Source organism: Agelaius tricolor, unplaced genomic scaffold (assembly GCF_023055355.1).
Source record: "Agelaius tricolor isolate 1412-34295 unplaced genomic scaffold, bAgeTri1.0.p SCAF_16, whole genome shotgun sequence".
NCBI lineage: Eukaryota > Metazoa > Chordata > Aves > Passeriformes > Icteridae > Agelaius > Agelaius tricolor.
In genome coordinates, this window is record NW_027269276.1 from 10,035,818 (window position 1) to 10,159,339 (window position 123,522).

The 123,522-nt window shown below is 39.5% G+C and overlaps 5 protein-coding genes across 10 annotated transcripts; 1 reads left to right on the forward strand and 4 right to left on the reverse strand.

Annotated features, from left to right (window-relative positions):
* Positions 1–784: 784 nt before the first annotated feature.
* HDC (histidine decarboxylase) lies at positions 785–10,726 on the reverse strand. Its single transcript, XM_071441432.1, has 12 exons — positions 10,366–10,726; positions 9,434–9,606; positions 8,285–8,398; positions 7,414–7,536; positions 6,477–6,611; positions 5,442–5,585; positions 5,128–5,194; positions 4,156–4,318; positions 3,965–4,055; positions 2,696–2,794; positions 1,923–2,024; positions 785–1,738 (listed from the first exon to the last, which is right to left on the reverse strand). Exons 1-12 carry the CDS (start codon positions 10,391–10,393, stop codon positions 977–979), a joined length of 2,001 nt encoding a protein of 666 aa, XP_071297533.1. The 5' UTR covers positions 10,394–10,726; the 3' UTR covers positions 785–976.
* A 2,443-nt stretch (positions 10,727–13,169) lies between these two features.
* Positions 13,170–33,490, reverse strand: GABPB1 (GA binding protein transcription factor subunit beta 1). Of its 4 annotated transcripts, none has more exons than XM_071441439.1 (9): positions 33,367–33,490; positions 26,549–26,656; positions 25,569–25,736; positions 24,907–25,101; positions 23,705–23,816; positions 23,211–23,324; positions 21,383–21,568; positions 19,963–20,078; positions 13,170–14,972 (listed from the first exon to the last, which is right to left on the reverse strand). In XM_071441439.1, exons 2-9 carry the CDS (start codon positions 26,654–26,656, stop codon positions 14,820–14,822), a joined length of 1,152 nt encoding a protein of 383 aa, XP_071297540.1. In that variant the 5' UTR covers positions 33,367–33,490; the 3' UTR covers positions 13,170–14,819. The 4 variants fall into 4 exon arrangements, with proteins under 4 accessions (XP_071297540.1, XP_071297539.1, XP_071297542.1 ...); XM_071441438.1 differs by lacking the exon at positions 33,367–33,490 and adding an exon at positions 33,129–33,284; XM_071441441.1 differs by lacking the exon at positions 33,367–33,490 and adding an exon at positions 33,065–33,247.
* A 3,408-nt stretch (positions 33,491–36,898) lies between these two features.
* USP8 (ubiquitin specific peptidase 8) lies at positions 36,899–58,192 on the forward strand. Of its 3 annotated transcripts, XM_071441435.1 has the most exons (20): positions 36,899–37,052; positions 41,562–41,732; positions 42,388–42,532; positions 43,045–43,130; positions 45,651–45,795; positions 46,407–46,464; positions 47,192–47,336; positions 47,597–47,759; positions 48,922–49,066; positions 49,253–49,446; positions 50,561–51,172; positions 52,397–52,486; positions 53,118–53,198; positions 53,568–53,830; positions 54,444–54,656; positions 55,114–55,324; positions 55,652–55,888; positions 56,388–56,530; positions 56,898–57,030; positions 57,249–58,192. In XM_071441435.1, exons 2-20 carry the CDS (start codon positions 41,629–41,631, stop codon positions 57,432–57,434), a joined length of 3,354 nt encoding a protein of 1,117 aa, XP_071297536.1. In that variant the 5' UTR covers positions 36,899–37,052; positions 41,562–41,628; the 3' UTR covers positions 57,435–58,192. The 3 variants fall into 3 exon arrangements, with proteins under 3 accessions (XP_071297536.1, XP_071297537.1, XP_071297538.1); XM_071441436.1 differs by lacking the exon at positions 52,397–52,486; XM_071441437.1 differs by lacking the exons at positions 41,562–41,732; positions 42,388–42,532; positions 43,045–43,130 and having other exon boundaries at positions 36,911–37,052.
* A 707-nt stretch (positions 58,193–58,899) lies between these two features.
* Positions 58,900–63,138, reverse strand: USP50 (ubiquitin specific peptidase 50). The gene is made up of 6 exons (XM_071441442.1): positions 62,951–63,138; positions 62,348–62,543; positions 61,532–61,729; positions 60,932–61,074; positions 59,735–59,867; positions 58,900–59,158 (listed from the first exon to the last, which is right to left on the reverse strand). Exons 1-6 carry the CDS (start codon positions 63,136–63,138, stop codon positions 58,994–58,996), a joined length of 1,023 nt encoding a protein of 340 aa, XP_071297543.1. The 3' UTR covers positions 58,900–58,993.
* Positions 63,139–66,381: 3,243 nt separating this feature from the next.
* On the reverse strand, positions 66,382–117,322 carry TRPM7 (transient receptor potential cation channel subfamily M member 7). Its single transcript, XM_071441434.1, has 40 exons — positions 117,189–117,322; positions 98,469–98,548; positions 97,002–97,040; positions 96,357–96,555; positions 95,279–95,492; positions 94,635–94,759; positions 93,868–94,039; positions 92,876–93,050; positions 92,004–92,127; positions 91,378–91,450; positions 91,000–91,100; positions 90,004–90,138; positions 89,173–89,226; positions 88,461–88,601; positions 87,853–87,987; positions 86,950–87,230; positions 86,257–86,485; positions 84,870–85,025; positions 84,590–84,733; positions 83,885–84,013; positions 82,943–83,227; positions 81,723–81,897; positions 81,039–81,171; positions 80,052–80,236; positions 79,252–79,384; positions 78,068–78,783; positions 75,984–76,060; positions 75,041–75,100; positions 73,934–74,015; positions 73,509–73,579; positions 72,990–73,027; positions 71,940–71,965; positions 71,560–71,610; positions 71,406–71,471; positions 70,444–70,727; positions 70,038–70,120; positions 69,509–69,714; positions 68,416–68,467; positions 68,217–68,323; positions 66,382–67,921 (listed from the first exon to the last, which is right to left on the reverse strand). Exons 1-40 carry the CDS (start codon positions 117,189–117,191, stop codon positions 67,791–67,793), a joined length of 5,670 nt encoding a protein of 1,889 aa, XP_071297535.1. The 5' UTR covers positions 117,192–117,322; the 3' UTR covers positions 66,382–67,790.
* Between the last annotated feature and the right edge of the window lie 6,200 nt (positions 117,323–123,522).

Here is a 123,522-nt window from a genome sequence, read left to right on the forward strand (position 1 = left end):
GCACTGCCCTCAAGACAGGGTGACTGTAGGTGTCTGGAAACAGCTACAAGAAAAGCATTGAGCATCTAGCAGCGTTTTCCCAGAATAAAGTCCATCAATCACCATGATTCCTGGCTCAACTGTACTATTCCTTAATTTAAATTTGTCCTTAATAGATCCCCCCCCCCCAAGTTTTTATATAAATAAATCACTGGTCTCTTGTAGCAAAACATTTGTTTGCTGTATAAAGACCCTTTATTCTATAATGCCCCTTTAATTCTCTGTTATGAGAGAGAAGGAAATATCATTCCTCCTCTCTTTCCTCATGAATTGGTGATTTACAGATCTTAGGTAATGCTGAGAAAGGCCACAGGTGCTTTGCAAGGGCAACTGTTTTGTAACATGGTTGCACAAAGCCTTCCTTAGCTGATTAGAACAGGTGGACTGGAAGGGCTGCTGTGTTTAACTCTGGGAAAATTGCCCTGCTGCAGCAAAATCTCTTAGTTATAGCCTTCTTTTTGCACTGTTCAAAACTGATGTTGGCATTGACTGCACACACAGATCCTCACATCACTCTAGAGAGTTAAAGTCACGATATCAACCCCCCCCTCCTCCAAAAAAAAAGAAAAGACCACCACAAAACCAAAAACCAGTGGTGCAAATAGAGACCTGGATTGTTTATCACCTCCTGGGGCCAGCATACTCTGTCAAAGTGGTTCCAGCCTACCAGCTGGAAACTGTCTATTACCAGCACTGGTAAGGTAGAAATTGGCATTTTCTTTACCATAGTCTAAAAAACAGAAGGTTTCATGTTATAGGCCTATAAGATTTATTTGATATTTTAATCTATAAATACATGAGGTTTTCACCAGTAAAAGCACAGGCATTTTCTCAGTGGTCATTGCCACAGCTTACATTTTGAGCAAAAGAACATGTAGTATTGCGTGTGAATAAGCAAACTTTGGTTCTCTTTCTAAGGACCAAGCTCTCTTACTTGTTAAACAATGGCCTGCAGAGGACAACAAGGCAGCTGAAGGCCACACTGAAAGCTGCACTCTGGAAAACTTGGGACACTGTAGAATTTAATTAGTTTTTTGAAGGCACCTTTTTTGAACATCATCATGTCTTCAGGCAGCCTGGAAAGAACTCTGGCATTTGCACGAGGCTCCTTCTTGTCAGTGGCTGCTGTTTTGGGGTTACACTGCTCCAGGTTACCAGTCACTGGCACACTGGTGCAGCTAAGGGAACGTGCTGTCTTTTTCCTGCCTTGAACAGATAAATAATTGAATAAAAAAGAGGTTAACTTATGTTTGGTAACATTTTGGACATCTTCTGGAAAACAGTCATCCAGAGGATCCTCTTGACCTTTCACCTGCTGACTAATCACACACTTACTGGGACTTACTGATAAGTTCTTAGGCTGCACTACTGTTTTTCTGGAAGGTGTTTTATATTTCCCTCCATCTAAGTAAAGCTGAGGAACATTGCTAATGACATCAGAAGTAGGCTGAACTATTGTAGTGGGGATTCCTGCCCCATCACCAGAATTGATGCAGTGCAACCCATAATTCTGGCTGATGATTTGGGCTGCAGTGTGTTGAATGATGCTCCAGTCCTGCAGAATATCTTCCCTGGTTGTGAACTGAGATGTCACAGTAAAGCGAATGATGAACTTGTCATGGATGGTTGCTGGAATGAGGAAGAGCCTGCCAGAACTGCTCAGTTCTTTCAGGAGTTTTTCTGTCAGCCAATTGGGACCCTGTTTTAAATATTAATAATAAAAAAAAATAGTATAGTTAGAATTTCCAGTGACATCCAAATATATCTCAGAATTGCAATCACAAATTCTTAAATGGAAATATATTCACAGTTATTATCGTCTGGGGAGAGGTCAGCTGTGGTCAGTTCATTCCAAAGGGATGTGCAAAGGGGCCAATCTTTACCTTTAGGCGAAATACAACCAGCCCAAGATGTCTCTTGGCAGGAATTTCAAAGAGTGGGTCACTTCTAACCAAGGATTCAAAGAATTTGGCTGTTTCAGTACCCTACAATTAAGGGGGAAAAAGTTATCTGTTTGTCACAAATCCACTTGTAAGATGCTAAACTGGGTAGTTAAAAGGAATTCCTTTCCTTACTAAAACACATCACTCCAATGCATGAATAAGAGCAAACAGAAAAAGGACATCAAAGCTAAGAATTTTAAAGTCTGTCTCTATTTGCCCAAAGCCTTGACAATGAACATGAGTAACTGGCCTATACATAGGGATTTTCTATAGGTTTGAAAAGAGAATGTGGCTTCTCACATGAAAGTTCTTTTGCAGCAACCATTGATCCACAATGTGACCCCTCCCATTTACACTCCATCAGAGACTTAAGCCTGTACATTTTCATAGTGGTGGTTTCAGTTATTCAGCACAGCCTGCCCCAAACAGCTGCCACTTGACCTCAAAGAAAGCTTCTCCAGATTATGGCTCAGTAAAGTGCAGAAGGCAGTGAGCAAGTCCCTTTCCATTGTCCAGTTCTGTCAAGAAGGGGACAGGAAATGTTTTGTCTACACAGTCAATCTTTACAGATAATTTTAGAGTAAAACCAGCAGGCATTTAGAATTCACACAAGCTTTGAGTGTGAGAGGATTTCTGTTACTCATCTCTGCATCTCTGAGTGTACAAATCTCACCCACCAAGAACTGAACATAACACTCTGGTAACTCACACACCTGTCTGACATGAGCTTGAAGCTTTTTCACCCCAAAGGAGCGAAGCACAAACCACAGCTTCAGAGAACGAAATCGACGACTCAGTGGAATTTGCCAGTGCTGTGAAAATAGAGCAGTGCAGAATCAGTGAGTGCAGAAACAACAGAAAGGAGATTTCTCCTTCCACTGCTGCATCTCCTGCTTCAGACTCAGGTCAGAGACCTCTCTTGAGATGAATAGTGTCATATTACTGAAAATCTGCTAAGCCTAGGAAACAGCCATCAAAGAAACACTGTGTCCCCATATTTTTCAATTATTTGCAAAAATAAGATTTTGGCTATTCCCCTTAATCTATGGCTTAGATATGCTTAGAATTTTAAATTAATTACCAGCTTATAACAACAACTTTTTGCATTTAAGAGCATAATCAATATAAGATATGGCCATTTACACTTTAGGACTGACTAGTGCTCACTTCAGCTCCTGTAATTTCCTGAAAATTTTCCCAAATCAATTATAAACAGCAAGATTTGATACTGGGGTAGGCAGTTCCAGATAAAGTAACACCTACTCAAAGGAAAAGAGTGAGAAAATGTGTAAAGGAATATTTCAGGGAAGCTGCACAATCACGTGCAGAATCCAATTTCACCACAAGAGGGACTCAATATCCTTTTTTCCATCCCTCCCTCTCTCCACTCTAGTGAAAAGCACTATTGATTTCAAGAAAACAATTATCTTTTCAGGACTAGGGTGAGATCATAGCAGAAATAATTGGCAGTGAATATTCCTTTGTATTACTGTACTGAAATCTGCTGTAAGATGTATCTGCAGTGAAATGCCTCTTAGCTCTCCTATGAATACCTTAATCTGAAGAAAAAATGTAATTCATTCTCTTGCTGTTTCAGAGCATGGCTTTTCCATTGCTTACTCCTTTCTCTCTTTTATTACATATCAGAGATACAAGAAATGCAGCCAAAATGGCATCAGTAGGAATTACTTCAGCAACACAATAAACAGAAATTACCCTTTGCATTAGAAAGGCAAGGCTGGATCTGCACCTGTGTAAAAATCCTAAGTACTTCAATCTGAAACCAATTTTATAATTAATCCTCATAACCAGGGCTTACTGCAAAGTCTTGCTATTTTCTCTGCATTAGGATCTCAGTATAATTTGGTTTACATAGTAAGACCAGCTATAAGATAAGCATACTCCAGAATATGAGAGGAATTTCACAGTCTGATTGAAAAATTTATAGGCACTACAAAATATCAGCTTAAATAATAACTTACCATGAAGTCAATTGCAGCTCCTGAATTGGCATGTCTGAGGTAGACAGGGTTAACACTGAAGGTTTGATGCAACTTGTATTTATCTTTAACCCTATGATTGTAGAAGGAAGTAGATTTAGCAAAGTGCAGAGAAAAACTTTGCAATTTGCATGTTATCCTTTTGGTGATGTTTGTGTTTTGACTATACTCACCAAAATCCAGTGCAGTCAAAATGGACCATCATCCACTTAGAAGGATTAAAAGTAAAGGAATCTGCATATTCAATTCCATCCAAAAACAACCTAAATTCAGGACATACAAATGCTGTTCCTGCATATGCAGCATCAATATGAAGCCAGAGTCCTTCAGCATCACCTGTTGGAATTGAGATTGTTGTTATGTAAGGGATATAGGGAATCAAAGTGCATGCTAATCTCTCCCCTCTGCAAACCAGGTGCAGTGTTTTGGAGGAGGCAGACAAAAAATTGACCATCTAGTTTTATTCTAAAGGTGTGAATCCATAATGCTAAAATATAGGATAATGCTGAAACCATGTGGACTCTGTAACAAAATTCACTATTCTATATTTCATGTGAGTCTTTTTAACATTTGATTTCTCTCACCTGCCCTTCCACTAAGTGAAATTCCCCAGTACCCCTCAGTTGTACAAAGCCAAAATAAAGATATAGTGGCAAGCAAAAAAGGACCCAGAAATAGAAGCCACATTCTGACCCATAAGAGAAAGCTCCTCTGGTCTTCAGCAGCTACTGGTCAGAATTTATGCTGGAATAGACTTTGCAACCATGTCAAATTTACCTGTGATACTGATTGATCCAGAGGATGTCCTACCAGAATCTACCTTCAAAACTCCTTTGCTAGATTAAATATTAATGTGTCTATCCTACAACAGTACCACACAGTCTGTATTTCCTGAATAATCACATTAAAGATTTATCAGTTGGCAAATTTCATCCATCTCGAGTAGAATGCATTTTAGCATCCTAATCTAAATCTTACAGAAATCGCTGTAGTCTTGTACTGACTTCAGCCATCCCTAAGACATGTCTGAAACACTCAGCTCTCCTTCATTGTGGCATAAAAAATCTAAGAGTATCTTCTAGATACTAGAGTATCCTCTAGATACTTTCATAGAATAAAATCAGGGAAAAAAAAAAGACACTTACAAACTGGACCCAGTTCTGAGAGATTGTCAAAAGCACAGACACCAGTTGTTCCCAAAGTTGCACAAACCTAGGAAAAAAAAATCTGTTATAATGGATTTGGTTTTAATACATGGATGCAGCACTTTAAGAGCGGGCAGTTTATTGCAGGCAGTCAAAACATAAAAACTTTTTATTTAATAAAGTAGAAATTCTTGTATACATTTGAATCTTCAGCTAATGTATTTCAACAATAAGAAATTTTTTATACGTAATTTCATGTTGACATTAAGAATATAACACTATGTCAATACCCCCAACCAGAAAGTTGAACATACAAAGACTGGCACTAGGCCTTTCTTTCTGTCTTCTGCAATGGCTTTCTTCAAAGTTTCACCTCGGAGGGAAAAGTTCTCATCCACAGGCAGAAATTTTATCTTCACAAGAGAAATCAAGCCAGCCTTTTCTACAGAGGAATGTGCCTTTAAAATAAGAAAAACAGTAAGAATTCAAGCTCTGAGGCTGAACAGCTGTGATAAATTATGGCTTTATTAAAGACAGTGGTGGCAAGAAATACAGAGATAACAACCTTATTGTAATCCCTATTAATACAAGTCTGAAAGCATCTTCTTTGTAACTGTAAGAAACTGTACCCTGCAATTCCAAAGAATGCTTCATTTACTTGGGTACTGGTTTCTAAAATATAATAACAGGCATCCTCATCTTGTGCTTGGAGGGACATTTATCAAAACTCAGTTCTTAAAGGAGCCTCTAGAAATGAATCAACCTCTGTTTATTCCCTCCTCCCTGCCATAAGAAGATAAATCCCCCGAAGTGTGTTTACTTCTGGATAGAGCAAAACACAAGATACAGTCCTTTTAGTTAGACTAAGAGAGAATGAGCATGAGTGTCTCTCCTGTGGTATTTTTCCCAGGGGAATGTAATGCTCAGTTCAGGAGGCCGAGGACAGAACAAGTTTGTTGGCAAAAGCCAACAGCAGAGCCCACAGCCAGGAGCAGCATTTAGGTAACAGTGCCTTGAGCATGCCTGTCTCTGAGGGGAAGGAGGCTGGGAAGAAACACAAGAAGAAGCAGCATGAGCTCAGCACATAGTTCCTGGATCAAGGCTTTGTGAAAAACAGGAAGGAAATGCAGAACTCAGTCATGTGAAACAATCTCTTGAGGACTGCCAAGACCCTAAAAACCTCGTGTCACACTGATTCCGTTTCCCCATCTGCAGAAAGCAGCAGCAGGGGAACGGCTCCATGCTTGTGAGGCATTCCTGTGCTGTTGTACAGAAATGTGACCTCACATGGCAAAGGCTGAGTGAGACAACAGAAACAATTTGTCTTCCTTGGAACCATAAGAACCTACTTGATCAGAGGCGTAAGCGACGAGGCGAGAATTGAGTGAGGACTCATCAGTGTCTGGCTCAGAAACCTTCAGCTCCAGAATTTTGTTCTTCCTTGCTGCCAGCAGTGCAACCAAGGTTGATTCACTCACAGTGCTCTGCAAAGACATTGCTCATTTACTGCAATTGCCATTTTGCCAGGGATCTGCTGAAATCAGTGAAGTGCCCAGTGCCCACCCCCTCTTTTATTGCTACTCCTGCTTTTCTCTGACGCAGTGGAGAGTCATTAGCTGATGAGCAGCTCTCTGGGCCAGCAACACAAAACAAAGCCCTTTAACTGCTGTATATTTTAATGTGCAGCACTGAGTTCTGGGGAGTAAATAAACCCCATTTTCCTTTTGTTCTACAAATAAACATAGTATTTCCCATAAAATTACAAACATGATCAAAGCCCTTATAATAACAAAGACGCAGCATTGATTCCAGGGAACTCTTGCTTACACTTTCTGGAAGGAGGTAACAGTTCAGGCCTTGACCTTGCACCTCTCAGAGACAAAAAGTAGACATGAGAAAAAGGAAAAGAAACTTCTTGTGTGGCTAAGGACTGTGGCAGAAGGACAGTGACAAGGATTCCTTCTCTAATTATGTAAGAATCATTTTAGTGCAAAATTTGGTGATGTGAAAGATCAGAAACAGATTAAAGAAATTAAATCTGACTCATTTATCCTTAAAAAGACCACAAGAATACCTGCTGTTTGTCCATAACACAGCACTAAAAGCTACAGCAGTTTCTATTCTATAATCTACCGCATTTAATACTAAAATTTGGGAAAATAAGGCCAAATTTGGATTCAGAGCCATACAGAAAATTTTATTGGTTTTGTCTCTAGGAAAACTATCACCCTGAGAGAAATTCACTTGAAAACAAACGTTGATAAGGCTGTCTCTAATCTCCCCTACCTGTAATACTCCTCCACCCACACTGTCGGGATGGTGGTGCAGGAATTTATCTGGAAGGCCCAGCATTTTAGCCAACCAATCCATCACATTCATTTCCAGTTCTGTACAGGCTGGGCTGGAGGCCTAGAAAAAATTGAAAAAGGAGAATCAGGCTGTAATTTACCCTGGGCACTGATCCCTTGTCCAGCTGAGAGCTAAGAGAGGCAACAAGCTAATCTGATACAGCTACATGGAGACCACACCAACCAATTTCTTACAGGTTTATGAGCTTCTACTTTCTTACACAGAGACACATATCTAAAAATCTGGGCAACTTTGGCACTGTGGAAAACACTGGCTTCAGAAACTACTGTGGTGTGCAGAGTCATAAGGCAAGTAGTGCTCTGTAGCTGCTGCAGGAGGATACAAAATACGCAGATATTCTGGCCCAGGATACCAAACAATTATTTTCACAAGAGGAAAAATAGGAAGTGTGTTCTCTCAAAGGAGCAGGAGAACTGGAATGGAGCCCAATCTAGCCTGCATTCATGGATGATGGCTGCTCTATTGCTTACACTGCTTGTGTAAGAGTTTTGGCACTGAGACCAGATGACAAGGAACAATGCTCAGTGGGATATGCAAAGAATTTGAAAATAGACATTTCTAGTATATTTTCTTCATTCACCACTTATAGCTAGGTAGTATGCTTACTCTTATGTGTTCTTTTGGGTTTGGTTTTTTTTTTAAGTGACAATTTTCATTTATGCAACAACATACAGTTGTTTAAAACAAATAATTATACTGACTCAGAGAACAAGAAAGAATGACTAAGACCTGCTCTTGCATATTACACACAGGAGAAGAATGTCTAAAATAGCCCCAAAAAATTTACCCATGTGAATCCCAAGCAGTTAATTGCATCAGCCAACATATCTCCAAGGAGTGAAGGCCAGGAAGTTAGAGCTGGAAAGTAGGCATGCATGTGTGGACTTTGCCAATGGACTACCTAGAACAGAATTATGTAGAAGTTCAGTCTGAAAATGTCACAAAACTTTGCATGAGGTGTAGTGGTTCCTATCTGTTTAAAATGAGAGAAAAGGATTACAGCAACACATTATGTGCAACAATATATCTGCAGCAGAGAGCTGCAGAGATAATACCAACAGAGGAGCAGCACTAGCAGATGATAACACTGCATTATTAACAGATAAATTGCAAATAAAAGCAAAAGCATTTATCTGAATTAAACAGGCAGACAAAGATTCTGAACAGGAAAGAATGCTGTGCCGTGTTTGAAAGACCAGAGTCAGAAAGATTTATCAAAATAGTTATCTTTAAAAAGAGAATCCTTGCAACAAAGTTGCTCATTTTGTCAAACAACAAGTTGCCTTTAGCTACGCACAGCAATTTACAACTATATAAACCCTTCTATGCACCTGAATGAGCTGGTGTGTGGGACACCAGCATAACTACATGTAATCTGATTGCCTCTCCTACATCAGATCAAGTTTCTGCTAGCATCTACAAAAAAATTTGAGAACGGGCTTTGAAAAAGTTTCTTACATAAAACATGCAATTTGGTAATATGAATTCTCTTAGCAGAATCTGCAGTATTTATGTACAAGAGGAAGTAGACTTTTACATTCAAAGCACAGGAAACAAGCCTTGCATGTGCATGAAGCTGGGCAAGAGTTGTTTCACCTTGCTCTGCCCAGTTTCCACATCTCTGAAATTAAGATTATATGGTTCAGCAGGTAGAGACATTGTGAAGCTAATGATTTTCTCATACTGCTGAATTTGTTTCCCTATAAGCAAATATGAGTTATATACAAAGTAGTTAAAAAATACACTCACAATCTAACCCCTAAACTTATAGTTAGGAACACAACTGTGGAGATAACATCTACAAGATTAATGCTACGTTTTTGGGTACTTTACTTATTTAGAACAATGTTCTGCAGAAGCTGTGCATTCCCAGGATTTGGTGTTCACCCCAAGTAGTAATGGCTTTTTCCTGCCATGATTATATTTTATTTCTTACCCCTGGCATAATAATCTTCTCTATATCTCCAAAGATGCTGTCCCAGCTGTCTGGGTCCATTGGGGCAGAGTCTGGCAGCTGGGCTCTCATGTAACCTGGCTGTACATCAGGAGTCACCCGTCTCTCTCTCACATTGCTCAGGTACTGGCAAATGTAATCCACCATCTCTTTCCCTGCAAGAGGCAAACCAGTGGTTTCAGTTTCAGTTATGGAAACACTAACTAGCAGTACAGGCACTCCACACAATCTGTCCTTAGCATTGGACAGAGACTCTAACAGCATTGGAATACTGCTCCCAGCTCCTCCCTCCTACATCCTACTTGTCCCATCTAATAATGTTCTAAAACAGCCTCACAGGGCTTTTTCAGTGCCATCATTGAATAGTTCAAATGTACCTTTAAAACACAATCATGGTACAAGTACAGTTTGTTTGGTTACTGAAAGGTTAGATTTTCTTGCCTACAAATTAACTGAAACTGCATTTCACAGGTATTAAATTTTCATGTCCTACACTTCCTTGTCATTATAGCAAACCTGCTTTTGCATCCTCTGAAATCAGCTGCATTGCTCCACACCCTTTCTCCACTTTTTAAGGCAATCTGTCCAAGTACCACTGCAGTCTCAGGGTGTGAAGCCAGTGAAAAGCTATTGTGCACAACCCCTTTGCACAAGTTTATTCAGAATTACAGTTTTGCAGCTTTCCCACAGCATCTTAGATGTAAGACCAAAAAGGCTAAGTTACCCACAGACACTAAATCCATTTAAACTCAACCCTGGGACACATTTTTGCCTCAGCAGATCCAAGTCTCAAGGCCAAGTGCACACTTAAAGAGGATATAGCCCACCCTAATTTTGGGTATCACTCCCAGCCCCACAACAGCTGATCTCCCTAAGCAGATGTTACCTATTTGCAAGAGGCACAGATCACTCACCTCTCTGTCTGTACTCCTCAGGCTCCATAGTGATTCCTTAGGAATGCACCTCTTCAAACCTGGGCCACAACCTTTTGGGAGCTGTGGTCAGTTTGGTCTGGTGCCCTGCCAGCTGCTTCCCCCTTTATAGCTCCCTTTATCTCTCAGACTCACACATTCTGGAAAAGGTTTAACAGGCAGGTCATTGGTGTTTATCTAACTCCTCCCAGCTGAGGGTTTTTACAATCTCTCATGTTCTCATCTGTGCTCTTTTGATGTGTAAGATAGTGTATCACTAAGAGGAGCTGCCTCTGCACTTTCCCATTTTCAATCAATTTTTCAGAAGTCTCACAGTAATCCATGCCATGAATATAAGGCATATTAACATGAGACTTATGGGAGAGAAAAAGTTCAAGAGCTTTCAAAACCAAATAAAAGCTAGCAGATACTAGACCAGCATAGCCGGCTACTGTGCTAGCAGTAGCCATGAAACAAGGTACCAGCACAGAACAGATTTGATATGGGAGACAGGAACTTTTCCTAAGAATTGTTTTGAGAACTCTTTCTTTTTTCCCAAAAAGAGAGTATACCTACAGACCCACAAGTGTTCAGTCCTTATCCTGTCAGTCCATGCTGCTAAAAGGAAAGGCTTCGCAGCTCCTGCCAGTTTCAGAACTACAATGTGAAGCAGCAGTGATCCTCTGTGGATGTCCTGCCCTTCAGATCAGAGCAGAGCAGGTTATGCTAAGCAGGGTGATGTTCCTCCAGGGATATCACCCTAGACCACTGAGCTGGGAAAAGACACCTCTTCCCTCACTGCTTTCTTTTCTCCTGTATGATATGCATAAGCACTGGGATTTAGTCTTGTCTCTCCAGAATTCCTCCAAGTCCTCCACTTGGATCATTCTCAGCTTGAAAGAACAGCCTTATAGATTGCCTCTTGTTCCAGTTTTAGGACCTGAAAACACATCCTGACCTCTCTGTGGCAGCACAGTCTTTGACACTGCTCAATGTTGAATCCTTATCCATCTTCACTTGCTCCACACTGCACCAGGCAGCCCTGGGAAAAGACAAGAGGTAGGACTTGTCCATGAAGCACCAGAAAGGGAAATTATTTCCCATACAATAAATTCTTGCCTATTTTTGCTATACCTTAGGCTCCTGCCTGGGGCTGGCACTGCTGGAGACAGGATGCCAGGCTGGTCAGACCCTGTGTCTGATACCTCCCAGCAGTTTTGCTGTTCTGTCACAGGAGAGAACTGCCTGCCAGAGCAGCTTTGATTCTCTGCCCCAGGTACTGTAATGCAGCACAACCACTTACATAGTTCTAGAAAGTTTTTACATTGTTCTCACACACGCTGTCTACAGAACAGTGTGGAACCTTTTCTAGCTTCTGCTGCAAATAGATACTTGAGAAGGAACTGTTTTATAGATATGAGAAAGATGCTCTGATACACACACATCAGATTAATGTACTGACTGAAATAAAAAACCCCAAATTGATAAAAAGGCATTGAGAAAAGTGCAAAAAACTACTATATGCATATTTGTTTTATCTCATATTGCTCTGGAAACATTAGAAAAAAAGTAACAAGCTGTCAACGAGCTTAATGGGAATTTATGAACATCTCTTGGCTGCACATATGTAAATGATCCCATAAAGGGGAACAAGCTAAGAAGAGACAGGCATCAAGCACAGGACCAAGTCAAAATGAGCCCAAAGTCCTCAAAACCCCTGATTTTAGCTCATTACAAGTGATTAATTTCTTTGAAATATGTTTCAAAGAAACAGATGGTAGCTAATTACATTTATATTTTTAATTTGGAACAGCAAATAAGGAACAATATTTTTAACAATGTTTTCAGAGCTAAACTATATAAGAAATATTTCATGTAACATATACCCTACACTTGAGCTCACAGGTGACGGCTTCATTGGGTTCATCTCTTGTTCTGTGCAGAAGAGAACAAACAGCAGGTCCTGTTCAGAACTAAAATAAAATAGCTGATAATGGATTACAGGCAAGGTAAATATTGCTGGTGATAAATAAGGTTTTGTTATAGCTACACTGCACTCAGAAGGGTTTTCTTATGGACAATGAGGAATAGAATATTTGCTCACAGGAAACAGAATTAATAGAAAAGGTTCATTTCATTGTTTGCTGCCAACATCTGCTGTCACAACCGTGGGAAACTCTCCACTTGGATGTTGCCACTATCACCACTCAAACAGTGCCACTCTTATCATTATTAAGAAATCACTGAGATTACACTGTTGTTAAATTTGTGGGATGTGAGGACACAAACATTATTTTCATCACAACATAATTCACTGCAGTGATGCCTAAGCAGCACATTTCCCTTGGTTAACTGGTTCCTCAATCTGCTAATGACATAATGGATAGTTCCTGAAATAATCCCTAAAATAGAGCAATTTCCAGTTAACCACTGCACAAGACTTGCTTCAAGTCCTAGTACTAACATGATGATGTCCTTGAAAACAATTCTTCTAAAACTCATCACCATAGATTTCCCATTTCTATCTTTTGATTATTTTTAGTTTGAATTTGCCAATCAAAATCAAATTTACCAAACACATAACAATAAAAATATATTTAGAATTTTTCCTAACTGCCAAATCTATAAACCCAAGTCAGATTTTGACCGGTTTTACAAAGTTTTGTACGGTACAATGCAATTCTTTTCCCATTCGTCCCCCCTACCATTTAAAGCCATTTTATACCCAAAACTATTTTTTCATGTTTTTCCAGATGTCTAACACAGGACAGCTTTGACCTTCTCATTCACACACAAACCAATTGAACTGATTCTACACTTTATATATGTGGAAAAGATATTTAATTGTAAAATAGAAAAAGTAGGCCAGAGTACAGTTTTAAGGGTAATTCTTCGTGTACAGTATAGATAAACCAGACTTTTTGCTTAAGTTTATATAAACAATTCCATAAAAGCAGTGAACATGGAACAACAAAGCAAAGCACAAAGAGTTTTATCTTACAAAAAACGGATCTGCACAGTAGTTCAAAATTTAATGTAACACAGCACTGAACAATCTTAAGGCAGCTCAGTCTAAGCACAGGACTAGAAGCCAGGAACTCCTGAGATCCATTCCCAGGTGACCACAGGTTCACGTGGTGGTAAGCCAGTCATTTCACTCCCTCATGTTGCACTTAAACCAGTTATAAAATTGAGACAATAACACTCACTTACCTGCCTCAGGCAGAGCAGTAAGGGTTCTTTAAAAGATTTTACAATGCTCTGAAGATGTAACGTGCCATATAAATTTTAAGCATAATAGATCACTGCACAGACACACACAAACACAGTATCACAGTGAGGAACAATGATGCTGGCTAGGAAGAGCATCACTACAACATAAAAAAACTTACTCGTCCAATTGCGTAATTAAAATGCAAAAGTCCGTTAAAAAAAATGTATCACTGAAGTCATTTCAAGGCTATTGGGGAAGAGAGACCAATAGGGATAGTCTAAAATAGCTACTATTTGTGTTCCAGTGGAGACATTCCTTTCTATTCATTACTGAACTTTAAAATGTTTGTACAGGAAAATCGTAAGACACACAAAGTGAAGTTTCGACGCCTCCACTACCAAATTTTGCCTCTTAATATGTAATTTAAGATACTTTTTTGTTCTCCTTAATTACAAATTACATTCTTCCAAGAAATATACCATCCACAATAAAACTGGCTGCTAGCTTACTTCAAATGACCTATAGGCTAAACATTTTTCTCATAATTTTTCTCATCTTTGCTGAAAAATACCTATGCAAGGTGTATGTGTAGAAATTATAAAAACATGCAGCATATGTACAAACTGAAAAGTTTAAAAAATATTAGCTTCATATACATGTAAATCTACTTGGATATATCTGAAATTAAATATAAAAATTTCACCACCTAAAATAAAAAAAAAAACCAAAAATGGTTTTCAGAGAATCTGAGACAACTACTTAAAGCTGTACAAAGATTTCCACCTGGAAATGTCTTATTCAGAGAAGTTGAGCTGTTATCATGTAGAAATAACTGTTAATTAATTTTGTCACATAATCAAATTTCAAATTGTCAGCTTAAATCAACATCACCCTTAAAACTGTTCTGTTTTTCAGAAGTTAGATTCATACTAAAATCAAAAATTTCACAAAAACATTGGCTTTTCATGTTTCTGGATCCCTTCAAAAAGATTTATCAACTCATTTTGAAACTGTAAAAAAACCAACTATTTACAGTATTTAATTTTAAATACTTTTCACAATTTCTAAATTCAGAGTTTTTATGTTACAAGAAATCAATCAGAGCTCACGGCTTAAGTCCAGTTATCAACTTGTAGCATCTTCTCTATCATGAAATCCCATGGCTGTACCTATATAGTGTACAGTTCAAGATTGTACTGCAGGTTTTTGAAAGTAACAGGCTTTGCAGTGTGTTCATTTTTTATTAAACAGCTTCTTTATTAGTCTGGAGGCGGTTCATTGCCTCTAACTTCTGCCGATAGGCCTCTGCTTCTTGCTCCTTCTTTAGAAGCTGCTGACGATATTTTTGTGCTTCTCTGTTTGCCTCATCCAGCTGTTTCTGAAGAGTTTCTCTTTCCTATTAGAAACAGAACCAGCAATATTTTGTCAAATAAGTATCAAATACAAGCTAAAAGGGCAAATACTTTTCCTTTACATGCAGTTCATGTGTTAGGGTATCATGGAGAAGCTGTTCAGTTCTCACTGGGGCAAACCTGTATGAATGCTGCTGTGCAAATTCGACCCCAATTATCAAGCAGCCAACTCCCCACACAGGGCTGCAAGTGTGGAGACACTAAACCCCAGTCTACTGAGCTGCAAAGGTACCATGCAAATCTTCACCAAAAAAGAGCTAAATGAAAAAAGCAGAAGCGTGGTGATTAAAAACTAACAGAATATATGAACATTTCCCCAATCATTCCATCTAACAGGCTTGTCCCTTGCTGTTGTATATCTAATCAAACAGTAAAAATGACAAGCTGTTACCTATCAGCCATCTGCACTGGAGAGTGTCATGTCAGCTGCCCACTGACCAAAGCATAAACTTAACTGTTTCCAAACAGGGATTGATACTCTGCAATCCAGAGGTCCAACCACATCCCCAAGGACACTGTATCTTTATCAATTAACAGACAATTAGCCAGGTAAGCATTTTTCCTTTTAAAAGCAGCTAGTAAAGAAATCCTTAAGCAGCTGCAAAAATCCTGCATACAAGTTTGCTGAGGGTGGATATAAAATGGTTTCCAAGCAAAATGACAGGAGAAATGCCACATCCTCTGAAGCTGCCTTAGGAACTGAGGAGAGCGCATTTCCATCTCCAGTGATGCAGGTACTGTCATTTTGTCTGATGTTGCTCTGAGCCCAATTGAAAAAGCAATTTGCTTAGGAAATAGTTTTGTTTTGATCAAATATTCAATCAAATACCATTTCATTGAAGTGCATCATACTTTTATGAGTAAGGTAGTGTTGGATTTTAAAAATCATTCTTTCCACTGTAGTTAAGTAGGAACAGTAAGGAACGTTGCCAGAGAAACAAGCCATCTCCCAGAGAAACAACTTATCAAAACACTGAGGTCCAGTGAAAGCAAGTCGTCTTTTCACCATATTCCCATGCCAGCAGTTCCATATCACATTCCCATTTAATACCTCTAACAGTTGTCAGAAGTTTCAGGCCCCACACTCTCCTAAGAGCATCCCTATTCTTCTTCACTCACATATTCTCATGGTATAAAAAATAGAAAAATACTCTGCCTCCCTTCTGCTTGCTCCTGTTCTCAGTACTTGTCACAGTCACATTGAGCAGTCACATGTCAGCTGAATGTGCTTAAATACAATGACAGAGGTGGTCAGATCACTGCTAACAGCAAAACCAGCAGGTGAAGGAGATAATATTTACAGGTTATAAAGAGATTAGCTAGAACACAGAACAAACTCCAGTAAGTGCAACTTGATTTTCAAACGGGTTTTAAGAGCTGAAGGCAGCAGGCTAGGGTTTGCTTCATTTGGAGCATATGCTGATAAAATGAGAGCTCATCTGATTTTGTCTACTTATTTGAAAAGGAAGTTCAGCTTCCACCTCTGAAAATTTGGATTCTGCTTTTAAGGCAACTTTAAGGATGGTCTGCTCATGTAGCAACTAACATGGCAGATGCCAAATGAACAGCAGAGCCTACACCTCAGAGGATCTGAAACACACCAATGATCCTCCAGCACCAGCCCAGCCAAAAGTTCTGTCTGTACTATGAGGGGACCAACAGCTTATGTAAAACAGCCTCATGAATTAGAGCCTTGGTGAACAGAGCTACAAGACAATTCCCAGTGAATTAGTCAAAACAGTAGAACCTTCCACATGTGGAAAGCAGCCTTTCCTTTGTGAAGGCTGGGAGGAGCTGAGCTGGGCATTATCTATCCCATGAACTGGTCTCATAAAAACCATCAAAAACCTAATACTGTCAAGAAGCAAAGCTGCTCTATCTGCTGGCCTGCACAGAAATAAGAACCATTGGTAGTTCACTGGCAAGAAGTCCTGTGTACATTACAAACAGCAAGGGGCTATCCCTGCTATGGAATGTGAGCAAACATTTGGGGACGGAATCACTGCTGGGGAGTGAGGGCACACTGCAAACATTTGGGGATGGAATCACTGCTGGGGAGTGAGGGCACACTGCAAACATTTGGGGATGGAATCACTGCTGGGGAGTGAGGGCACACTGCAAACATTTGGGGATGGAATCACTGCTGGGGAGTGAGGGCACACTGCAAACATTTGGGGATGGGGAGGTTCTTGAACAATATTTTCAGAGTATTTCCCACAGAAGAGGGAACTAGAGCTGCATACCCAAAAGCAGTACAGCACGTAAAGGAAAGGATAAGAAAAAATGGAAGAAAAAACCCAAGCCTCCAAGGCATGGCCAGAAGATAAAACCAGTATCTACCAGACACACTAGCAGTTCAAAGCACAGGGATTAGTCCAGAAGCTAACAGGTGGAGTTTTTAGACTGTCACAGTCCCAACAAACAGAATGAGTTAAGGAGATGAAGCCAACTGGTCTGTGTGGCTTGGCAGTGGCAAGAGCCCAATGCTTCTGGAGGAGCAACACATCTACTGTGGACTCAGTGGTCAAAACTGGCTCTCTAACTTTGACATCCAGAATAGGGAGGAGGACTGTATCTCATCTACCAATTCAATCAAACCCAGAAAGTGTTCTTGGGACATTCTTCAGAACACAACCAGAAGTGTTCTAGAGATCTGGAGTCCTTGTATATCACCTACCCAGACAAAAATTAAATAAGAGGATGCTCAGTGCTCTAAAGAAATCTTCCATTTTACCAGGGAATTTTCTTCATACATGTAACTTTTCATTGACAATAGGAATACCTGTAACTAAAATAACCAACCACTCTTTTAAACAACACAAAGACACAGGATATGAATCCATTAATATAATTAGTTCACAATTATGATTATTTTTTAGTCTAATCAAATGATTGTCCTGGTTCTAATGCATGTCACATTTCAAACATGGAACATGGGAGAAACAGTCAAATTAAAGAATGAAAATAAAGATCAATATATGTTAATGAATTATGCATGAAAATGAAAAACAGAGTATCTGTGTGACAGGGTTTTTTTGCTGCCATCCCATGTTTAAAATATCAAACTGCTTAGGAAAACTGCTGTCAATCTACAAAATGAGCTGAAATGTTTTAACTTAACAGACCCAGAATAGAAAATTTAAAAACACCACTACAGCTTTAGTTGTTTCACAATACTTTCACAGGAAAGTTTGTCACCCCACATGGATGAGAGGATTTTCAACTACAAAAGCTTTACAACTACAGTGAACTGTTCACACACAATGAACTTAAAACAGCTGAAAAAAGCATTTAGCCTTGAATCAACCTTCATAATAAAATAAAGGAATGAATTAGAGCGAGGCAAAAAAACAAACATTTTCTGCATTTCCACATTCTAAAATATTTTTTTAAAATACTTTAATGAGGGGAAGGGTCCCACTCCAAATTTAAATATCTACTACTGTCTGTGATGAAGAAATTTGAAGTGAACCAATTTTGTGTGCACTTCTTTAGTAGCAGTATCCACTGCTACTAAAGTAAGGTAGCACCATACCCCTGTGAAGCACCACAAGGCCTTCACACAGAGGCAGAGGTCTGTATGTGCATTTCCAGTTGAACAGGTAGAGACAAGAAAGTCATCAAAACTTCCACTTTAAAGCAAAAGACCAAGTAACTCATCTAAATCTACTTCTTTCAATATTTGAGATATATGTTTAACATATATAAATAAAAATGGTAATTCCCTTAAAAAGAATTCTTGGTATTTTTATACCAATTATCTGTAATTAAGAACACATCAATTTATCCCTTAACCAATCTGGATTTTTTAAAAATTAATTTAACAGAATTACTAAAATGCTTAAGGAAATGTAATTTCCTTTATGAATAATTCAGGCAGATTTTTAGAAGTGTGAACAAAAGAAATGCTTTTATTTTAACAGTCATACATTTTAAAAAATGCAGCAAGAAAATTTCAACTGTCAGGATAATCTGTAATGACCACAAAGCTGCAAAGGCCAAAAGTATTTGATGCAACAACTTAGGGACATGGAAAGTAAATGATGAGAGGTGGTAATTATTGTTATTAGACATGGATAACATATAGCACATACTGTACAACAAAAAGTATTCAATTAGGCACAATTTGATAATATGAACAGAAGTTGGAGAATACAACCTTGGATAAATGAAATATCATGGAGTTGACAAAATGAGAACTTACAGTCTAGTCAAAGCAGACAGCAATTTTCATAAACTTTTGACCAAAACTGGTCAGCACAGTTAGAAGTAACAGGAAAAGGAATGAGATGGTTGACCTTTTGTGGCTAATATAAAAAAAGCTACAATTTTAAACTGAACCATTTGTCATATAAAAAGGAAAGAGCTCTCAACATTCTTAGGTCTTTTGCAGTATAGTTTAAAAAAAAACAGATGGTGCAAAGTTGTGTAGTAACAAACTGCTTCAGAATTTAAAAAAAAGGTGGGGGACACCACACAGATAAAAATTAACAAACACAGAATCTTACTGTTTCACACTTCCATCAACAGTTATCTAGATACCATGAATGGAAAGGAAACATTGCTAAAAATGATCTCACAATCAGAAGCATGTGGCTGTAACAGAAAGATGAGGGTACAGGGCTCTCATTCACTCCTAGTGGAAAGAGTCAAGTCACTCGATAACGTATCAGCACCCAATTTGAAAACCCAGCTAGTGATCTTCAAGAAAAACAAAAAAATGTTCTCATATACCTAAACAAGTGTCACTTTTACGTGCATGACCAGAGATCAAGCAAACAGCCCTCCTATTTTCTTTTTACAACAACTTTGTAAAAGATGAATTTCAGTTCCAGGAGAGACTGAACAAGTTGAACATTTCACACACTTCATTCTGTGGTAACACAGAAATTAACCTCCTGAACAATACAAAAACCATAAGCAGATCTCAGTCCTGAACACTGTTCAACACAGATCACGTAACATACTCCTTACTTCTATTTCTGCAGACTCCACACGATTTTCAACAATCTCAATGCACTGTCTCTTCATTGGCGGTTCTTCACTTATTACAGTTTCTTCAGCAATGTCTGTTGCTGGAACTGTTAAAACTGAAAATGTATTTGTACATGTAAATACATTTATTTCCAACAATATTTGCACTACATAAAACTTGTATTATTTGAGCAATTTTATTAACAGCAAAAAATGCAAATACTTTTGCTTGTGACAACATACCTATATAATAAACTGCACGATAAGCTCAGTGAAAATCTACTAAAAACTTTAGTTGCTTGTATGCTACTTAAGAACTTTAAAATTCCTCATTATTGAAGCCTACAGTAATTAGCTGTGGAATATCACTGTCATTTTTCTGAGTAAACAGACATGGCAGATAACTGCAGCAGAGTCACCAGCCTGTCAACTCTAACTTCTGTAGCAGACCATTTATATAATATTTCTTGAATAAAAGCTAAATACAAATCTTGCTTTTGTTTTAATACACATTAAGTAACCTAAAAATCCAGTAATTAGCCATAAATAAGAAAATCAGGGTTCTCAGTAAAGTCATACTCTAATTCCTCACACAGCCATCTGACAAATAAATGTAACTGCCACCTCAGTTGCCATCTACAGCCATTCACTCATAATGATAACAAGATAACAAGGTGTACTAGCTCAGGCAACCTGGGAACCAAATAATTTGCCTCCTGTGTACAACTCTTCAAGCTTCACACTGGGAGTCCTCATGAAGAAAGCAGAGAAGGGATAATTTTTATCTAAATAATGCCAAGGGATCTTTAAAGAAACCACCCAAAGCATACACATCACAAAAAAAGGACTTATCACACTAGCAGCTTCTACAAAGTACATATAGCCCAAAAAAAAAAAATGGTGTCACTCTGGCTTCACTGGTTCTGCCAGTGCTGCTCTAAACTTCAGGCATGTAAGAGCTGACACTTGTCAGGTCAGTGTGTCAGTGTACTGACACTCCATGGAACTTGCAGAGATTGCTTCATGCATCAGATTTCTAAATCCAAGCCTCACCTCCCCACAGTACTTCCAGCAATGCAATAGTGTAAGAATTAGAAGAAGGTTTTTGTTTTACTCCATCATTTAGTTTCTGTAACAAGTTTGCAAAAATCAAACTTACTGAAGGCAAAGCAATCTTAAATGTCCCATGTTTCCTCCACAGTTTAGTAACTCTTCTACTCTGTCTCCTAAAGCAGAGGCTCAGCTGACATGTTAACCCACTGAACTGCAGAGGCTTATGTCTGAGCCTTCCCTAATATAAGAATTCACAGATGTACACAAAATGGTCCAAGCTATTTGCACCTAAAAAGTCATTACTATTACTGTTATTATTACAGCTAAAACAGTTCCTCAAGCTGGAATCATACAAGTGTGCACTCACCTTGCTGCCCATCTGGCATGGTCACAATGATGGGCTGCCCTATGCCACTGGTTGGAATGGAATGCAGGTTGCCCAGCTGAATGCCATCTGTAACTATGGTAATAACCTGCTGCCCTCCAGAACTGACCACTTGCTGAATGGCCCCATCCACAGATTCTGCAGTCACTACTTCTTCTGTGGCCACAACTAGCAACAGATTAGTAAAGGAATTAAGTCAATTTATAAATGAAATTTTATGACTTCAAATGCATTTTGGTACAGCTAAAGAAACATTCATTCCATGGCTTTCATAACTTGACCCCCCCAATGAATACTTTACTATGTATTATATTTCAAATAGAGTCTTTTATCAGGCCAACATAAAGCACTCACATTTTGACATTTACATGCAATACCATCCTTGCTCAATACAATTATATTGATATACCTCACTCAAAATTGATGCTTTGTGGTCAGTGTTAACAGGTCAGCAAGAACAGCAGCTGCTTTTAACAACACAATGAACTTCTGCATTGTACACAAGCTGGACTAAGTTACACTAATAGCAGAATGAAAAAAAATTAACTTGTAATACTACCTTGCCACTGTATGTCAGGACCCAGCTTAGATTTCTCTACTTAATATAATGGTCTTCAAGACTAAAGGACCCCTAGAGAATCTTAAGTTTTGTCTGTACTCCATGAGTACTTCAAACAACTTTATTTCTTATACAAAGTATGAAACAAGACTAAAGGAAAAGTTCAGCAGAGCTGACATTTTTACACCTTCAAAGAAGAAAGATAAAGCTTAAGAAGTAAAATAAACCTTGTATGTATATAATTTTATAGGTAAAAGTGAAAAATTCCAGCTCAACTATTTCAAATTCATGATTCAATAATGAGTATAAAGCAGTGAACTCCCACAGTTCTGTATCACTTCTACAAATCAAGGCAGGACAAGGAAAGCCTGCATTCAGAGCTACAGCACACAGCCCAGCTTGCACTCTATGCTGCAAATGGGGTGCTGTGCTACCATCCAACATGATGCTGAGACAAAGAGCAAGATCATTGGTACCACAATCAGGGAAACTCAAGAACACTAGCTCTGTATTTTATTTTCAATTTGTCATGGTAAAAGCAAAGCCTTTGATTTAAATAACAGACATTAGAATGTTCTCTATCTGCAGAGATGAAATTAAAACCCTATAGACTGTGTTGTGATGTTCAAGATGACAGAAGGTAGCTAAAACTCTGAGGCTTTCATCTTTTAAGTTAATTACAATGTAACATACACAGAAAAATCACTCTGTAATTGAAATAATGATTGCAGACATTGTCTTCTGAAGATCTTTATGTTTAGAGATTACTATAACACTGCCTAAATATTCACAGAGTGTTTATTCAGGAAACCAATAAAGCAACTCCCACATGAATAAGTGGTGTTGTATTGAACTTGATTTGGCTTCCAAGTACAGGCTCAGCAGTAAGAAAGGCCACTGTCATAAAGAAGTCTCAATTGGAAGTGCCAATACTAGGTGCTGTGGCAAACAGCTCTGATCTTTCAGTGTCAAACTCAGTGTTGGGTTTTAGTTCTGGAAGGAAACATGGCTAGAACTTCTTCAAATCTTGAAAGAAAATGGAAGATTTTGTCTAAAAATAAGCTATTCTATATAAAAAGAAAAAAAACCCAAAAAAAACCACAAAAAAATGGTCATTATTCCTTCCTTGCTCTCCATCCTTATCTAAATCCATAGAATCATTATTTACCGCACTACTTCACAACCTGACAGAAACTTGAAGTTATGTACTTTAAATTCATTAAATTAGTTTAAATGACTTAGCTTTCTAACCTGGTGTTTCTGAAGAATTAGACAGTGGAGCTGATGCTTCTGCCAAAGCTGCCAACGTAGCTAATACTGATGTTGATGAATTTCCAAACTGTACAGCAGACACTCCTGTTTCATCTAGAAGGATGATAAAAAAGTTAGCTGATAAATTTAAAACCAGCAAAGTCCCTTTTTCTATTTTTATTGCACTGAAACTTTTAGCACACACTCCATTTTCAGCAGCATTCTGCTGAACCAAAGTGCTATTCTGAAGTGAGGTTTGTTAAGCAAATAGAATTTCTGATAATTTATGACTGTGAAGATCGTTGTTTTAGGTATGTACATATTTACAACACACAAAAACCACTGACGAGGAATATGGTAACTCTTCTTACCACTGCTTTTCCTCACAACTTTCCACTAAATGGTGAAAATCAGTGAAAGTATAAAATCCCATAGCTATCCTTTAGGCATCTAAATACCTGTTCTATTGGATGTATTTGCAGAAGATACCAGACCTGTTAGGTTGACCACCCCTCCAGGCCCAATGATGAACTGCGGCGTGGCTGCGTGTATCGTCACAGTGTCCGGACTCTCGGGGTTCGTATTGATTTGGTTCTGCATTGCAATCTGGACACAAAGGGAACAACATCATTCCCACTGCAGCTACAAAGGAGCTGCTGACTTGTGTAAGAGCTACAATTCTTGCATGCTTCACACAAACAAGGAGGAGCTCCCTCATTGCACTCATGCAATACACATACATCGTGTCCTATCTCCAAGTACATAAGAAACTTTTTTTTTTTTTTGGTTGAAATCTAAAGACAGAAAATCTATTGGAGTGAAAGAGTTTAACAACAGCACTACTTCTCCCTACCAGTTATGTAAACAATGAGGACAAGGCTCTTTTGCAGATATGCAAGCTCACTTATCTAAAAGAGAAGTCTGAAGAACCAAGACTGCTGGGGCAGATACATATCATGAAAAGCTACTCTGACAGCTCTGCGATTGCCACGAAATGGACGTGGCAGTCTTTGTGTCTTTCTATGAATTATTACTAACTTCTGTTTACTCCACCCTTTCTGCAATCAGAAGGAGGCTACAGGAACACACCAGAAGTTCAGACATTTAAAGACATAGGGAGGCTACAAATTTATACCATGGCATAATGATATTTTTCATTTGCTTTGCATTCTTTTCTCACTAAGATTTATCACTTACTTTGCTTTTAACAACACTATTGAACAAGGAGCACACATTTCCATGGAATTATCCATTAAAATCAATTCTCCAACAATTCAATCTTAGCTTTTCTAATTCTGGAAAAATTGGCATCTCTTCTGTCCTGTCTGAAGTCCAACTAGGAAATTAATATCCATATATGAAGCTAACTGAATACTAGGGGATAGTCAGAATATACTGTCAGAGAAGGGAGTTTTTTTTTACACCTCAATTTTAAGGAGTCCACCTACCTCTGTGTATTACATCACTCATACTTAAGAAAATAAAGAATACTTATCCTTGACTTTTTAGGTAGTGAAAATGTTCTTTGACCAAGTAATGTTTACTAACATTAATCTCATTTCATGAAATGAACTAGACTGGAGTTTGGCATTATCAATATATGGTGTCACAGCTGCTACAGTAAAAGCTGAGTTTATGACATGGGTAATCAAGTACTTTGCTGCAAGTTCCCTTAACATCAGGAATTAAAAGTTACCTGTAATATTTCTGCAATGTCTTCATTTCCATTGTCTACTGCAATATCTAATGCCGTTTTGCAAAATTTACTCTGAGCATGAACATCTGCTCCATACTTTATCAAGAGTTCTACAACTTCTTGGTGGTGATGTTCAGTAGCCCAGTGAAGTGCAGTCATTTTGAGCATGTCCTTGGCATTGACATCAGCACCATGCTACAAACAAGATCATTGCATAAATTATGTCATTACAAATATCTCAATTAAATAACGCTGGTCACAGAATGAAGCCCTAAATTGTTTTTCTCCATGAGGAATGCCCTGTTACCTTACATTTACTTATTTTTTTAAAAGTAATCCAATCCATCTACCAAATACATTATTTACCTCAAAAGGATTACAGATTCCCTAAAGTACATATTACTTCTAAAATCTATTACTAAACACAGTATCAAATTAGGGAGTATTCTTATTTTGAAACAGCAGTAAATAATTCACCTGAAGTCATGATGATTTTAATGTAAAATAAATTACTGTTCAATTGGAAAACAAAGTTCCCAATGCACACAGTTTAACTATTCATGTAATTTCAATGCTGGTTTCATGACTAAAAGCAAATTGCAAATATCTGATCATAAACCATTGCAATAACCCCACTTCAGACTTGTTTCAGCAGTTTGTACCTTAAGTAAGACTTCTACTATGCTGGCATGGCCTTCTGATGCTGCCATATGTAATGGAGTCCTGTCCACTTTGGTTCTGGCATCCCGACTCACACCTGCTCGCAGCAACACTTCTGTGGTGGAGTAATGTCCATACTGTGCTGCTAGATGAAGTGGAGATGTTCCCAGCTGTAAAGAACACAAAACATGCAGATCTAACAGATGGCAGGGTAAAGCATTTCTTCTTACTCTGAAGATACCAAACCCAGGTGTCAAGATGCCATTTCAAAACCATTCTCCCTTGTATCTCAAGGAGAGAAGCTGTTGAGGCTTTTACACAATATGAATGAGGTAGGGAAGTTTGTCATTGCTTTCTTTTTACTCTGTTTTTTTTTGTCTTTTTGACATGTAACATTTCAAGGGGTCTAACCCCATTTTTAGTGTTGGTCAACAGGGACCTTTGGAAGTCAATTAAGTCCAATTTACCTCCTGCTCAAAACGGAGTTAATTTGGAAGTTAGGTCACTAAGCAGATGAAGGCCCTTAAGAGCTTGTAAATGCCCTAGGAATTTTGGGGACCTGACCTCTCTCTATAACCTATTCCAATATCAGCATATCCAAAAGACAACTCAGTACCCCTATATCAGGGAACTCTCAGCTGCACATATTAGGTAGTTAGGACTGTTTTCATAATTCAGACCTCTTACTATACCAAGTGCATGAACACAGTAACTAGGAGGATGATTGCTGCTTTTTCCCATTAACCATTCCAAAGTTCATCTTGAAAGTCACCAGAATGAGCTCATTCACAGTCTGTTACCAAAATCAGTAGGAGGTCATATGAAGAAACAGACATGTTTAATTTTGAATTAGACATTAGATAATGTGAATGCAGAATTCCAAGAAGAACTGTAATATAAATACTGAATTGTAAGAATAGTATTTCTTTCTTCAGGTGAGAAAAGTAAGATTGACTTTCTCCAGTGTAAAAGTGTTCATTACCCAGTCTGTGGTAAAAGGTGCTCCATTTGCCATCAAAATGCGAACTTCATCATCTTGACCTGCTCGTGCAGCTTCTAAAAGTTTCTTTCCCAAATCTACTAGTGACATCTAGTGAAGAACATAAAGGAATATAAAGACAAAATAACATTAACACTATTTTAAATACATACATGTTGCCTTTCCTTTTTTTTTTTAATTGTTATTTCTGAACTACTCTGAAAAGTTCAGAAACTGGAGTTGATATTTTAGCCACGAGAACAAGCTTTATTTTATTGATTGCAATAAGCAGTTTGGTTTTAGAATTACTTTTGCCAGCCAACCAGAACTCATACTGGTGCAAAGATTCCAGTATGACAATGCTGTAACCACTGCAGCCGTAAAGTTAAACAAAATTTAAACTGAACTGGATGAACATTTGTATAGCAGAAGGTGGTTTCAAAGCTCTCACCTGATACTGCAACCTTCTGCAGCTTGGTCCAGCTTTCAAACAGTTCTACATCATGGCTGCTGTGCCATGCACCCAAAGGCACTATATCCACTTATCCAAAATGCCTTAAATGTATTTAGGGGGTACCATTATGTAAATACACTGAGATAAGTATGAAACACAACACCATTCTGACACCTTGCCCATCACTATTTCTGTTCACCCTAAAATATCATTTCTGTATCCCTATGTGCAAAACGACACAATAAGCATATTATTGTCCTACATACAACAGATACATGAAATAAAACCTTTGCCTGAAAACAAATATTACTGCCTGCTTTAACTGTCTACAGTTACTAAAACCACGTGAAGTGCAAAGTTTTGAGACCTGACTGAGACACCAGCTGAAAAACCTTCACATCATGATTGGATAACGTCCCTTTTACACCAAGGTTCCATATAATACTTGCAATAATATATGTAGACAAATTACACCTGTTTCTATTGCATCAAAGATTTGCTAGAAACACAACTTTTTTAACTTGCCCCATTTCATACTTGCTATTAAATTTGTTTGGTAAAAAAAATTAGAACTAAACCATAACTTATGCTACTAAGCAGGAAATACTACTACTAACATTTTAGTATACCTATAGCTATGTTTTCCACTACCAGGATGCTAAAAATGGAATTGCTTTCATCAGTTTAGTTTCCAGTCACAAAGTTAAGCCTGTATATTACTAATAACAGCAGTTGTGAGGCCATGCAGCCAATGTCCTACACAAAGTGAAGACTGTATCAGTCTAGGAAAGAAATCCCATTGAACATACAAATCTATCACAAAACCAGTATCTTTAGAAATTTCCCTGTACCTGGCTGAACTGGCACATTGCTCAATGAACTGAAAGCTGTTGACTTTGGAAGAAACTAGAAAGGAAACCAAAATACTGCAAAAGCAGTACTGAACACAGATCAGTAGGGCTGTGAACTAGGGCAGATTACCACTGACTGCAGAACTGACTGCAGGCAGCAATATTCCTGTCACCAAAATACTCCATTTATGTCCATCCTTCTGGTACATGTGAACACACTGATTTGTCTCCAGTCAGAAAAGGGAAGAGAAGCAGGAAGGTGGCAGGACAGGACAAATACTAACAATGGGGAAAGGAAGGAAAAAAGGAATACAGTCAGATGCAGAGGAAGGGACAACAGCTGTCTCTTTTCCATAAAGGAAAAAAGCAAAAGAGAAAATCTAGGAAATATCCTAAGAAATGGAGTAAGAAAAAATTGGTCGTACCTGTTAAAAAGAGACACCAGAAGTAATAATACCAAACATAAGGCAAGAGATGGCACTTGGCAAGTGCAGCAGTGAAATGAAGGAATAGAGCACTCCCTTTAAATGGCTTTTTTTTTTCCCCAGTGGGGATTGCAAGTCAAGGAGGAAAAGTACGCTCACAGACAGACATCCTTTTTCTGGTGTCTAATACCACCACATCAAGGCCCTCAGAAGTAAAGGGAAGCTGGAAGTTAATTCAAAATAGGGAGGTTACAACTAGCTCAGAAAGACAACTATCCATTTTCCATTTATTTTTGGTTTAAACAGCAGTAGAGCAAAGGAACCAATAAAATCTCATTTTGGAATTTGTGAATAATTAAGGCTGAAGGAGACCTCTCAAGATCACGTAGTTCAATATCCCAGTCAGAGCTGGCCCAGGCCTCAGTCCTGTTGAGTTTTGAATGTCTCCCTATGGATGAACATCCTACCACTCCTTCAGCCTCATTCCAGTGTCCAACCACCCCCATGGAGGAGCTGCCTTCAGTACATATCCGTCTTCCTCCACTAACCAAAAAGACACTTATGATAACAAGTTACACTTACTGTCTGTTAAACTGAATTAAATTAGTCTGTACATTTAACAGCCTGTTCAGAGCCCACTGCCCACATCTATACACTCCTGAAATCAACTGCAAAGCTGTTATGAAAACCCTATGCAGCAAAACTTAAGCCACCCCCCCAAAAAAATATCAATTATGGTGGCCTGCAAAATACCAGTCTCTGTCCCAGGAGATGTTAGGGACAAACTTCAGATCAACATCTTTTCAGAGCCTCCCTGAACTCCCTGAATTACTGTGGAGCACAGTCAATCAAAGCACACCAGTTCTCTTCTCAATGCAAAACTAAACAGCTTTATACTACACTTGATAAAACATGTTCTAATCAAGGAAAAAATAACTTTCATTACTGCGTATTCCTAACATTAAGCAACACTCTCTTGGTTGATAGGTGGTGTTTGTATTTTAAACAAACACAAAACATCACACAAGTTGGTATATGCCTCACAATGTCGAGTTTTTACTTCAGTTACAAGAGAAATGAATCAAGTTTCAGTTCTCATGGGGTACTTGGAAGCATGCTTGGGCCATCTAGTGGAAAAAAGAAAAAAAACTCACAAAATTCCACTGTTCAGCTAAAATAATAAAAATCCCATTACACATCACTGATGCACTAACAGCAGCAAACAAAGAGGCATTTCCCACAAAACTCATGCACATTTAGTCACTTTTAACCAACAAATACTAAAAATTTCTGAAGAGTAGTGAACCCAAAGCTGATTTCCACTTGGCAGCCCATTCCAAGGACTGGTACTGCAAGAAGCCCCCCAGTGACAACACACCCAACCTCCCCTACACTCATCCAGAGTCCTGGCCAGAGCAGGGTCTGCAGAGTCCCAGCCTCCCATCCCACAAAACCTTCCCAGCTGCTCTCTCAAGATCACTCAGCAACACCACAGTAGTGCAGTGATACTATCACAAGCAAGATACAATAATACATTTAAAATTGAAATGAGATTGCTATTTCAAAGAGCAGTCTGCTGCTACTCCACAGTGCTAAAATCAACTCTGCTGAACAGTGTTTGAGGGTTCTCTTCACTGTGTCATTTCCATCAAGCTCTGCTAGCATGACAGCTGTGTAACACTTTGCATGAGGACATTTTGGAGAATAAAAGCATCACTGGCTCTGAAATAAAGACTTGAGACTGTTGGAGTTACTCTTATGGCAATGTGATAATGTTTTCAGACTTCTATGAGCTCCTACACAAATGTGTGAAGAGAGGGTTTTGTCTACAACTGAGTAAATAGGGAAGAGCTTCTGCTGGGTTTAGATTTCTCTGATTTAATCAACTCCTGAACTTCCACATTACTGCAATGTATTCTGCACAGTCTCATTAGCCAGATGCCACAATTAGCTGGTAATTAAAAATAACATCAAATTATTATTGCTATTTTACTTATGTTCAGAGGAAAATTATGCTACTTCTATGCATTCATCTTAGATTTAGGTTTTTATACCCTCTATAGAACTCTGAAGATCACACTGTTACCAGAAGGGTGTAGAATAGCACTCAACAGGAGTTTAGGTGGAACTATGTGTGAAATAGGCTCTGTGGGAAGCGAGTGGAGCTAAAAACCTGGCAACCTGGGATGCCTGGCTACCACACCAGTCTACAGACAACAGAGCAGCAGAGACTGCAGTCCAAATTAAAATCAAGTTTGGCTCAAAATGTTGCAGCGTGTCTCAGAGTGGTGTCCTGCCCCCAAGAGCCCAGACCTGCTCCTCTTCTACCACTGCAGTGTTGAGCATCAGCTGGTCAGGATCAACAGGCCCAAAGCAGCTGCTGCAGAACATCTGGCAGCATGGAGATCTCCCAGCCCAGTGTTTGTCCCAAGGCTGTCCCTGAAAAGGGACATCCTTCCTCTGGAGGAGCATGGACTGCAGCAGTGCAACTTATCAAAGGTACCTGAATCAATACATGCTGTATCTCTGATAAGGATATCTTTGAATATCTCTGATAAGGATATCTTTGAAATCACAAAGTTCCATTAAAGGCTCATTAAACACTTTTCCCTGCTTATGACAGATGGCAGAATTGCACTTAGAAGATGGCTGGAGACCCATCATCTCTTACATCCATTATATCTGGAAAAATAACACCCTTTGAGAATGTCTTTTTCTTTCCACTACTTAAAAAACCAATTTAACCTGCTTCCCCAGACCTGACCTTCAAAAATGCTACCATCCTACTGATTTCAACATCTCACAGTATTGCTAGAAATTCAGAATAGCCATTTCCAGCTAATTTTATGTGCCTGTCCATACCAAGGTCAGCAATATTTTGAAGTTCAGCATAAGTACTTAGCTCTCACGAACAGTTTGGAATAATTTTAACGTACATATCAATTACCAGTGATTATAGCAACTTACTATAAACTCAAAAACTTCCTGTCTGGTTTCCTACATGAATCAAACATCTTTTGACAATGATTTCACAAGCAATACTTCAAATATTAATATAAATATCATAGGCTTAGACTATCCACATTTCTATCATGATAGTGAAAATTACACTAATGTGCTAATTGCAGTCAGCTTTAATTCCAGTGCTTTCCTCTTTCCTCTGACGGTTGTATTTGTACTTAAATTCTCTCTGGTTTGCTTGAACAGCAACATGACCTTCATGTCAGACATGCATCAGATGAAAAATACCTGATGTGAGAAAAGCAAACATTGTTGAATAGCTTAGTGGCAAAGACAGCCAGGCCTGTTAGTAATGCAGGTCTGTCCTCCTCTTAGCCTCACACATTAACTTAAGCACCAATCAACAATGAACTCAAATAACTCAAATAAAAAGACTTTTCTACATCTTTTTTTACAAAGGAGAGCACAGATTTGGCCATGATCTGTAACATCTGAAGAGTGTTATGCAACAAGGGTGAACCATTGGCACCAAGATTTCGACTGGCACTGCCAACAATCTACAGTTTTCACAAGTAAATTTGGCACTAGATACCAAAAAGGTTAATTTGCAGCAGCTGTGATTGACATGAAGCATCCAAGGGCTTGTGATGTAGCCTTTGAACTGTACCACAGCCTTAGGAGACTATATCAGGTTGATTAAGCTTGAAAATACCATCAAATCAAAATCATCCACCTCCTACCAACAACATCCATTTTATCATGAGGAATCTTCCTCGACAGTTTCTGTCTGGCACACAGGCCTAAAAAAAAATCCAACTGGAAAACAAAGTGTTTTCAGCAAAGAAAGTAGGTCATGAACAAGAGTCTCTATTTAGAGTATGTTGATCTGCTACATATACTCTTAACCTTACTTACACGGCACAGTTATGTTCCCTTACAAATACTCGTATGCACAGAAAACTCAGCTAACTGCACAGTCTTACTAATAATTCAGAAGCAACGAATAACTTAAAATAGGCTGAAGAACTACAGAGTATGCATTCACAACTCTGAGCACATTTAACTCTACTATGAAGCATTCGCCGTTAAATCAAAGCCACCTTAGCAAGCAGGTTAAAGGAAAATACACAAATGCCTTAAGAACTACCACAGACGACTTCCTACAGGGGATTTCACCGACGTGCCACCAGTGTCCAACCAACGGAAACTACTTCGACTATTTGGGGAAATCAGAACAAAAAAACGACAATCCGCACTAACACATCGTATCCCACTTTTATGCTCCCATCGTACGCTTTATTAAGAGTCCAAAGCAAGAGTTACAGACTCCGGGTGAGGGGAAACCGCTCCCTTCCCGCCCGAGCCGCCTCTCCCCAGGGCACCTTTGGCGCCAAGCTCGCGCACGCAGCCCCGCCGCCTCACGAGCCCGGGCCGCGGCCCCGCCGGCCCCCCCGGCCCACGCGGGGCTCGGGACCATGCCCACGCGGCCCGCACCGCGCTGCCCGGCGGAGAAACCCGCGGGACGAGCCCAGCCCCGCTCTGCCCCTCAGCTCCCGGGTCCCTCGCCGGGCGCGTCGCGCTCGCCCGCGCCCCGCGGGCCGCCCAGGCCGCCGCCGGGGCCCAGCGCGCCGCCCGCGCCCCCCGCGCGGCGGGGTCCCCGGAAGGCCGGCCGGCCGCCCGCTCTCCCCGACAGGAAATCCTGGCTGGGCTGGGCGCTGCGGAGGGAGCCGCGGCGCCGGGTTCCGGGGGAAGTGGAATTATTTTTTACCAGCGAAGAGATCAACTTCCACATCCGGTAACAGGGCCCTATACAAAGGCGCAGACTGACCTGGAAAAGCTTGGCCGGCCCGGGGGGGGTGAGGGAGAGACGGGGCGCGGGGACGGGCCCTTACCGTGCTGCCGGCCCGGCCGCCGCCGCCGCCGCCGCACCGACCCGGGGCTCCGCAGGCCGAGAGCCCCACACGAGAGTCCGCGCCGCGCCCGGCGGAGGGACACGGCGGGCGGAGGGGAGTGGCGCGGCTCCGCGCGGCTCTGCCCCGCCGCGGGCGCGCGGGCGGGCGCGAGGCGGCGCGGGGCGCCCCGGGCGGGCCCGGAGGGGCGCCCGGCACTTACCATGGGCGCGGGAATTACCTTATTAACACAGACATCGAGGGAAAAGGGGCGCGCGGAGGGATACGGCCTCACCGCCGCACAGCGCGCATGCGCGCCGCCGCGGGGAAAGGCGGGGAAGCGCGGGCTGGAGGGGCCCCGCCATGTTCCGTTCCGCTGCCCGCCCGGCGGGGGCAGGGCCGGCCCCGCGCTCTCGGCGGGCCCGGGTGGCCTCCCTAGAGGCAGCTTATGGAATAAGGACAGGGGTCGCTGTCCCGAGTTACTCTGTGGCACAGGGTGGTGGAGCTTGCGTTTCCTGCCTCGTGGCTGCTGGAGCTCTGCTTGTGCTCCCAGGCGAGGGTACGATCTCTGAGCATGGACTTGGCTGCCTTGCCTGTCTGAGGCAGAGTTGTGGAGATAATCACGGAATCAAATCGATTGGAGAAGGCCTCAGAGATCATAAGTCCAATGTGTGACCCAACGCCGCCATGTCACCTTAGAGCAACGGCACTGAGTGCCAGGTCCAGTCTTTCCTTCAACACCCCCAGGGACGGTAACTCCACTCCCTCCCTGGGCAGCCTGTTCCGATGTCTAATAACCCTATCTGTGAAGAAATTCTTAATGTCCAACCTAAATCTTCCCTGGTGGAACTCCAAACTATGTCCTCCCGTTCTTGGAGGTTACCTGGGAGAGACCAACTCCCTCCCACATGGCCACAACCTCGGATCTGGGAGTTGTAGAGAGTGATAAGGTCACCCTGAGCCTCCTCCAGGCTGAACCCCCAGCTCCTTCAGTGCTCCTCACAGGACTTGTGTTCCAGGTCCCTTACCAGCTTCATTGCCTTTCTCTGGACCAGCTCCATCCCCAAAATGTCCTTAAATTAAGGGTCTAAGAACTGGATTTCAGTATTCAAGGTGTGGCCTCACCAGTTGCAAATACAGAGGAAGCTCCACTTTGGGATCCTAGAAATAGGATTTGATAGGATGACAGCTCCAAAATAGTCTTCAGTTGTTGCTGCTCTTTCAGAGGGCTCTGGCCTTCAGTCCCAGGCTGGTACTGAACCTGACAGCCCAGGCCCTGAAACATTTCTCTCCCAGTTTTGCTTCAACAATGCAAAATGGTTGTGCTCACATTCTCCCTAAAGCTGTTCCAAGTCATACATCTGCTACTGTGAAGCATGGATCTCATAATCGTCATCCTTCAGTAAAACATACCAACGACAAAATTCCAGTCTGTTATTTTGGAGATTATAATACCCACTAGATAATTAGAGGAATACCTGTTATAACGCTGATTACAGAGCCATTATTATTTGCCTTTGGCCTACCTAATGCAGCTTTGTACAAAATACAAATGACATTATTCCAAGCAGTAACCATTTCTTCCTGTCACCTGTGGACTGGTTTTTCTGGGCGTGCTCAGCCAGAAGGCGGCACTAGAGAACAAATCCAAGCACCTCGGGGCTGCCGCTGGTCACCCAGGGCATGGAAACCTTAAATCCAACCTTCAGCACACCTCTCTTTCGTTGATGACAAGTGTCTATCTCTTAACGAGGATTTAGGATGTCATGTTATGGCTTTTCATTTACGCAGTAATGGTAGACATAGAAAATGTTACAATGTCCTCACAGACGTGTGCCAATAAAACAGGAAGACTGTGGTGTTAGCAGCAGTGCTACAGAAATGCCAAGCTTTCCATATTAATGACAATCTTTCAGAGAGGTGAACAATGCAGTCTGCATTTAATCCATAGCACTGTATATCAGTTCATTATTATGATCACAAAATAATCATGTCTAGTTTTTTTATGGGATTCAGCAAAACTGTATTGTAAGAGAGAGACATTAGATGTCTGATGTAGGCAAGTCAGAACACCTTTCATATCTGTCAAGTATGGTTTCCACTTTACCCTGCTTTAGTAGATGTAAAATATTTTTTTTAGCTAAATAATCTAATACATTCTACTAAAAAGCACACCAATTTCTACTAAAATTCTTTTCTTTATTTATTTAATATTGCTACACAAGAACATACATGCTGATAGGGAAATGTGTTCTAACCTGAGGCAACCATACCATGTGATAACTTAATCGACATTATTAGCATGTTTTAACAAGCTCTGGAGTGGGGTAAAGCTAATTGCATAGGCAACTCCTCCCCAAACACTTTTCTATATATGGCTGGGGTGTGCCCATACAAGTAAAACCAAAGATTGTATCACACAATTTTTTTCATATAAGAGAAACAATAAAGGGGTTCTCTGAGTCCAGTTTGGACAGCAGTGAGTGTGAGAGTCAACATTAATTTGTAATCCCAAGCTCTGACATCAGTGGACTTACCCCTTCCATCTTGTCATAACTTTTTGGCATCACCCACCCTGGCTAAAACACATACAGCAGGTGTGAAAAAGGCACTTAAAAGACTGTGATGTTATTAATATTCAGTTCAGCTTAGAGTTGTTGGAATCTATTGACTTACTTTGGTATTCACCTTTCTGCACAATAAAGGAGACATATCACTGTTCTCATTTCTCCCAGAACCTTTCACATGCCTATCAGTCACACACCCTGCAAAGATAGAGAAATTGTCTGAGCCTTTCATGTGGCCAGTACCAACCAATGTTACTGTGCTAGGTGCTGTGATATAATTCAGCTTCCTGGGCAAGGAATCAGAAGTATTTTGGAACATGGAGACAGGCATCTCCATGTTTTCTAAACTTCCCTGTTTAGGCTCCAAGATCTCCTTGTTTTCTAGAGTCACTGATGGAAACTGCTCCAGCTCACAAGACATTTCCATTACCAAAACTGAGTACCAGGTTGAAATGTAGTTGTTGAATCCCCTCACCCTCCAACACAGTTGGGGGACCGGTCAGGATTGTGGCAGCACAGAGCATCTCCTCCATTTGTGTAAGATCTCCACGGCAGGACCAGCCTCTCTCCTTTTCCTAGCATGACTGTACCAGCACGTCCACACATCCCTGCCATCCCTCAGATACGATGCTTGTAGTAACACAAGGTGCACAGAAAACACTGTCATCAACAGGAAACTTGGAGTGTCCCCTAGCAATCCACTTTTCTCTAAAGTAAAAACGGTATTTTTATAAAGAGAGGTGTCTGGGGTTCCCACACCAGATTGCACAGTGCAGTGAGCCAGTATAACACCCCATAGAAACCCTGGCATGTCCTACAGACTGTGACAGCCCCCAGAGCCCGCTCTTAGTGCCCTGGCCACAGTAACAAATCTCCGCTCCCGAGGCGAGGAGCCAGCTCCGGCGGGCCAGCAGCCCGTGGAGGCCGGCAGGGCACGGCAGGTAACGGCAGGTAACCCGGAGCGCTCTCCGGGGCCGCCGGCTGCTGCTGGGCGAGGTCACCGCGTCTCTCTCCTCTCACACCGCCCCCGGAGCCACCCCAGCTCCGAGGCAGCCCCACGGCGTGTGGGTCTGCGTCCCCCGGCCGCCCCAGCGCTGCCTCGCCCCGCAGGGCCCGCAGGACAGCGGCACGGCCGCCCCGCACCTGCGCGGCCCGAGCCGGCCCCGCGGCACGGATAGGGCCGTGACAGTCCCCGCCCCCGCGGGGAGCGGAGGCCCGGCAGGAGGGAGGGAAGCGGGGAGGGAGGGACGCCGCCGAGTTCCGCCCCAGCAGCCATGGCCGCGTAGCGTCTCCTCGGCAGCCGCGCTCGGACATGGGCCTGCCCCGGGCCGGCGGGCGGAGGCAGCGAGTCCTCGCGGCGGTGAGTGCGCGGCCGGGGCGGCTCTGGGCCGGCGGGGAGCGAGGCCTGCGGGGAGGGGGCTCCGGCAGTGACGGGAGGGGCGGGCGCCCTTGGAGGAAGCCCCGGGCCCAGCCCCGCCGTGCGGGGGGAGCGGCCCTCGAGGGGCTGCGGAGGGCAGGGAGCCGGTCCGGGCCGCGCGAGGAGAATCGGGCCTGGCCCGGCGGGGAGCCGGCGCTGTGACCTTGGGCAGCCCGCAGTCTCCCAGCCTTAGCCCGGCCGAGCGAGGAGCGAGCGGGGCCGGCGGAGCCGCCGCCGAGCCCCAGAGCGGCCGGAGGAAGATGGCAGGGAAGCGGCGCTTCCCAGAGTGCCGCACTCCTGCGGCCGGTGAGCTGCGGTGTCATGGAGATTGCCACAGCCCGGCCGGGCCGCCGCAGCGCTATTGACCGCCCGCTTAGAAACTTGAAGGAGTTTTCTGCCTCCCTGTCACCTCCCCGGCTTCTTATCACCTCTGCTGTTTGCCTACGCCTTGCAAATGTTCATTTATCTAAATAACAAGTGGAACTATTTGTGGTTTTACTTAGAATAACTTTCAAACTTCCTGCAGAAAATCCAGTGTATTTAAGAAACTTTATAGTGTGGGATGGTTGTCTGTCAAAGGGTTTTCTCACTGCGTGGAGAGAGTCCTTGTGAGGCTTGGCAGTGCAGGCTGCTGCAGGTTTCAGCAGGTACGTGGCCAGAGAGAGACCCGTGATGTGTTACTGCTCTGGAACCAGAAGAACAGTGCAAGTTTGGGTACTCTCTTGGGTACTTGCCATAAGAAGCCCCAATAGTTATAATCATCCTATGCACGTTAGGTTACAGGACCAAGGCCTGTAGTATTAACAATACCAGAGCCTGGAAGAGAGCTAGAGGACTAAAGAACTAAATATGCTGATTGATTGTGTAGTTCAATCTTTGAAAAATTCTTGGTCTCTACACTCAAATTGATAATCTTAAAGAAAACCAACTCTTGTGTACTAAGTGCAGACAGTACAACTTAATTCTGAGAAAACTGAGTAACTTAATGCTCACGAGAAACCCATTTTTCATTTGCTCAAGTGCTAGAGAGAAAAATAAGTGAATAATACTTGATTATATACCTGAATTGGTGATGCCCATTACTTGTGTCAGTATTTCACAATGTGTTAGTGTGTGCGTTGCTTGCAGTGTAACTGCTTCAGTGCGTTGTTCTTTCTGTAGTCATTCCACTTAAAGCTTACTCATATCCTTAGTAAAACTGGCATGATAATTACATGTTGAAAAACCTGTCACCAACAGGTATGTTTCTCTGTCAGGGTAAAACTATCCATTCTAAGCATGTCAATTGCCTATAGTCATACAAGCATGACTTTACTTATATTTTGGGATATTGGCCTTGTTTTCAGCACTCATAGGTATGAAGAAGGACCCAGAGATAATACTTCAGCTGGGAGTAGAAAAGGTGTCAGGTTTTGAGTTTGATCTTAATTTTTAAGATAAAAGTTGACAAACCTGAAATAGGTTGTTGCTTCTTCCTCATAGGGTCGACTAATAGTAGATTTAGCTATTACAACTTCTTCAGTCTCTTCTATTCATGGTTTTATGATCCAGTTTTCTTTGATGCTGACTAGTTCCAAACTGCATTTGTGGAACTGGATTTTACTGGATTTCTCCACTGACACTAGGCCAGTTAGGAATCTGATATCTGCAAAAAAATTGTGTTAAAAATCAGATGGCAATATTTATCAATGAAGGACCTGATTTGGACTCTGAAATTATAGTCTTCCCAAAGCATGCTCAAAAATTAAGGAAATAAACCATGTTCATTTGAGTATGAGGAAAATTAAGGTAATGCGCATCTTAAAATTTAGTAGAAGCTTAAGAAAATTTAAAGGGTGCTTACAAGCTAAGACTAAGCAGTCAACAATGGTCAGTCTGTAGTAACTAAAATCAACTTGGGGCATTTGTGATGGATAAACCTGAAAATGTTAGTTACAGATCCAAAATTAAGATTCTGTATAGAAAAATGTCTTAAAAACTGCCACTGAAATCTCATAACAACTTAACACATATGCTGTATTTTGATTAAGTATGTGGTTGAGAATTTGATTTTTTAAAAAGTTCAGAAAATGTTACTCCTTATCCATTCTTTCTCATCTCCATGCAGCATATTTTATGAATTGTGATGCTGTGGGAGGTCAAAAGGTAATTAATATCTCATTCATCAGCTACTGTGGTTAGAAGCTCATGTTTTAAAAAAGGCATAGAAATTTCTTTTAATCAGAAAATAAAAAGTTCAGCAGTGAACTTGCATGGTAGTTTAAAGACCTGCAGTTATAACAGTGACCATAGGAAAATGTGGAAAGACAATTTTTGTTTCAGGCCAAAGCTCAGAGGTGGCTTTTACTTACTAGTTCTAGGTTTGTACAGATGATGTTCCAGAAGATATGTCCTTTTCAAGGTATGTCAGCAACACTTGAGAATTTACTGACATCATTAAATGGTTCATCTTCCACATAATCTTGAGCTTTTTTTGCTCATATGCACACAGCTCAGTAATGCTATGTGCATATCTTATTCAGACTGCGTATTCAGTTACAATATTCTGTCAGAACACAACCAAATGCTGCCACTTAAGATTAAGAAAATACTGGTTACATAACAGAGCAAACATTGAAGATATATTTGGAAAGGACTTAAAAGCTTCAAAGGAAAAGTCTATTTACAGTTCCATGGTGGAAAAAAAAAAAGCCAGGTAAAGATATGCTCTGAAGGTAGACTGAGACAAGCAATACTAAAATCTTAATAAGAGTGAAGGCTCTCTTTATGAGGTTGCAAAAAGTATGTCTTTGTTTTAGGCTAAAAGGCTTTTGTACTGGAAAGGTCTTCTTTGGGACAGGGAATGTCTGTGTTTTGTTTCTACTGCATGCAGTTCTAATGAATTATCTGCCTTGTTTTCAGCTCATAAGTATCCCCCTGAAAGTTACAATTGAATGAATGACACATCATATACAAAAGACAAGGTTTTAAGATGAGTTAGATATGGGATATGTTTTTAATTCTATGTATTAAAGATAGTATTTGAGGACTTCAGTACTTATTTTATAGAATTATCTGGAAATTAGTCCACTAAGAGAGGATTTTAAACAAATTTTTCAGTTTTAAAAAGCTGATACCTAGTTATCAAGGAAATTTGCAAATACAGCATCCGTGTTCAAGCAGTAAGTTATTTTGCTAGATATTGGTTAGTCTGACCTTGGCATACCTTAGACCAAATGTTTGTGTTAACTCAGTGTCTTTGTTTGATAACCAATTCCTAGCCCAACAAGAGTCCCCCTGGCAATGCTCTGTGCAGTAATACTTCAGGGAGTACAACAGCTCTGAGCCTTGGAAGGATCCCATTCCCACCTTAGCCTCTCATTCTTGACTGCACATGCCAACTGCTGCCCTTGCACAAGCTGTGTAGCCTTTCTGCTTCTTCAGCAGGATGAATTGGCTCAAGAGGTTGGATAAGTACCAGACCAGCATGAGAAAGAGGGAGGGAGATTGGGACTACCTCATTGAGTGGCTACTGATCAATTTGGTCAGGTGAAACTTCCCTCTGAGGTCACTGACAGGTTTTTTTTGGTCACACTTGATGCTGATCACATTGAGAGTGAAAGAGAAATGCTCTACCTTCATCTTCTCAAAAGCCATGTGGCTTTTCTCTACTAGGAAATAATTTCCTTGCTGATATCATTTGAGTGTCTGTCTTCTAATGAGTCCCCCTTCATTCCTTCAGTATTGCTCACATCTGAATGTCTCCCCTCTTGCTTGTGAGGGAGCTCAGTTCCTCCCCTGCCACCCCCAAGGCTAAAATAAAATAGCTCACTGTGTACTAGATGCAGAGAGTTTTAGTTAGACTGTCTGCAGGAGACTTCCTGGACTTCCCTTTCTCAGATAACATGATGTAACAGTCCCTTGTGACCAAATTCTGCTTAACTATTTCATGGCTGCCTGGAGAGCGCTCCCAAATGAAAGCACAAAGTCAATGGCACCCAGGAGTTGAAGACCTGCAGTGTCCAAGATGTTTCAGTAGACTTTAATGGTAGCAGCCTCTCTGTTCTCAGCTTATCTCTTAGCAAGACATTCAAAGTCATTTTTCAGAGGGGGTAATGTGTATTTGCAGAGTACAGAGGAGTCAGCTATTTTTTGATAGTATACTTGCTGGCATTTCAGTAGAATAAATTTGCTGGATATGATGATTTTGAACATTCATGAGTCAGCATTTTTTTTTAATTTTCCCGTTAGCACAGATATTGCTGGACATTCTTGATCAATACATGAAGTGATTTCAAATAATTCTGTCACTTTGAAAGATTAATTTATACTATTAATTGTTCAGACACTCTATTTGCTAGCTCACATAAGGTGAGCTAAATTAGGTAATAAACTTACACAGGTAACTATAACTACTGTACTAAAAGTAATTGGAATATAATTTGGCTCTTCCTACCGTTTTTCCTCCTCCAGAAAAATATTGGTAGAGACTTCTAAGAAGCTGTAACATCCTAGAAGGGACATAAGTAACAATATTAACATGCCTGCTGTGGCATCTGTACCTAAGGAGCTCTACCTCTCTACTTCATTGAAAGATCTCAACAAGAAGACAGAAGTAAAACCTGAAAAGACCAGTACAAAAAGGTATATATGTTATAATTGATTTTGAATTAATACTTAAAATATTAGTGGTTCCAGAACAAATCTGTTGTGGATCTAAATTTCCTTCATTATTTCTGCTAGATACAAAATCTTCAATAGTCTTATGTATGGCTCTCAAGTGTCACATTGGATATGCTTACTCCCTCCAGAAGTCACTTGGCATACTGACAAAGCATGACTTGGACAGAGCACAATGCCCATGAAAATCCACACACTTAGAGGAAAGGCTACATAAATGCAAATCTGTAAAAATAACAAAACCTTTAGCAAATGTCTGAATGCTTTGCCTCCCTCTAGCATTTTTAGACAATCAATGATTTAATTTTGTCTTACTATAACTTAATTTTTCCTAGAAAGAAAGTTATTCTTAGAAGGGAAGAGTACCTTTTTCCATATCTCACTATGATATTTAATTATGGAAGACTTTAAATAAGGCTGGTAAACAAACTAGCAAAGATAAACATTATTTGGAGGAACATGATTGCAATTCATATTTAATGAAAGCCTTTTATTAAAGTGGTAGAATCAAATAATATATGGGTGAAGTCTGTAAACACTTAAGATGGCATTTTGTAATGAAAAGGTGTTTGAGGACAAGTCAACAATTATGTACTTTACTCCTCTTCTTTGGTTTCAGTTATGTGCAGAGTGCCCTTAAGATTTTCAAAGCAGCAGAAGAAAGCAGACTGGATGGAGATGAAGAAAAAGCTTACATCCTATACATGAAATATGTGGCTGTTTATAACCTTATTAGAAAGAGACCTGATTTTAGGCAGCAGCAGGTATAAAAGCTTTCTGGCTAATCTCTTCTGCATTGGTCAAAGTATGAGAAGTACAGAGAATTACACTAATACACATTCAAAGGATCACACTGATATTAAGTAAACTGTCTAACTTATGGTGCTATTTTTTTCTTTTGTGATTTTGAGAAGTCTGGTGTTAATTTTTTTTAGTTTTCTTTTTATGTATGAACTATACAAATTGTCAGATCTGTGAATATTTTTTCATGGAAAGGTATTCCCATAATTTTTACCAGTCAGACTTCTTTGGTGAAGTTGCCTTGTCTAGTCCTTAGACTAGACAAGTAGGTCTTTAGTAAGTCTTAGACTTAGACTTTAGTCTTTCTTACAAACTCATATTTGAATAGAAAATGTTTTGACTCAAACTAGTTCTCTTTTTTTAGCATTAATATCATTATAATATCAGTTCTCCATACAATTAGTGACTCTTGACATGCATAGAAGTAAGCATTGTTAAACTGCATATTTATATTATGTGATGCTTGTCATTTTAGGATTATTTTCATTCAATTCTGGGACCTACAAATTTAAAAAAAGCTCTTGATGAAGCTGAAATACTGTCAGACAGCCTTAAACTCAGGTATGTAATATAGTTGATGGCTAAAACATTGTTCCTTTTACCTCGAGCCTGTATCTGTGCCAAGTGCAGATTTTCATGCTATTTAGTCGTAAGCAATTGCACTTGAGCAAACCATAGGTACCTGAAACTCTTGAGAGCTTAAATTTATTCCCAGAAGTCTTTTACTAGAGATAATTTTCACTACCACACACTCCAATAACTTGTCATTTTGTACACTTTCTGCTAATTCCTTGGTTTGTTGACAGTGTCTCCTAGTTTAGTTAATTGACTAATAAAAAGACACCACAAGGTCTGAAGTACATATACAGGAGAGATGATCAAGAGCAATTTCTTCCTCAGCCTTTTAATCATAAGGTCATCTGAGCCCAAATATATTAATGAATGTTCCTAATAATCAGATAGCCTACAAAGTCCCCCTAGTCTGATGTAGTTTCCACTGAGAAATGCCAGGTTTTGATTCTTTAGCCGCTTGCAGATGTGTGTATGGAATGCACAGTTCTGCCAGTATGTAGATGAGCAGATGCTAATGGGCTTTTGGGTACCAGATTATCACCTGACAAGTTAATCTTTGTGCCATAAGCCATGAAATTGTGTTAGTAAGTTGCAAGGTAGGGTCTATCTTTAGGTGATATTTAGCACAGTAGTTCTTATTTCCAGCCTTCTCTGCTTATTGCATCCTTAGCAACTGTCTCACTCTTTCAGCTCTCACTCTCTGCAGCTGGGCACATTTCCCTTCACAAGTGTCATGTCCCACCCCCCTCCTTCAAAGTATTCTTGTGAAAGTGTATTTTATACCTCCAAAGTGCTAAATCTATAAAGTTAGTTTTGGTGAACTGTGAGTGTAGTTACATGTAGGTGAAAAGTGACTTCACAAAGATCTCATGACACTGTGTATGAAACAATCTTTAGATTTTCTTTGTTTAGGTGAGTCTTACAATTAAACACAGCTACAAATTCACTCTTAAGAGTAAACATTGATAGAATCAGAGAAACCCAAAATGTAGAGACTTGTTGTTTAAGTAACTTATGTCTTTTTATGAAAGGAACGGAGTTTTGGAGTTGATGCAGTAACTTTTAACTACTCTGGCAAAATGTGTAAATATTTAAAGGTAACAGAAATGAAACATGACTCCTGTGTAACTACAGAAGTAGTTTCAAGGAAATTATTTGTATAATTTCTTCCCCAGGCAGTAGGCCAGCAAATAGTTTGAATGTTAATTGTTAACTAAAAGTAGAGCTGATGAAACTTGTATAGGGGCAGGAATGCTTACATGAATGACCTACTACGTGCTTCAGCAGTATAAATAGGAAATTGATGGGTAAATATTTCATACTGACCAAATTAAACTAAAATCTGAAATATGCTTTAGTGTCATTAACTCCAAGTGGGAACAAAATACTCAGTTCTAACTTACAATGCCTGTCCCAAATCAAGAAGCCTGTTTGAAAATAAAATTACAGACTTGCTGCCTCCTTCCTCTTAGTGGGCAATTAGTGCAGTAGACTTGGAGGTGGAATTTGAATGATCTAGGTTATTAACATACAGCTGTATTGTCACTGTTATTTTAACCCTCATTACGCAACATCTGGTTAAAATGAGCCCTTACTAACACAGTTCTGAGTTCATGTTTTACTTCTTGCTTCAGTCATCCAAATTGTTAGGTCAAACATTCTATTTTTGTTTTATGATACTAGTAACCCTTAAACTACTCATTTGTATTAAATGTAAGTGAATACTATTGAACAGTGATGTGCCTGTACAAACCTGCAGTGGTGATCTGAAAACTGTAGTTTGGAGATCAGTCATGGCTTACAATACCATGATTGTCCTTCCAGTGGTGAAAGGCTGGGAGGGTAATTTTCAAATCTGAGGCTTTATGAAAAGGACAGGTGTGTATGCAAGACCTCACCCCCCAAAACTCCTTGCAGTTCTTGCATTGGCTTCCCTGTAGGCCCAGTGTTTGAAACAAGCACCAGGCACACAGGTGAGCACATCATGGAGTCAACTTACATTCTGAAGGTGATTACTGTATAAGCAGTTCTGATCCAACTTCCCAGAAAAAGCAAATTTAGATATCTGAGCTAACTTACTCTTCACTGGCTCGATTGCAAAATGAAATAAAATACCTGGGATGACTGTTGTAATATATTGGAGTTTACTTGTAAGTCACCAGTACCTATAGTTGTCTATGGAAAGTGAAAAACATTCAGAGATACCATAGCTAAGCATGACCCCAGGTTTTAAGAAAAAAATAGCTTTACAATCAGTGGCTATGTAATAGGACTCAAACCAAGATTTAACAATAAGAAAACCAACCCAAAAGTGGGAGAAATAAGACCACATAGTTAGGAAGCAAAATGGAGTTTGTTGGAATACAAAAACTGGCAATACTTTAACTTTTTAAAATTCTAAATCCTTCTTTTAAAGTTTTTGACTGAAGACTTAGTGATTTTGATATTAATAATCCAAGGTTAGCCAAAACCACAGTATTGAAAAAAGGCACTTTTTTCCCCCAACAGATACGAGGAAGCTGAAGTTCGGAAAAAACTTGAAGAGAGGGACAGACAGGAGCTACAGAAAAAGCAAGAACCAAAAGATGATGGAAAGAGCTCAGCCAAAAACTCCTCAGAAAGTGCTGTGGATTCCAAAGGAAAAAGCCAAAGGGTAAGTGAAGATGTTTACAAACTCTAATTCAATCTGAATGGATAGTTTCAATTTAGTCTCTAGTAGTAGCTATTTCCAGTTCAGAATCAAGGCGGGGGTTTTTTGAAGTAACGTACACTCTCCATAACCCTTCTTTGACATTTCTTTGGAATATGTGAAGTCCTAGTAGCCTCCATGTCTTGTGTAAGATAGACTGAGCTTTATGATTCTGTTTTATGCCAGAATTAGTGCAAGAAACCCAAGGTAATGGTGACAAACTGATATTAAGGATAACATTGTCTCCATTTTAGGGGAAGGTTGACTTTTTAACAGTAATGTGGAAACAATTAACACTTAATTCTCCACAAATACTTAAAGAATTTCTTCTGTTAGATGATGGTATCCTAGGTTATATTACCTCTCTAACTGTTTTCTGTCTAGGCAGGGCAGCAACCTCAGTATCTTTTGAGTACATTTGTCAGCACATCTTCAGAAGCAGCTTCCTTGTGCTATGTTTGTTCCTGTGGCTTAACTGTCTGATAAGTTTCCTTCAGGCTCTGTGAGAGTCATTGTTTGTTGGCTACCTTAGTTCTCAGTATTACATGCTAAACTTTTTTTTTCCCCTTATACAGATTAATGGTGAGACAAAGCATTCACTGGAAAGAAAAGATCAGTCTGATAGCCTGAGTGGTAAGAGATGCAGTGCTCACACAAATGTGAAAAATGTTTCTGTATGACTGTGCACTAATCACCTCACAGCTGCAGTCTTTCTCAGCAGTTATTTCACAGTTAAAATATTTTGATGAAATTCTAGTATCCTGCATTTCAGTTATAACAAATCAGTAATTCATTAAACTCTGTATTAAAGCCTTCGTTACTTCTCATAAACTTAGAGATCTGTAGTTAGTTTTTCAACTGTTCAGTAATGGAAGATGAACTAGTCCTGAAATGGTCAGGTTAGAAAGAAAAACAGCTCTACTGCTGATAGGCAAGGATGAAATATGACATCTTATTCAGTTAAATACAAAATTTTTCCATTCTCCTTACAACCTTCTGCTTTTTGTTCTTGTAATGAGTATGTGAAAATGTTCTCTAGAGTTCTCAAGAGGAATATCTGCAGCATGTAGTTCACAAATGCTTGCCTATATAGCTTGATTTAAATGAGACCACAATACATTAAACTTGTTTATCACTGAAATATTCAGTATTTGTCTAATCTAACAGATCAGGGGCTGATCACTACAGCAGTGGGAGCAAAAGGCCCACGCTGTAACGTTTCACCTCCATGACTTTGTGGGATTTCCTAGTTCTGTCATCTGTTTGCAGTCTTGATTGCACCAGTCAGATCCCATAGCCATTCATAGCTATCTTCATTTATAATGTGGCTTCTTACATGTAATTGCTTCTCTCTTTCAAGGAGCAGTCACACCTGAGAGACTGTTTGCAATGATGTCAGACAAAAATACTGAATTGCTTATAATGGATGCTCGAAAATCAAAGGACTATCAGGAATCCTGTATTCCAAAATCCATCAATGTCCCAGAAGAAGCTATCCATCCTGGGTAAGACATGATGTTAAATGAGAGTGAAATATTTAATTTTCTAAAAAAGTACATGATTTTAAAGCTTGTACACCTAGTGTCAGAATCCCTGCTGTATACCAGTGGGTGAGATGTACCTGCACAGCTCTGTTCTTGCATGTACTGACTTCAACACAATGCATATTTATTTTATCCCAGCACATAAACATCTATAGATTATGTATTGTTGGACAGAATGTTACTTGTACATGAATCTTTAAATGCATGTTAATTCATTTCAGAGATACTGCTTACCTGATTGAAGCTAGACTCCCAGAGGAGTCTAGGGATTCATGGAAGAGGAGAGGGCAGTTCCATTATGTTATACTGCTAGACTGGTTTAGTTCTGCTGAAGACTTAAAGCTGGGAACAACTCTACAGAGCCTGAAAGATGCACTTTTTAAGGTTGGCAAATTTCATCTTTTCATTCATTAATTAATTAATCTTAGTAAATAAGGCCTTGAAGCTCTTATATTTATGTGTATATGGAGGCCTTAGTGATACTTGGTTGAGTTTTCAAAGCCTGCTTGTTTTGATAGCAGAAGTGTAGTTTGAAGTTTCATACTGTACCTCTAGTAGATGACAGTATAATTTATCAAACAGGTGAACAGCAGAATGATTCAACTCACTTCCTCAATAAGCAGCTCATCAACTTACAGTTCTCTGCTGACAGAGTTATGTGGGAAAGTACTTTTAGTCCTGTTTCCCAGGAACAGTCACCTTCTCTCCTATATTAGCAGCAGTAATTCCTAATCCCTGGAAAGTGGTTGGCCACCTACTTTGCAGTCCTATCAGCCAGGTACTTCCTACAGTGGAGGGGCTGCAATGAAGGAGGCTCCAGAAATATTTTCAGCACAGTTAACTTTTCTGCATTTTTGAATATAACTTTTAGGTAAACATTAAATTAAATTTGAGTTTCAATAGTGCAGGAAGCTTATAGACTCCACAGTGAGCAGATGCCCAGCATTTTTGAGTCAAATTCTGTGTAGCTGTGTTGTCTCTCCTCTGTACAGTGGTGGCTCTTGTGAAAGACTGCAAATCTTTGTTACCTTGACATTCAGGGCTGGGCTTCAGAGATAGTTCAGCAGTTCTCCATCTTAATTGCTTTAGAGACTCTGTTCTCTAGACTGTCTTGTTCATGTACTAGTACTGAGGACAGCAGGAGGAGGGCAGCCTGAACCCTGAACTCTCAAGGGGTTTCAGAAAGTCAATGTTATGCTTTCTAAGTCACTAATCCCTCAGCAAACATACCAGATAAGAAACTGAAGCAAATACTGTAATAAAAATACTTTTCTGCATGGAGGATTGTTACGTGAAGTAGCAGTAAGTGGTTCTTTCTCTGCTAGAAATATTCACACCCTGTTGTAGGCAGAGCCAGGAACCAACTGTGCTGGGCATTCTCCAAACACAGAGAGGATCCCTATTTTTGCAACCTCCAAGTCTTGTTTAAAAATCTCAAAAAACAATGTCTCAATTTAACAACTAGGCACAGGAATTTAAACAACACTATTAAAAGTTTACTTTCTATTTTAAATCAATTAACTTTAAACTATTTTTTTCCATACAGTGGGAAAGCAAAACCATCCTGCAGAATGAACCTTTAATTCTAGAAGGAGGTTATGAAAACTGGCTCCTTTGTTTTCCACAGTATACAACAAATGCTAGAGTAACTCCACCCCAGCATGGCAGGACTGAAGCAGTGACTGTTTCTTGTAAGTATAAAGGATAACACCCCACCAAGCATTTGTACTTACTGGATGAGTCTTTCATTCAGGTGTTTTTAGGAAAGTCTTTATTATGGCTAAAAGCTAAATTTTGGGTTGGAATGGGGGGTTTATCTTGCTTTTGTGGTTTTGTTTTGAGAATTCTCTTACCCTCCTGTACCCCCTCTCCTGCAGTGGATTTTACATATCCTTCTCTGGAAGAGCCAGCTCCTGTGCTACCTGTTGTTGCTGAAAATGAAGAAATGGGAGATAATTTGGAAGAGAGACTAAAATCACTTAACAGACCAAACATACAAGATGCTGCTGTTCCAAAATCTGACAGTTCCTTTGTAGTTAATCCCATGTCAGTTACAAGAAGTATCCCTGAGGTAAGCTTTTTGACCTGTTCCTTTCTTTCAGTTAGTATATGGTTAATGTGTTAGAGACCCACCACACCCAGAACTCGAAATCCACAAGTGAACATACTCAATACATTTGTTTAAGCCTTGTACATGAGTATATTGGTACAGAGACTCTTGGTGGTCTGTGAAGCTGTGGTAACTGATCTACAGAACTATATGAAACTAAATACACTCAACAGAATTGCAGAAGTTTCCATAAATGTTTTTATGTGAGCATGTGAGAAATTCAAGGTCAGCAATTGATCACTAATTCAGAAAGCTTATATAATCTTTCTACTTAAAGCAACATAGGATGAAATACAGAGAGGACAATTAAGCCATGGTTTACCTTAGCTGTTCCACAGGTCTGATTTCCAGCCACTGTATCTTCATTCAAATAATAAAACATTTAGGTGGTTTGTCACTCTGGGCCCAGTAGTGAAAGTATAGGAATTTGTTTCTTCCTTTCATGCGAATAAGACTTTATAAAAACACCTATGTAGAGTTCTTACACTAAAATAATACCTTAGTAGACATGGCTTAAAGCTCTTCACTTTCTAGATGCAGCCTTTAATATAGATCTCATTCAAGAGACCCTATACTGTAAAATTTAGAGACCTTATTTCTGTTTGTCCCTGAACCAGATGAGCTTTTATTTCTTCAGAACACTCACTCCAGCCTCAAAAACAACCTACCAGCAACAGTTGAGCATAAGCCATTCTTAAATACCCCTTGCCATCAAGCAGATCTGCCTTGAACGTGTGCTTTGTCACATGATTGAGAGGGCCAAGCCCAAATTAGGCTGCCTGATTGCCCTAAAATATCCACCTTTGAAAACACAAAAATAGAGGGTTGTGGTAATCAGTGCATAATGCTGTCCTTATGATTCTTTAGGGCTTGTTTATTAGTTCACACCTGGAATGAATACCTAATTTTACTAACAAGCAGTTTGAATGAGAAGATTTAATGAAATTGAAAGATCTCTTTCTCTGGCAGAAGTCAACTTGATATAATCTTTATTCTCTTACAAATCTCACTTAGGAAGAGCTTAGCAAAGAGAATAGTGATAGCTGTAGTGAATTGTTCTGCACCTGTGTTACAGGTGGATCGTTCTAAAAAGCCTTCACTAAAAATCCATGGTGATAACAGAGCAAAACCTGCAAGTACAATCAGTGACAGCCAGTCTGGTGAGAGTGGAAGAATAGTTCCAGACCGCTCCACAAAGCCTGTGCATGATGGAAGGAACACTCTGACAGAAGAAGAAAAAAGTCGGGTCCATGCAGAAACTGCTGCTCTGTTAGAGAAAAACAGACGGGAAAAGGAACTGCGGGAGAGGCAACAGCAGGAACAGAGAGAGAGGCTCAAGAGAGAAAAAGAAGAACAAGAGCAAAAAGAACAAGAACAAAAGGCAAAAGAGGAACAGAAGGAAAAGGAACACAAAGAAAAGCTACAGCAATCAAAAGAAGACAGAGAGCAGAAGGAGAGAGATGAACAAATAAAAAGAGAACAGGAGGAAAAGGAACAAGAAAGAGCACACAGAGAAGCAGTAGAAGCAAAAAAGCAAAATAAAAATGAACCAGAAAACATTGGTGCAAAAAGGATTGAGATTGACAAAATATCCATGGAAGAAAGAGAAAAAGGAACTCGAACACCAGAAACGCAGAAACGGGCACTGGGTGATGCATCTCAGACCTTTGTGACTGTTCCAGGCAAGGTCAGTGAAAAAGAAAATCATCATCAAGTGTGAGGTAGTAATGCACTTAAATCATTCTGAATAGTCCAGTTTTAATCTAGCAATTTGAAATACATAATAGGATATGTATTTAGACCACATTTTACATAAAAGTAGAGGAGAGAGTTAAAACCAAGACACAAATAGATTTTTTTTTTTCCCAAGGCAAACTTGTTTCTTTCTTGTAGGTGGGCAGCATGTAATCCCCACGGGATAACAAAATTTCCCACTCACATGGAGCTAGAAGGGATGATGGTTCATAGACTGCAACCCTCTGTTCCAAAAATACAAGCCTGGTGGTGTTTACTCTCTTGTGCCAGCTTGGTCCTGTATGAGGCCTTAAGGACACAATGGTATCATAAGGAACCCTTTAGTGCCCCCAGCTGTAGAAACACTGACAGAACTGGATTTTGTTACCTGGCACAGGAAGCAAAGCAACATCCTCATCTAGGATTTTTGCTGAAAACAGTCCAGTTCCAAACCTTGGGGGGAAGGGAGGAGTGTCACAGTTCTTTCTTTCCTCATTCTTGAAAAAAATTGTAAAATTTCTCAATGTACAAATCATGTGATCATAGAACAGGAGCCACTTGCAAGCCAACAATGGAACAGATGTCTTTACAACCACTTCTCAAGAAGTTAAATTAAAATATTTTTCTCTGCTTTTGTAATTGCAGTTGTGATTTGATCATATTCTGATGTTTGTTTAATCCAAACGAACAAGAAAGCAAAAATAAATCTTCCTGTGCAAATTTAGCACAGTCATTCATGAGCTTTTGACTGACAGAGAAACGTCACATAATCCCAAAATGATGGCCTATGATCAACCAAATTCATGTTGGCTTCACTGTTTGCCTTTTTCATGGAGAGGTTTGGCCAGTGAGGAGTGAAAGGGAGAAAAGCCTGAAGTTTAACAACAAATTGTAAACCCTACAACTTCTAGGGTGTAAAGTAGCGTAGGTGGAAGTTCTGCACTTTATTTCTGAGCTGTTGAAACTACAGAACAAACTGTAATACAACATTCAGTTTCAAAAACTATTCCAGTGAATTGCCTATAGTATGTAGAAGGAATAAAAATTACCTGCTTTAACCACTTTGTTGTGGTACATGCATTTAACAACCAAAAAAGAAATTATAACTCTACTTTATCAGCATTCTTTACTGACATGCCAGATGAAAATTGAAGCCTTCTTTCAAAATCTTTTGCAGCAAATGGGGGTTAAAGGACAACCAGACAGTGAAGCTCAAAAGCCAGGACCCCTTAGAGAGGATTCTGAACAAGATACTGAAAGACTTAAAGTAAATACAAATGTATTGTATGTAGTCAAAATAATCAAGCACAGATGCTTTATGATTATTATATTATGTTAAACTCCATTTCATTTCAATTTTGAAAGTCATCATCTTAAGAAAAGACTATGCCATATTCACAGTGTTTGTTTGCTTTTTTTCATTGGTCATATTCATATGAAAAATACTTGAAACTTCCATTATAAGTCTTGATGTATTTCTAGTGGCACTAACAAACATTCTCCATGCATTCATCATCTCATGCACACACCTTCAAGTGCTACTTTAAGAGGGAAAAAAGCTCAGCCTAATGTGTTTAACAGAAGCACATACTCCTACTATTTCCTGATTCTTCAGGGGAAAAATTGAGTTTTGTGACTTTCATGAGACTAAATGGTTGTTTTGTTTCTTGTTTTTTTGGAATGCGTCAGCAAACGTTTTGTTTAGATTCCAGTGTTTTTTGTTTAGATTGAGCAATAGAAAATACTAAATTACCATTACAATACATTTTATTTCTATCTATAATCAAGGATTTATTGTACTGTTTGCACTGAATCATGTAACTCCATAGAGAAGTCACAGGCAGCTTGTTGCTCTGCATAGGAACTGTACATACCTTATTTTTCTCTTTGTTTATTAGTCCCAGCGGGAGCCATTAATGAGAGCACGAAGTGAGGAGATGGGAAGGATAGTCCCAGGGCTGCCTGCAGGTTGGGTAAAGGTAACTCCTCTTCTGAAATGAAAATCAAACTGTTCTGTGTCGTTTTGTCCTGTATTTCAGTTGTGTCTTACTTCTAAAGTTAGACCTTGTATCATTTTTTTTACTCCCCTTTAACGTCCACACAGTTACTTTCTGAATTTTAATATTATTTGTAATGAAACTAGGACAGTTCATCTGCTGTTCCTGGTTTTTGCTGTTTAATAGGCATTTTGATGAAAATTTCCCTTCTACTAAATTTAATTCATTGAGTGTTGAGGCCAGTCACAACTTAATATCCCAATGTCTGAAAAACTCGTGCTGTTGTTAATAGGTAAGTTAATGATGGGTTTTCACTTGAGTTTGAAACTATTTGGTTTTTTTTCCCCCAAGTTCCTGGATGACATCACTGGAACCTATCGCTACTATCACTCACCAACCAACACTGTTCAGATGTACCCACCAGAAATGGCTCCTGCAGCCACTCCTCCATCAACCCCTCCCACCCGGAAAGCCAAGGCAAAGGTGGCGGCTGAGCGGGAGAGGGAACACTCCAAGCTCAAGCGCTCCTACTCGTCCCCAGATATCACCCAAGCCATCCAGGAGGAAGACAAGAAAAGAATTCCTGTCACTCCTGCAGTCAATCGTGACAATAAGTATGTTTGTTTGATAAGTTAGATCACAGCTCAGGCAGTATGACAGCACAAAGGACTTTCTTTGTGTTGAAGCAACTGAAATTCCTTACTGTTTTCTAAGTGGGTTTGAAAGGATGCATGAGTAATAGACTGAAATTTTGTTGCTAGAAGTTCAATGTATTGAGCAGTTCTCATTGAGAAATCAGTATCATAGTTATGTATTAGCAGGAATTTCAGAGGCCACAGTCTATTAATTGGATGACAGTTGCATTTGAAGTTCTGTTATTTGTGTTAACATACTAAAAGTCTATCTTCTGACAGTTTGTGAAATGCAAGTTTGCAGATTTTAAACTGTATTAAACAGCTAATTCTTCATCTGTGAATTAAAGAAGTAAAGGAAAAAAAAATATATAAATCTCATAACTGATAGTGCCTAAAACTGAGCCTCATTATAGGCCAGTGTATATGGATTTCTCACTGTTGCATTGGCTGGTTTTGAGTACCCTAAATGATGGTATTTGGTGCCAGGATGGTCCAGTCCCTGTGGGTGGTGGGGTGAGGTGTGGTGTATGTTGGTTTATGTGCACAACTTTGTCAAGTCTGAGACTCCTAAAAAATAATTTTTTGCTTCTAGACCTGCCTGTTACACTAAAGCAGAAATTTCCAGGCTCTCTGCATCGCAGATTCGCAATCTCAATCCTGTGTTTGGGGGATCGGGACCAGCTCTGACAGGACTTCGTAATCTAGGGAACACTTGCTACATGAATTCCATATTACAGTGTCTGTGCAATGCACCTCACCTGGCTGAGTATTTCAACAGAAACTTGTATCAAGCTGATATTAACAGGTAACAATCTCTCATCTGCCTTTATATTGGCCAATTCAAGAAGATCACTTGGTGGGGCTGTTTGTTTTTTAAGTAGGAGCCAAATGGTAACTTCTGGCCACCTTGACATTTTCAAAATTCATTTGTGTCACTAAATAGGTTTTACTGGACTGTGATAATTAAATTATGGTCACCACATTCATAAAATACATGTGTGCTAGAGTGTCTTAAAACTAAACTGAATATTTAAATAGTTCACAAAATTATGCTGAAAACAGCTGTACCTTCCATCTGGAATATGGTGCCAAATTACAGGGTTGACATAGATGAAAATTTAACTCAGTCTAATAGCCAGTTTTCCTTAGTCTAAAGAAATTATTTTAAAATTGGGACCATGTTTTGAATTTAAAACATTAATATTAAAACCCAGTTATTTGAATGGCTCAGATTTTTTTTTTGTTTGTTTCTTATTTTATAGGTCAAATTTCCTGGGACATAAAGGTGAAGTGGCTGAAGAGTTTGGTGTAATAATGAAAGCATTATGGGCAGGACAGTATAAATATATCAGTCCAAAAGACTTCAAAATTACAATTGGGAAAATTAATGACCAATTTGCAGGATATAGCCAACAGGACTCCCAAGAATTGCTTCTCTTTCTAATGGATGGCTTGCATGAGGACCTAAATAAAGTAAGCAATACACTTAAAAGAAATTATATATCTGCCAGAAGATCAAGAGAAATTTTTAAAATACTTTCTTATTCCATAAGATTATATTACTTTAACCTTATATATAAAGAAATGTGATTATTCAGAATTAAAGTAGGAATTCTGAAGTTGTAGGTATAAGGTGGTGGAGGGAGACACAGAAGAAGCCTCACTAGACAAGAACTGGATGGCTACACTGACATGTTTAAATATTCTTGTGAATAATCAATCATATGCTTGCCTATATGAGATTTCTTACTTACATATATGTTAATATATTGCTGTGGTATTTAAACTTCTGCTATCCAGGCTGACAACAGGAAAAGATACAAGGAAGAAAATAACGATCACCTGGATGACTCAAGTGCAGCAGAAATAGCCTGGCACAAACACAAACAGCTCAACGAGTCCATCATTGTGGCACTGTTCCAAGGGCAGTTCAAATCCACCGTGCAGTGTCTGACGTGTCACAAGAGGTCCCGAACCTTCGAGGCTTTCATGTATCTCTCATTACCACTTGCATCCTCCAGCAAATGCACTCTGCAGGTATGGGCAACTGGAGAGAAACTGCTCCTGCAGTGCCAGCTGGCACTGGGTTGTGATGCTGCTGCTGCTCACCCTCTGCTTCAAGGGGTTGGTCAGCATTCTGCTTAATTTGCATTGACCTGAAACATGAACAGATCTGAATCTGCATTTTTTTTCAATTCTTCTAAAGTTTAAAGAAATAGGTCATTCCTTAAAAGTTTTAAGTTAGCAGGAGGATGGAAATGCTGAAGCTGCAATAGCAGCATGTATAATTACTTGCTTTGGTAGGTCACAATGTAAGTATTCTGTGGTTTTAAACAAAACATTGTCTGTACATTTTGAAGGAAACTAATTAATATCTGCAGTAAAACTTGCTTCCACACATAGATTTAAGTCACTTTTCCTCAGTGAAATGGAGGATGCAGATAACCAATGCAGGTTAACAACCAAATGGGAAACAAGCATTTTTGTTATACTTGCAAAAACACCTACTATTCACAATCTCTGTATTTTGTTTTAGGAATGCCTTAGATTGTTCTCCAAAGAAGAAAAGCTCACTGATAACAATAGATTTTACTGTAGCCATTGCAAAACTCGAAGGGACTCTTTGAAAAAAATAGAAATTTGGAAATTGCCACCTGTTCTTCTTGTGCACTTGAAACGGTAAGGAAATGGTGATTGGTGGATATTAATTAGGATGAACTGACCAGGCTTTGGTGGAACTGGATTGTTCCATGGCAGTGGCTGAGCATTTTAACTTAGAGAAGGTCACAGATACATTACCAGTTGTAATGGTGCAAGAATTTGATTTTCATCTGATGCTTCTTTTATGAGGCTGTAACTCCCAAGGCACTTTCACAAGTGATCTCTTGTTATTTTTGCTAAGAAACACATGAGCAAATGTTAACAGAACCGGGGGCTTTAGTTGAGATCACATCCTGGTTAAAAACAGGGAAAACGAACATGCTTAGTACAGTGGAGTAGCTTGTGAGCAGCCTGTAACTTTTCATGGTGCTTTTTAATTCTCTAGATTTTCCTATGATGGAAGATGGAAACAAAAGCTTCAAACTTCAGTTGATTTTCCACTGGAAACTCTTGACCTCTCTCAGTATGTTATTGGTCCAAAGACTTCCTTGAAGAGATACAATCTGTTCTCAGTATCGGTGAGTAACCAGTCACATTTCAAACCCCAGCTGCACTTTATGCCAGGACTCAGGGTGGCCTGTGTGATTCAGCCAGGCTGCATTGTAGTTACAGATTAAGTTGCATCCTGTAAAAGAACAATTGGGATTCAGTAAAAATTTCATGTTCTAGATTATTTCCCTAACCAGGGAAGAAATGGCAGCTTTGAAGACCACTAACCCTTGCCTTACATTCACAGAATCATTACGGTGGGCTGGACGGGGGGCACTACACAGCCTACTGCAAAAACGCTTCAAAACAGCGCTGGTTTAAGTTTGATGACCACGAAGTGTCCGAGATCTCGGCGTCCTCGGTGAAGTCCTCAGCTGCTTACATTCTCTTTTATACTTCCTATGAACAGCGAGCAGTAGACATGGCCACGTAAAGGAATGTGGCTTAAGGAAAGTGGTTTTCTTTCTTCAAGAGCAAAGTAGGCCTGGGAATGCATATAAATATGCAGAAGTGCAGCAGACCCAGTCACTGGTGGGAGGAGCAGGGTGTCTGCCAGCAGGGCTCGCTGGGGCCGTAGCAGTGCTTCACAATCAGAGACCAATGGGCAATGCTTGTGGTCATACTGCCATCTGTGGAACCATTTACGAGCATACTTGCATTACTGTTTATTTAAAAAAAGAACTATATTTTTAGTCTGCTCCAAAATTAAATTCTAGCTTAGTCATCTGAAATCTATTAACAAGTAGTTTAAAATGTCTTAAAATCCCAAGGCATATCTTGGTTTATTTTTTTCTTTCACTGTTAATGGCCTTTTCACATTTCTAACCTTAAGCTTGACTCTACTGTGAATACTCTAGAACGATGTAAACAGTTAGGAATGTAAGTGTACATATTGATTGCATACTTGCACATCAGAATTATGTATATAATAAAATGTTGTCCTTTTTGTGAGAATCTCTAAAACTCAGAGGATTGCATTTATTTGCCAGCTCTAAGTAATAGCAACACTACTTAATAAAAAAGCAGAGCTGTATTATTTTTTCTGTTAGCTTTTGTCAATATTTGTGCACTTCAGAGTTATTCTAAACAAACAAGATTTTCCTTTTAAATTTTTTAATATAAATTTTCATGTACACATGCATTAAAAACCTTAATGAAGAAATTATTTAAAAATATATCCTGTTAAATGTACGTTTGGGTTTGGTTTTTCATTCTCAGCTGTTATGTAATGATCAAGATTGTACATAATAACAGTCTGACTCATACTTACACAGTTTAAAGGTTCTCCACATAAAAATACTGTTTTGCATAGAGGTGATTAGTTTAAAAACTTTTAGTTGCATCTTACATATTTCTCTGCTATGGATTAGGGTTAGTTTTCCTTTTCTGATAAGGCTGGCATTCAAAAGTCTTAAATTCTGAGCTTTTACCTGTCTGTCTGTGTCTGTCTTGCTGATGGAATTAAGACCAATATTGATTGTTTTCCAGAAGCTTGCAAGCTGCAAACAAGTTTGAAGTGCTGGAGAGAAAAAAATGACATCAGTAGAGCAATGCCTTTTTCTTTTTTCTGTATTAATGGTCACTCCATCCTCTTTTCTGTAGCACAGTCTGGTCTGGTTGTGTGCTTTCACTTTGGTATCCTTCTGTTAGTTCCTGAAAGGCAGCTTAGAACAACCTACTATACTTAACCAGCAGAAAAACAAGAATTTCCAGGTAAGTGCATCTGTGTGCTCAACATCTGTGTTGCTTTGAGGGGTGCAAGAAGGTTGTCATGGAAAACAACCCTGGCCCTTGTGCACATGGAGCAGATGCACATTCCTTCATGGCTTAGGGCTGTCACTGTCCTTTCTAGGAGTCACTTCCTGAAAGACCACGACAGCTGATCAGTGGTGCACATGCTCTGGTTTATTGATGAAACAGGAGTTGGCTAATGCTGCTGGTGAATTCTAGGTGCTGCCCTACCCAGTGTTCATTCTCAAGACTAACAGGGTGTCAGTAGCCTTGGGAGATGTAGAAGAGGAGGTAAGCTGTGTCAGCCTGCACTGCAGAGTCTGGGATCTTGGTGACCTGGGCATCATCAAAGCTGTACCAGTGTTGGGTGATTGAGTGCTTGCAGAAGGCCGTGTAGTGGCCATAATCCAGATCTCCAGCATGGTTCTGTAACAAACAACACAGTCTGTTAAAACCAAACTCCTGTTCTGTCTCCTTACAGGCAAAGCTAGGAATTGGCAATGGTTTTATGAATGCACTTGGAAAAGATGGCACAGAGGGTTTTAGCCCCTTTTGGCCTAGGGCAAGGAATGTTAATTCAAATAAATTCTTTCAAACAGAGTAAATGGATGATGATCATGCTTATTTATTTTGCAATTACATTTGCAACCCAACTATCAGCCCTGGTACAAGTGACTATAAGAGGACCCCATTGTTGTGAGCCATGTCCTTATTTAAAACCAGGATTCATGCTGGATCAGCCTGCGAGTTTACTCTGAAGAGGCATTATGTGCCAGGAGAGCATTCTTTTAAAACTGGGAGGTTGGGGAAGAAGGAGAAATAATGTCTCTGTCCTTCAGTTACGTACTGTTACTGGATTATGTCCATGGCTGGTAGAAAAAAGTGTACAACAAAACAGATATTAAATTATAAATCTTTATACATGAAGCCCAAACCAACACAGGCTTCATCTGCTCCATGAGGCAGGGCATTCCCAATAAAAGCCGGAAGGGCAAAGCTTACCACTACAGCACACAAGCTGTACTCTGTATTGTTGTGACACGATGTGGAGATGTAGGGAGAGAGATCCAGATCACTGAATGGATAGCAGACAGTGGTTGAGAGTTTCCTTCGGTGCTTGTCCTGCCAGGCAAACCTGAAATGAATTTTTGGACTATTTTAAATGACCCTCAGCTTCTGTTTGTGTTGTGGTGATTGCTTAACTGACTTTCCTAGGAGGAGGGAAAACCATCAACTGACTACCCAGCATTTGAAACAAAGATCTCTGGTAATGCTGTGTATTGCAGGTGTCCAGCAAGAAAAGCAAAGCTCTTGCTTCCTGATCCTTCAGCCAAAGCCTGAAGTCATATCTGTGTGTCACTCTCTGTGTCCTAAACATTTTGGACGGGACTGCAGTGCCAGTGTCAGCTCTCTCTTCTCTCATGCCAGACTTCATCCCTCTTCCCTCTGTAACTTTGAGTACATCACTGCACTTTTTAATCATTTACAGTGTGGCCAAGAGCTGCAGCTGGGGGCCATGTGTCCTTTGAGAATGTTGAGAAAAGCAGATGCTGAATGGAAAATTAAATAAGAACTTCAAATAACATAGTTCTGGGAAGTCAAATCATCCCAGAGTAGTTTTCTTTATAGGTGGAAAGTTGTTAAGAAAAAAAATTCTTTAGAATAAATTCAGCATCTGGCTATGTATGGCTAGTGAAATCTGTTAACCCAGGTGCTCCTTTGCTGATGCACCACTCTGATTTGGTAAAGGGATAAACAAAACCAGAGTGTCTCAACTGCAGTAGCAGCAAGCAAAGCACTGTGTCAGTCCTGCTTCTGCAACCCAAGCCACAGGCTCTCTGAGCTGCCACAGGAACTGATTCACAGGGACCATTCAGGGACTGGATGAGCCACTGCTCTGGGCTGTAGTCAGTCACTGCTTGCTGGAGTTCTCTTCCCTCTGGAGAGCAGATCCCAAGTATAGGGAGAAATTTGATGGCCTGCAGGACACAGGCAGAAGACTGTACATGAAATTCAGGAATGCAACTTGCATGTTTGACAGCTGTATTTGTGTAAATGCCCTTTTAGCTTTCAGGTTTCTAAACTACTAATCCCACTTATTTGCAGAGATCGGTTTCCTTTCAGGCAAACACAAATGACTGTCCTTCATGACTCACATTACCCAGGAGCTGACTATGTCCTACCTCACTTAGACTGTACCTCTTTAGATGAAAGATGATGATCTGTGGTGCCTTGGTTATGGAGGCCTTTACTGTTGCATCTTGGTTGCTTCCACACCAGTAGCAGTGGATTTGGTTGTTCTGAGTCAGTGTGTCTGGCTGAAAAAAGCATTCCAGGCAGTCCTGTCAAAGGAAAAAAACCAAACATCACTTGATTGAACACATCTCCCTCCACCCATGAAGGTGCTAAGAGATGAATTTGCTCCCCCTAACTGAAGTGTGATGCAGCAAGGCTGACATTACATATTTGCAAGACAAAGCAGCCAATATTGGTTTCCATTCTCCCCACCAAGGCAGAAATACTTGGATGACTGGAAGAAACTTTCATCGCTTCTATTGAATGATCTCAATATCCTTCATCCCCTGGCACCTCGTGAGCACTGCTCCTGTAACCTTACCAGCTTCCATGGTTCTGAGACCAGTAAAGACACCCCACATCTAGGGACAGATCCAAGACATTCCATTAGTACCCAGGAGACCAAAGTAACTAAAGCCCTGCCTTTTTTCAATAAAACCTATTAGTCTAAGCCTCTTCTCCCAGATGAAGCAGAAACCAGCAGGAAGGTGCTGGCTGTTGTACCTGCAGAGAGCACACTCTGGTGGAAGGGATGGGCAGGGAGAGGACAGTGAAGCTCTCGGGTCTGTCACTGAGGGCTTTGCATCTCAGACACCTGATGGCATAACTGAGCTGTCCCTCAAATAAGTGTGTTATAATAGATGTGCCACTGCTACTCCTTGTGCTTGCTCCTGCAGCAGAGCTCTGTCTTTCTTGGCTTGGCTATACAGAAGGAAAAAAAATTGACAAAATGTAGATAAGCAATTGTTTTGAGAAGTGCCCTCACTGGGTTTTAATAGGTGCTGCCCACTCCCTGGGTTGATCAGTTGTTAGTCTTGCCACAGAACATGGCTCTAAAATGCTGTTACTTTACTTGATGGTTCATACATGTAAAGTAGGATTGATTCATTTTCTGAGAGAAAAGTAACAAAAATACAACAATTCAGACATTAGATAGCATTAATTGCTTGAAAAGCTCTTTATCAGTGGCTCTGGAGGGGATAAAGTCATGGGGGCATGGCAGACGTGAAGTTTTCAGGCAGATGAGAAAAGTGGAAGAACATTAACTGTGGAAGGAGAAAGGAGATGAAGAGGTTAGGACAGTGAAGCTACACCAGCATTGTCATTTAGATGGGGCTGCAGTTTGATGGAGTATTAGATAAGAAGCAAATTAATAATTGTGTGTACATGGGTCTGAAATAAAGGTAGAAAAGGAAAGTTATTAGTGGCCCCATCATAGAGTTCAGAAGAGGATGATAGGCAATTATTACATGAAATGCTAAGTCATAAAATGCAGAGGAAGCAGCTGTAGTTCCCAAAACACCACAGCTGGGCTCTCACCTGCTTGAAAGCCTCGTGGAGGTCATCCAGGACACAGATGAGGAATTCCTGTGCATCATGCTGAGTCCTCCTGCTAAAAGCTGGGTACCGCTTCCCAAAGACAGAGTGAAAAGCCTCAGGGGAAACAAAGTCAAACTCTCCAAGCCACATGTCAGACACCAAACAGCCAAAGGCAGTCGCAGACTCTCCAATCTCCCTTGGAAAAAAGGGGAGAGTTTCAGGTGATGGATGAAAAAATAGTGTCTGCCTTCAAGTGGGAGCACAAGACAGAAACTCAGAAAACAGATGCTGGTAGAGTACAGCTTTGGCAGCTGTCACTTGGCTTGAGGGACTCTGCAGATCTCAGAAAGTGGTAGGAATCATCATCAAGACAACATTAAGAGGTATTACCATCAATATGGGAAGAAAAGTATCGTGGCTGAAGGACCAGCAAGGAATAGGGCTGGGCTCTCAAAGGAGAAGGAAACCAGCTGGTGGCCAATCTGACTGGAACTGCCTGGGGGAAGCTGGCAGGTGCCTTGGACATTCTCATGGCAATATATCCTTTGGCAGGAAAATAGTGCCAAGCAGGAAGCCCTCAGTACTGTGAACAAACCAACTCACTCGTGCAGGGCTGTGTTCCACTTCCCTGAGAGGAAATACTGCACGAGCGGGGTCAGGCTGCAGAGGCACTGCAGCACTGCGTTCATGTAGCACGTGTTCTCCAGGTTCTGCAGCCCTGTGAGCCCTGGGTGCAGGCTGCTCATATCCTCCAGCTGTTCCTTGGGGGAGTACTTCCATTTCCATGCCATCCTTCCACCTACTATGAGAAAAATCCACAACAGTGGAAATCTAAAATGCTACCGTTTCTTCTTCACATTTATTCTTCTTCAAATTTATTTTCACCAGGTTTATAGTAGTGAAGACTCTTCACATCTTCCCCACTAAGCTCTTTCCAATATGGTAAGATACATCATTATGAGGTGTTATTTAAATACCTGAGGTTTTAAGACTCATTCCTAAAATTCCATTCAGTCTTTTACTCCATTCAGTTACTCAAAAACTACCACCACTTGTGAATAGCCATCTCTAGGGCAAAATGCTTAATAGTGCATATTACATTATATTTCATTTCCTCAGGTACAGTACTCACCTATTTTCTAAAACCATTGGTTGCAGTCCAGATGCTACTAGAAGCAGGTTGTTCTTCAGAGTTTTGCTCTAAAATGTTACTTAATTCATGTTAGGAGAATTTTAGTATGTTTGTTTTCTGGCTGCAAAAGTCTGTCCTGGACCTAAGTGTCTCCATCCCCAATGGGACAGTTGAGATGCTGAACACAGACTCTACACCACCCCCATCTGCTCACCAATGTTGCTGTTCTTTTTTAGAGGCTGATGTTCTATTCTGAGGCAGGGCAGAGAACTCCAAACCCGCAGCAATCTCCGTAGAGCAAAGACGAGCAGTGCCCCGTGTGTTCAGTCCCGTGTTCCATCCTGTCACCCCAGCTTCTCCTGCCCCAGCCCCTTGTGATGTCACCTGGTAACACTGGCCAGGGAACACACCTGGCCACACCTGCCTCCATCTCCTTCTCTGTGCCAGCCAGAACAGAAAACTTTGGGAAGAGAGGGGCACCCACCCATTCCACTGAGCAGGGAGCTTTGGCCCAACACCTTTATCCGTGTTTGCTCACTTGGATTAGGATTTATTATTGCCATGCTCTGCTGGAAGGGCACTGATGACCGAGGGTGTTGACCATAAAGGGATGGAGCTACCTCAAAACATCATAATGAATTAGCTTCTGGGTGTTATGAGGATTTTCCTGAGGGAAGAAAAAAAGGTATGGCAAATGGCTTTTAATTAGCTATGTTAATGCAGATCATCTCTAAATTCCATATGCCACTGAAGAGCAGCAGTTTTTCCCTATTTAACAGACAACTTGGAATGTAACAAGTACCCACAGAAGAGGCCCATGAAGTGATGTAAAAAACCTCCTAATCATCTTGTTAAACTTCAAGCAAAGGATGCCTCCAGCACTCCTGGGACAGCTGTTACTGCTATTGACCCCTCAAAATCTGGTTCAGTTTTGTAAATGGAACTGGATATGTTTATTCCCACTCTTTGTGGAATCTGAATCAAGACTTTGACTTACTATTTTAATGTAACAAGATACACAAATCCACATGGGTGCCACCAACTGCAAGCTCTGGGGCTGAGAATTAACTTCCCATTACTCTCACCACAAAGTGCCTTATTGCAAGGAAAAGCGTTAATCGAGAAAAGAAATATTAAACCATCAGAACTTTTTCAGAAGCCTTGTTACATATTAAAAAGTCCTATTTTTTCCCAACTGGTCTTTTAGGAACATTTAATATGAACTGTTACTACTAAGTATCCAGCTGTAGTCTTTTTCCCTCTCAAAATTCCTGCAGTGTTAAGAGTTATGGCATTAAGTGAGATGCAATCACAAAGGTTTAACATGTAGGAAATCACTGTCAGGCATAAAAACCAAACCCCTCCTTTTCCAAACCACAAGGCTGCTGAGCAGCAGCTAAAAAACCAGTTCCCCAGGAGCTGGTTGTATATATTTTGCCACAATGCATTTGGGATTGGCTTTCTCTGAAATGTTTCACCACCTAAATACTGCAAGAAAACAGTCAACAATGACTTTTAATTAATCCACCAAAGTCTAAATTATGTAGCTTAATTACTTCCCTATAGGATAAATACCCTTTTATATACCCTCCTAGTTGGAAATTCACTAAAGCATTTCAGATTTTGACTAAAAAATAATTAGAGAGGGTTTGAATTATATCCCTCTATTTAAAAGCTGGGTTCTAAGAAGACATGCCAATACTTTAGTTCTTGAATAGTTATCAGAAGTTCCAGTTCCATCACTTTTCTCCTTTTTGGTAAAGGAAATTTAAAAGCTAAAAGATCACAACTCCCCCTATTTATAGAGCATTTCAAGACTGATGAGGTTTCAGCAAAGGAGCCACACTTGATGTTCTCAAATAAATTGAATTCCATGGAATAGTTTTCATGTTCCTACTGCCCAACAGGAGCAGGATGTGGGTGGCACTGTCCAGACAGAGTCAGGCTTCTTTTTCAAACCAACTTGTTTTTGTCCTTTGCCACCACACTTTTCCAATTCCTTCCTTAAAGGGTACTTGACATTTCTGATTTTTTTCCCTGCAAGTATGAGGCAGATCACTTCTGAAAGTTACACATTTCTCCCCCCTCAGTTCAGACATACACTTCTCATGTAATTCAAGCTGTAAGTCACACAGAGAAAGCTACTGCTCATGCCAGGCAGATGTACAGAAATATGAACAGTGGTTACCACTCCAAGTCTTACAGGCATTTCCCAACCATATTTGTCCCTTTTGGTCTTGAAAAAGCTTCAAGCCTGAGTCACTGCAAGACTGAGCAGAAGGAGTACTCCCCATGATCACTCACATCCATCACAAGGTGGTCACATCTGTTTATTTTGCTAAGAAATGAGTCACAAACAGAACTACCAAAGAGCAGTAACACAGCTAAAAAATAACTGTGTAGTTAAGTATTTGTCAAGAAACAAAGTTTGCCAGCTTTTACTTGCAATTTTCTCAAAATGTTTTTCTTCTTTCATACACTGAAATTTGGTCACATTTTCAAAACACCAGAGACTCCTCTGGAAATCTCTCAATTTGCAGAGCCACTCACACTTACAGACTCAGTGCTGCTGTTACTTGGCATTAGAAAGGTGCAAGTACATTTGGAGTATCTGCCCAATCCCTCCCAGCAACAGGAGGTGATGCAGTCAGAAGAAGCAGCTCATAATTAAACATTGTGAAGAGCTATTTTTGACTCATTTACTCATTAATCCCCTCACATGTGTTTGGCAGCTATGACAGTTTTCACTTTTTTACCTCCCTAGTTTCTGGTGTTGGCCCAAGTTGTGATACCTCAAAGGCTAACAGCTGCTTTGATCCAGCGTGGCAAATTCTACTTTTCTGCATAAAGAGTTACTTAAATTCACCAAAATAACCCTTCAGACTGAGACGGAGAGCAGAAGTCTGTAAACAAGAATAAATTTATTTTAGATTCTTTAAAGATTTAATGATATACAAAATGTATACAGTATTATATCCTTATAACATTTTACCTTTCCCCATCAAACATAAAACACCATTTAAACAACTATTGTGTTCGTGCCTTAGGTCTGTATCTATAAGATACACTACTGAATAAAAAATTTATAGAGCTATATACTGCCCTTTTAATTAAAAATTACAAATTAGTACCTATGTAACAAAACAAAAAAAATCGCAGCATGAAACTTCAGTTGGACAACAGGTTCTTTTCTTGCTGAATGCTCAACAATATTTGGGACAGTTAAATTACATTTTATTGGCATGAAGGTGCATTGCAATCTCCCGTACTTTACACAATGCTAATCCAACCCTAGTCTCTCTTAAGTAAGTACCACAAATAACATAACATTAAAGATGTTTTCTACACAATTTTAAATACATTTACAAGTTATGTGTACATTCGGTTTCGATACACTGGTTTTAGGAGATCTTTGGAAGGCAGAACTTCTGAAGCAGTCACTACGTAGGTACAAGGGAAAGCACTTCCAACTTGTGTTCTTACAAGGCAACTTATTTGGACCAGCACAAACTAATTCTTCTATTAAATATGATTATACCAGTCTATCATGGCTTTGTTACTATTTGACAGTGACTTGATAAAATTGAAATGTGTAAAACAAGAAATTTCATTACGCACAATTCAGGCTCTATTTCACAAAACAAAAGCAACCAAGCTCAGTTTTACAGTCATGAAGCTGAAAGAATCCTGATTCAAGAGACTCTCTCTCTCTTTTGGAACAGATCAAGTTCCTACCTTCAACTTCAGTCTATTGGCATCCTATATACACCTCATTTGGCTCTGTCCTCTTCCAAAGGCCAGATTAAAAGACACCTGGTGAGAAAATATTAGTGGAACACTTCTGAAAACACTCTAAGAATACTCTGGCATTACAGAGGTAGGTGCTTTCTCCTGGTTTTGCTCATTGACAGTAAGACAAATGCCAAAAAGACAAATGCTTTACCTTAAAACATCAACTACCAAAATCCTTTTGGTGGAAGGCATATTTCCCACCACAGGACTACAGGAAAAAAATCCTCCACTAAACCAAAATAAAATAAAAAATAAAACTTTCTGCTTTAAAAGCCCCTTTAAAAACACATCTTAAATACTTGTCATTATTCCACCTTTAGAAGGATCAGCTGCCACGCTGCTCTGTAGACGGTTATCACAAGGTAAAATCCTCAGATTATGGACCAGCCAAAATTCCACTTATAAGACAGTAATCCTTGTTTTGACAAGTCTTTCTTTTCATTATAGTGAGGGAAAGGTAAGTGACAACTTGGTGAGGTTCCACAAAGCTTGAGCAAAGCCACTGAGTTGATCACATCATCAGAGCATCAGACGGATGGAATTGGCCGGATCAGAATCTTTGGTGCAGCTTCCAGGCTGAATTGTCAATTCAGGGGCATCGTCCTGAGGAAATATCATCTTGTCAGGTGTGTAGTCATTCCTCTTCAGATCTGTACAAACAGAACAAAGTCATAATGATTACTGTTTCTTGAGCTAGTAGAATCAATGGGGCATAAACGTCTAGCAAAGAATTGGATATGCAAGTGCACTTATGAAGATGAATTCCAGGATATGCACTATCAAAAAAGGGATGTTTTTATCATAGGTGCAATCAGAAGCCTAAAGTCAAATGACATAACTGCTGTTTATTGTTCCACTTTCACAGCATGGCTTAACTATTTCATTATGTATCATACAACATCTCATGACATCAGTGTCTCAGAAGGAGGGTCCTGCAGCTCTTACCAGGAAGTTTCAGTTTCCTGCAGCAGGAATTACAGTGGTGCTTTGCTCTGAAGTTTTTTATTGCATCCTCTCCCAGATTGGCTGGCCCGAACACCATATCGTATGACCTTAGAGACAAAGTACACATAAACATCCCTTGCACGTGTTCTCTTTCCAGGGAAAATTTTATATAATGCTTTAAGGCTTTCTTAACCCTTACCTTTTTTCCCCAGCTTTTATCACAGAGGGATCTGTCAAATTTTCACCAACACCTTCAGACAGCACATAAAGAAAAAGTTAAATCTGATACACTTCTGATTACATAAATATATTAATATTAAAAAGCCTTGGAACCCTTAGCTGTGACTTCTCAGCTTTTCCAAGAATAAAACCAGAAAAAACCCACAACAAACACAACCTAAACTACACATGATTCTCTACCCTTAGAAAATTGCTCCTAAGCAAACACTTTGTACTTCTCAGATATCTTCCATCTATTTTTTGCATTTCCTAGCTTGAGTTTTCACCCATGAGAAAAATCTCATATGCAGTTCTCACTGCCAGAATATCTGGCACAGAGTTCAGGATAAAACCCACTTACCACACTGGCACTACACAAATGTGCCAAAAAATAGCATTTTTATGGCACATTTCATTAGGAAAATATATCTATTTATAGTTTCTGTGTTGCTGTAAGATTTAATGCTATATTAGAACTAAAAAGCTGGTGAAGGCTGTGGAGCACAGGTCCTGTGAGGAGCAGCTGACAGAACTGGGGGTGTTTATCCTAGGGAAGAGGCTCAGGGGAGACCTCATCACTGTCTAGAACTACCTGAAAGGACACTGTAGCCAGGTAGGGGTCAGTCCCCATCAGGAAGACAAGAAAATGGCCTGAAGTGCAATAGGGGAGGTTTAGGTTGGATATGAGGTAAAATATATTCACTGAAAAGGTTGCCCAGCACTGGAACAGCTGCCCAGGGAAGTGGTGCAGTCACCATCCCTGCAGGGATTTAAAAGCTGTTTAGGGGTGGCCCCTGGGCACATGGAGTGTGCTGGATTTGGCAGTGCTGGGTAAAGTTGGACACAATGCTCTTAGAGGTCCTTTGCAATATTTATAATATGATTAAATAAGAAAATCATAGATCCTAACTAACTAGAAGAAGCAGCACTAAATAATCCTTGTTGTTTATTACAAATATACAAATTCTTAACAAAATGCTAGCAAAAGAAAAACCCTAAAAATAGATAATATTAAAACATAGATAATAAAATAGACCTTGGTCCCAATGCAAGTTTCAAAGTCAGGGCATTACCTTGCAGATCTAATACCAACAGTTCTCCTCTTGTATACTCATATGTCCAGTGGCTGAAGGCCAGCATAACCTCCTCCAGCATGTTAGTTGGGATTATTTCATCCCCATTATTGTTATTGTATTTTCTAAACTCTCCAGTCATGCACTCTTCAACTGCAAACCACTGGCCAGCAGAGTGGCAATATAACAGGAAAACTTCCAAGAACCTAGTAAAAAGTACACCTAATTAATATAGCTCCAAAATAGGAATCTATCATTACTGTTAGACTTTTATTTTATTTACTAACAATTTAATTACTCTTAAACTATTACACAAAACCATTTAGATTAGCCCACTAGATTAGAATCAGTGCAGAAAATATGAGGGGAAAATACTGCCAAGGACAATTCTGCTTGCCTCATTCACAGCAATATTCCAAGAGATATCAGCATACGAGTATCTTAATATATGTGATGCATCTGTTAACATCCTGTAGGCATTGCCCTGAGCCAAAAGCATGCAAAATAATGGCAGTTTAAATACACTCACCTTGGAGAGTATGGGATGGATTTGGGCTTCATCTGGTTGAATGCAAAGGTGAGCTTCTGTGCTGCTCTCTGCTGCTGAATTTCCTGTGAGTCAAACCCACGCCTCATTAGCTGCTTAACAGAACAGGGACCAGCAGAGAGCCAAGCAGGCAGTGGGAACAGTGTCTATTCCCCCAAGGCAGGGTAACAGATTACTTGCTTTTTAAATTATATCTGTATTTTAAGAATTTGAGCTCTTTGATTAAATAAGCCATCCTGGAGCAGAGCTTTTAACCCTTTTGCTCATACAGAACCCTAGGCTAACTTTTTTCTTATTCTAATAAGTATATACTAGTTTACAGGTAGCAAAATAATTCCTGTTTAACATATAATGCCTGTCTGTGTTTAATAATTGTCAAAGAACTTACCCTCAAGCACAAGTGCAACACAGTGTCCTCCTTATAAATGCTTGACCAAGTATTCACAACTTCAGGAAGAAAAGACTTGATGATGTAAAGATGTCCTGATTTCAGGATATCATATTCTGACCACGTGCACACAACTTTGAGAGCTCGACGTAAACCTCCTCCCATCTCCTCTTTACTTAAAAATTCAATTTTAGCACAGAGCCCCAGCTGTGACCAGGAGGACATGCTGTTGTTCAGGATGCTGGGAGAACTCTCTTCAAGGCGATACACAGTGACTGGTTCACCTGCAGCACAGCACAAAAGCCAGCGCTGAGCTGAATCTTCCAAGTTTGAAACAAAAAGCACTGAAAACACACCACTTCTTACAATAAGCTGCAGTGTTAAGTCATTACAAACATCTTGAATTAACAAAAAATTTAAACTGCCCAGTGGGGTGACCCCTCTGCAGCTTTTTTCACAGAGCTGCAGAATTTGTCCTCCTATTTAGACCTATTAATGACACTGTTCAAAACTGTTCAAACAGCACTAAGAACACTGAATAAATGTTTAAAGTTCAAATGAGTGAAGACAACTTAAAGGAATCCTTCCAGAATATTTGTTATAAAACTGTTAATACAATACTCCCATCACTGTAACACCATTTCTGAGGACAACTATAATTAAATCTACATTTCATAATCAAGTGAGTTGCCCTAGAAAAGGTGCCATACTCACATATATTTCTGAGTGTTCTAAGACAGACTTCTTTTAGTTCATTAAGACTTCAGTTTCACACTTGCTGTGAGAAACTGTGAACTTTGCCTTGATCCTTCTATATCAGATCCTTCTATATTAGATATATCTAATATATATCCTTGATCCTTCTATATTAGAAGGATCAAACCAAATTAGAATCCATGTAAGGTTTGCTTTTCTTCCCCAAAAGACCACAGTGAACCAGCAAGAAGAAATGCAGTTCTTACCTCTTGGAGGCACAGGAGTGAATGGAATGCTCTGTGATAATCTCATCAGGTTATTTCTTTCTACAGCTAGAGGAAAATTACAGCATTTGTTGAAGTTTAAGGATCTTATAAATGTCAATAAAATTACAGGCATTAGTTTGTAAGAGGGACTGACCTGAGTAATAGTAATTGATATCCATGATAGGCTTGAAAGGAGAAGCAATGCCTGAAAAGAGATTAAGGAGAAAAAAGAAGAAAAAAAGAGATACTCTGGCTACTAATTTATGTACTAAAATACCACACTACAGTTTGAAAAGGATCTGCTGTGAAGATAACTAAACATTGCACTTAAGTCTATGGTACCTCAGGGGGAAAAAAATGTAGTGCTTAATGCTTGGCTCTTTATTTAAAATTTTTTTTAAAATATTTAAAAATCACAGTATTGTGTGTCCAATAAATTCCAAATTATGATCAATTAAATACATTCCCATACAAGACCCAAGCAGTTGGTTAAACATAAAAATCTCTCACCTTTAGAGCAGAAAGAAAACTTACCATTCAATGCATCTTCTTCTGATGGCCTGTCAAATGCCAAAAACAACAGTCACCTTCAAACTTACTCTGTACTCCCTGATTTTCACACCTCATCCTAGGTCACCTTGTTAACCTCAAAGTACCACTTTTATCCTGTTATCCTATTTTTCAAGGGCAGTACAGGTTTCTTAATTACAAAATAGTAATGGAAAGCTGTTAAGTAATCTCATGTTTTTACAGCTACACTTTAAATACCTCCAAGTCATGCACAACATTATGGTAAGTTTGCATCACAAGAGCTCATTCCCACAGAGGTGCTTTAATTAAAACTTGTTCACAACAGTTTACCCTTCTGTTATCAGATAAATAAGCTAATGCCTTTAACAGTTAACTCAGGGGGTAATTGTTAACAATGCATAATTTCAGAGGTGGTTACAGTGGGAAAGGCTGGGTAAAGACCTTTAGCAGGAAACGAGCTGCTCACTATGTGTCAACACATTTTCATGTTTGCCCTCCAATGTGTGACACCATTAATCTAAACAGAACCTGTCAAAGCATGGTGAGAGCTCAGCCTGACCCCCCCATGAGCACCTGCAGCCCAGGGAGACAACCCAGGCCTGGGCTGCATCCCAAGGAGAGTGGCCAGCAGGCTGAGGGGGTGATTCTGCAGAGACCCCAGGTGGAGCACTGTGGCCATCCCTGGGGCCCCAGGGTAAGAAGGACCTGTTGGAGAGAGCCCAGAGGGGGCCACAAAGATCCTGGGAGGGCTGGAGCCCCTCTGCTCCAAACACAGGCTGGGAGAGCCTTTCAACCCAAACCATTCGATGACTATCCTATGATTCCAGTAAATACTTTTAGTTATTTATTAAAAGAAAAAAAAAAAAAAAACAAACTATGTGGGTTTTTTTTTCCTCATTAAATGCAACTAAATACCACTACAGCCAAAGACAACCAAAAAAAAAAAAAAACCAAAAAAAAACCCACAAAACAAAACAAAAACCCCACACCAAAAAAAACCCAGATCAACATACAGAGTGATAAAATTGCTCCATTAATAGAAAGCTTACTTACATTTGACTGCTATTTGAAGGTCTGCCTTGTAGCCAATCCTTTAAAACAAAGGAGAGGAAAAACAAAGAGGGCTTCAGTATTGTAAGGAAAGCACAGTTTATTCAGCTGGAGGTGGGGTGGTAATGAGTGGAATGTGTTTTAAACTCTTGAAGTACAGCCTGTTTATTGGAAATAAACCAGGCTGTACTGAACTGCAGTTGAATGGACAGACCCAAATACAACCAAGAAATGGTAACTACAATTAAAAGAATAAATAAGGCTCTATATTCACTACTGTTTATGGATTATATAAGTAATTCTTTTCCTTAAAAGAAAAGAATTCTGATTTTATTTCTACAAACAGAAAACAGCACAGATTTTCATAGTGAGAACATACACAACTTCTTCCCTTAGTGAAAACAGGTCTCCTGTTGCCTCCTAGAACAAGTCCACAAATCAGTATTACTTTATCTGTTTCTTCTCCTTTATTTGTTCAGCTTCTAGTTCTGCTCTAGAATGTCACAAAAGGCTGGTACAAACCGTCAGTAAGGCTGCTTTGGAGTCAACTTGCTGCGTGTCTTCACTGGATGCTCTCCTGCTCTTGCTGTACACTGCAAATGAAGGAGATTTGTAACTGGACATAGAATGGCAGCTGTCACTGTCACCCATTTCCTGATAGTGAACAAACAGACAGACATGAAACAAGCCAGACCCACAGCTCTAGATGAAGTTTGCAGTCCTAACTAGATCACTTTGTGTTTTACAGCTCTGGCAAATCCAAGGTAAAAGAACTGAGCTGGCATGGCTAGAAGAACCACAAGAAGCAGAAGATTCAAGTACTACCAAACATGAGAATATTTCAACATTATTTAACCATTTGTGTTCCCTTTGCATCTTCTTAGGGTACCCATTAGCAAGGCAAGTTAGAGACAACATTAGGGGACCTGAGCAGAGCCCAGACTTACGCTGCTCTGAGTGGGCTGTCAGAGGGTCAGTGAACCCACCACAAGAACTGGATTGTTGTAGATCACTGTCAGTTTGAAGACCCTACAAAAAAAAAATTACATTTACCATCAGTCATCATTATCATTATTGCTTTCAACTAATACTTTTGGAACACAATCTGCACAGTTTTTCTTTTTAGGACTGGAGAGGATTCTTCAAAATTTCTGGATGTACTTCAAATACCTCACTGCAGAGAAATGCATAAGTTGAGTGCATTAATTCAGTTTGAACGCTCTTCTCACAGTAGCCACCAGCTGTAACATTTTCAGACACACATTAAGACTCCTGACCCACACCAAAAGAGTTCTTTGCAAGGGAATGTTACAATAGCATAGAACTACAGAAATGTCAATTACACTGGATCCCTACAAGTGCCATGTTCAGCTCATCTCTTTTGTGCCTTTGTTGGCTATCAATTCTTATATAAGAATATGGCTCTGGCAGAAACTAAATTTCAATTTGCACCCACTTAAAAGAGCAACAAAATGTAGTAAACTCCTGCCATGTAAAAACCTGTGGGTTATGAATGCAACTTCCTTATGGACATACTCCTTCATAGCAATTACACATTGCTAGAATATGTGCTGAGGTGGTCAACTTTTGACAACAAAATATTTCTTTTGCAAAAAAAGGAGAAAGGTGGTTTCATGACAAACTAGGACTGTGTGTAGAATGGCACAGGGCTTACTCATCTATTAACTCCACTGGTTACCTGAATAAACTGTAAAAATTCATTGTGCCCTGCTTATGATTCCTGAAATCATAACAGTTAGGAAGTTGTTACCACCCTTTTTCACCCTTCCCTCTTACAGAATACACCCCACACACATAAACATACACAGGTCTCTGTGTGTGTGTGTCCAAAATGTCTTTCTGATGTGTGGTTGTGTGCTTAAAAACTATTTCTTTACATCCCTAAACAGTAGAACATTTTAGACCTCTGTCAAGGAGACATCCAGTTTACAGATAATGAGATAAGAACAGAGACCCATGTCTTTACTGGAAAGAATGATTTTAGTGTCTGTTCAAAATAAGATTCCTAATAAACGGAAACTTTCTTTACTTACTTGAAGTCTGGTTGTCTCTATACCCTCCAATATAGCTTTTTTGAAGTCTTCCTGCTGCTCCTATCAAAGAAACAAAGCAAATCATTAACCACAAAAAAACTGTGCCAAAAATACACACAAAAAGCTTTTTGGTCACACATTATACTCATCAAAAGGTTCAGAAGCAGCAACTTAGCAGAAGACAAGCATTTCAAATGGTCATAATGCAATTCTCAGGTGTATTCTCTCCTGAATGCATAACTGCATTTAGTACATAAATTTGTATGTACTAATTCAACAGCTACATGGCAAAAACTGTATTCATATACATATATATACACACACATATATATACATATATATATACACACACACTATAATACTTGGAAGGCAGGTTTATGATTAATTACTTTTACATTTGAGTAATTTTTATTATTATCTAAGGAAATTTCTTTAAGGAAATGGAAATTATTCATTTTAGTCTATGACAGGTTTGTTAAAAAGCTTTTTCTTCTTGGAAGCATAATGAACAATCTTTGTCACTTTTGAAAATTATATTCACTGTCACCTTGCTCTATAAATTATAACATAAATTACTCTAGTCTTCCTAAAGGCTGATCTTGAAATTTACAAGTGTAAAATATTCAGCTAGACACTAATTATGGGATACCTAATTTTATCTCAATTCACAGTTGTAGTCATCTTAGCTTTCATAACCTCAGAGTTTATTATTTCACTAGTATCCTATTATGAAGCAACAGTACTTGATGGCAGTTAAGGTTACATGAGTTTTCACTGGATTTTTTTTTTTTAATCATGAAACAGATGCAAAGTGCAAACTGCAATGATTGTGTAAGTTTTTTGATTCTATTTGGCCTTAGGCTTTTTCCAAACATACTGTGACATGACAGTTTAAAAGGAAATTATCCCCATTAACATATTTGACAAAGCTTTTCATGCTCACCTCAATATCAGCACTTCTTTCCCTCATTTTGCTGGCTGCCTCTTTGAACCGCTGTAGGTCCATGCTGTCTCTGTGACCTTTGACACAGTGAATTCAAAAAGAGTATTCAAAATCAAAGGCAACCTCCAATGTTCTGACCATGCCAATAGTCTGCATCACCATAGCAAAGGGTTACAAACCACCTAAGGTCTGTGTGCCTGTTTGCACTAGGAAAGACATTACAAACATGCTCAAGTGAAGATCAGTGTAACAATGTCCAACTATTGCCTTTCCTGCACTGAGGTGTGGAGCACCACCATTCAGAAAGTAAAGCTAATATTTGAAATCTTTACTCAAGCGTATGCTCCTCACAGGAAAGGAACAAGGCCTGGATTACAGCACTTTTATATATGCTTGACAAATGAAGGGAAAGTAGAGAGTTTCCTGGAGGTAGCTTTTACAATATACCCTTCATCCTCCCAGCTGCAAGAAACACTTCTCAGAATTTTCCAAATCATGTGGCTTTATAATGAATGAAAATCTAACTGGCTTCACCATTGAAACCTGCATGGTATCACAAGTGGTGTAAATTGTGGACAGCAAGAATGAAGGGTATGTTCTAAATGCTAGAGATGTCAGAGGACCATATACAAAAAAAAATCTGGCTCCAGTAAATAAGTATAGTTAGTATTCAAAGTTATTAGTGGTGAAGTACATTTAAAGATTAGATAAGAGTTGTACAATCACTGTCCATAATTTCTGTTTAGCCTTGCTTTCTTTTTTCAAACATGAGGCATTTATACACAAATAGCTAATGTAGGTAACTTCTTAGAAATCCAAGTTTCACAGCAGTAGAATAAACTCTTGTCTAGAGATTTAAATTTATACAACCTCAGCAGATCTCTGGAAAACACTGAGACATCCCTAAACAACTTTAGCAAGACAACACCTCTGCAGACAACCTGACAATTCCAGATTACAATCTTCTGCTAAACACTAAGCATACTTAAAGCATTATCTACTTGACAGGAATCAGTTAGTAAACCCACACCTGTGTTTTGCAATGAATCTGCCACTGTTTTACCATTCAAATAGATAAGTAACTAACCAAAACCATCCACCTTTTTACTGTTAAACAGAACTTGAGGGGAGGCAAAATTTGTATTGAATTAAAGGACTTTGGAAGCTTCCAAAATGACAGCCCCAACCCAGGTTAGCCTAGGCAACAGTGGAAGATCCCAGCTGTAACAGTGTTTAGAAATAAAGTATAGGAGAAACCCTCAGCTTGACACAGATACCACAGATATTTATCCAGGACTCCATCAGCCTGAGTAGTGTTCTGTAATTACGTCAAGGAATAGACAATATTTTTGATTTATGCAATCAGAAGGTAGGAGCTTTATAATGAGCCACAAAAGGTTTGTCTACAGTGCCCGTACCAAGCTGTACAGCTGCTAATTGCCCAAAACTGCTCTACTCAACAACTGGATAATGTTTTTCAGAAAAATATTGTCTATGTGACAGAATTATGGAGAAATTATAATTTCAGTTAAAAAAACCATTCAAGCAACATAGGGAAATTAGAGATGTTAAATGCAAAAAAAGCAGAGCAAAATGGTAGAATAAAGTCACCTGCAACCGGAATACACCCAAAATACCATACAATTCTTGATAAGTCAAACCTTGTGGCTTAGATTTGGTCCACAGTTTATGAAGCAGTCCCATAAGGATGTTAGAACATAAATCTCGGGTTTGCAGTTCCATTGCATGGACATGCTGACTTTTGGAAAGTTCATCTTTAATATTCAATTTTCCATGTGAGCCGCCACGGTTGACTGTTGACATCAAGTCGCCCGTTGACAAAGAGAACTTCGTTTGGGGCTTGTTCTTCTCTAACTTGGCAGGGGACTGGTGAGCACTTTTGTCAACTCTGCAGCTGTAGTTATCATTAGTGTCACTCTCATCATGAATAAAACCACAATTAACGTATCCTCCATTTTCAACACAAGGTTGGGTGAAAGCAAGGCAAGCAGAGCCAGAAGCAAGAGGATAAGAGCAGCTAATAATGACTTCAGGACATTCAGAATCTACTTTGTTATACTTACCCACAAATGCACCAAATTCTACATTATTATCTCCTTCTGTAGCCTTAGAGAAAACAGTCTCTTCATGCTTTGCTGAAGAATCCAGCTGACTTTTGCAACTGGGTCGAGATGGAGTGCTAACAAAAAACTTTGTAGCTGGGGATGTTACATGTGGCATGCTGTTGGATGAGTTGCCTAATTTTTTACTTTTACTAGTGGATTTTGAGATCTCTGCAGCCTGTATTCGTTGGCGAAGTTCCGGAGGGGAAACAGCATTTGAAAATAAGGCACTGCCTGAGGAACCTGCCTCTTGGAAGTTTTTTTCTTCTCTTCGGGGAGCCAGAGCCAACTCCTGACCAATTGTCTTATGCTGGACTTCTTTGTCATCACGGATGGAAATGTTACAGAGTAAAGCATTGTTACTCTCAAGGCCTCCTTGTGGAAAAGAACCAAAGACGTTTCCAATGCTGTGCTTCTTCCACACCGATGATCTGAGAGAGCCATCCTCAATGAGATTTTGTGCCAAATGTTTTGAAATGCTCAATTCCCGGGTGATTTCATTATGAACCTTGCTGGCTTCTGAAGCTTTCTGGGCTGTCAGTGTTTTCAGAGTATCCACAGTTAGAGCAGACAGATCCTGGAGGTGGCCAATCTGTGAATCTAAAGACTGTAATGACCTTTTAATGTAGTTGACACGATCACCAACTTCCTTTATCTGAATGCACATTTGTTCCACCCTAAGAAAAATCAAATTATGAAGTAGATATGAAAGGTATTTTTCTCAATATGCAAAAACCCCCCATGATTATAACCCCTTCTGTCCATTTAATCAGGGGGAAAAGCAACTTTGAAATGTCACAATAAAATGACAGCATTGGACTGTCTTGTAATACAACATTTGTACATACTTCTGAATCACAGAATTGAAACAGCTATCAATAGAGGCCCACAGCACTTTAGGAAATGTATCAGTCTCTTAAAACATCATGGGAAACCAAATAAGCCTCAGTTTACTGAGTGCTTCTATAGGTCAAGAAGAATCAATCACATTATCAGTGTCTGCATAGCAATGGAAAGCTACCATATAAAATTTGCATAAACACTTCATGTTCTTGAGCTGTATTTCTCCCCTTTTAAAGTAGATTTAAAAAAACCTGTAAAAGTCCTAATTCTCTATTCAGAAATTTTAATTGTAAATATTCTACCGTTCAAATGTGACTCGAATCCTCTCCTCACTTCCAGAATGAAATTTATCATCCTTTTCATTAAAATACATCTCAACACACAGCTCTTCAAAATCATGAAGTTTCTTCTGATCTTCTTCTGTCAGGAAGAGTTCTAAAGAGAGATCAACATTTAAGATGACATATGTAGTGAAATTGTACAGGTGCTGAAAACTAATAGTCATAACTCTACAAAAGATGTTAACAATAAAACTCTACAATAAAATTAAAACAAAAAACAACAACAACAACAACAACAAAGAAAAACAAAACAAAACAAAAAAAATCCTACCAGAGGGCCACCTAAGACCCTTCCTCTCTCATTGAAAAAATAAGTTCAAGGTCAAAGATTGACAATAAAATAAAATGAAAATAGTAATTCTGAGAGGATATGTGCACAATATTATCATCCCTTACATTTCTACCCTTTAATCCCTTTGAGGCAGAAGCTAGATTCCTTAGCTGGATTTTATTTTTAAAGTTTCAAAGAAGTTTTACAGAAAGAAAAAAAAATATTTCTCAATTAGCAATAACAAGAAATCTAATCTATTTGTTTGTGTGATAGGTTAGTTTTACTGGAGATTTCTAGGGGTTGGCATTAAACTCCTGAGAAAAGCACAGTGATTTTCAAAAGAATTATCAATATTGAAAACACATAAAATTAAGACCCGCTTTGACTTTCTTCACAATACACATTCTAGTCAAGAACATGGTGCTTTTCTGACTGTTTGCTTTAACCATGTCAAAAGCATTGCTGCAATTTTTTGGATAACTGTTCATACTTGGCCCATCTGAAGCCTTGTCTGTCTTTCTTCTTTTACATATACAGCAGAAGAGGGAAGCCATGTGGCTGAGAATGATCAGTGGTGGAGGCAGAACAGGTTTTTCATGGTAGGCCATAATGAAATGATAGCGCTGATACTTCCACACGATGTTTGAAATTGCCTTGACTTGTAAATACACGTTGCTGAAACAGAACAATATTAACACATCAGTGTTTTTTGGGGTGGTGGGGAGTTGTTGGTGTTTGTTTAGTGGTTGTTGGACTGTTTGTTTTTTTAACACTTTGATAACAATCTTGAATTCTAATTCCAGTTAAGTAAGAGACAAAAGCATTAACTTGTTTTTTGCTGCAAAATTATTTTTGTGGAAGTGGAAACACATTCAAGAGAACACCATGATTCAGAGCAAGGAGAGGGCTAAAGAAATTCTCCCATCAGGTAACATCTCAGTATCTTTACTTAGAAATAAATTACACTGAGATCAAATTTCAAGTTTGCCGAACAAAAAAATTAATTATTTCTAACTAAACCCAGAATTTTATATCACACCATGTTAATTCTGCAGTCTGCCCTCTTCAGTGTTTGTGAGCTGCTTATGCCCATAAATCAAATACTTGCAGAGAAGTATAAAAGACAACTTACTACAACTGAACCCAACCAACTGGAGAACATTAAATGAATTTAGGAACAACAGTCAATTAGGACAAAGAAACAATTTTGTTTTGTTTGTTTTCTGACAGATTTCCTTGAACTTCTGATTCCCCTGACCTCACAGAGGTGACATGAACCAGTCACATCACACACTTCCCTAACTCAGCCATGAGCTTGCAGTGAGGAAGAGACAAAGACCAGCCTTAGAACCTGAAAAAACTTCCAGGAAATGGGATTGCTTTGATCTGGCATCAGTTCTTATCTTGTCATCTTATTGCAGTGAGATAGACACTTGTCCAATTATTAGCAAAAATTAACTATTATCCACATACTTACTTGAAAAATGCAATCAGGAGATTAACCATGATTATGTACTGTACAAAGAGGTAGACAGCTTGAAGAAACGGGGTCAACCATGTTCCTGGGCCACAGAGATGAGCAACTTTTTCATCAGAATTATTTGCACACACTGTGTTGGGAAAAAAAGACACAGAGACAACATGTACATCTTTTAGAACTCCCAGCAGGTACAGACACACCAAAAAAAAAAAAAAGTCACTTACAGTTTGCAACAATCAACTATGATGCACTGGTTCTACAGTTTGAAATGTCTGCAGGCATTTAGGAACATGGTAGAAAAATACCAGAGACAACGTTTCTGGCTGATACTATGCTGTAATCATATTATTGGCTTTTTAAAAAAGCATAGTACATCACACCACAGCCAGAATTTTGCCATGATAGCTGTGGGGCAGAATTCAAAAATCTTGCTAGGAATAGCCTTGAGAGAAATTATAATTATGTAATTTTTATTCTAAGCCAAACAAGTTTTTGAAAAGAAAATGAAGAATCAGATCACATAGTTATACAGCTGCAACCCACAAAAGGGAGATATTCCATTGAATGGAATCAATACCAACAGTACTGGGACTTTCATAAAATTGGAATTTCATAAGATTCTGAGAAGACCTAATCAGAGTAAGTTCTCTCTTTACTTGCTTCATAATTGCAGTATCTTACCATCAATTTCATAGGCATAGACTTCACCAAAAATCATCCAGTATGGATGAAACACAATATCTCTAGCAAGAGTCCAAGAGGGTGCCTCATCAGGATAGAGTATTGCCTTCCTGGGAACACCAAAACTAAGTAGTACAAGTGCCATAATCACCACAATGTAAAACATGTTGGCCACCTGTTAACAGAAAAAAAACCCAGTTAATCCACAAGGTCATAAATATGATCACACAACTCTAAAAACTTTTACAGTGACAGGGTACACTTGAGAAATTCTATGTATTATATAAAGAAAAGAGTCCAGGACACAAATATTTCACTCAGAAAATTTTGTTAAATAATGAGCCCTGTTAAAAAACCCCAAATTTTTCCTGTCTTTTTTTATAATGTATTTAGTACCCTTGGCCAAAGGCAACTGAGCCTATTTCCCTTTTAACTTGAATACTATTAGGTACACAAGGAGCAGCTGACAAAGAAATATTCCTTCCTGAAGGTACTCAACAGCTGCACAAAAAACAGAGGTAGTTTTCCAAGGGCAGGAACACAGAACTAGCCTCTTGCAAGAAATCAAAGTGAGAAATGAGCAACTTGATGGCCTTGATTTAAGGAATGACAGGGTTCAATTTTCTAAGAACCATTTTATAGAGGGAAGAAACACAAAAGCTCCTTCCACAGTCATATATACAGCTCTCAAGCCTTATAATGGTTTTTAACATTTAGAATAGCTAGCAACAGTAGAGATAGGTTATTTAATTTTAAGTTTAAACAATTTTAGTATTTTTTGTGTGAGATGACAAGAAGCACAATATATTCCCAGTTTTCCATAGCACAAAACCATGAAGGTGTTTCAGGACACTAAACAAGTTAAAAGTTTTGACCTAAAGAACACAAAGACTATAAATTTCAGACCTAAATGGGAAGCTGAATCAAGACAAAGGCCTCATCATATTCATTTAAGTCTCTGACATCTGAGAACAAAACCAGAGAAGGAAGATTTGCCATTTTTTACATTTATGTAACAGGGATAGCTCCATAAAGGAAGCCTTCTAATCAGTGCTTCTTTTGAAATCTTTTAAGTTATATTCCAGCTGGCTAATTCTGCACACCAAGTTGTTATCCTATTAGAGCAGGAAAAGAAACTTCTAACTAAATAAAACTATTAAAAGAAGTTGTAAATGGATTCAGTTGGGGGGAAAAAAATCAGTAACAAACATAGTACTTACCATTTTCCCAATCATCATAACATAAGGGCCAGCCTGTTGATTTACAGCTAGAAAATCCAGTAATCGCACATACCAAAAAATGATATTGAGACAGTATGTTATTCTTCCAGCAACAAAGATGTAATTTTCTCTGTAAGTGTTTTCTCCAAAATTCCCCTTGGCTCCAAATCTTAAAGCAAACCCAATGAAGAAAGTGACAATGGCAACTGTGTCACTGATATTGAAGTAATCACTGAACCACACTTTGATCTTCTGATTAATCTTCCCAGCCTCTGACATAAAAATCTGTAAAAGATATGAAGGTCAAGACAGCTCATATTTATTGCACAGGGGTCAGCAGTAAAATATGTGTATCACCAGCATTTTTATACTTGCAAAAATATAATAGCTATTCAAATGGAGAACTCTTAAATGCTGAGCAATCAAAACCAGTGTTTAACTGTGTCAGCTTCACAACAAGGAAAGGAGGGTTTTGCTCTGTCTGAACAATTTACTAAGGAATTTTGGATTTAGTTGGGTTTTTATTCCTTTTGAGGCAGTTACTGTGACAAAAATGAACCCTATCTGCCTTCAGTTGAGCCTGAGGTACCAGGTTAAGGGACTAACTTGATCTCTCCCATTTATGGAAGTTCTCCCATTACAGAACTTCCATAAAGCTGACCAGGAACATTGTAGTTATGATGGCTCTCCTGTGCCACTAAAGATTTTTTTTTTTGTTTTGATATCTTGGTCATAGCACGGTGGCAGAGCCTGTCTGATAAATTAATACACATTTTACAAAGCCTCCATCTAGCAACCTATACCAAGCTTTAAGATAAAGGCATTAAACCATTTACTCTGATGCTTAAGTTTCTTCAGTTTTCTTGTTCACAGAATAATAGTTTAAAGCATACTGTTTTAACTGACAAAAAAAGGCAAAAATCCCAATTGTTACAGGCATACCTCACGAATTTTCTCAATTGCTGATGTGAAAATGTAAGCAATAACAATCCACTCCTGAACAGATGGTAATTCTTCCATTTTTACAAGAACCACAAATGTGTAGAGCATGAGGAATCCTAAGTATGCCAACTAAAAAACCAAATAAAACATAGAATTACTGAAGGATCGTTTAAAGATGTACATGGAATCTTTTGATGTGGTATACAAGAAAAGCTTCAAGTTGAATTACAAGACTATATTTACCATTTTTAACAGACAAGTTATTATTTATAAGGGTATACAAACATTTTCATCCTAGAAAAGCAAAAATAGCTGTAATAAGCTATTTATTGTTAGCAAAGCTTTGCTCTTATTACAGCTATTTTCCTTTAGAACAAATTCTAACATTTCTATTACAGTGATTGAAACGAAGCTGTGCATGCACTTGAGACTAATACATGGTTCTAGAACTCCTGCTAGCAACTGATGAAAAGAATTACTCAAAACAGAATTAAAAAACCTCAAACCACAGGGCACAGCACGTGCTTATGCAATTTCATAAAATGAAGTATTTCTCATTTCCAGCTCAGCAAGGTAAGGGGTTTTCTGTCTGCTTTTTGGATAGTGCTTAACATTGACTCAATCAGAGATACATGTTGGGAAAATAACCCAAAAATCTGTGCTACATTTCCAAATAAAATACACACTATACAGAAAAAATCTCACCGTGTTAAACCAAAACTTCACAATTGGAGCATGATAAAATGCATAAAACTTCTGTGTAATTGGGAGTCTTTTAGGTTTTGCTGGAGTCTCCATGTCATGCTTTTCATAAGTACTGTCCAAGATCCTCACTTCTTTAAAAACCTCCTAAAACAAAAAAACTGTTAACTTCCCACACAAAAAATGCATGCTTTCTGGCACTAAATTTCACTTCTTTGACTTAAAAATTTAATTATTTAAGCAAGGAATATTGTTTTTAATATCTCCCTCTGCCCCACATTACCATAGGTATTTCATCCGCTGCAGTCTGGAAGTTGTTCTCACTGTCATCCATTGCCATTTGATGTGCATCTTGAGACTGAGGAATATGTGACATTTCAGCCTTGGTCTTATATTCCAACAGCAGTATAGCAGGAGGGAGTAGAATACTCAGTATCACCTGGAAAAGATGAAGACTAAGTGTAAATAGTTCACAACTCCACTAAAGCATCAGAACACACCAACACACAGAATAGCCTTTGGAAAGGTATTATCTAAATTTCACTTGCTTGCTATTGAGGGGAAAAATGTAGAAAATAATTAGTTGTTATTACTTGTATATACACCTAAGAGCTTAGGGTCACACATACAGAGTGTTTCTTGACTTGAAGACATAGGAAATGGGAAAAACCAACAAATTCCAAAATTCAAAGCTATTAGAAAGAATGTGTTCCAAGCCTGAAGAGAGAGATGTTCTGTTCACACTCTGTTATTTAATCCACTCCCAGAAGCTTTGGAACAGTGTATTGCTAAAGTGTATTTTAAAAGCCTGTACCAGATTGTCATTTGTGGGGGGAGAGGGGAGTGGTGTATGTTTTGTTTGTTTGTTTTTTTCAATTTATGGTAAAAAAATGAGCTAAGGTATAGATGAAGAGAGTAAGTGAAAGCTATTTACTGTCATTAGCCTCTTACAAAGCAAGCAAGAAAATAGTTAATCAGTTATAAAAGAGGATTTTAGTAGGTCACAAGTTAAATGATGCTTGTAGGTATTTTGTAGGAAAGTTTTCTTTCATTTTATTTCTAGCAACAATTAGGTTTTGGTACCTAATTTCTCAAAGAAATATGCAACTCCCATTTTGGTTCAATTGAGCTATATCAATTATCTCTGTCTAGATCATAATTGATCTATATCACACAAAGGGCACCACTGGAAAACCTGTCCCCGATTTGCTGTTCTTTGCCCTGCTTTTGCTCAGTTCCTCCAAAATAGGATATTCACAAAGCTTTTTTACATCAAGTCTCACGAGCTCCCTGTAAAAAGCCAAAATGCATGAAACTACAGTCTTACAACAGGTTTTCCATCTGTTAAGGATTGTTACTACTATGTTTTTAGTAGTGGATTAGTATTCACATGATCTCTTTAAGCCTCTGATTAAAGGCTACTTGCCTGGTTTTTGCCTTCTATATTTCTGTACCTTATTTGAAAAGATAATAGAGTGTCAAAAGAAGCAAGTTTACAACAAATATTCCAGTTTTGATCATGTTATAGGAGACTGGTTTACAGGATTTATTAATAAAAGCTATAGTTGTGAAAGCTTTACACTAACAGCATTTAAACACACACTTTTCTTCCCTTTAAACATAAACTCCACTGACCATTTTTTACATGAATAAACTGCAACAGTGCTTACTTTGTACCACGAATTCTTCCTCATGTTCAGCCTCCCCATCCACATATCCGACAGCAACATCTGTGTGCAAGTGTGTGCTACAAACGGACGGAGCCTCGAGGACACGGCCAGCTTCAGGCAGGTGGAGTTGCTCCAGTTCTTAAGTTCGTACGTCAGTAATTTCATGGCCATAGTTTCATCTTGTCGGAAGGACTGCTCTAACAGCTCAACTGCCAGCTGACCAAACTCGCTAAAATGAAGAAAAAAACAACAAAACAAAAGATAGTATCTATAGAAATTACCATGAGTGAGGTTTCTTGCACAAATTCCCAACTTGCATAACTTGAAGGGACTATTATTTGTCCCTTCTGTACAGATATGCTGTAATTTGTAACCACAATACATCAATCTATGACTTCTGTTAAAAACATATGCAAGCTAAAACAGCTATTAAAACGTGCACAGAAACTACACAGAAGAAAACGGCACACTGAGTTTCCTCCTAATTTGACTATAAATCAAGTCTTTTAACAGCCTTCAAGAAAGAGCAATATCTGATATAAAGCTTCTACTAGAGTTCCACTTAAACCTTTTTGCAAAACATGATTGTCTTCAAGTGTGCTAACAGAAAAATTTGCATTTTGTTCATAAGTAGCCCACTACTTTTATTGCAGAGGTCCAGAAAATATTTTGAACAATAGGACTGTAACTTACTTGGAATACTGTTTCAGTTCTTCAGAAGTATCATCAACAAGGTCACTTTGTTTTGCCTCGTATGCCATGGACCGATAGACTTTGCAGGCCACCAAGGCTTTGGCCATGGACTCCTCGCCGTGCTGCCAGAAGAAAAGAGCCATCTTCTGCCTCTTCATCAGCACTGCCCACAGCAACAGCTCGTTCAGAGGATAAGCAAAACGCCTCGTTTCAGGATCATCTATGTCAACTATTTCATCTTTGGTTCTTTTCTTTTTTCCCTCTTCTGCACCAGTGTCAATCTTGAAAATAAAATCACGAAGTCACATTTTAAATTGTTATATTTGGTCATTATGTAAATTGAAATAAAATGCTGAGTGATCCAATACCAGATTATAAATAATTATAAAAGAAAACAGAAAATTTTTGAGAACTTGAAAAGCAGCTCGAACTTGTGTTTGAAAACTTCAGTTGAGTAAAATTCATTTTAATAACTGTGAGACTGAATTAATTTGAATCCTAGATCAATAATATATACCTACATACCTACTAATATACCTACATACAAATAAAAAAATTCATGGAAACTGCTTGTAGTAGTAACACATGGCCAAATCTTGCCCTATCTACCAAGCCATGTGAGTCCACTTACTTCATTACTACTCTGTCAAAGATAAACTTTCTGGTCCCTAACATATCAAAGCTTATCCACAAGACTCCTATACAGAAAGATAAACACCCTTTACAGAATCCTGTAAAAAAGCTGCAGTTCAGAAACAAGTACAAAAGCAAGGTTGAAATTCCAGCTTTGCCAAAGTCAATGCAATTGCTGCTACTCACTCCAGTGGCACTTGGGTTTCCAGCAGGCTCCCCACTCTCAGCTCCTTGAAATAAACCCCACTGTGCTCCCCTCACAGCGCTCACCTTTGGTTTGTACGGCTGCGCTGTTTTGATGAAATGATTGTGGCGCATTTTTTCTTTCTTGTCTGCCCTGTTACCAAAAGACTCATGGCTTTTACACATCTGAGGAGTGGTACTTGAAGGATTTCGCCCAGATCTCTGCAACAAGGAGAAGGGGTTTGGTTATTGAAACATGGATGAACATAAACAGAACAACAAGAATTCTCACTGGATATTTAACATGGATTGTTGTTTGTTTTCATTGCTTTTAAGAAGTCATGGGCAGTTACACTTGTTGGTTAGTGTAGCTTGCACAAGAAGCTAAAATATCTGCATCTCAAGCCCTTGTGAATCTGCATGTGTACTGTCCTTTCTTCCCCTACAAGCAGGAAAAGAGGAAATCACAGAGAAGGAATTAGGATATACTAGAACAAGGTTGAGGAGAATAAACCCTGTTGTTTGCCCTCAATCCCAAGACAGATCTCAGCTGCCCTCATAGACCTTACTACTGCATTTAAAATTACCAGTCCATTGACAAGAAGAGCAAACCAAAATGGGTTCAATCATTGTACAAAACACAAAGATTTGGGATTTTCAGCTGGGAGCAGATGGCTGTTCCCACGTGCACGTACGCGGTTGTTCCCGCTGAGGCTGTTGTATATCGCTCTAAAGCGCTTCCTTGTGTACGTGCATCTGTAGGTTCCTCCCATCAGATACTCAATAACCAGTCCCACATCAATCAGGTTGATTTTATATCCTGGAGGAAGATTTCCCTAGGGATACAAAAGGTATTTTTACTTTTTCAATGTATAATATTAAACTTGCTTAGAGTGTTTCTACATGTTTTATCACAGCTCTAAATAATAATTTTTTAAAAAATAAGCCTTTCATGATAAAAAAAAACCCTCCAACATAAAACCCAAAAAGCATCTATGTGACTCAACAGTTATTATTTTAAAGAAAGACCAGGTTATACCTTTTCTACATTAACTCCCCTAACAGAACAGATACTCATTCCATTGGTGGGGGACGCACTGGGGGTTTTTTGTCTATTGTTTTAACAGCCAAAATTTCTCCATGCTGGAAGCATCAGCTTTCAACCCCCCCAAGAAGGAAAACAATCAAAAGAAAAATGAAAGACAACACTCTGGGTTTAACATCTTTTAGGCAGCAGGGCACCAAGCATACAACAGAAATATTGAAAACTACCAAAATGTCTGCAGAGGTAGGTTAATACTTAAAATAAAATTCAATTAATAAACTGCAGCTGAAATTGATAGTCAAACACAAGAAATTAACAAAAAATAACTGCTAGTTTGACAGATTTTTACATGGAGACCATACCTGCTTGACGTCCCGAACAAGATGAAATAGTGTTGGGTTGGTTGGGCCTTGTTTCTTTATAACAAAAGAGAGGGAAAATTTGGAATGAGACATTAGCATGCAAGAGCAGCACCATAAGAGGTTAATTTTAAAAACTAATTTAGAATATAAAAATATAATATAAATAAATAAATAAACTTCTCAAGGAGGCTTCTCTACAGAGCATTATTAGCTAAAGAATTCATTATTTTTTTCTTTTTTTGTCCAAGCAGATACTGAGACTGTTAACACAAATCTAAGCCATATTTGTGTACTAATCACATCGGCTAGTTTTTGCTGGAAGGTTCTTAGTTCTGACTTTGGATACTGTTATCAAAATTACCTTGTAATTCTTAGTAACAAAATTTTTCTAAGTAATAATTATTACTATGCAGGTTGACAAATTAAACTCTTCCTAGAACTCTTATGATGTTAATGGCTACAGACAGAATCCATCCAATGAAGCCCTATAGATCTCAGATTCTGGGCACAAGTTGCACCCACGTCACTTTCTCTTGTTCTCTTCCCCACTGTGTTTTGCACACTTTGTGTCCACAGAGCTGCAATTTTCCCTTTAGTGTCTATCCCCACCATCATACACAGATGAACACCCTGCTGACAGACCATTCTGGTGCTGTTGGTGCTGTGCACAGCATCCAACACCATCCACGTCCCAACTCCAACCTCGTGCCCAGGAGCCTTCCCTACCAACACCCCACAACCTCCAGACTGTTGCACACGAGCCAGGACACAACAGGCTGAGCAACTAAAATACTGCTCTAAAAGTAGCTTAAAAAGCAATCATTTACTTACTGTGTTATAAAGTTCTTCCAGCCTGGGAATTGTAAGAAATTTGTGCATGCTTACTCCATTTTCAATCAGAAGCTTCACAAATGCAACTCTGTCCATCACAAGGGCATCCAGCATAGCCTGTTCCAGGGAACCAACCTACAACAAAGAAGCAAAAAGGTGGAGCCTAGAGAGAGCCAGTAAAAAAGCAAACTAAGATACTATATCAACCTTCTTCATTTAGAGGGCTGGAAAAACCTTACATGTCTGTAAAGATGTCACCCTCTGCTCAGAGTATCCCCCGAACTTCACACAATTACAGGATGGGAGAATACCCTGAAGACTTGAACTGTTCTGTAGGTACTGCCTACTGAGACAGTGGGACTAAGGAAACATTTAGTTTAATATAATTGAGGTGTTCTCATAGGCTGATGTTGGATAAAACAAAAAAAGACATAAAAATTCTAAAGCACAATTTTCTTCTAAGATGTCAGAACCATCACAGCAACCAACAAGCCTTACACAGTATGTACTTCTGAATGTACAATCAATAAGCTCATGTTTTATTTTTACACTACTAGGGAGAAAAGGCAAGAGCCACCAGGTAGTTCTTAAACTCATTTTCAAACTACAAAACCCAGACATTTTGTCCCTCCCTCAAAAGACACTGCAGTGCTGCCAATAGTGCATTTTACCAGATGCTTCTTAAGAACTTTCTAGGGCCATGCAACTGTAATGAAGAAGGAGCATCTGACTAACATGAATTCAGCTTCCACCTTTCATAATGTGTTTTCTCTGCTAGATATTCAGAACAGCTAGCACATTTCCACAATTTTTGGACCATTTTCAAATACAACAAAACAGCTTTAAGGCTATGCAGTACACCCAAATTACTGTCTCAAAATAAACATGTCAATATTCCAAGTCTCTGTCTACAAAAGTCAAGATTCATCCTTTACAGTAAAGTGTGCTTCTCTCTATTAGGAATTATCATTCTGCTTAATCCAGACCACTACATACCAGCCATTGTTGCCCATAAACAAAAACGTGATTTTTGGCTATGTCAACTCTGTCCCACGCAAGTGTAAGAACAAGCTGGTCAAATGCAGATGCATTCGTGCCTTAAGAAGTAAACACAACGAAGAAAATATAAAATTAATTATAATAGAAGAGAATAAATATTCTTTCTTCCTAAAAAGTCCAAAATCAAGCAATATACCACAAAATCATGCTGCATATATCATCATTTATGTCATGTTATAGCATTACACAATGAGAACACAGATATTTGCTTAAAAACTTACAATTCCTATTGGTATTTTATAAATCATACATCACATAAACAGTAATCAATAATAACTGGATGTTCCAAACGATCTTAAAAAAATTAAGTCTCACCTTTTAACAATGCTGTAAGTATTGCAACATCAATGTCCTGATGCTCATCTGACCCAATATGAAATACTGTAATCTGTCCAAAAAGGCAAAATGGGAAAAAATATTTAAAAGTTATTTTCAGGAAAAGGTGATTGGCTTCAGTCTTTTAAATCTTTTTCAATTCCTGACATAAAAGACGCCTCGTCTTCAATGCAACTTGGAGCCTGTCTATGTTCAACTTAAACTTTTAGTGTGCATTCTGTTTTGTTTTCCTAAGTGGGAATCTTCAACTAATTTGAACTTCTTTTGCTCCTATGATTACAATTCACTGCTCCCTATAACACAGTATCCTGTTTACCTCTCCAGTCCATTACAGATCATGAGATTAACCTGCCAGCAGACATGGTTAGCTGAACAAGGCATTTTTTTATCTCAGAACAGCACAATGTGATGTTCAAATGAGACACCAGTCCCTGAACTCAGGCTACACATTACCTCTATAAACTGGTTTTGCTTTAAGCATGCAGAGATACTATACCTTTATTAGTAGTCCTAACTAAAAGATTCAATAAAAGAAAAAAAATCATATCATATATCCACAAATGCATGCGCATTGCATAGAAAAGTTTATGGCAAGATCTACTCACAAGTTCTTTTTTTTTCATGCATTCCAGCAGTGTCTGAAACAAATGAACTGCTTCACTTTGACCAAAGTTAAATGTCTTTTTGATGGTTGAAATGATTTCAGGCTCAGCACCCTCAGGAACATTCCTGAGATTGAAACAAACAAACAGCAAAACAATTGTTTTAGATGAACAGTAATAACAACAATGCATTTAATTAGTTTCAACATGTCCATTCAAAGTCCTGCTATCTATAAGCTTATTACTGTTGCTGTGGCAAAACCTTGGGTAACCTTTAGAAAGAACTACAAGTTACTTAACTTACAATTCTATACTACTGCCTCCTAAAAGTAACTCAACTCTCACTTTTTTTCCCCACATTCAGTTCTGAGATATTCTCAACCAGAAGATTTTGACACAAAATAATAAGCAGTCACTCATCTGAGTAAGACACATTTGTGATCCTAGCCTGGACAAAGCTGTTTGGTTTACAGCTAAGTTAGATCCCTGCCTCCCAAGGTTCAGAGGCAGCCCCTGCAACAAGGACCCAGTGTGTTTAAGGATTTATGCAAGCCTGACAACTAACTAGAAATCACCAAATCACCAAGTACTGTGAGCCCAAGCACATCCCTTTTATTATTTGAAGCTACACTCAAAACAGGCAAGTGTTTTCTGCACTAAACAAAAAAAGCATTTGTACAGATTCAGGAAGAAATGGTCTCAAAACTTATCTGTGGATGACATAGGTAGGTGCCATGGATCTGTACATCTTGTCATTTATCTCTGTATAACAAGAACTGTCTGGACACAATCCTGTTCTGGGGTGGACCCACTGTGGTCCCTTCAAACCTGACCGGTTCAGTGCTTCTGTCCAGTCTGGCACTGCTGGCACTTACCCCCCCTCCTCTGTCTGCTTGTGAACATAGGCCAGGATGTCTGCAGCTCTGCCAGTTCCCTCACACACCACCACAGGCACTGGAGGGCTCTCCTGAAGGAAGTCTAGAACTGTCAGGATGACATTGGGACCACCTTCAAACACGAGGGCCACCACAGGCACGCCTTGGCCAATTCCTGGAAAATGGCAAAGATAAAACCCAGACAATGCTGTAAGTATACAGTGAACACTAAGGCCAGTTTTACATATTTAATAAATCAGGTTTGTCCTTTCTATTGAATCAACATTAAAATATTGTCCTCCAGACATTAACTGGTGGTAACGCACAGTTTCAAGCACTTTACGTTCTGGGCTGGGACACAAGCACTGCCAAGCTGGTCAATACAACAGGATACAGTCTACAAAACAGAAGAGATTCCTCACAGAAACATTCATGAACTAATGCAGAAAACTGAAGAATTTTTCTTTTTGAATTTCCTCTTCTAACTTCCCCCACTAATTTCCAAAGGTGACAACGCATACACAGTTTGAACATAGGTACATGGGAACCCTCTGCTAATGGTATGTATTGCAAGAGCATTTCTGTAAGGGTCAAAGTACACGTGTTGCTCCACAACTGGGAAAACACCATACTGCAAACTGTGAAACTGCCAGTGTCAAAACCATTCATTAATCAGACCAATCAGGACTTGGTGACAACACCATTAATTAATCAGACCAATCAGCACTTGGTGACAAGACCTGAAGTGACTTACATTTGTTTTTACAAAGTAAATAGACAACTTCATTCATAAGGGATTCCTCTGTGGTCCCAGAGAAATCAGAAATCTACCAGCAATAACTAGGGTACAGAGCAGCTGCTGAAATTCGCAATTTTAGACTTGAAGTATAAGCAAAAGTTTTAAATTATTTTATTTTGTCATTCAGATGTTTGGTGCAAACACCTTTTTCATTAAGCCATAGTAAGAGCCCTCAGGCACCAGAATTACTTACTTGCATGGATCCGTTGCAAATTAATAGTTTTTTCCAGTTCTCTTCGCAGTTTAACTTCTGCTCCATACTTTCCAACTGTTCCATCATCCACCAGAATGAAATGGGAATGGAGGTTATTTAGGACGTTTAGTTTACTTAATGGATTTAACAAGGTCTGATATGGAGCAACCACCTAAGTGCAAGCACACAACAATGTCTTTTACTTGCAAAGATTCACACTCGTTTCTGTGAAACTTAACTAGACACAAGAACTGGTGGCTCAACAAGAAGCACTGACACATATAAGGAAGCACTGACACACATAAGCATGCCTTGGATCAGGATACACCAACAGCTGCAGCTCTGAACTTTGTGCAGGGAAGCAGATAATTGTATCACTAAAGGATGCTGTTCTGAAGGGTAACTAAGATCCTTTGAAAAGGTGTCTTTGGGGAAAATTTGTGACTTCTGAAGACTCCAAAATTTTTCAACTTATTATCTTCTCTAAATGTGAATTCTCTGTAATACTTTAGCATATTTGTTACTTGATTCAATAGTATCAGTGGGGGAGGAAAAAGGATTGTACTTAAGAACAAGCTCCTCCTGTAGCACATTTGCATTTTGCAACTTGTTTACAGTAACCATCTTGCACAAGTCACAGATGTCAGTGTATCTTCATAGCAAAGCAAGTATTCCAACGATGCAAAGCAAGGGAAAAACATGCTCGAGCAGATGTGTCAGAAGTAAATGAGGTAAATCATTATTTCAGTTAGGTAATTCCTCCTTACATCTCTTCCAACAAGGTCGTTTCTGTTTTCAATCACTCCCCACGGAGCAATCCCAATAGTGCAAATCTTTCGAGATGATCTGGAAGCGTGTTCTCTTAGAGCATCACCAACATGTTTTGCAACACCTGTTCGTGCATAAAAAAGATTCCAGTGCATCTTACTAAGAATACAAATATTTATTTAGGTGTTTAACTGTTTTATTTAGATAATCAGGCCTTTAAGGACCTGGAAACTTACACACTACCAAAGAAAAGGCACCATGCTACATCTACTAGGAGGAAACCAAGTCATTCAACAAAACAAATATTAGCCCAGCAGGAACTAAAAGTTTCCAGCACATTACTGTACTTTTTAATCACATTACACTCTTCCTTGTTTCAAAAGCAAAGCCCAGAAAACAACCAAACAAAAAAAAAAACCAAAGCCCAAAACCCAGCCCCTCTATATCTTACTTCTCTTTTCAATACAAAACAGTAGCCCACTTTCAAATACATATGTTCAAAATGTATTATTTTAATTTCATTTGACCAAACTCATTCAAATATCTTTGGTTTAGGACGTAGCAATGCATCCTACATTAAATCTTTAGGCTCTTGTAAAACTGCAATCCAGTTAATTGTGCACAATCTTTGCTAGTTCCTCACCTGTATTCACTCCTCCAGTTATAATCCAGGCCCCTGTGGTCACTGCAGCTTTGATAAGACCTTTGCCAAGCAACTGTTTGATGCGTGGGTGAAGTTCAAATTTCTGCATGCCCCCATGGACAGATATAACAAGCTTTGGCAACTCCATCTGCCATTCTTTGAGCATAAGTTGCAGAATAGCTTCAGGCTTAGTGTCATAGGACAATCGCACATACTGCAGGCACAAGAACAGAGTTAAAAGGTTCAAATGTGTAAAAAGAGGAACCAGGATGCATTTCAGCATATTATCCTGAGCAAAGAGTTTTACAATTGCTTGGTTTTCCTTCCCTGTTCCTGTTGGGAAGGAAACCTACATTTTTTCAACAGAAAACTTCAAAACTGGCAACTTTTTAACACTATGTTTAACAGCATAAGATTAAGTAGATGGTTGATCAGCTACAATGCTGCCACATCTTCAGTATGAGCTACTGAATAGGGATGGGGACAACAGGCAGAAATTGAACCCTTTCTGAATAAAGTTCTAAATAACAAAACAACACTACTCCATTTAACTGGTTTGAGCAACCCCACTTGCACTCTGCAGAAGGAAGCAGAGATGAGAGTGGGCAGCCTGGTGTTTCTGTGCTCATAGAAAAGGGTTCACAGCAATTTTAAGCTACACTAAGTACAAAGGAACCCATACACTCCTATTAAGAACATGAAAGAACTGTGCCAAGGGCCCTTCTCTCACAGAGATGATCTGACCTGGAGCACTGGCCTGTCCTTGGGGTTTCTGCCAGCTGCAGAAGAACACAGCTCCCTCACTCAAGCACTTTGGTTTGACCACAGAGGTCACAGTGTACAAGCACTCCCTGTACCTGTAACTGCATAAGCTTTAAACAATTCCTACCACAACTAAAAATCTTTTACAAATAGAAATTAGAAAGAATTCAAATCACAACAAAAATCCTAGTGTAGAAGAAGGCAGTTGACTGGTTGGCTACAATAGAAGTATTAATATTTTCAGCCTTCAATTTCAGAAGTTGAATTAAGCATGGTGATAGTAAGAAAAAAAGAAACAACAAAACATCATACATGCCTTAGCCCTGTAAGAATGAGAGCCACCTTGAAAGTTGATGACACCATAAGCATCAGTAGAGGTCTGTTCTGTGTGTTTTTCCACGGACCATTCTTCTGTGTCCTGGTTGCAGTTTTCACCCAGCTTCACATCGGAGTATTTCATAGCCAGGCTGGCAGTGAAACAAGCGTGTTGTCTGACCAGGCGGCCACAGCAGCACCTGCACCAGGGACAATGCTTTGTAAATACTGCCATTGCAGGAGAAAAGAGCTGCCTTTATTGGTAACAGGAACAGAACAGATCTAGAAAGCAAAGATTCTAAACATTACATAAACCTCTCTTCCAGAGTGAGCCTTGTTGTCATAAATATTTACAGCAATAGTCAATTACAATACATATTATTATGCAAAATACTGAAGCTCACTAAGGCAGCAAGCTGGAGGCCAGGAGAAATTACTTCTTTGAAGCTGAGTAATTTATATAACATTTATAAATCTGTGACCTACTTATTGCAGACAGTTCTTTAAACATTAGTTATATTTATTTTACATCTAACCTTTCACCAACTTGTCACTCATAATATTGATCAAAACTTTGAAAACCCTATTAGGAAAGCACTTAATGAGAAAATATTCATGAATATTGTAATTACAAAGACCTTTTTACCTGACAAGTTGCTGACAAATCTGACATCCTGGAAGGCATCTGTAAGAAATATTTAAAGATATGACTAAACTTCTCACATAATTCACACAGTGAGCAATTCACCAACAACCATAGGCCATTCTTACAAACTGAAGGACAAACTGTGGTGGGAAAGTTGTAAAGTCCATTGTAAGCTACAAATAGCTTAAACTGAAAGGGCAAGTGTTGAAGACCATTCTGTTCCTTGTTAAATGCTCTGGAAATTTTAACAGCTTCCTAATTACTTTGTTTGCATTTGCAAATTTTCCATGTGCTGCAATTGTGGCTATAAATTCTAAAGGCTTCTCATGTCACATGATTTCAAGGAATGTGGTGAATTATTTACAATAATTTGAAAATTCTACAGCATTTAGTTCTTTTTCTGTTAATAAACAAAGTACTTAAATAAAAAATAGTAACCTGACCTAGCACAACAAAAGAGTTTTAAAGTGTTTTTTAAGGAAAAGAGTGAAATAGAATTTCTCAACCTCAGAAGAAAAGGGTTCTCAGCTGCTGTCACATATAGGAAGCTTAAGAAAAAAATGGTGATCTGAAATCCATAATTACAATAGTAAATATTACAGGGGGACAAAACTGCCTTAAAAATACCAATTTTATATCTATTTCCATTCTGTCTTTATTTTATCTGTGACACAAATGTCATGACTATGCATGTCAAACTCAATCACTGTAGGAACTCCTAAATTATACCTGTAACACTTGGTGAAAGTCAGCTAGATATACACTAGAGTTATCACTAACTTGCTTGATTTCACACCTCTAAGTTAAGATAAGGTAAAAACAGCATATGAGATATGCTAAATATTCTTAGCCTCAGCCTCCCCTCTAGAAATATACTTCCCCATTTTTCAGCCTAGTTTTTTTCTCCTTTAAGAACTTAAGGATGAAATATTATTACACATCACATGAAATCTGAACAGTTCCCATTTATCTGTTTTCCCTAGAACCAAGTATTTCTTCAGCATTTTTTTTTTGTGTAATTTTTTTCCCCACCCCAGTTCTTGGTTTTCTTTATTCTTTGAATTCTTCACTCCTTTTTTCTACACTGTCAGGTTGATTTTCACACCTCACCCTACACTTACAATGATGTTCTTTAAATTCCAGTGGAGGACGTCTCTATGAGACTCTCTGACTTCAGAAATGTCTTTTTCACACCCCCCTCACTAGAAACAGATCACAGACATCAGTAGGAGGAGTGGTAAGGAGCAGCAAAGGGAACAGGGGAACATTTTTTTGAGATTTCTGTAACGCCAAAGTACTTTCAGAAAAAGAAAAAGAAAATCCAACTTACAGAGCAACAATCTCCAGTCACAAAAGCACAAACCCAAGACAGTATTTCATACAAAAAACCAGTCCAGCACTCAAGAGAATACTGACTTTTTTAATATTAAAGAGCAGCAATGAGTTCTTGCATCATTTCTCATTTACCTGTGGGGGTCTTTTGAACTCGGTATAATATACACACACTCCCTCTTGGTGAAAGTATTTTCTATCCAGGATTTCTGGGACTGAAAAACAAAGAATTTAACGAATTATAAAATACAAATCACATACCTTTGCAATGAAAAAAGCTTTTTAGGGAAACAGGAGCTAGAATATGAGGGGTTTGCTCTCTCAAAAACTAACAAAACCATGTAAGACCTTATGAAAGCATCTCACCCACCTCTCCAATAGCTGAGACAAACAGAATCATTATGTAATTTATACATAAATCATTTAAAATTAGAAGTAATATTTTTCAAAGCTAAGATAAATAGCAAAATTTTAATACATAAATAAATATGTACCCAAAAAAACACCCCATAAACAATTTTAAGACACACTGTTACCCTATCTTGCTAAGAAAAAAAAAATCAGGTAAAATTTAAAAAAATTACCTGCACTAAACTGAGATAATACTAGTTTGATCTATTTCTCTCTTTAATGAAGTAAAATTTTCATCTTGAAATTGTGGGTGAGGCAGCTTTCTAACAACACAGGCAATCTTTTCAACTAGCAATAAATAGGTCATAACCTTTGGTCTTCATCAAGACACTTTTCATTCCAGTAAATAAAATTAATTGGGATCTCTGAACTGTGTTCTAAGGTTAAACTTGAAACATGTTCTGAAACATGAAATTAAGGATGTTCACTGCTTCAAATGCTTACTATTCTAATCACTGGACATAATTTCTTTCAGTTGCTTTAAACAACCACATGAACATTATCTCACATAATTATCTTAAGTTAGCTGCTAAACAACATCATAATGTGTAACATCTATGCCATGTTTCAGCAATACATTGGGAAAGACATTCAGACAGGACTTTAAGAAATTAAAAACATGAAAAAATCTTCGAATGCTAATTTGCATCTTATGCAACATCACTTTAAATCCTTACTGAGATGACATTAAAATTACTTCACTGCCTAACAGCAATGTGCTACATTTACCTTTAGAAAAATTTTATAAATTTCACAGTTTTATTTTACAAGAAGGGGAAAAAGACTGATGGATATTATTCACAGGTATCCAATCAGAGGTCTGCAGCAGTGATGAAGAAATTAAGATTTTTTTTTTTTAGATTATAAGAGAAGTTTAAGCAAAGATGGATGCATTTTTCACTCACTGCAACTTCAACATCAGTTTAAGATAATAACAGAGCATTACTTTAAAACTGCAGTAGTTTAAGCTTAACTCTGCAGATCCTGCAGAATATAAAAAGATACAGAAGAGTAATTCAATACTTAGATGTTTCAGCCAGCTGGCTAAAACCACACCTTGAAGCAAGAGATCACAGGCATAACACACTAGATGTTAAAATCCAAAGAATATAAACCACAAGCAATTGCGTCAATTGCTCCACGCAATATTGTTTTATTATTGAGTGGTTATCAAAGCTGGGGACAAGGAACTCTGGCTCACAATGTGCAAAACCACTTTTCATCATAATAATAAACATAATAAACACTTCCCAAAACAGAAAAGAAAAAACAAGGCCCCCAAAATAAAACAACTAACCACTCATCAATTTTTCTCTTAAAGAACGTAGTTTTAAGCCTTTATCAAGGATTTCTCTCAATTTTCCAACAGTGCAACTATTGTCACATCGCTACTATTTTATCAGTCACCCCAAAGTCACCCCAAGTCAGTTATTTATGTAGAAGAAGCTCTGTAAAGTTATTAAAACGAACGAGAAACTTCTTGGTAAAATTAGACTCCCTCCAGAAGCATGCCTGTATGCTAATTAATATTTATTGCAGAAGACTTTATACAGAATTTGCAAATTCCAGAGTCTTGCTTTCTTTTGAGAGAGGAGAAAAAAAAATTAAATACAAACCAAGAAGAGAAGAGAACTGAGTGAAAGACAATTCCCATAAATGGATAAAAATCACATTAAAAATGCAGGAAGTATTGCCTTTCATGTAAATAAGAACAATTATTACATAATCTTCCTGTGATGACCAGAAAAAGGAAGATGCTATGAGGACACTGTTGAGTATAAATTAGTTGTAGCAGTTACCTCTAAGAAATACTCCTCATCAGCTAAATATTAAGTTAAAATAGGACATCCAAATCTGAAGTCAAAAATCAATATGCAAGTTATCAGACTGTTTAAGAAAAATTGCCTACTCTTATTAAAGCTTTTTCATCATCTGAACAGGATACACAACCCCACCCCCAAACTGTTTCCAGTAAGAGGCAGCTCCTGCTGCTCCAAGTGCTCTGTTTTCCCAGTGTATTTTTAGAAGATGCACTTTACACCATGGTTATGGGTAACATGGGTCAGGAGCCTTTTAGCAAAAGGCACAAGTAACATCAACACAGAGATTTACTTTTCAACTATTTACTTTTTTGTTTTTCAAAATTGTGGAAGAAAAAAGCTTAGCTTCCCATATTCCTTCTTGTGCATTCTCAATCTCTTAAGCTAAATAAAACACTATTTTAAATAAATGCGTCCTCTCCCAACACTTTCACCAATACTGAAAAAACTCTAATTGCTATTTGAAACAAAACTTACACAAGTACTTACTGAACTACAAACTCAAGAGAACATGCCCAATTATTTCCAACTCCTGGAAGTATCTAAATGCCAAGATAATCCCATGGCCTTTTGTAGCAGGTGGAAGTTTTACCATAGCCATTTTATTATTAACTATATTTGACATAGCAGTAGCATTAGCACTCCAAAGCTCCAATAACAGATTATTTAAATGTACCTGCTCGAGATTTATATGTTATCTTTACTGAAATTCATACTGGATAACTTTAGCAAGTCTCTTTAGAGAATGGAATTTTTACCACAAATGATAATTTCATGTTTTGTATATAGCAGCTGAAAAAGAGAAAATTTAAAATAAGAGAAACCATCCCTGAAGTACAGTATGAGATCAGGTCTCAGAAATAAAAAACAACCCCCAACCACTCTCCTCCCTTCAGCTCATGTGTTTTTAAGAGCCTCTCATTTAATATATTAAAATAAAAGGACAATTAAGTTCTAGCAATTGATGCACAGCAATAGGGCAAAGCCTTATCAAGCCATTGAAATTCTCAAAGTTTATTCAACAGGTTTGGTCTGAATTATTTTCTCTATAGGAAGTAAGCCCGCCTGCTTGTCAAGATCTCAAAATGACTTCCATGATTTTGAAATAACATAAATATGGCAGGTATAAATAATATTTGTAGCTGGCAATCCTGAACTACCTCATGCACAAAGGGGTCCCAGTTTATTTTTTCCTTCCTCTTTTGTGATACTGTATACTGTTGTAAGATAATAAGTTACAATGTTGTAACGATGTTTGTTACAAAACTAAAATTTCACTTTTCCCAACTATATTGCCCTGGAGCCTGCCACAGTGCATACCAACCCAGCAGTTCTCCTGACAGTTTTTCAATAAAGCTCCCCACTGAATCAGCAAAGTGACCTGAATTAATAAATAATTTGCTAAACCGTGACCTTTTTGGAGGGCTGGTAAAGGGGATTTTAGTTACTGATAGCATAGACTGAGCTTCAAATTTAGAAATCATATCACTTTCCACACAGTCTCATATTTCATCTTTCAAATCTCTGCTTACACCATATGGCAGTTCAATACATGCAATACTTCCTCAAGGAAAAGATCCACCAATTTTATTTATCCTTTATTTAAAAACTAATATAGACTCTATATTGTTTCTCCACTGCCTCAGGTTTTCCAAAACGTTTATTTTCCATCTGGACAGAAGAAAATACAGGAAAGTTTTCAGTTTCAAGCCTGAGAACAAGAAGGCACAGTGGAAACTATGTGCAGCAGGAACAGTTGTGCTAGCAGTGCCGCAGAGCAGTCCTATCTGCCTAGGTCACTATAGCCAACCAGATAAATGTCAAAACATTTCTAAGAGACATACTGTACTAACAATGTCCTTTATCTTGTCTATTCAAGGAATTGTCCACTGACATTGTTCCAACATGAAGTTACTGCTTCTTATGTAACCATACATACCACAGCACTCTTCGTGACTTACCAGAGGATCTCTTATCTGAGAAACCCACTCCATTATCCAAGCACGTGCTACACCATGGGACTGACCTGTGATCCCTGCCCAGACAACCAGCCCCAGCCAGGCACTGGGCTCCTGCAGCTATAGCTGAAAGGCAGAAATTCCAGACAAACCTCTATCTTATTGCTTTTATGCTAGATACATTGAATAAAGCCAAACAGCCCTGATAAATACCACGTTCAATTAGGTTAATGCGTACCAAGTCGTTTAGAATTCAGAAAGCTTCTTGTGGGAAGAGAAGCCATAAATAAAATGCATCAAATGAAAAGTTTCAAGTATGTTTTAATAATGTTACAGAGCCTCCTCTACATCAATAGCTCACTGAAAAGATTTCTAGTAAGTGCTTCAAATCCTTAAGGCAGTAAGGACCACACTCCATGTAAAGCACCTGGACTTGTTTTTAGCACAAATTAACTGAATTACACTGAAAATGTGCACCCCAGGATGAGTTGAGTAACTAAGCCATTGTGTATGGGGTGCAGAGCTAGCTGAAAGACAGTTACATCTATCTACCAAAGAAAATACTTAAAATTCTATATTAAAAATGCCAGCAGAGCACATCTCAGTTCCTCAAGGAAATATTTATCACTTGAGTAAACTCTTCAAAACTTCAGCTAACTAAGCAAATAAGCAGATGGAAGGAAAAAAAAAGTTATATACTTTAATGCCTTATATTTGTTACCAGTTGTTTTAAACTCTTGGCTCCGTCAAACCCCAGGCATTTAATTTACTGGCTCTCCCTTCAATTTAAAGTTATATATTTCTATAATTTTAGTTTGGGGGTTCTTGTTTTCTTTTTTAAAAGAGGGGGAAGAAAACAAAGCATTTAGCCAGCTAGTATTATGAACTATATTTAAAAGACTCTTTGACACAGAATAACAGTGCTGTCTCTCCAGACAAGGCACAACACACAACAGAGCAGCTACAAAACTTGTTCCTGAATCTGTATCTACAGTATCAGTCAACCTCAATTTTCTGTACTAACTTCCATAGAAAGCATGGATATGTGCAATACTCAAAAGACAGAGGCTCAGATATTATCCCAATGCCAGAAGATATTTCTGCAGTGCTTTAAGGTGTCCCTGTGAAGAATGTCACCCTAATGACAAGGACTGTGCTTTAATCTTAATTGTTGTTTAACCCACTACTGATGAAACTTTTTGCAAGGATATTTTACCTGCTGCATCAGGATTACTTATTAGTCTATTCATTAGTCTAAAACCAGCTTCATTTACAAGAAGAAGTTGGTTCTTTTCTTTTTTCCACAAATGCATTGGGGCATCTCTAGTCCCAGAATGTGCCCAGCTCAGACAGACAGACAGACAGACCCATCATGCACAAAAGGGGTCCTGCTCTGAACAGAACAGCTCACCAGGCTTCACTGGACTCCTAAGAAAGCTAACAGCTCCCATTTTCTGGATTGAAAAACTTTTCTAGTGAAAATACTGCTAGAGTCCTGAAAATAGATTGTTTGACAGCAAAAAAAAATTACTGGGTTTACGTTAAATAAAAACTGTTGAAGCAAGCAAGGAAAGAGGGCAGTCAGAGAAAGCCTTCTGACAATTCTGCACATGGGAAGCAGATCTCAAGTGAGCCAGAGAGGAAAGATAAGAATCTTCCTCTCAATGGCTCCCTTAGTGCTGAAAACAAACCTTCAACAATCCTATTTTTTCTTAAACAGTTCAGGAGATTTGCTCTGAACAGATTTCACAGCAATCCAGGTCTGTAACAGAGCAGCTATTGTTTCATCAAGTTCTTCTCTGATGTAATGAAGCCACCACAGAACTCCCTGAGTCCACGTGCAATTCTGGATGCAAAGGGTAATCAGGATTTGTCAAAAGGGATTTTTACAGCTCTCTCAAACTTGAGGAAAATTATTCCAATCTGCTATTTGGAGAACAGGCTGGTTTTGAGAGAATTATTTCACTGTACAATTACAAAGCACATAATTCAGTTGTTTAGGGATAATATTTTTCTGCAGATTCATTTAATTAAGAATACCCTAAATTCATGAACAGAATTTAGCATTATGAGTTGGTGCCTTTTAACCCTGATGCACAGAATAGAATCCACAGACCTAATATTTTTGGTATATTTTTACTGCATTCAAACTCAACCAACTTTACCCATCTTTTTGGGAAAGTTGTCTTCTAACTGCAATACAGGTCTTTCAGTGGAAAACTCAGAGTAAATGACGCATATTTTAAAATAAATAAATTTATTTACTTAATAGATTAAGGTCTGTGCTGTTCTGCAGTTAGACCAGCCATAAAATTACTCCTATTTTTCAGAAAGTATTAGATTTGAAAATGCATACACCATCCACACAAGGCATAAAATAAATATTAATATGCACCTAGAAAATGTTTCACCACTGATTCTACAGTATGAGATAGCTCAGGTCACTATGGAATGAACCAGCAATTGATTTCAGAAGACAATCACGCACTGGTGTCATTTCAAAGTGGCTTTTTCTCAGCTGATGTAACAATAAACACCTTCAGGATAGTGCCCAACTATACCAGATACAGTAATTAAACTTGCCAGAACCAGAGACTCCCTGAGACTGTGTCAGCACAGCAGATGGCAAACTGTTCCCGAACATGCCTGCAGAAAAGCCGAGGGGAAGCAAGGAGGGAAATGCATTTTAATTTTTATTTTCCAACAGCTTTCATTGACAGAATTTGGAATTTTGGTAGGAAAAAGAAAATACAGCAGAAGGTAAACCAGTTTCATTGCTGTGAGCTGAAGTAAATTGATTTCTAAATAGTTTACATTTGCAGTCTTCCCAGCTAATGAAATACCAAGCTAAAAAATTTCACTCCTGCTAAAGAAACTATAAATTACTTCCTCTGAGTTCACAGACCAATCACATTTTGATGCATTCCATAAAATATTTCAAAGCATATACTGAAGTCATGACCTAGAAGCAAGAAAACAGTGAGTTTTCTAAGGAGATGAAAATAGTTCTTTACTCCCTAAAACTTAACTCCATGGATGAAAGAAAAGGATAGAGTGTGTAACTACAAGAAATATAGCTACAGCTTTTCAGCCAACTTTTTCACTCTTAATATTCACTTTGTTCAAAACAAAATAAAAGCCAAACAAAAAAATAATGGCAAAGTACATAGGAATGTCTGCAAGCCTGTCATACAGTCCCTGCTTCTTTCTGATAGGTTCCTAACTTAAAATCCACTTTTAATAATGTTGAATGACCCATATAAACCAACCTCAAATCTCTTGCATTTTCAAACATCCAACCTCCTTTCCCTTCCTTATGCACAGTGATACAATTGACAGTCTGCATGCTCCTCACCTCTCGCAGCACCAGAGATTTTGCTGCAGTCTGTGATCATTCTGACCCTACCAGATGCAGATTGCAAGCCTACACACTCTCTTAAATAGGAGCAGCAGGAAGGCAGAGTCAGCATTCCTACTCACCACACACACAGAATGGTGCCAAGTCTTTTTAAGTCGCTCAAAGCATCTCTGTGGGTTTGAGGGCTGGTGCCTGTCCCTGGTCCTTTCTGCAGGGACAGATGGACACTCTGTGCTGGCTGCTGAAAGCCCTGCGCTTCCTGGCTCACCACACCTACATCAAAGCACTCCTTTGGCTCAAACCTCACATTTCTGGCAAGTGCTGGGCTTACCTTGCACGTGCCACAGAGGGTGTAGGAACAGACAATCCTATCAACTCTGGGTTTATTTTGGCAAGGAACGAGGCTTGGGGCATGGTTTCAGCAGTAAAGCCACTCACATAGTCTGGATGCAGTTGCTGTCCTCCTCAAGCAACCTCCAGTGCCTTCCCCATTCACACAGGGAATACAAGTCACAGGTACAAGAAAGGAGGCAGTGGTGGCAACCTCGGGGAATGGAGCATTGGGAAAGGGCTCCTGTGACCAGCCAAATAATTAATCCTGCCCTCAATTTGCTTCTGCTTTGTTCCCTGATGAGAAACCTCAGCTCTGGCAGCCGCTGTTCCTAGACAGCTTTAGAGGCTGCAAACCCCTCACCTCGTGCAAAGGATGTACTCCAGCCATATCTGAGCTGCAGATTTAAGGAAAGTCCTCCCTTTCTAGTTCATGAAGTGCATGAACATCTGATTAATTCAGTATGTGCTGAAGCACATTACAACTACAAAAGCAAACTGGAAGGGTGGATGCTGTTTGTCCTGCTCTACCACTTTCTTAGCTGTTCAATTTACAGATCTGACTTATTTTTCATGTCATACAAAGAAAGACACTTCTCTATCATCACAGCAAACGTTCTGGTGCCTCCTGACTTAAGTAGGCTATTATTAACTCACTAGAGAAATGGAAACTTGTTATCACTAAGGAATTTTTGACATAGCTGGCCTCAGACAACTCTTCGAACATCTATTTTAAAAAAAAAAAAAGGAAGCCTATGCCCACACTAAATATGGCAGATCAATAATATTTCTCTGAACAGCATGAGTGAGAAGGGCACGTGACATAGGAGACAGCACCAGACCACTGCTAAGGATGATGAAATTTCACAGAACCTATGTTTAGACACAATATCTGTGAAAACAAACTTTATTGTTATAATCAAAACTACTAAACTAGGAAAGAGACCCATCTGCAAACACACAACCGAAGACCCAGCTGAAACCGATCTGGAAGTTTGGATCCTCCCTGCCCGAACACACGTGCACACCAATGTGCCAGAATTTGTTAGGCACAGTAGGGGAAGCAAACGTTTTGGTCAGCTCTAGAGTGATCAGACTTCTTGAACAATTAGAACAGACTGGAGAAGGTAGGATGAGCTGGCATCAAAGCAAGCCAAAACAAGAATTTGCTATAGCTCACCTACTGCTGAGTTACAAAGACTTAAGCATTTTTAAATGCAGCTCATAACAAAGAGCCACTGGATTCAGTTATTACACTTGCACTCCTGTCAAGACAAAGCAGCAGCTCCCCTCTCTCAGCCAGCTCAGCCTGCAGCTGCTCAGTGCTGACTGCAGCCCCACCTCGGGGCACAAGAACCCTGACAGCATTCGAGAGACATCCATGTACCTAAACACTTGTCAGCAGATAAAGTTCCTCACTGAAACTATTCAAGTAGTTTCTGTTTTCTACACTAGAGAAGTGCAAAGAAGAAATTTAACTGGGTTTGTTAGAGAAATGTGAAAGCAGCTAATTACTGTTTGAAATAATATACAATGTGTATTTAAGCACTTTTAAAAAATTCCACCCTGTTTTTGAGGGTTGTTCGAGCTTTTGATGCTTTCAGAGGCTCTTCTATGTTAAATACCACAAGTCTAAATAATTACTCAGAAACTAAATATATTATTTTTAGAAATAAAGTACCCTTTTTTTTTTGGTTGGTTTGTTGGGTTTTTTTTAATTTTGTGTCTTTTTTTTTTTCCCAGGGTAGGGGAAACAACTAATTAAATAATATTGACAGACCACAACACGATTTAAGATGGAAAATGTTTTCTATTTATGGCAATTTCTTCCAGCATACTAAATGCCAGTAAAATTCACCAGTGCTGTGTGGTATGTGGCACAAAGGCCTGTCCAAGCTGTACTGGACTAATACCTGGGACAGCCTCCTCCCTGGCCTGCTGGGAGAAGAGTGAAGACAATCATTCTAGAGAAACAAAAGACACCAGCAGGGAGGTGGAGGTCCTGGCAAAGCCAAGAAACACAGGAGAAATATTGGCTTTCACAGATGCAATTCTTCAAATGATAAAGCGAGGGTGCAGTCAGAGAAGACAAGCTGAGGAAATTCCTACTCTGCCCTCCCATCCATTCTCCTGCTACTTCTCCCCAGTGCAGTTGTGCACTCTCCCTCTGGGAAATTGATTGGGCTCCCTAAACCAGCAAATTGCCCTCAGGGGAAAAAAAAAAAGTAGGTAGCTTTAATATCAGAATTAACAGATTCAGATGTAAACTGGACAGAAAACTAAAGAACAAGAAAGAATCACATAGCCATGATCAGGGTGGGAAGAAGGGAAGTAGGACATCCCATTTGGTAGCAGAAAGATACTGGGTTGGCAGAAGAGCTGAGCTGTTCTAAGCATGTTGCCAAAGTACATCAAAATAGTCCCCAAAAGCACACAGGCTCTAGGCACACAGGGAAAGACTACAGATCTATCACACAAAAAGATTTATTTTTTTAATGCACACACATCCTGATATTCAGGAAGGAAGGGAAGTTAAGACTGTATTTCTTTATTTCTCAGAGAGGTGCCAATGAAGCAAGAACATATTGCCTAAGGTCACATTTTGGAGGGGCAGATACCCTGTTTTTAAGAACACCATTCTCATCTGGCATTGAAGATTTGTTCTAATTCATGGTATAATTAACATTCAACTCCTAATACATTAATTACTAAAGATTTTTCTTGTCCTACATGCAAGATCTTTATATTTGTCAGAAAACCCCCAAAAACCCAGTAATGACACTCAAGAGGATAGCCAGAATGACTAACCTTATCTCAGTTGTGCTAATTTTTCTACATCCTCTTTGCAGAGAGAGAAGAGCTGCTCTGAAACCCCCTCGGTCTCCACTGAGCAAGCCTGGGGACTCACTGCCTAATTAGCTCTTGTGAATAATCCTCCCCCTCTCTGCACAGTCCACCTGGATTCTGCAGATTGCCCGTGACCAGAAAACCTCCTTCTACAGCCTGAGAGCAGGATTCCTCTGAAGGCAGAAAAGCTTTGGTCTTGCACCTTTTCTCCACCAGAAAGAAAGCACAGTTGCCTGAAGCTGACTGTACTGTGCTGTCCAGCAGAGTGCTGTGATGTTACCAGCACCAAATATTTCTCTGGAGGGCCAGGAAACGCGGGGCAAACCAGAGGATACATCCACACAATGATTCGTTTGTTAGCAGCCCTCAGCACCACAGAAGGTTCACCTGTAACTCAAGCTGGCAGCCCAAACCAGGACAAGGGTGATGAGAGGTTTCTGCCCTCTTTCCCTACATAAGCAACATAAAAGGCCACATTGTTTCACTAAAGCATTTGAAACAATTACAGGGAATTTAATGGCGAAGAGTCACGGAGTTGCACACGGAGCAGTAAAATTTATACAGAAAACTGCATGCACACAAACCACGGGTTTTCTACAGCTGAAAATTAAACAATCATTTTTCTAAATAGGACTTTTATAAAAGAAACCAAGACTAAGACAGACCAATTGCTTAATGAGGCATGGGCATAAATCCTCATCAAGAGCATTTCTGAAGTTGCACAAATGAGAAGGGCGAAGGTTATTTAAGTGGCTATTTCTGTTTTTCAATGCCTCTGGCTGCAAAGCCAGTTGATGCCAGTTTAAGAGGTAAAAGTCCATCCCAACCTCCACATCTGTGCATGGCCCTGGCTGAGGCCAGGTGAGGGCTCACAGGGCTGTCCCCAGGGCAGCAAACCAGGAACACCTTCAGCAGTAACAGGGTCAGCAAAGAGGAGCCCGTGAAATCAGGGGCACTGAGCCTCTTCCAACCAGCTCTGCAGCCAGAGCCATTCCTCACCAGATGCTGCCACGTTCCTAGACAGCTCTCTGGGATATTTGTCAGCTAAGGTATCAGTCATTTATTGCTCTTTCCCTAGTGCAAGGTTACTACCACAAGCAGGAGTTCCTTCAAGATCAATCTCTCAAACTCTTCATCCAGAAGATCACCTTCAGCCATATACACTCTTCTAATCTTCTTCATAAACTACAGCTGAAGTTAATAAAACTTTCTGTTTAACAGGATTCTGCAAACTACAGACAATAATGCAGCCAGGGAACACAGGAGAAACTGGTAAGAGTTTGACATTTAAAACATCATTAACTGCACCTACTCGTGTAGATTAACTGATTTTTATAATTGAAGAGAAAGTTGATTAACAGTTCTGTAATTACACAACTGGTATTTTTAGGCTCTAATCATGTGTCACTTAAGCACATGCATAATTTAACCTATCCAGGTGACTGAAGTTATGCCTAAAGACTTGTATGGCCTGCAGCAATACCAGGGACAGGCTTTGAAAGGAAACAGCTTTTTCAGAGTGGCTCTAGCCACAATCTAGAATACTGCATTACACTCATACACAAAGCCAATCTACATGCAATTTTAATAATGTTGTACAGCACCGTGACTGTCTTTGAACCTGTCCACATGGCTGCTGTGCTGAGCTCTGGCACATACATTAGTAGAATGCAGCTTTGGTTTCTCCTAACTCAAAGAAACAGGTTCAGCTTCCTAAGAAAGTCAAACAAGAATGGGAATAGCACTAAAAAGCAAATATGCTGCATGCTAAGAACACTGAAAAAAATCCAGCAATATTCTGTTACACGAGACAAGTTACCAGCAGTAAATCATTCGCCAACAGAAAAAACCTGATGGGAGGGACCAAACTCATCTTGGTGCAGCTCAGTTCAGAGACAGACTGAAACACAGCACAACTGGAAAAAACAAGTGATCTTGAATCTCTTAGCACACATTCAGAAAAGCAGGTCAAGAAAAACATCCTCTGTGAACAATGATTTAGATACAGGAATACTCAAGAATAGCCACCAAGTGCTTGCACTACAATTAGACAAGGCTACAAAGCAATTTGGTTCATACTTTGAGGAGGCCATGGAACCTGACTTGTGTTGGTACAGCTCCATCCATGCCTGTGCACAAGACACAGACCCAGAAAACATCCATGTGCCGTGGGTGATGCACAGAGTAACTGAACACTCCCTAATGCAGTAGCACAAACCAAATCTCAGGCACCTTGGAGCAAGCTTCAATCCAGCTTCACAGCCCCTGTCAAGCCTGGGGTGCCACAATCCCATTTTCCTAAGCCTCTGCACATGATCCCAACCTATCTCATACCAGCACCAGCATTTATGCAGTCACATGGAAGCTGGTTCAGGGAAATGACCAACAAAATAATCCACAAAAAAAAAAAAGGAAAGGAGGTGATGGGAAGTTTATTCAATTCAGATCCCCAGTGACTGAGCACAAGGAAGCACAAAGGGACAGGTGAAAGGGACACAGCCAGGTGTTAGAGGAGTTTTGACTGGATTACAACATACCTTTAAGAAGAGCTTTGGCACATAAGGGAACAGCTAGCAAAGGGCTTGAACAGCAACCCTTACCCTGAGGTAATTACCCTGCAACACATCTCAAGCACTCCAGGTCAGCCAGAAAATATACTGTCAATAAAATGAGTAAGAGTGGGAAGGACTGGGCTGCTAAATAACACTAGCTCTAGGAGAGCCCAACTCTAGAAATTTTTAAGCAATAAGTCTTGTGAAATTAAGTTTTCTTAACAAAGCATCTGGAAAACCATTTGCAGAAGGCATAAATGTAGATTTATTTATTAAACTTAAACTTTTAGAGCCAAGTTTTTCAAGTTTACATCTCACAAAAATTGCAGCATTAGAGAAAAAATTAGCAGACATTTGGGTAAGACCATCAGCCAGGGATACCTTGCAGAATTCAACCCATCATAAGTCAGGGGACTAGGACTACAAAGTGAAAATTCTGAGCAGAGGTGACAAGAATCAAGTAGATAAGGTAAAGAAAATGAGTAGAGGTAAGTGGGAACAAAGCAGGGAAGAAAAGCTGGGATTCAATTACAAAAACCATTGTGCTACCACTGACTGAGCTGTAACAGACACTTTCCCAGGCTTTGAGGATTACAGAGTTATGGTGAAAGGCTGAACACCTAGATTAAACTCATTTACAGTTGTAACTGAGAAAGTATTCTCAAGCAAGAATGATTTAGTGTAACACAACAAAAAAATACTTCATTAATCACCCAAAAGGTTGTCAGTAAAAAATCAAACCAAAAAATTAAAATCAGCAAACCAGAACTTCATCCCAATATGCCAATTCTCAAAACTACAACTTCTTTCCTTTTTTTTTTTTTTACATCTGCTCAGTTTAGCAGTAAACAATTAAAGGCAGAGTCCAATAGCACTGGGAGTCAAAGAGGAGCTAGTAAATTGCTAGTAAATTCCTATCAGTAAGTGTAGACACTGGGAAACCTCACATGTGCATAGTTTTCAAAAACTATAAGCACACAACTACACTCATAGAAACTGTGTATTGGCCTGGTGCATGCTCTTTGCAAAACACATGATTTCCATTTAAACAAAATAAGCATTTGGTGTTGGACTGTATTTGATGTAAATTAGGGCTCTCCACAGACAGGCTGAAGTCCCATTAAAGCTTCACAGAGAGTTTACCAGAGCTGTTTCTGAAGTTGGATGACCTAAAACCATCAGTTGTCCAACTACATGCAGCAGAGTACTAACTTGATTACTGAATCAGCCTCTACTATTCTCATTTTGCAGCTGTAGAAAAATCAACAGACATGCAATCACACAAATCTTACTCCATCCTCTTTGAGCTGAGAACAAATGAAACAAAGATGGGTTGACATACATTAACTCAGCAATTGCACATTTGCAATACACACAGTGTTCAAACATTTCAGAAAATGTGACAAAATGCTCAAGCTAGAATGAGTTTGTATAAATCTTCAGGAAAAAAAAAACTTATACTGCTCTTAATAATATAAAGATTAAATAAACTAACTGTGATGAAACTCTTAGGATTTTTTTTTAAGAAACACAGAAATCCCCATAATTAGATTCAATCCAAACCTACAATTTCAGTAGAATTTAAACTTTGATTTAGTTAAAGGGCAAAAACTGCACAACTTATAAACCAAGTTTTAAGGTGCTGTTGGTTTGGTACCATACTTTAAGTTCTCCTTGGCAATTAACCACATCTATCTTACAGACTAATCCTGCAACATCCTTATACCATATGCTGTCAAACCACCTGCCACAGCTAAATATTCTGCCCTTTCATAAAGCAGTTTTCAGAACTACCAGCACCACTATTAGCAATACAGTTATTTTACTCCCTGTATTCCCCATATGTTCAGGACACTTTTCACCCAATTTTGGGAAGGGAAAAAGAAGACGTATACAGTTTGCCTCTTGGATTTTTTTGCATTTCATTATCACATCAGAAATTCACTGGCTTTTCCTCCTTGGAAAGAACACAGGAGTAAAAACTGTCCTCTGCTCACCTAGCAGCAATTAGACAACCTGTGTGGCCCCTTTTTCTGTGCAAAAATTATAACAGCTGGGGAAAGAAACAAACTCAGGTTGTTCTGTGGCTCCAACACACCTGGCAGTTCAAGAAAGTGGCTCAGTTAAAGAAAGGCTCACATTCTACATGCTAAGCAAAATATAGGTGTAAAGACTGAAAGAAACTCACCACTGCTCAAGAAAGGCAGCACTCCTTCCATCAGTGAACAGCTGTGATGGAGACTGCTCCTGGAACCCCCACTGCTGCTCAGGGCTGTGGTCCCACCCAGTCAAGGTGCAGCTGCTTAATGACTGGCTGCTACCAAAAAGACAAATACCCACCTGCACATCCTCCCTGCCCTCCTGCACAGCAGCAGGGATGCCCAGCTAATCCTGTGCTGAGCCAGGATGGGGAGCAAAGCTGGCCAACACTAAGGCTTTGGGAGTTTACTTTTTCTGTTCTTTTGTTAGATTAGTTTTCTATTACTTAAAACACAAAAACACCTACAATTTAAGCATAAGAAAAGCCAAGCTTCCCATAATAAAAATAACAGAAACCAAAGGTTAGACAGACCACTTTCAGTACTGGCTGTATCACGATATATGACACCATCACCTCTATGTTCTCATTATGTGAGGAAAACAAAGGGATTAAATTTTAAAAAAAGACAATAATAAGACTGCAGAGACTACAATAGAGGAAAGAGGGCTTCAGGCCAGAGAATACAAAGAAAGTGTGCAACAAAAGTTCAAGTTTACCACAGGTCAAGTAGACTATTTTTTGTAGAACCAATGAAGCACAGACTCACTTGTCAGGGGCCACAGCTATTTGTCAGTATCAGAGGTAAAAAGTGACATAGCTTTAATAATTATGCAAGTATCTTATCCAAATAGAACAATGAGATTAATCAGTAATTTACCTGATGAAAAGTCAGCTGCTGAAATTTCAACCATTGAAGGTAAAATGCACCAAGACAGAATTACTCACAGACACAAGAAACATCACCCCAAAACCAAAATCTCAATTCTGAAAAACACACACACTGATTTTACTGTCAGTCTGCCCTTAAAAAAGTGAGGAAAAGAAACAGAACTAATGTTGCTTGTTTCAGGAAATAAACAGGAATGTAAATATCACAGTTTCATGAAATAAACAGGGCATGTAAATATCACAGCCAACATAGACGTTGCTGAACGAAACTTGAAATTCCAAAAGAAATAAATATCAGCTAAAAAAAAAAAAAAAGACAAAGACGTTTTTCAGGTTAAATATTTTGGCATGAGAAGTATCATTTCATATTGTCTTGGTATTTCAAAGCCTTACAATATAGAAATCCACTGTGAAGCCTTTCAAGACTGCAAGATTCTATCAAGAATCTCTCTTCACACACAATTTTTGACAAGTCCTCTTAGAGATTTATTTGCAACATTTCTGGTGTCAAAGAGCAAACCAGTAGAGCCAAACTCTGTTGTGCCAGAGTCAGTTACTGAAGTTCAGAACAATATTTTTCTATTTAGAAAAAGTTCATCTGTCATGACTGTCCACAAGGATTGAATGGTTAACAGAAATGCACCTCATGAATGGGCCACGAAAGAGAGGCATGAAAAATTTGGGTGTTGGTCCAAAGTTTCCAGGAAAGGGAAGCACAGCAAGTGGCAAAGATAAGGATGAGAAGAAGAGAGGACTTTAGATGCTGCTGTCTATCACCAGCAGAGCAGAGAAAGCTGGGCTGATGTGGTGAGACAAAATGGTAATGCAGCAAGACTAGTTAGGCAGAGCCTCAAGGGACAAGAAAATAAATGAAAGTTTAAAACACAATGGAGCAACTCTCTCCAAGATAATCCACGTGGGGAGACAGATGATCTGATACAGATAGTGTGAGATAACTGTCAAATGCAAGGTGATGTTTCAAGGTGCCTTTGTATGACAAGTGAACATTACCCTTCCACTGCTGAGCTCAAGCAAGCAAAAAAGTATCAAAGTACAACATCAGGAAACTAAGGTACAAACAGTCCAAACTCAGCCTAAATAGCTCCACACGCACAAAGTTTCCCCCTCCTGCCTTGAAATAGCAAAGTCAAGAATGGCCTCCTACCAGAAGGTATGAAGGATGATCTAGCAGACATTTATCTCATCCACACAGACACATTTTTTAAAGACTGAACAGCCGGAATTGCCACATTGAACGACTCATTCCTTATAATAATTCCTGATTTAATGTTGGACGCCATCCAGCAATTATTCAAAGTTGCTAAATAGTCAAGGAGCAGCAGGGAAATTTTTAGCAAAATGAGCTTGCATAAAATGTCCTATATTCATCTCAACCAAAACACCTGTTTAACAGAGGTTTCAAAACATTTGGTAAACACACAGCAAATATTAAACCCTGCAAACACACTACATTGCCAAAAAGGCTGCTGAGCCTCAAATTTACAGAACCATGATGGTCAAAATCAATCTGTACATTTCTAGGCTATGTCAGCACCAAAAAAAACACCCACCAGAGCTAAATTTAAGAAATTAAATAAAAGAACCCAAATCCTCCACTCCTCAAAACTAAACCCAACACCAAACCACTTCAGGTGAGAAGAGCAAGTACCACGCAAGTGGCAGATGCCAAGCACTCTTTTAAGTCAGAATGGAGGGTTGCATTTGCAGCTTCTTCCTAGAGGAGTGCTGGATTTGCAGTTTCTAGAAGAACACAACCCACATTTCCACAGAGTTCACAGATATACTCAGAAATGGAAGATTCATGGGCACGAATTCCCGTGGTTTCTAAGAAAACACTGTGAAATAAAATACCTTTATTTAAAATGAAACAAAGCATCTTACTAGAAGTTCAAGACAACTGTAGAAATCTATATATTTTGACTTTACGCTTATATTTTCAAAATTACTTGAAAGCACTTGATGCGATAAGCCACCCTAAATTCTTTAAATATTAAGGAATAAACTTATAGGGATGAACAACCGTTTAACAGCCAGAATACAGAGCTGGATTTGAAATTGTTTTCTTTGCAGACACTCATACATCTCTAAGTATATCTGTGCTCCCTTATGCATAACATGTTGAAACTGCAAAAATGAAATAGGTGTAAAGATCAGAAGGGAAGGACTGCTGCAGCCCCGAGAATACACCGGGCGAATTCCGGTTTCAGACCAGAGCACCACAGCGAACGAGGCAGCACTAACGGGGAGCTCTCGTTTCTAAGCCGTGCGGTGCCTCCGCCGCGGTCCCGCCGTCGCTCGGGGCGCGGAGGCTGCGCGGGAGCGGCGGCTGCCCCGGGCACCGCGCGAGGAGGGCGGCGGCGGCGGCGGGAGCCTCGCCCGGCGGCGCGGGGCATTCCCGGCCGGCAGCTCCGGGCCGCGGGCGGGAGAGCAGCGGGGCCCGGCAGCGCGGAGCCCGAGCGTCCCCTCCGGCCCGGGCAGTGCGGCGGCGGCGGGAGGCGGCCCCGGCGGCTCGGGGCGGCCGGGACCCGCAGCAGCCGGCAGGGACAGGTCTGATCCGGCGGCCCCGTCCCTGCCCCCTCCCCGCCGGGCGCGCCCGGCCCCGCCACCCCGGCACCCCTGCAGCTCTCACCATTCTCCTCAGGGCCGGGCTGGGTCTCGGCGCCGACTCTGGTTCTCCTCCCGCCGGGCAGCTCCTGCTCGTGGTTCGGCGTCGGCGGTGGCGGGGCCTGTCTCCATCTATCGGGGCTGGGCTCGGCGGCAGCGGAGGGCTGGGTGGGGAGCGGCCGGGCAAGGACGACGCTCCGGGGACGAAGGGAGGCGCGGGACGCGGAGGACAGCGCTGGTTCGGCTCCGCACCGGGACTCGGGGCTGGCGGCGGTCTCGGCCCGGCGCCTCTTTCTCATAATTGTGCGACTCGGCCGGCGGAGGAGCCGCGGCGCTGCCGCGTCAGCGCGCACCGCCCCCGGCAGGAGGAGGGGGCTGGCGGGGCGGTGCTGCCCGCCCGGGGGTGTGAGGGGGTGTCTTGGCCTCTCCACGGCACCGCTGAGCCCCGAGCGGGGTCCCGGGATATCCGGAGAAGGCGTCAGCGGCTGCGGGCTGGCAGGCGGCCGTGCTGCCGGTGAGGTGAAGGCGGAGATGTTAAAAATGGAGCTTCCAAGAGAGAAACCCGGCTGGCTGGGGAGGCGCGGCTCGGAGAGGGGCCCCGCAGCTCCGCTAAGGCAGCGGCTGCTCTCGCGTGGGGCTGCCATGCGCGTCCCTGAGGGCGCGGAGCCGGCAGGACCGGACACCTCGGCCGGACACCTCGGCTCCATCCCGCGGGCTCCCTGAGGGGACCCGGCCTTGCTCCTGTCAGAGCCACAGGGCAGCGAGCAGCCTCAGCTCACGTTAGTTCACGCTTTTCTTGCCAGCCCTGCTCGCACATGGCACTGCCGCCATTAGCTCCGCGTCGGAGGCATCTTCTAACAGGCCTGAGCCAAACTGGAGGAAATTCCGTTTTGGAAGGAAAAAGGAGGATGCATTTCTTCCACTTCAGTCAATTCAGTCTCCAGTTTAGATTAGGAAGTGCTCAGGGGAGGAACCTTGTCTTCTTTGTCCCTGTATGCAATCTGCAAACTTGGAGAATCAGTACCACAAATGAAAAGCCTCATACAATAATTTCTACTATATATGTCATTATACAGCTTTTGCAACAACCTCTATGCTAGAGTAAAAAGCATTTGTTAGGGAAGAGTGAGATTGGGTTTGGCTTAAATTATTTGTGTCCCATAAATTAAAAAAATTAAAAGAGATCCTACAAAAATCTCTCATCTCTTTCTGAAATACCATGACCATACAAGAGCAGGAATTATATATAAACTCAATCCAAGCATTCAAAGTAATTTAAAGCCTTTGGTTTTTCATAGTCAGGTTTGATCATTTGTCAGCTGTTGTGAGTTATCCCTCTCCCCTTGCTGCAAAATGCCAGCATTAGCGTTGGGCTGAGCTGACGTGTGCTCACACCTGGACCCTGGGCTTGTGCATCACAGGGTAACAGAGTCCACTCTAATGACCAGACAGGCACGATCAGAAATCAAACCCAACCCAACATTAATTTGCAGCAGCCACTTTTGCCTTTTTTTCCTTGCCTTTTTTTTTTTTTTTTTTTAACGCAACTCTAGCTAACAAGAAACAAAACATTCTTGCTTTTACAGCCATTTAGCAGGGCAAGTCCAGTTGTAAATTCTGGTGACAGAACACCTTCGCTGCGGACAATAGGTGCAAATTTGGGAAGACCCAGCAGCTGAGGCACCCAGCTCGAATAATTAGGGTGTTGCAGGGAGTTCCTCAGCTGCAGGGGAGTTCCTAATCCTTGTTTTAAGTTAACTTCAGAAGAATTCCTGCTATCTTACATAGATATGAAAATTAGGCTCTTAGGACTCTCAATTTCCATAGAAATGGAAAATTAGGCTTTTCCAGGAAAAACTGTTCTGAGTACAAGATCACACAACAAAGAGGGTCAATTCACTCTTACTGTGTAGAATTCCCAAGCCTGCTGCTACTTGTTCCTGCCCAGATTCCCATGTGCTAGTTCTTGGCTTAGAGAGCAGGAACAGAAGGAGCAGTGGAAGCCCAGTAGAATTTTTTTGGAAATGGTTCAAGAATCTTCCAAAGTAGAGAAAATGGAGGATTTTTGAATTTTTCTGTTGATACCATAAAGCATTTATGAGAAATCACCTCATTCCTTCTTCCTCTCTCCCTCTTTTTCCCCTTCTAATTAATTGATCTGAAGCTCACATCCCACATTAGATGAATGAGTCAGTTCTTTTATGACTGGACTCTTCACCTCATCTCACAGCAATACTTGGGCTACACTGACTTGATTCTCATGGTTATCATGTTGGCCTTTAAGTTTCATATTTGTAAATCCAAGAGCTAGAAGAAGCAAGGAAATTAGGAAAAAGTAGGTGAAGGCCAACCTAGGCATGAGTCTTCTCTGGAACAAGCTATTAGTTCAGGAGAATGTGTGTAAGGTGAGGAATTTCCATGCCTTGTTTTCCTGTTGATCCTGCAAAACTGAGATCAACATCAAACTGTTTCAGAGTTCAGCTGTGATAAATTTAGCTGGAAAGAGCACATTGTTTCAGGAACAGCTTGGGATGAAAATGAAAGGAAAATGAGTCATCCACATCCTCTCTGCCTCGTGCTGTCTGGGGGAGCATGAGCCTTCAGTGTGTGGAGGCAAGGACACAGCAGCAGTGACACACATCCCTGTGACCTGGCACTGAGGCACAGTCACCTCATATCCTCTTGCTACCTTGATCAGCCTGTGCAGAACATAGCATGATTTGACCCTAAACTAGCAGTCAGTCATCCAAAAGGGGAATTCTTGTGCATTCAGATGTTAAATCTTGTATTTGCTACTTGTCATTCTAAGTGTTACCTTTCATTCACACCAAAAGTCAACTCAAAATTCCTGTCTCCTTCCAAATCAACACCTGTCAGCTGTGAACAACAAGGAAATAATGAAGTATTATTTTATACCCTATGGCATTTAAGGACCATTAACCTGAAGCAAGCTTCTGCTATCTCAGATTGAATATAACTGGTTTTTAAAAAAACTCCTTTTGTTATGTGGTTCCCATATCTTATTTTTATATCTCAGATCAAGCTATCAGTCTGTCCTTGACACATTTATGGGGTAATCATCACTAGACCTAGTAAAATTTGTGATGTCAACCCCAATAGGTTTTACATCCCATTAAACCAACTGTAACTCGATTTCAATGTAAGTGCTAAAGGATAAGAAACCTTTCTTAGGAAGCTCTTATCTCAATATTGCAATGCCCAGTAGCCAGGATGCTGCTCTTTGATTGCTCACCCTCACATGGATTAAACACTGACTCATGCTTAGGGGAAAAGAACCACAGCATTCCAATTGATGGGAAACTAAATTAATTACCATTAAATGAAAGTGACCTGGTTTTGATTTTATTTGTTTGACACTATAAAAAGCTTTACCAGATGTGCTGGTGCTCTGCAGTTGTTGAAAATAAGTGCTAGAGTTCAAGCAGTTAAATAAGTTGCAAATGCTCACTGATAAGGAGATCTAGTTAATGTCCCACTCAAAGCCAAACAGATTTTCTGTAGAAAACATTTTTGTCCCACAGTGAAGTAATCTGTGACAGAAAAGAGTTATTATTTATTCATTTTTCATGTTTTTGGAAGAGTGATGAAGTCTCCCAAATGCCTTATTTTTTTCTTTGGCCACAGGTTTGTCCTTTTCTGATTTACCCAGGTAAATAGTTTCTCCAGCTACAGCTGTAGTGGTAACTCAGCAGTTTACATTCAGACTGCTACTCCTAAAAACTGAAGATAGCTTTTTTCCCCCACATCGAAGTTTAAAATTTGTCAGGTAAAGCAAAAAACATACAATGACACAGATTAACAGGATCTGTAAGTCCTCTCCATTATTTGTGGTAGATTTTCTAGTGCTGATGTTGCTGATTTTTTGTGACAACATTTGTCCAATACCTTGTCTACAATATACCAAATAACATTACAATCACATAACTTGGCAACAATTCAAAATATAATGTTTCAGAATGGGATGAAGTAAAAACAGCTAGGAGGAGGCTTCTTGCCATTGAAACTAGGGAAAATAAAACTTAGAAAATCCGTAACTTCACAGTTTTTAAATGCTTAGTAATTTTGGTTACTTTGGTTGTGGTACACCTCAGAGTCATGCATCTTCTGAAGAGGTCCCAAAGTTTTAGTAATCTTTTTGCATTATATTAAAGTTCCTTAAAGGCAAAAAGTAGTTAGGCTAAGCAATGTGTTAGCTTTAACAACTGAGATGTGCTCCCTCAAAAGAAACAAGCATACAGAAATAGGTCATAAAATCCAAGGTAAATTCAAGATACACCAGGAGAATAATGTACAAAAAGTTAATTTTGCATATTTAACAGTCATTAACCAAATTCTCCCCTGTGACTGATTCAGACTCCAATCTCACAGACAATGGATGTCTTTAAATTCAAATAACAAAACTGCTCAGGTGTTAAAATCTTAAAACATTGGCATCTCTGCACCACACAGCCCCAGACAGGGGGGCATGGCTTTGGAGATAAGAGAGCTGATCTGCTATCACCTGAAGGCCACCAGTGCAGTTCAGCTCCTCTCTAACAACTGCATTTAAGTGTTAACTAAGGGCCAGAGCATAAGGCAAAGTCAGCCACTGACTAGGGAACACAGATGCAGGGAATGGCACCTGAGGCTTCTCAGTTGTTGGGTGCTTTGCTGGAAATGGCAAATCCCCAGAAATCAGGGTCGCTTTCTGATTTCTGCTTTCTGATGGCAGCACAAAGGGCTCGATGACCAAACACACCGAGCTCAGAGTGCAAAACCAGTAACTCCAGTTCGACTTTGTGCTAGGACTCCTCACATCCAAATTAGGCAACAGGGAGTGTGGGTTTTCAGTTTAAAAATCTGCATTAAAGATATTCCATAGCAATAGCAAGGGATATCAAGTTAATGATGTTATTGAGCACAGGCAATTCAGAATGTTCTTTTACACACTCCATGAGTGCACAAAAAGAGATGCATTACCCAACCCATCATCTAAAGTAGAATGTAAGCATATCCTGTATTTGGGAATATGATATGTTACTTCCTGCTCAGAAAACAGTGAGAGCTTAACCAACATAGGCCACAGCCTTGCACAAAACTGCCAAGGGTGTGCCTCCACACATCTCTATTTAGATGTGTAAAATCAGTAGCTGCCAGGAACTGTATGGGTGCATTTACAACATAATGGTGACCCTTTGCAAGATTTTATCACTGCCTGCCTTTAAAAATATAACTAAAATGACTTTATCTCAGTTTCATTCCTTCTGAACCTTCTCCTCCCTTTAGGTTTTTAGAAAAGCTTCCCTGTGAAAATTGTTTCTGCTGCAATCTTTGAGCCTGTAAATTCTGGTGTTTTCATTTGTTGGCAGCTGAGCAGATGGTCAGCAGTGAGGTGGCCTTTGCACAGAGATGATCTAGGTGCAAGACACAGAGGTGCAGCATCTCCTTTCAGGGAAAGCAACAGCAGCTGAAGGTACCTGAATTTTACCAATGCAAAAAGAGAAGGTTTACAGAGCTCTGCTTCTTGATGTTTTGTTTTTTTTTTAAAATCCAAGGATAGGTAACCCATAGTCAAAACATAAAATTTTAGGTGACTCTATATGGGACAGGTCTTAATTGTACAATTTGAAATTCTTACGAGATAGTGACCGTGACAAAAATGTCACTTTGTCCTGCAGAAGCTCTCTCCTCCATTTCTTAGAGGAAGAAGTACCAGTGGGCATGCATTTGCTCTTGGTGCCATTGTTATTATAATGTAAATTTACTTAAATTTACTTTACCCAAGTTCACAAATTCCGACAGCCTTTTCGCAAAATATGGGGAGAACCAGCATGAACACATTTCAGCCTGATGAAACTGCAAAACCCCTTACTTTTTTTGTTTCCAAATCTAAGCCTGGCAGTTACACCACCATTAATGGAACCCCAGAAAGTCAGTGGGACCATCACATGCAAAAGATGAGCTTGTTTTAAGTTCCTGTTACTGGTGGCTTGAGCTGGTGGGCACGATGGCCGTGTTTGTTTTCACAGAGTCCAAAAGATCAAACCTCCTCATTAATGGTCTCCACACTGGAACAGAGGAACATATTATTGTCCAAGATTATGTGCAAAGTCACTTCAAATCATGCTGGTACTGCTCCAAATAGAAAAGAGGAAATAAAGGAGGTCCTATGTTCATGGGCAAGGAGAGAGCACAGAAACCAGACAGCAGAATACCCATGAGCACACCCCTAAAAAAAAGCTGAAACCTCTTTGATCTAAGCATCTTCTTAGTTAAAAGGTCTTTGAGCTGCAAGCAAAAACCTATTCTCAGCTATTTGATGTCCTCAGTATTCAGAGAAACAGGATCTTGCACATTCT

What these genes read in the sequence shown, in the direction of transcription:
- USP50 (XM_071441442.1), bottom strand. Translation starts at nt 63,138, where the DNA reads ATGGCATGGAAATGGAAGTACTCCCCCAAGGAACAGCTGGAGGATATG. An exon ending in TGGAACACAGCCCTGCACGA is followed by an intron (nt 62,544 to 62,950) that starts GTGAGTTGGTTT and finishes CTTTTTTCCAAG; the next exon opens with GGAGATTGGAGAGTCTGCGA. An exon ending in ACAGCTTGTGTGCTGTAGTG is followed by an intron (nt 59,159 to 59,734) that starts GTAAGCTTTGCC and finishes TGTTTGTTACAG; the next exon opens with AACCATGCTGGAGATCTGGA.
- TRPM7 (XM_071441434.1), bottom strand. An exon ending in ATTTGTCAGCAACTTGTCAG is followed by an intron (nt 96,556 to 97,001) that starts GTAAAAAGGTCT and finishes TCCCTGGTGCAG; the next exon opens with GTGCTGCTGTGGCCGCCTGG. An exon ending in GCCTCAGCGGGAACAACCGC is followed by an intron (nt 87,988 to 88,460) that starts GTACGTGCACGT and finishes TCCTTGTTGCAG; the next exon opens with AGATCTGGGCGAAATCCTTC.
- GABPB1 (XM_071441439.1), bottom strand. Translation starts at nt 26,656, where the DNA reads ATGTCACTAGTAGATTTGGGAAAGAAACTTTTAGAAGCTGCACGAGCA. An exon ending in ACATTGCAGAAATATTACAG is followed by an intron (nt 23,817 to 24,906) that starts GTAACTTTTAAT and finishes CTTTGTGTCCAG; the next exon opens with ATTGCAATGCAGAACCAAAT. An exon ending in CATGCCAGATGGGCAGCAAG is followed by an intron (nt 20,079 to 21,382) that starts GTGAGTGCACAC and finishes ATACATTTTCAG; the next exon opens with TTTTAACAGTTCCAGCAACA.
- HDC (XM_071441432.1), bottom strand. Translation starts at nt 10,393, where the DNA reads ATGGAGCCTGAGGAGTACAGACAGAGAG. An exon ending in AAGGCCTAGTGCCAGTCTTT is followed by an intron (nt 5,195 to 5,441) that starts GTATGTTCAACT and finishes TTTTTTTCCTAG; the next exon opens with GTTTGTGCAACTTTGGGAAC. An exon ending in TGGTTGTATTTCGCCTAAAG is followed by an intron (nt 1,739 to 1,922) that starts GTAAAGATTGGC and finishes TATTTAAAACAG; the next exon opens with GGTCCCAATTGGCTGACAGA.
- USP8 (XM_071441435.1), top strand. Translation starts at nt 41,629, where the DNA reads ATGCCTGCTGTGGCATCTGTACCTAAGGAGCTCTACCTCTCTACTTCA. An exon ending in TCAGACAGCCTTAAACTCAG is followed by an intron (nt 43,131 to 45,650) that starts GTATGTAATATA and finishes TTCCCCCAACAG; the next exon opens with ATACGAGGAAGCTGAAGTTC. An exon ending in GAAGAAGCTATCCATCCTGG is followed by an intron (nt 47,337 to 47,596) that starts GTAAGACATGAT and finishes AATTCATTTCAG; the next exon opens with AGATACTGCTTACCTGATTG.